Source organism: Podarcis tiliguerta, assembly GCF_965153285.1.
Source record: "Podarcis tiliguerta genome assembly, chromosome: 11".
NCBI classification, from domain to species: domain Eukaryota; kingdom Metazoa; phylum Chordata; class Lepidosauria; order Squamata; family Lacertidae; genus Podarcis; species Podarcis tiliguerta.
Window position 1 is genome coordinate 32552156 of NC_139544.1, and position 144179 is coordinate 32696334.

At 42.6% G+C, this 144179-nt stretch overlaps 3 protein-coding genes and 1 long non-coding RNA gene across 5 annotated transcripts; 1 reads left to right on the forward strand and 3 right to left on the reverse strand.

Annotated features, from left to right (window-relative positions):
- Nucleotides 1–4528: 4528 nt before the first annotated feature.
- Nucleotides 4529–68043, reverse strand: LOC310660160. The gene is made up of 3 exons (XR_014503256.1): nucleotides 67991–68043; nucleotides 7538–7647; nucleotides 4529–4650 (listed from the first exon to the last, which is right to left on the reverse strand). It is a non-coding gene; the product is annotated as an uncharacterized lncRNA (long non-coding RNA).
- Nucleotides 68044–103080: 35037 nt separating this feature from the next.
- Nucleotides 103081–121875, reverse strand: LOC310660238 (V-type proton ATPase subunit S1-like protein). 2 transcript variants are annotated; one of them, XM_083404553.1, is made up of 7 exons: nucleotides 121700–121728; nucleotides 115320–115360; nucleotides 114059–114146; nucleotides 112160–112392; nucleotides 110000–110050; nucleotides 109361–109604; nucleotides 103081–104546 (listed from the first exon to the last, which is right to left on the reverse strand). In XM_083404553.1, exons 3-7 carry the CDS (start codon nucleotides 114080–114082, stop codon nucleotides 104244–104246), a joined length of 855 nt encoding a protein of 284 aa, XP_083260679.1. In that variant the 5' UTR covers nucleotides 114083–114146; nucleotides 115320–115360; nucleotides 121700–121728; the 3' UTR covers nucleotides 103081–104243. The 2 variants fall into 2 exon arrangements, with proteins under 2 accessions (XP_083260679.1, XP_083260678.1); XM_083404552.1 differs by having other exon boundaries at nucleotides 104150–104546; nucleotides 114085–114146; nucleotides 121700–121875.
- Nucleotides 121876–129727: 7852 nt separating this feature from the next.
- On the reverse strand, nucleotides 129728–132904 carry LOC310660053 (small ribosomal subunit protein uS12). The gene is made up of 4 exons (XM_083404460.1): nucleotides 132747–132904; nucleotides 131712–131871; nucleotides 130717–130837; nucleotides 129728–129921 (listed from the first exon to the last, which is right to left on the reverse strand). Exons 1-4 carry the CDS (start codon nucleotides 132748–132750, stop codon nucleotides 129775–129777), a joined length of 432 nt encoding a protein of 143 aa, XP_083260586.1. The 5' UTR covers nucleotides 132751–132904; the 3' UTR covers nucleotides 129728–129774.
- Nucleotides 132905–133394: 490 nt separating this feature from the next.
- On the forward strand, nucleotides 133395–136904 carry LOC310660052 (small ribosomal subunit protein uS12). Its single transcript, XM_083404459.1, has 4 exons — nucleotides 133395–133503; nucleotides 134664–134823; nucleotides 135804–135924; nucleotides 136712–136904. Exons 1-4 carry the CDS (start codon nucleotides 133500–133502, stop codon nucleotides 136856–136858), a joined length of 432 nt encoding a protein of 143 aa, XP_083260585.1. The 5' UTR covers nucleotides 133395–133499; the 3' UTR covers nucleotides 136859–136904.
- The last annotated feature ends 7275 nt before the right edge of the window (nucleotides 136905–144179 follow it).

Sequence of the window (144179 nt, forward strand, 5' to 3'; positions counted from 1 at the left end):
GCCCTTCATTTGAAATCCCAAGGTACTAGTAAGCAAATGGCGTTTCCGTGCGCTCTGGCTTCCGTCACGGTGTTCCATTGCACCAGAAGCAGTTTAGTCATGCTGGCCACATGACCCGGAAAGCTGTCTGTGGACAAATGTTGGATCCCTCGGCCTGAAGCAAGACAAGCACCGCACCCCATAGTTGCCTTTGACTGGAGTTAACTACCAGGGGCCCTTTACCTTTTTTTTACCTACTAGTACAGTAAATTTTAAAAAAATGCAAAGCAAAATAAAACAGCAGCCAACTGGCCATGGCAGATGTTTCATTAATAAATGCAATGGGAGCCTGGGATGATTTGCTACTGTAGACAACATGCCCTGCTGCCCCACCCCTACATCTAGGCCCATACCCTCCAACATTTCTCCAATGGAAATAGGGATGTCCCATTCCATAATGATAATTTTACTATTTATACCCCACACATCTTACTGGGTAGCCCCAGACACTCTGGGCAGCTTCCAACATATATAAAAACATCATAGAAGATTAAACATTAAAAAAACCTTCCCTATACAGGATTGCCTTCAGACGGCTCAGGGGTTGGATAAATCCATACCTTCCAACATTTCCCCAATGAAAAGAGGGACGTCCTAAGGAAAAGTGGGACATTCTGAGATCAAATCAGAAACCAGGATGGCTTCTCTAAATCAGGGACGTCCCTGGAAAATAGGGACACTTGGAGGGTCTGCAGGCCTCCTCTCTGCCTCTCATTGCACCCTGACACCACAGCACCGAGAGTGCAGCACTAAGGGTGAGAATATGGCAGTCAATAAAGCCATTCAGAGCTTCCACCCTATAAGCAATCTTACACTGTTAATGTGCTGGCACCTCAAGTCCCAACTACAGTGCTCCCAAGCAAGTTCACTTCTCTTCCTCTCATTCTTTCACAGCTGTTGTTACTTATTCTTACCACCCCTGCACTGCTGCATATAATTTACATTCCTACACATATCATTTATATTTCGCATCATTGATTCGATTCCAAAAATTTCTTTCCTATTTAGTCTAATAGATGTAAAACATGATTTAGACATTTGCTCATAAATGTGACTGAAACCAGCTGTGCCTCCACAAGTGATTGGATAAAGCACAATATTTAATATCTTTCTGCCTGCATTAATGGGAATTTCACACATTATGTGTGGTAACAAACACATGCTTGCATCCTCATGTGCACATGGTGGGAGGCAGTGGCCTATCCAGCCATTCTGGTGTGTGTCTTAAACAGAAAAGGCTGAAGTTTTAACCCCGCTTACCTGAAAGTAATAACCACTGAATTCAATAGGACTTTCTTCTGAGTAGGCAAGGTTAGCTTTGTGCTGAAAGTGCTGCATATGTGAAACTCATCCCTAAGTACATGCTGACACTATAAACATCTTTCTCTCCCATGTGAGATAAGTGTGTATGCATGTGTATATATCTTCTCTCAGGTGGAATAATTCCATGTGTGCCTAGAGGAAGCACATAGCGTGTGTCACCCAGAAACAAAGAAAGAACGCTTTCTGCTTCTAAAAACAACTTTTTGTTGCTTATTCATATGCAAATGTTACTGTTTATTCATATGAAAATCTTTGTTGTTTATTCATATGCAAATGTTTGCAGATTTCATTGACTGGACAATTAAAATTCACACCATTAATCAACTAAAATTTATTTGAGTGACACTGTAATAGAGAGTGAGAGCGATATGCAGGGACTGGAAACATGGAAGAACATAAGAAGACCTCTGCTGGCCAAAGGCCCATCTAGTTGAGCATACTGTTCTCACAGTGGCCAACCTGATGCCTGTGGTGAGCATGCAAGCAGCACCTGATCATAACAGCGCTCTTCCCTCCTGCAGTTTCCAGCAACTGGTATTCAGAGCCTCTGATCTTGGAGGCAGAGCATAGCCAACTAGTAGCCTTATCTTCCATGAATTGGTCTAATCCTCTTTTAAAGCCATCCAAGTAAGTGGCCATCACTGACTCCTGTGGGAACAAGTTCCTAGGTTTTAACTACCGTATTTTTCTCTCTATAAGACGCACCAGACCATAAGTCACGCCTAGTTTTTGGAGGAGGAAAACAAGAAAAAAATATTCTAAATCCCAGAAGCCAGAACAGCAAGAGGGATCTGGCTTCTGGGATAGCCTCTTGCTGTTCTGGCTTCTGGGATAGCCGCGGGAAGCCTCTTCAGGGCAGTGGGATGAAGGCTCCCTGTGCCCTCAAGAGGCTAAGCCAGAAGCCAAGACAGCAAGCGGGATCGCTGGGCAGCGGGAGGAAGGCTCCGCCAAGAGCCGCGCTCCCTTTAAAGAGCGCGCAGAGTGTGTGCGGCTTTTGGGGGCTGCCCTTCGCCCTCCTCAGGGAAAAGCCTGCAAGCACCACACACACACGGTCCACACGGCTCGTGAAAGGGAGTGCTGAGCAGAGCCTGGGATGCATACAGGCTCTGCTCATCACTCCCTTAACAGAGCTGCGTGGTGCCTGTTTGCGGCTCTTTGGGGCTTTTCCCCGAGGAGGGAGAAGGGACTGACAGGCTGCCCTTCTTCCTCCTCGGGGAAAAGCCCCCAAGAGCTCCACACATGCTCCACACGGCTCTTTAAAGGGAGCGCTGAGCAGAGCCTCCTGCATGCATTTGCTCCATAAGACACACACACATTTCCCCTTACGTTTTAGGAGGGGGAAAGTGCGTCTTATAGAGTGAAAAATACGGTATTCACTCTGTGAATAAGCACTTAACCTTGATCTGTCCTGAATCTTCCAGCATTCAGCTTCCTTGTATGTCCATGAGCGCTAATGTTATAAGAGAGGAAGAAAAACTTTTCTCTTTCCGCTTTCTCCATACCATACACTGGTACCTCTGGTTGCGAACGGGATCCGTTCCGGAGCCCTGTTCACAACCTGAAAGGAACGCAACCTGCATCTGCGCATGCGTGGGTCGCGATTTGCCACTTCTGCTCATGCGCGTGACATCATTTTGCACGTCTGTGCATGCACGAGCGGTGAAACCCAGAAGTAGCCCTTTCCGGTACTTCTGGGTCGCCACAGGATGCAAGCTGAAAACACGCAACCTGAAGCAAATGCAACATGAGGTATGATTGTAGTTGCATAGGCTTCTATTGTGTCACCTCTTGCTTACCTTTTCTCTAAACAAAAAAGCCTCAAATCAGTGGTGTAGCATAGGCGGAGGGTGTCACGGGGTGGTTACACCAGGTGCAAAATTGTTAGGAGGCGTTGGTGTTGCCTCAGTACAGCTGCATGCTTCCCTTGGTGGGCTTTGTTGAAAACGGCTTCTCCATGCAAACCAGGAAGTGACCTCTCCAAGACAACAGAACAATTCTTCTTTCCTTATCTCTGCAGCTGCAGTCTTCTGAGTGATGCAGACACCATTAGGCAGTTTAATGCACATGCATACTCCATCCATTTCCCTCCCTCCCCTCCACACAGCCCGGGGCTGTGCAACCCACACTACGCCACTGCCCCAAATGCTCCAACTTTTCCTTGAAATGGAACTGCTGCACCCCCTTTCATTCTGGTTGCCATTTTCCAAATCTTTTCCACCTCTGCAACCTCCTCTTTGAGGCCAGGCAACCAGAACTGTAGACAGTGTTACAATTGTGGTTGCACCATAGAGTCATCTAATGGCATTATAAAACCAGCAGTTTTCTTTTTCGTTCCTTTCCTAATGACCCCTAGCATGGAATTTGCCTTTTCCACAGCTGCTACACAATGGGTCCACATCTTCAGGCACACTCATATATACAGCAGCAGCAGCAGGAACGCTTGGGTAAGGCTGCTTGTCTGTGAGGGTGTCTTTTGCTGGATCAGGATGTTTAGCTTTCATAAGGCCAGTGCAGAAAATCACATCTCATATTTCTCTCAGGGGCAGATTTAAAATTCTACCTATCAATCCACTCTGGTTCTTGATTTGTCTCAAAAGTAGCAACCTTATTCCAATGTAAGCAGAGCTAAATTTCATTTTGAAATACAGGAGCTACACATTAGTTTCCCAAATCAGATGATGACTTGTAATAAATATTTTAAATCTGAATTTCATTCCTACCAACAGCAGACATTTCAAGATTATTTCTGTTTAACCTAACAAAGCCATGTCAGCAGAGATAAAAATTATGCCAGAAAAGATCAGTCAGTATAATCTTATAGAATGATAGAAGATGACTTTATTCTTGCCATATTTTTTACCTGGCTGAGCTAACTGCAATCCTTTTATTGTGGTTTAGAAGGCATATATAAAACATACATTTCTGAATGCGGCTCTGCTTTCAATTTATTTGATTTGTGGAATTAATCAGATTATGCTAATATTTAACAGAGGGTTTTTTTAAAAAAAACAATCAGATTTTATTCCTCTTGGCTGTGCTCAAATGAATCATATCCCTTGCATTATGTGACATTTTTCTTTTTCTTTCTGAAAGGCCCGCGGGCATTATCTGAACATTCTTTAACTTGTATAACGTCAAATGTGCATTTCTCTATCATCTTCCAAAGTGGTTTATTGAGGTGAAACTGAAGACCGCATGAAAAATAGAACAAAACAAAAACATTATTTGATATGATTAATGTCTGTTCAGGGAGAGGATCATGTCACCAGAATTCTTCAGGCCATCAATCTGGAAAAAACACAAAATGTTTCTAAATGGCACAACCCTGTGATTCTAGTGCTCGTATTACCACAAAAGGCAGTATTTGCCTTGTTTGTATGGAAACACGAACACAGCACCCACCTCTTTACAATTGAACCACAATGCCTATAGGAAGGAGGTTGGTTCCCCTCACATAATGATACTGAAGCATAGGAGTCTCATGAGATTAGAGATTTGGCCCGGAGGCTGTCTCATAAGACTTCAGACAAGGTGCATTACAGACAACTCCCAAATGTCCTGTTTAACGAAGACATTCTGAAAAAAGCAGCTTAGTTGTGAAGACAGTAAGAAAATCAAGCAACCCCAAAGTCAGGAATACCCCCAGGCTGAGCTGTCCATGGCCTGCAAACAGTAACTCCACAGAGGAGTGATTCAGGTTTTATCCTGTTCCCTCCCACTGGAGTCAACGGGGGTGGGGATTACACCCCATCTTATTGTGGTCAAGTTTCCTACTAGGGTAGTGGGCAAGGGATAATTAGGAATCGGTATTGGTTTGTCCCTCTCCTATGCCACTCACAGCACATCCACAACGTTTTCCACTCTGGTTATATTTCTAACATGTATTCATTTCATTCATTCATTTGCTATATTTCTAGGTCGCCTTCATCAGTTTCCATCAGAATCACAGGGTGGCATACCGTATTCATATTTAAACAAAGAAAACAATTATAAAATGAAAATCAAAACAATTGATGCAACCGAACAGTTACAACATCAGTTACCACAACTATTTCACTGCAGCAAATGGGACACTTCTAATTCATGTCGGTCTCTTCAAACAATTCATCTCAATGTCCCAATGGCCTGGGTGAAAAGATAGGTCTTAGGACAACAACAGAACCCTACTAGTGAAGATGTCATATGCAAGGGGAGGGAATTTCAGAAGTTTCCTTAGATGAATCTGCAAATCTAATGCTTTTATGGATTTTGATGTTAACAAAAAGAGTGTGTGTTTAATATTGTTGTGTATGTGTTTTATTTTACAGTTCCGTTTTTACAGCTCTCCTTTTCCACACTTGCTAATTTCCACACCTCATCTAAGAGCTCCCTTTTTAGGATAGATTTATGGAGAGACTTGTTAACATGGCAATAACCACATTTTTCACTCTGCTACTGCCTGTCAGCACCTACCTTATAGGGGCACTAGATGATTCAGACTCAGCTGATCTGGCACACAGAATGACTTCTCTACAGACAAAGGTGAGCTTCTGCCATTGCAATGAGAGCGGAAAAGTTTTGTTTGCAAGTGGGGAATAGGACTATGTGTTCTCAGAGACTAGAAGCATCCAAACACCAGTTAGAACATATAAGTTTACCTCCTTCGCTTCCTATCTCCAATCAGCATGTAGGGTAAGGGTGGAAGCATTTCCGTAAGAAACCCAGAACTTGCTGATTTCCATACAGTTCTGGGTTCATTCTAGAAAGAGCAGAGGAGGTGTGTGTCACATCCTGCCTCAAGTGGCCTCAAGTGCTCCAAAAGGGCAGCAATGTCACCACTGCTTTGGTGTGCTGGAGACTTTGAAGAACACCAGGTAATGCCCAGCACAATCTGGGAGATGTCTCTGGGCCTTGCCAAGCTTTGCTTTGTACTCAAAAACTCTGCTTACAACTGTGGCTGAAAATGTATTGCTTGAACTGTATCATATTTTTAAGGTATATTTTAGCTCAATAGCCTACCATGTTTTCAGACCTGGCACTAAGGATGCTCAAATCTTTCAATTTAAGTTTTTCTTAGCTTCTCATTTTTCCACTCTTAAGACGAGCTCTGCACATTAGTTTGCATAATTTAAAAAATTAACAAATCTCCATGAAAATTCAGCTGCATTTTAGTGTGAATTTCTCCACCTATACATATCTTTGTATACAATTTTGTCTAATACATACATTTTTGCAAAGCAATTTTGCCTTATATAATGCACTTGTGCATGTTATTTTCACTAATATGTGTATTTTTATAGGCACTTTACCCCAGTGTGCATTACTTTGCTAGAGAAGTGTGTTACAAAATTCAGAGAATTGCAAATTTCAAAGGATGACTGTGTTTCAGTACACATATTGTTCTGGGAAGTGTGAATTAGTTAGGTTCACCTTATGAACTGGACTGAATTTCTTCGCCATCAGTATCTGGGTCCCACTTTTAAACCAAACATGCATTTTGAGAATCCATTTCTTAATTTTGTACCCTATTTTTGTATGGTGGCAGCACTGTTGCTATAACCCCTCTTAGATCAGGCCACAACTCAGTAGTGAGACCCAACTCACCAGTCAAAGACCAAAGGCATAGCTGTCCCTTCCTACCATCCCTTGTTCAGGAGAAGAAAACCTCCATCCCTTGCTCAAAGCATATTGTTTGTGCAAACTGAAGCAATGAATTGCCAACCTGCTTGCTCACTGGCCTGTTCTCCTGGTGATTCAGTTTGAATTGTCTGTCCTTTCTGTAAATCTTAATGCCTCATTAGATTGCATTAAAGATGACAGTGCCTATTGATGGTAGGTCTGAAAACCAGAGATTATGGTGTCATACAACACCAGGCAATATATGAGTCATTCAGCCCCTTTGAAAGTGTCTCACATCTGGCTGGCAGTGAATGGAGCCACTGTCAAACCATTTGCTGTTGTAGTACCTGGTTCCTTATGTTCCAATTACAAGTTTTGAATGAAGGAGTTAGGAGAGTCTGGGGAATTGTGGCCGTAGTTCACACAAGCTAGCTAAACAAAGGAAGCCCTGTTCCTCATTATGCTCCTGCACTTAATTAGGAAGTGAGTTTGTTGATCGCTAGCTGCATCAAGAACCACTCATTTATAGCAGAACAGTTTAGCGATTCTATGAAAGTTTATTTCAATGACATCTTACACTTTGGCCAGGAGGGAGAGGCCTTTGTTTCATCTGAAGTGAAATATGTTTCTTGTAGTCATTTGCCTTGACAGGAGGAGGAGGAGGAGGAACAGCCGTGTTTTCTTTCACTGGGAGGACACATAATGGAACGGGAGGGGAGAAATGGGAAACATGTCATTGCAGTAGGCAGTTAATTGTTTTAGGAATGGCACTTTGTAACATGGGTGCTTGAAGATGCCGCGTTGGTGCCGTTCCCATAACTTTTGGCTAAGAGATCAAGGTCAAATCACTTACAGGTCTGACAATTTATCACTCTCTGTTTGGAAAGTGCTGATTTTACTGGTTTATAAAACAATGTAATGCTTTCTCTCTGGACACGCTGAAGGCTATCTCATCTGGGAGGCTGATAATTCAATCAGCAAGCAAGAGAGGCAGAATGCAGTTGGCTTATACTAAAGATGCCTCGCTACAGAGGAAGTAATTGTTGTGGCCATCCTCTCCACAGAAAATGCACGCACAGTCCTTTTCCATTACCTAAGGATGCCAGCCAATAACCCATTTAAGCAATGCTTCGTTCCCAGGTCTAGCAGAAATAAATGGCTAAGGAAATGCCTTGCTAAAAAGCTGATTACATTCCAGTACGTTGAGAATGAAAATCACCTGAAAAAAATGTTCATTCATGGCCCAAGAGTAACATTAATGTTCACCTATGTTTCTGCAGTTTGAATGTATGAATAGAGAAGCTATTAAAAGCAATGCTAATATTCTCTTCTCTTTCTTGGCTGTTTCCCCCCTACTGTTTTAAGCCAACTCCATTATCTAGCTGTGTGCTGTTTCAACCTTAGGTCAGAGAGACCCAGAATGTCAAGGGTCCAATATAAGGCAGTGCAGTGCACAAGAAAGAACAAACCTATTCATTAAAGAAAATGTTTCAGTTTTAGGGCAATACACACACACACACACACACACACACACGTGCACACACACACACAGATATACTGAGGTAAAATGCCAAAAAGAATTAGAGCTCTTCCACAATTCTCTGTGCTGGCCATGATTTTCTGTGTTTTACTTCTTTTATCCTTAACCAATTTTCTAATATGACAGCCTTCCCCACCCCCCACAAGTGCCGGTTTTGACCTATAAAACCTTATGCAGCTCAGGACCCCAATACGTCAAGGATTGCCTCTTCCCACATAAACCAGCCTGGCCCCTGCATCAGGGGCATAGCATGGGGAGGTCTGGAGGGGCGTAGTCCTGTGTGCATGATTTTAAGGGGGCTGAGTCAGGGGCCCCCACACAGGGATCCCCGTACTGCCCTGCCTGCCACCTGGTGTCTCTGGGCCTTGCCACTGCGCCCCCAGCCCCCTTGCCGAATGGCCGTCTGGCCAGTGATGGGGGATATGCCTGCCAAGGGCCACGTCGCCTGGGTCAGTTCCCTGCTACACCAGCAGGCATCACTAACCATTAAGCCTCACTAATCATTAAGCTTGCTAGTAACAGCAAAGCAGAAGAGAATTCAGTGGAAGACACAAGATTAGTGCAACATAATAGGAAGACCGGGGTAGGGGAGAAGACTTGAGTGTTCATTGGTAGTTGAAACATTGGTAGCTCAATCAATTGTGTCTGGAAGAAAATATACCATAGTCTCAAGCTGAGATTTAGCACATTGTTATTAATTATGGAGCAATCAGGTTTGGCAAGTACAAATGTATTCAATCACTGCATTTCTATATCAATTCCCCATAGCAACATGAGTGCATGTTTATCAAAAGAATGTTAAATGTTATCCTTTATGTGATATATTTTAGTGTATATGAGGTCAATATAACTTGATATTCAGTTGAACAGGGCAAGTTATATAGGTCTGGGTGACCTAGCTTAGTGACAAAGCACACGCAGAAGGTCCCATGCTCAAACCTAGTATCTCAAGGAAGGACAGGAAAGGACCTCTGGAAAGCTGGTGCAGGTCAGTGTAGATGGGATGCAGAACCTGTCTCTGTCCAGATGTTGTTGGACTCCAACTTCCATTATCCTTAACCGTTAGCCATGCTAGCTAGGGCTGATGGGATGCAGAGTACCATAGCTACTGGAGGGCCAAGGTATCCTCATTACTGGTTTAGACAATACCTAGCAAGTTAAGTAGACTAATGGTCTGAGACAGTGTAAGGCAGCTTCCTGGATGAAGTAAATGGCTTAAGACAGTCATGGGGAACCTGTGGTCCACCTTATGCTGTTGGACAACAACTTCTATCCACCTGAGCTAGCATGGCCAATGATTAGGGATGATGGGAGTTGGAGTCCAACAACATTTGGAGGGTACTATGTTGGATAACCTTGCAGTATGAAAGTATTATAGTTGATATAAAGCCACACGTTTCCAATGCCTCACCAAAGAGTCCTTGCAGCATCTAATATTCAATGCAGTCTTTTAAAGCTCCTGGACAAAGCAAATTGCAGCATTAAGACTACCACTTTCAAACTTCTCCCTTGTGCTTTCTTCACACCAAGAGACAGAGAAAACAAAATTCTCAGCAACACTCAAGAACAGACAGTGTGTAATCCTAAAGTGCTACTTCTATAATACTTAGCTTTTGGTGGGCTGGAGTTTTGCTTTTCCTTCAGGAAACCATTAATCAGATCCCCAAGTACAGCAATTGGACCATGTCCAACAGGCGCTGAACTAGGCTTCCCCTCCTGTTGTCTCAGACATAATATGACCAAAAAGGGAGTAGACAGTGGGAAATCAAGATTTAAAGCACAGTGTGTTAAACAAACAAGGTGTTTCCAAGGCATTGCCAGCAGAGAGTATTTCGTTCTACTAAATTATTGCAGAATCACAATTTGGGCTAATAATACACCTGATCTCAACAATCAATGGTAGCCTCGCCTCGACCTGCATTCTCTGTGCATTAAGTGCAGGCACAGCCGGCTTGGGCATAGGCTGCTCTGTACACTGCAGCCACTGCCAGCCCAAGCTGGGAAAAGAGGCACACGGACGCAGCAGTGGCCCTACATGCCCGCACACACATGTCTTTTTCCCTGGCTCGGGCTGGCAGTGGCTTGGGCTGTCCTCTTTTTTGCTCTTCAATATATGGCAACCCTCAACGAAAGCATCCATGACAGACGACCCTCCAACCTCTGCTTGAAGACCTCCAAGGACGGAGAGTCCACAACCATTCCACTGCATAGATCATGGCAGCTGGCCTGACTATGACTAGTGTCATATCTGACCAGTGGCCATGCTTAGTTGGAGATGATAGGAGTTGGAGTTCAACAACTTCTGAAGAGTTCCCATCCCTACTATGTTCAACATGACAATATATAAATATTAAGCAATTTTAGAGCCCACTGACGTCAATTAAATTGTCGTGGTTAATATAAAAAAAAAACTGAGTAAAGGAATGCATGGTGCTAAATCATACATAGTTTGCTTCAAAACTGAAAGCAGAGTTACAGCACAATCTATACATGTTTACTCAGAAGTTGCTGGAATAGGCAGCAGCCTTGAATTAACACTTACTGCATTGAGAAGAAAATGTCGGTAAGGGGTTAATGTATCTGGGAGAGGGGGCTGGGTGGCTTTCCTGGGTTGTGAGCTTAGTTTCAGTTTCCCCTTCCCTCACTTGCTTGCTTCTGTTTGCAGCATGTAATGGATGATCATCTTAAGTAAAGGAACCCGTTTAAATCTTATAGCTATGCCTGTCTTGCTTGGAATAAGACAAAGAACCTACACTGCAACAGAAGTAAGTCCCACTGTGTGCTCAATGGGGCTTGCTCCCTAGTGTTTAGGCTTGTAGCCTTAACCTTCTGTTCCGGAATAAAACTGGCTGCTAACTATACCAACCACTGTGACTAAATTGACTCCAAAAGCTGTGAATTCCATCAGAAAGATAAATTGATGAAAGATCACCAGAGATGTTGTTTCGGGACTGGACATGCAAGCAGAACTGTTCCAAGTCTTTCCCCATAGCAGGAAGTTTCCATTCCAAAGCTGGGAATATAAGGAAATCATTCAGATCTGTGCAGAATTCCATCTCTTTTGTGTCAGGCAGATAACAAAGATATTGTAACTCCTTTGGTGGAACCAAGGGCACTCAGCTGGGGAGAACTTTCATTCTGCCACAAAAAAATAAATTCACAAAAGTTCAGTTTATAAATGTTTGGACCCAAAGAACTATGAGTGGAAGGGGGAAATATATTAGTACAGTGGTACCTCGGGTTACATACGCTTCAGGTTACATACGCTTCAGGTTACAGACTCCGCTAACCCAGAAATAGTGCTTCAGGTTAAGAACTTTGCTTCAGGATGAGAACAGAAATTGTGCTCCGGCGGCACTGCAGCAGCGGGAGGCCCCATTAGCTAAAGTGGTGCTTCAGGTTAAGAACAGTTTCAGGTTAAGTACGGACTCCGGAACAAATTAAGTACTTAACCTGAGGTACCACTGTACTGTACTAAACACTCAGACCCTTCAAGTGTCCCTATTTTCCAGGGACGTCCCAGATTTAGAGAAGCCGTTCCAGTTTCTGATTTGATCCCAGAATGTCCTCCTTTTCCTTAGAATGTCCCTATTTTCCTTGGAGAAATGTTGGAGGGTATGGAGTTATGCGACCCAAGCCAAGGAGATAAGTTTAGGGTTGCCATGTTTCAAAAAGTGAAAATCCGGACATAAGAGTTGTTCAGTTTTTTTGCAGAATCTCCCCCCAAAAAATTGACAGTTACCGTATTTTTCGCCCTATAGGACGCACTTTTTCCCCTCCAAAAATGAAGGGGAAATCTGGGTGCGTCCTATGGGGCGAATGCAGGCATCGCGGACCTCTCCGCAAACAGCAGGAGCGCTCCCGCTGCTTGCGGAGAGGTGCCTGCATGCTGAAGCCTGCGCGCGCTGAGCTCAGCGCGTCCAGGCTTCGCGGACCTCTCCGCCAGCAGCGGGAGCGCTCCCGCTGCTAGCGGAGGGGTGCCTGCATGCTGAAGCCTGCGCGCGCTGAGCTCAGCGCGTCCAGGCTTCACGGACCTCTCCGCCAGCAGCGGGAGCGCTCCCGCTGCTAGCGGAGGGGTGCCTGCATGCTGAAGCCTGCGCGCGCTGAGCTCAGCGCGTCCAGGCTTCGCGGACCTCTCCGCCAGCAGCGGGAGCGCTCCCGCTGCTGGCGGAGGGGTGCCTGCGTGCTGAAGCCTGCGCGCGCTGAGCTCAGCGCGTCCAGGCTTCGCGGACCTCTCCGCTAGCAGCGGGAGCGCTCCCGCTGCTGGCGGAGGGGTGCCTGCGTGCTGAAGCCTGCGCGCGCTGAGCTCAGCGCGTCCTGGCTTCGCGGACCTCTCCGCTAGCAGCGGGAGCCAGCACTGGGCTCCCACGGCTTGCAGAGAGCTGCCTGTTTGGGGGCTGGGGTCGGGGGAAGCTCGGGCTTCCCCAACCCCGCGCCTGGGGGGGAAATAATTTTTTTCCTTTATTTCCCCCCCAAAAAACTAGGTGCGCCTTATGGGACGGTGCGTCCTATAGGGCGAAAAATACGGTATGTCCGGGAAATTGCAGACTTATGGCAGCAAACCTTTAAAAGACACCTGGAGGCAGCCCTGTACAGGGATGTTTTTTCATTTTTAATGTTTCATTATATTTTTATATATGGTGGAAGCCATCCAGTCAGGTATAATGTTGTTATTGAATTGGACATCCCTATTTTCATAGGAGAAATGTTGGAGGGTATGCTCTGTGCCATAATGCAGCAGTGGTGTGTGGAATAAAATATCCTGAAAGATGCCTGGGCTGGCTGGCTCATATCCTGAACAGGAGCACTCCACGTTGCCGGTCCTACTTGTAAATAGATGCTTACAAAGCCTTCAGTGTTTATTCCTCCAGGAGGAAGCTGTCAAGCGGATGCTGTCAAAAGCAGCCCATTCAGAGATCTGATTTACACACACTTGTAACTGTTGTTTGACAGAGAAGAAGGTCTGCAGACATAACTACAGAGAAGTTTCCACCAGGTATATAATGTTCTAAACAAATCTTTTTGTTGCACCAGCCATTTTTTTTTTAAAAAAAGAGCATCGTTTGGTTTAAATGGGTTTCTGGCTTAGGGATCTTTTAAAAGGAAAAATGGAAAAAAAGTCGGCCTTCACAATATTTCATAGGAAACTTCCATAAGTAAAAACATCCTAGGCCAGGAAATTTTATACTCATCCTCAGTTCTACCTCTTTAAAATATTTTAAAGGAAACACTGTTTGTTCTCTGTGACTGGTTAATTGCATTTTAATTTGGTAATTGCAAACAGATCCCAGTGTCTTAGCTTCCCCATAAGCATAATAAATATTAATGTGGTGGAACAAGGGATGCACTTGCGAACTCCAGAGGCAGGGATGGGAATTCGATTCGCTGATCATTTCTCCTGTATCACATGGTTTTGATTAAAGGCTTTCTTGAAACAGATGTAGTATGCAGGACATATATAATACATGCAGCTTCTATAAACATGAAATGCTTACCAATATATATTTCATTTTATCCATTTTAGTTCAAACCACGAAGCCCATTTGGCTCATATTTCTCCTAGCATTCATTCTAATTCTCAGTCGACCCATTGTAGTAGATTCAAACAATGGGTTTGCTTTTGAAAAAAAAAGTTTATCATGAAATTAGGAGAGATTCAACTCTACCATTCTATGATTTTCAGGCGTTGCAGTATATGAAACAGCACACTCTATTCAACCTTCCAATGCATCCCTAGAAGTGTTTCTGCCGTGCTTATTTTATTTTTAAATTGCCCAGTCAAAATTCCTGAGTTTATCCAGATTTGATTTGATTTGTAACATTTCTTACCCGCACTTCACAAAAATGGTTTTACTTTTCTAAGAAATGTATTCTCATTTTATAGAAACTATTCTTTTGCTTGATTGTGCAAAGAGTAAGTGGTAATATGAGTACTCTCTTCCAAGCTCACCTGAGGATTTATGTCATTAAATAACCACTTCCCATGTGTTTGAGATATATCTGTATATCTGTGCGTGTGTGCACACATGCATGCACACATGTATAGACACACACACACATGCCGTTTTGTGAAACTATCTGTTGCTTTCTATTCATCACCGATCCCATTTCCTTTCTTACCTTCTGTGACTGTTGTCATTCCTACATGCTTCTATCCCAGCATTGACATTGTGTGTTTATGTTTATGCAAAGTTATGAATATTCACAGAAGTGCACATGAATGTCAAACATTTTTTTTAAAAAAAATGGTACTTTATAGGTAAATGATTGAGCACTAGCCGAGCCATGTGCATTCCTCCATATGCCTGCTGTCTTCCTATATTAAGTGACTGTGGCTTTCCATTCCTTACATTAGAAAGAGAATGTAAGGAAGGTTGTGAGCTGCTCCTTACTGCTCTGTCTCCCATTGTTTCAAGTCATACCCCCTCTACCGCAGCCTCACCCTCTTCTGGTATCAGAGTCGGGGTTGGACTAGATGACCCTTGGTGTCCCTTGCAACTTTATAATTCTATAATTGTATGAAGAAGCATGAGAATATTTTTGTTTTGGGATTCCTCTCTGGTCGTGTAAGTTAGATTGCTGGAAATACAAAGGAAGAATTCATTACAGTCATAAAGGTAAAGTAAAGGTACCCCTGCCCGTACAGGCCAATCTTGACAGACTCTAGGGTTGTGCGCCCATCTCACTCAAGAGGCCGGTGGCCAGCGCTGTCCGGAGACACTTCCTGGTCACGTGGCCAGCGTGACATTGCTGCTCTGGCGAGCCAGAGCCGCACATGGAAACGCCGTTTACCTTCCCGCTAGTAAGCAGTCCCTATTTATCTACTTGCACTTTGATGTGCTTTCGAACTGCTAGGTTGGCAGGCGCTGGGACCGAACAACGGGAGCGCACCCCGCCACGGGGATTCGAACTGCCAACCTTTCGATCAGCAAGTCCTAGGCACTGAGGCTTTTACCCACAGCGCCACCCGTGTCCCACCATTACAGTCATACCTCAGGTTAAATATGCTTCGGGATGAATATTTTCGGGTTGTGCTCCGCGGCGACCCAGAAGTAACGGGTCATGTTACTTCCGGGTTTCGCCGCTCACGCGTGCGCAGAAGCTCAAAACGACATCATGCGCAGAAGCGGAGAATCGCGACCCGCGGATGCGGGTTGCGTTCACTTCAGGATGTGAATGGGGCTCCGGAACGGATTCCGTTCACATCCAGAGGTACCACTGTACTGCCAATTCCTCTGTGACAATAGAGCCAACTATGGAGTTAGAGAATACTTTCCTATATTAAGAGGCCTATCCTAGATCACTAAATAGGACCCTCCTACTAGCATAAGAGCGGCACTGATGAATCTGCATTTATTTATTTATTCTGTTAATTTAGTGAGGCAAGGGTGATTGAAGTCAGAGATGTAAAAACAGCTTTATGGAAATCAGAATACCCATGGCTATAAACAGATGTTTTCTAGATTAGCAGCTAGTGAGCTTTGACATTTGTATAGTGAACTGTTTGTTTATCTATCCCTTGCTTTTTGTGCGTTTATAATCTGCCCCCTTCCCTCCCCATTTCTTCTGCTTTCTGAAGCTGTAAGAGTTTACCAAAATACCACTGCATTTGAAATTGCAGCTTTAAAGTCATCCATTCTCAGCATTCTTAATGCCAAGGGCATCAGCATTTCTGTTGAATGGTATTACCTATGATTCTTCACACAGTTCAAACAAAAGTGGCATGAGTTTTCACAGAACCATTCAGCAGTAATTTCCATAGAATCAATGGAGACTTAAACAACTTTTATGTGTTTCATTCAGTAGCACGATTGCCATTGCCTCAGTGTTTGGTCCTAAACCATTCCAACTCACATGGGTTGCTGGCATAGCTCAGTTGGTAGAGCATGAGTCTGTTAATCTCAGAGTTGTGGGTTCAAGACCCACGGTGGACAAAAGATTCCTGCATTGCAGGGGATTGGACTAGATGACCCTCATGGTCCCTTCCAACTCTACAGGCCTATGATTCTATGTATACATCTTCATGTCTATTCCTACTGCCAAAGTTACATCACTCCTTTTATGGCTGATATCACCAGCGCGGTCAACTAAAATGGTGGCTGAAATACATGCAACATCATTAACGCTAAAGGATGAATAAGACACTATAACTGTACAAGTTGAGATACACTATCCCCAACTATGAGAACTTTGACATTAAAAAAATAATAATCAATAAAGGTTTTTGTTGATCCAGAAAGGTAGAAATGTGTCACTTTTGTTTTCAAAATCAGGCTTCTCAATCTACATTATTTGGCACTCCATTCATCCCTTTCTAGCCCATCTATTCTCTACCCAATCTAATGAGGACCATTTGAGAAACATATGGAGGAAAATGATGTCACCTCTTGTATGGCCTTCTTTACCAAAGTTTAAACAGAAATGACTGATGTCCGTATGTGCTAATTACTTAGAAAATGAATGGTTCTTTTTCAAGCGGTAGGCAGACAATGAGACACCCAGAAATATATATGGGGGGGGATTCTGACCCTATTAATTCATTCTGTACTTCCTTTGAAGAAAGCCAGAAATAAACCAGATATCTCTCTGGCTTCCTCTATCAGCCTTGTAGATAATCCCACTTTGGTAACAGTCCATATGGGCAATGATCAATCGGTGGGAGTGGATTAACAGCAATCTGAAAACACACTGCAACAAAGGCTTTCCCTCGCAACCTGGCTCACAGTCAGAGAATTAGCTTTGTAAAGTAATTGCTGACAGATGAAAGATAAATATGCTGTTATCATAACAATGTTCTCTCACTCTTTAGAAAAGGGGGATGGCTTAAAGTTTAAAACACCTGGTTATAAAAGACTAGTTCGTTCTTTAAACACAGCAATCTAACTTCTGCATAAAGTTTAGGACTACACTGTGCTTTTAAAATGGGAGTGGGATTGTCACACAGTAAAGCGTAAAAAATCTGGGGTTTCAATACCACTGGCTTTTACTAAGTGAAGTATTTTTTCATTACTTCTTTTCATACTGTAGCTGTGGCAGGTATTCCCACGTTACATCTCTTTATGAAAGCTCACTGCAATTCTGGATGCAATTCTGGATACACCCCTCCTTGGGGAGGATATACCATTTATTCTGAAGGAGATGAAAGTAGAAGAGTAAATGTTATTTCTAAATGTTCCATAGTGAGGTTATTAGAACTGTAGCCTACTTATGAAAGAGCTGCTGATATTCAGTCAATGAATACACATAGATGACATCATCCTATGGAACCTGTGCAGTCAGGGGTGTAGGAAGGGGGGCGGGGGTGGGTCGCCCCAGATGCCATCATGGAGGGGGGTGACAAATTATCAAGGAACAATTACTGCCCTACTAGGGCGGTTCATAAAAAACTTTTTTGGGAAAATGCCTGCTCCAACGGTTTTATCTTACTACACTAGGGATTATATAGCTATATATGAAATTTCATGCATATCAGTTAATAGCTTGACCCTCCTCCACGAAAATAGCTGTTTACTTGGCCATTTTCCTATGTCGTGAAGGCTGAAATTTCAATTCAACTGGTGCATCATAAAAATCCGAGTGCTCCACATACAAACACTGGCACCCTGATACAGGGGATTTGAGACAGACAAACTAGGAAGCAGGACCAAAGAACAATCCAGGAAGCAGGACAGAAGAATTAATCAGGAGCAGAGGACCACCTGAGAGTCAGGACCAAAGAACAACTAATAATACAGCAACACACCACAGCTCAAGAAGCTGTTGTTTAGCTGCACAAGGAGCTCTTTATACTCCTTTCTGTCCAGAAGAAGACAATGGTGTGCCAGATTGGGCAGAACCAGTCTGGAAGGTTCTTCACTGAGAAGGATGATAACTGCAGTTCAGTGGCTCACCACATCAAGCAGACACACACAGACTCCTGACATCCCTATGATGTAGTCCCAAGAAAATCAGCCCTTGCTTAAGCTGCTGGTTGTCCTCCGAGTGTGGGGGAGCTTGCATTGTCATCAAGATCATGGCTGGAGGGAAAGGGGCATGTCCACTCCTGCAGTTCAGATCTTGATCATCTCCTGTACCTGCTATGGCAACAACAAAAGACTGACACATTAACAACACTCAAGCATGTCATCTGTCATCTGCTTTGGCCCCTAGTTACCAATATGAATGAAGAATGTCTTGTTTTCTGTGCAGTCAAGTTCTGCCATTCTATAGCGCAATACAAGCTGCAAACAAAATTAAAAGTCCCAAAGTCCCATTCTTGAAGAAAGGATGCCACACAGGGAAAGACTCGGCCTGTACAGTAGTTAATGGCATAATAAATAGAGAGTGGGAGAGTGTAATTTTTCAACAGGAGGGTCAAAGAAGAACAGGCAGGGATCATTTTACACATGTCTGATTGATGCGTGACCACACACACGCTCAACACCTCAGACCCAGAAGTGGCCGGGAAAAGGGGCAAAATGGGAGTGGGATGGGGCAGGCTTAAGCACACTCCATCAGCTTGAGGAACACAACCACCGCACAAACAGGGAGTTTGTATTTGAGCACAGCGCAAAGCAAGTGAAGTTGTAACGAAGTGGGAAAGTGGAATTCTCAGATCAGAAGTGGGGGAGGGGGTTATCTGATGTAGGTAATAAGACACAACAGAAGATTACACAAAAGTGAGAAGTGAAGCCTCAGGTTGTTCGTGAACAATGAAATGTAATTATGGCAGAAAAACATAAAGAATTGTGAAATGCATAGCACAATGGGCAAGGTGCCAGTCTCATAATCTGAAGGTTGTGGGTTTGAGCCTCGCATGGGGTGGCAGAACTTTTCCCACCCTCATGTAAAAGACAGATCTTGTCTATAAAAGCTTGTCTTGTCTATAAAATTTCGCGAGCCAGTGAAGTATAGTGAACATAGCATCAGCAGTGCTATTTTTCTAGAAAAAGAGGTACCGGGACTCACCATGAACGCCTCCCTTGTTCTCTTATAATAGCAATAGAGCCCACCTGAGAGGTGAGTTCTAGTGAGTTCCAGCTGAAGAAAAGCCCTGAGTGTCAGACTAGTACCTGAGAAACCAGGGTTCAAATCCCCTCTCAGCCATGAAGCTGACTGAGTGCCTTTGTGCCAGTCGCCACGGTTGTGCTGGGGTTGTTGTGAGGATACAATGGGGAGAACAAAAACCATGGAGGCTACCTCAGACTCCTTGGAGGAAAGGCAATGTAATCAATAGATAATAAAATATTACCAGATGTAAATAAAATTTATCAGCAGACTAATTCAACTATCAAGTGACAGCGATGTATGTTCCAGCAAAAACAACAAAAGTACTCTAGCATCTCAAAAGACTAACAAATTTTCCTATGGCATAAGCTTTCACAAGTTTCAATTCCCTTAATCAGGTACATGAATTATAACTCTCAATTGCAGGTATATACAGATTATTGTAAAGGGTTGTAAATTTTGGAGTCAGAGCAATGAAATGCAAGAGGTGCAGATAGTAACAATTCAATCAGAGTTGAAATGTATTCAAAATATGCACAGAGGACACTAGTCTATGAAAGCCTATGCTCTCATAACATTTGTTAGCCTTTAAAATACTGTAATACTCTTCGATGGTTCATCAGTCAATGAGTATGATCTACTGGGACACTCCTATGAATGGGATCTGTCCAAAATCACATAACACTCTGACACAGCTCAAATTCATTTCAGGAAAATTTGTGCAGGAGGACTTCCTCATGGACTTCTAAAAAGAGGACAAAGTACTGAAACTGTGGGCTGTGACATTAATTTTCCCTTTTCATAAGAAAGGAAATAAAACAGAATGTAATGATTACTGAGGAATATCGCTGCTGAACTGGATCAAAACAATGAACTAAGACGATGGACTGGTGAACTTTTGTTGTTTGAACAGTATCAGAAAAAAACTAAGCTGGAGACAAGAAGAAATTGAAGAGGCATAATTAAAATGGTAATGCAAACAGGACAGGCTATTTACATTGCAAAAGCAATGGGAAAGTGTCAGAAGTGAAACAAATATCAACTCTGTCCCTTTACCTTCCCTTCCTGCTACAGCTAAATAACTCTCTGTCTCGCCTGGTAGATATGCAACTTGATCTGTTTTGTTAGTAAGTAGAACTGTGAGAACTTTGGAAAACCTGACTATAAAAAAACCCTTAATTATTATTTTTTTAAGTGCTCACAAGCAAACAGAGGGAGACTAATTAAAGTCAACTCAAATCTTCAAGAATGAGAGAAAGGGCAAGTGTAATTAATTGTACTGAAGGTTCTCTCCAGAATATTCATTGAAAGAGGACACAATATGGCCATTTAACTGACACATTTTAGCAAATTCACAAATATTTCCCACTGATAGCAACAGACTTTACATACTTCAGAGATGCTCAGTGTACCTATCCAATTTTCTTCCTTTGTCCTGTTTTTGGCTGATTACATGAACATCTAGCAAACAGTATGCAGGAATGTTTGCAACTCCCAGCGTGCTCTGAGGGCAGAATTACACATCATAGGCATTGAGCTGAGCAGAGCATCCCTGCACCTGGCTTGCTTATTTACTTCTTTATGCCATTTAGTACTCATGCTTCTGTAGAGAAGCTGTTTAAGGAAAAGCAATTCCCATCACCCCCAACCAGCATGGCCAATGGCCAATGGACAAGGATGATGGGAGTTGTAGTCCAGAAACATTTGGAGGACCACAGGTTCTCCTATCCCTGCATTAGATATTATAAGAACCAGATGCATAGATGCTTTTTTTGACAGCAGTCACATCTCTCCCCTCATTCTTACTTCTGATCTTTCTACATCTTTTCTAATTGTTTTTAAGGTACAACAGCGAACCAACTGAATAATAAATACATACAGATATTTATTACCCTCTGGTAGTCCTCAGACTTTTGGTTTCCATGGAAGTCCTGTGGTGTGTATGGTTATGAGGTTTAAGCAAGAACTCTCTACTGCTGAATTCTTCAAAAGGAGATCACTTAGCTTACCGAAACAAAAGCGGGGTGGGGTGGGGTATGCTTAAGCAGGTGTGTCCAAAGTCCAGCCCGGGGGCCACTTGCAGCCCCTGGGCTGATTTCAAATGGCCCCCCAGGCAATTTTGAAAAAGCAATCTCCTGCGGCCCTCAGGTGCCTGCCCACCAAAGCCATTTCCTTTGTGCAGGCTCGTCATGAGCTCTCCCCTCTGTGCGGGGGACGTGACTAGCCGCTGCGCCATTAGCGAGTCCCCAGCTGTGTCACTCCTTGGGTCGACCAATCTGGTCAGCCAGGGGGGCGTGGCTAAACAAACAAACAATTAAATAAATAATACAGTACACATTCAGGACGTTGATGCTGCAGCAATGGCAGTGGCAGAGGGGCGTCCACCGCCTTGACCCAGTGCCAGATTTATGTATAGGCTAAGTAGGCTGAAGCCTAGGGCCTCTAAATCTAGGGGGCCTCGCCAGCCCACCCGCTCCCTAGCAGGCAGTCTCCCCTCTCCCAAAATTGCAAACCCAATATGTAGCAATGGAGATTTATGATACTGCTTTATGAATGAACACTGTGTTTTATGAATGGACTCTGTGTTTTGTGAATTACCTAAGAGCCAGCAATGGGGAGCTCTAGAATCTGACAGCTAACCAATTGGATACAGTGACCCCTATTGATGAAAGCAGGTAACCAGCAGGGAATGCTTCATCTCAGCCCTTGCACTGTTGACTAAACACCCCCTGCTGTGCAGATAATGGAGAAAGCTCATAAATTGTATCCCTTCTGGCATCCTGGCCAACTCTATTATGCTGGTGTAAACCCTGGTGCACCAGAAGCACAGAATAGCAGCAAATGAAATCTACTCATACGTCAGCAACTGTCAACCAGTTCTTCCAAAGTCTTCCTAAATTATAAAGCTCCAAAATACAGGCCAAAAGAGAGCAGGTCTGGGAAGAGTGAGGCATACAATGGGCATCACCAGTGAAAAGGCCCTGCTCTGTGTAGCTCCTGCCCTGTCACTTGATAGGGTGCCCACTTGCCCTCCTTCTTGACATGAAATGCTCTCTGTTGGAGTCTCCAGGTCCAGTACAAAGACCATAAGAAGGGAGAGCAGGGACCTTGAAGTTTCCAACAGCTGTTAATCAAGCAAGCAAGCAAGCACACAGGTCATCTTTGTCACACTCAGGGCACCTATGTCCTGGCCAGGGCTGCACCCAATCTTGTTTCTGTACAATCTTGTTTGTCCTCAGTAACCAAAATTATATTATCAACATATACAAGCGGAAAAGTTCTTTTCCTTCATTTGCAAGAAATCATACAAAGCAAAGTGGTGCTAATAGAGAAAAGTTCCAGGGTGGCAACAGATAGCAAACTAAAAATGCTTTTGCAGTTCATCAAAACTATCCAGCAATATCAAGTTATAAGAAAACTGGTACTATTAACAGTAATCCTTCTAGTTGGTTAATTGGTTCAGCAACTTCCATGTACATGACGTGTGATGCTAATTATTTCCCCCAAGAGTTAACTGAAAACTAATCAGAGGCAGCTACGGGAGAGCTATGGGATTCAGGTGACGGTCAGATGCCTTGTCAATCCCAGCAGGTATATAAGACAACGCCCAGGCCTCTGGCCTCCCCAGGCCTCCCCTCACATGGAAGACTTGTGTATAGTATGCAGATCTGAAAGGGCCACAAAGGGTAAACCACCCAAAAGGTATGCTGAAGAGTTTGCTAAAACAGTCATAGAAAGGATCTCTCAGTTAGGCAGCACAGAGCCTCCCCATCAGAGCAACCCCGATCCCAATCCTATTTGCATGCAAGCAGGAGGGGACAGGGATGTCTCAGGTAGCATGATGGCTCCCTTCCCATTGGAGCAGCCCCAATCCCAACTCCTACTTGCATGCAAGCAGGAGGGGACAGGGATCCCATCAGAGCAGCCCCGATCCCATTCCTCCTTGTGTTCAAGCAGGAGGGGGCAGGGATCCCTCAGCTGCAGTCCAGAAGATCTGTTTCACCCTTTGCATTAGTGCTGCCACGTTCACTTCATCAAATCATGCCTCAGTTCTCATGCTATCTGTTGCTGCTGCTGCTGCATGTTGTAGTCTCCATCATCTAGGGCAACAGGTTGACAAAGGCTGTTGTAGAGTCTCAGGAGTTGAAGCAGCCCAGGAAAGGAGATGCCAATAATAATGGAGAGCTTGTTTCTTTGAAGTTTGACCACAGTCATTGTTCCCTTCTGTCTCAACACCTAAGTGTAAATGTAAGTTAAACCCAACAAGTAAGCTCAACAACTCTGGCCGGTCCTCACTTCATCAAATCTGGCCCTCTTTGAAAAAAATTCGGACACCACTGCTTAAGAGGATGGTTAAAGCCTTATATTGGGTGATCTAGCACAAGAGTGATGAATTTGTGGCCCTCTAGCACGTCAAAGTGCAAGTAGATAAATAGGTACCACTCCAGCGGGAAGGTAAACGGCGTTTCCGTGTGCTGCACTGGTTCGCCAGAAGCAGCTTAGCCATGCTGGCCACATGACCTGGAAGCTGTATGACGGCTCCCTCGGCCAGTAAAGCGAGATGAGTGTCGCAACCCCAGAGTCGTTCAAGACTGGACTTAACTGTCAGGGGTCCCCTTACCTTTACCTAGATGATGTAGGCTGTAACTTCCACCATCATCTCTGACCACTGGCCATGCTGACTGGGGCTGATGAGAGCTGAGTCCAGCGACATCTGGAGAGCCCTGAGATAGCCAACCCAGCTCTGCAAGATTACATTTCAACAATAATTGAAATGATGACAGAAGAAACCCAGCAGGTGGATACAGATGGGCACATTAAAAAATAGAAAGAGAATTGTAGTCAGTGGATTTCAAACACTAATTGTTAATATGTTGTCAGGCTTTATGCAGGAATTTGGCAAAAAAATGTAGTTTTGGACTGGTTCACGTTTCATATGACTCTTCAATTGCACACAATTTCTGGCATGAAACCTAGTTATTAACCATGTCCCAAACCAAAATTTAGTTCAAGGAAGATAAGCATGCAATAATAAGTAAAGGGCAAAGCACCAGCCCAAAGCACTGGAGAAACAGCTGTTCACTTCAGCCTGACATTTCACACAACCAAGATGTGGGGAAACATCTTCAACAAGATACAACATTATTTCCACATAATTGGGAAGGAAATTGTTTGTCTCTTGTTTTCCAGCACCAAACTGAAACCCTGTCATATGGATTGCCCAATTTGGGCAAGCCCAGCTGCACAAGTATGCTAAACCAGTGGTTTTGGTCAGCCATAGTTTTAGAGATGCCCATGAAGCAATGTTCTCAATAGACTGCAGTTATTTGAGCCATCAGCAGTGAAAGGACAGGGAGCATCCTCCTGCTGGGGGTGGTCTTGCCCCTTGTCAAGAAAGGGATGAGGCAAAGCTGCTGGAGCTCCAGCAGCAATCTAGCAGATACTCACACAGTTGTGGGCCACTTCCACCAGCCTGGAGCCCCTGCAACTTCATTGTCACCTTGCCCAACCTCCATTTGCACCAAGATTTGCATTTGCATCTTGGTGATACCACCAAGAGGACATTGCTGCCATTCCACACACCCCACCTTCGCATGCTTTGGCTGGGAGTCATGTAGCCCAAGGTCAGTTACTGTGATGGCCTGGGATTCGGATGCTGAACCTGAGGAATCCCAGCCTGCACAGGATTCCCCGCCTCCAGAACCAGCTGAGCCGGGGCTGGGGCATGAGCCTGAAGGGTCCTCACCTGTGCTGGATCCTCAGGTGTAGGCACCAGCTGAGTCTGCTCTGGCTCCTGAGGGGGTGGAGGACCCATTGCCTGCAGGTGCTCCACTCTCAGCCCTGTCAGGGGAAGCTGAGGTTGCCTCTGGGTCTGGTAACCCTCCAGCTTCTCCTGAGCTGCAGAGGCTCAGGGCAGAGAGGTGGCGGGAACTAAGTTCCCGCAGGAGGAGTGCTCGCCTCCAGGCCAGGAGACGTGAGTCACCTGAAGATCGGGGCCACCCTGTGCCTTGGGGCAGATAAAAGCCAGCCAGCCTCAGTCCCAAGTTGCGGGAGCAACTTTGTTGATTGTCAGTTCCTGCCTGAACCCTGTCCTGCTATCCTGCCAGAGCTCCTGACCTCACCCGACTACCTGCCCTGCATCCAGCTTCAACTTTTATGGACTGCCCCCATACTGCACCTTCGACCTCGGACTGGACTCGGACCTCACCTCTTGGTTAGCCCACAGGACCAGCACAGTTACACTGTAGACTTGAGAACCATGAGTTAGCACATAATCCTCAAGTCATGTGTGGCCATCCAGCATCCAAGTGTTGTGTGTTAGCATAATTGCATCCCTCTCTCATAATACTAGAAGCCTGGACCAGCCAACGAAGCTGAAGGTTGACCCAAAACAGGCAAAAAGGGGATATATCCTGGCCTAGCTAAACTGTGGAATTCATTTGTACAAGATGTACGAGTGGCTACTAGCCACAATGGCTATGTTCCCCGTACACTGTTGGAGGCAGCAGTCATCTGAATAAGAGTTGCTGGAAAGCACAGGCTTCCCATAGGCATCTGGATGGCTACCATGAGAGCAGGATGCTGAACTTGATGGGTCTGATATGTCTCTTATTATACTCAAATCACTCTATCCCTATATTTAAAAAAGCCCCAGTGCACAGATCATCGTAGCCATACATGAGTTGGAAAGGAAAACTGGCACACCACCATTGCTGGCTGGTGTTATGCAGGCACCAGGGATTGGAAATGTTATGCTTTTATGGTTTTATTCACACCCATGTTGACAACAAATGATGAAAAAGAATGTCTGTATGTGCAGATTATTATTGTAGAGCACAATCCCAATAAGCAGAAAACTAAGGCATTTTCCCTTTTTCGCTTCATTTATTTCTTCATGTTTCTGCTGAGAAGCCAACATACAGTAGGATCTTGTTTAACTTGGCCATTTAACTGTGAGAACTTTTAAAAACCCAACTCTGTTTATATAGCACAGAATTCTGGCCATGTTTAAATCAGTTTTTACCAACAGACCAATTAAGATTATATTTCTCTGCACCCTCAGATGTACTTTTTTTTTTAACATGACCTATAATATACACATGGCAAACACACCAAATGACAAGCAACCCAGCAATGAATGCTGCATTATTTATGTTGCCAGTGATAGCATTGCTCACAGTGCTTGAATGTATCAGATTTTTCACACTCGAGGCTTGCCCAGATCTTGCTGAATGTGTGAATTCCCTGCTGCCCCAGTGCAAGATAGCTAAGCTGAGAAGCATTATAACAGCATCATTTGTAGTTTTACAAAACAGTACCAGGCACAGAAAAAGCACAGCAAGCCAGCCAACACCTTTTCTTTTCCCCATTCTTACTCCCAACTAAACATTTATCAGCTCATCTATAAGGTTTACACCTCTTACAGTTGTACCCCATTCTGGGAGAGCAGGTGCTTCCACCCACTTATTTATTTAGACTGCAATCCTATATGCTCCCTTACCTCGATGCAAGTCCCATTGAATTGAATGGCACTTAATTCTGAGTAGGCATATATAGGATTCCATTGTTAATGACTCACCTGAAGGAAGAAACCAAGAGATTACACAGCAGCAGAATGTTACAGTCTCCCTTCCTTTTAAGGGAAAAGTTGTCAGGTTTGACATTTGCATACGTTTTTATCTTTGGCCTTTTCACCACCATGGGCGCAAAAGTAGCTTGGGGAAGACTGATTTTTAGCAGAAAATCAGCCAGGGCGGCATGCAAGCTCTGCCCTTGCTCATCACTATCCAGTTCACAGTCTCTCACACCTTCTTTGCATTAGGACAAAAAAAAAAAATTGTGAGAGTGTTACACGTGTCCACAATGTAACAACAGTGCCTTTGGCCCTGAGCTACTATGCTTTATTTATCAAAGGCTAGGTTTTAGGAAGGTCGCTCCATCAACTTTCTCCCTAGGCTTGAAATGTCTTCTAGGTTTGGTCAGCTTCCACAGTTTTCAATAGCACATCAGCATCAGGTCACAACTCTTTCGGTGGCTTTCACACCTGGATTACCCAAGATCTAAAGCAACTTATGAGCAAGGTCCTACACAGCTTTTTCAGCAATAATGAAATGGGTTTGGGAAAGACAGCTTCCATCTGGAAGTTGTTTCAGGACAGAAAAGCATTCTGTTCAGAAATGTAATGTATAGAGACCCATTAACGACCATGGACTTCATTCCATCTTTGTTGCCTTTCCATCCTGTCAATGCCCTTTTTATGTTAACGTGTCGGTTGTATTATACAAAGTCATTGCACAAGCAGAACAACTTCCACTAGTGCAACAGAACTTGCAATCTGCCTTTATCCACAACAGGGTAACAACACTATTCCTGTCACATTTTTTAAATAAAATGTTTGGTTTTTTACTTCTTTATAGCCATAGTTTCCAATCTTTCGAGATTGGGAATTTAGTTTTCACCATACTCTCAATATGCATTTTCCTGCACACATTTATTCAGAGGCACATAAACCAGTGTACAGTAGGGATTACTCCTAGGTGACTGTAGACTGAATTGCAGCCTTAGAGTGCAACTGTTGGTATGTCTGCTCAGAAATCCCACTTTATTCAGTAGGAATTCTATCCACAAAATGTGTGCTTAGAATTGCAACAGTCACCTAATAATAATAATAATAATAATAATAATAATAATAATCTATACACTGCCTATCTGGCTGGGTTTCCCCAGCCACTCTGGGCAGCTCCCAATATAATATTTAAAAAAATATGCATACATACACACACACACAATTTTCTTTCTCTCTTTTTCTGTCTCCTTTCCATTCATGTTGAAGAGGCACTAGTAGTAAGCAGTTGAAAGAAAGGGAAAGAGGTGTCACAAAGGAAAATGGGCAAGAATCATTCCTGTTATTAGCTTCCCCATCAAGCCAGAAGAAGCCGTCTTCAGCCTCTACCACTGTAGCTCTACTTTCTCAACCTCTGCCTTCTGTCTGGCTCTGGAGTGGCACTGCTATTAAGCAGAGTGAGGTAACCACTTCAGGAAGGTGATATTGAGTGTCATGAAATGGCGGAAAGTAACCATAATTAACACAAGTAGCTATTTTTTTTAATTCTTATTAGCTTTGACTGCAAGGGAAAGGTATTTCTGGGATTTTCTAACCCAGGTGCCAAAATAACTTGGCTAGCCTTAGGTGGTATGCACTTACTTTGACTTTAGGGTGGGAGGGATTTTCAGCTCTGCCTCAGGCAGCAAAATGTCTTGGCTGGCCAGCACAGACTCAGCTCATGTGAGACCACAGCCATTGCAGCATCCTCAAAACTCTGACACTTGCATAACACTGTGCTAAGAATTGATAGAAGAAAGGTATTTTGTTGCACCAGTTACTCCTCTGTGCCAGTTTACATAAATGAAAGCAAGTACAGAGAGTGCTTGAGCTGGGAAGTACTGGTGTTTTAATTTATAACTGAGCAAAACAACACACACTCTCTCTCTCTCTTTCTCTGATTTGCCATATTCTCTGAGGCAGTGGTGAGCCCTGCTTGCACCTCACATCTGGCAGCTTTATTCTGATGAAAGCTACAATTAACTCCACAACAATCCTATTTCCAAGAAGGTAGGAGATTCAGTCGGCTTCCTCTGCAATGAATTTGCTCTGGAGGGGAAAGCAGGAGTGGGGAGGCAGCTGGTGGTAAGGAAGCAAGGAATAAATAATCTAAACAGGCCTCCCTTTTCAGTTTGCAGATCTTGAACCTTGTATACCACATGTCTCGTCTAAGAGCCTTGAGAATGGAAAGAGGGAAAATGCAAGAAGGTGAAGCATGAGGCATCCACCACAGGCTTTTAGTCACTTAGCGGATTTATACAGAAAAACATTCAGAGAGTCATAAACAGAGGATTCTATTCAGCCTATAAGCTCAGAGATGGCACTTAAAATAAAGGAACTTTCGAAACAGTAGGTAAAAGTGGGAGGCAGCGCTGCTTTAAATGCATTCTAAGCTCCCTTTGGGAGCTGTTCTTTAGCATTAGGTGAAGTCAGTGATATACATACAGCTGTGCATTGCTATATAGTTTGCTAGAATTAAGAGGATTTGTATCTGCCTGAAATGACAAATAACAGGAGCATATAATAAATCTCAGGTCTTCATCTGTTTTTTTTTAAAAAAGCTATGAGTATGAAAATAAAGAGCTATAATAGAGTTTCTTCATCCTTTGATTACTTTAAAAGAGGAACTGAAAATTTCACCCAGCTGTTACATGCATGTCGCTTGTGAGGTCTACCACTCAACAGTTTTCTCAAGAGGCAATCCAAGCTTTTATGTCAGGGATGAGGAACATAGATGTTCTTGGGTACGAGCTCCCATCAGCCCCAGCCAGCAGGGTCAAAGGTGAAGGATAATGGGGGCTACAATCAAATCATACCACAGCTGAGGAAATTTTAAGTCATGCCTTCATATGGTATTTTCTGTACTCTAATATCCTTTCAAGTTCTGCCGGATTTCAGTTCTCGAAGAAGGGGGGGGGGGAGAGATAGGCTATTTAGTAAATGAAATACAACTCCTCATGTTACTGAAATCATCAAACGACATACAGACATAAGCTCTTTTCCCTGCAGGAGAGCCTGCAGCAAGATAGTATAGCAATATCATTTTACTTTGGCTAAGTTTTATGTAAAATGTCAATTCATGTATATTTCCTACTTGAAAATTGAATGTTTTTTTCAGGATATGAATTAGTAAATGCATTCTGACAGCTCACTGCTTTAACCTTCGGGGTAAGGGAGAAATTTGATTCAGTTCACCTTTAAAGGTGAACCTATGTAATTCACACTTTCCAAAACAATAGATGAACCAAAATGCAGCCATCCTCCGACGTTCACACTTCTCTGAATCCTACAGTCAAGTAATGTGTACAAAAAGGCAGATGTGAGGGTAACGTGAGCATGAAGGCACGCATATGGGTGAATATAACATCTAAAAATTGTATTATGAAAAACTGTTTTGCAAAAATGTGTATATTGGGATAAATTTACACTGTTGTATTTTCATGAGAACTTTTTAATTTTTATTTTTTAAAAATTCAAACTGATTGGGAAATGAGGAGGACTGGCTGGAGAAATGAGAAACTCAGAGAAACCAGAATCCGACAGATTGGCCCATCCCTAACCTTCATGCAGGATTCCCACATGGCCATAGCTTCACATTGTATTTATTCACATGTTAGTCCAGATAAGACCCAAGAGAGTGGGGAAAGGGAATAAAACGAACAAACACCCTTTTGTTTCTCAGTTGTAAAGGAATTGCAAATGGGTAGATTCTCTGCCTGGTCCTTGGCTTTAGAACAGGCTTCCTCAACCTTGGCCCTCCAGATGTTTTGAGACTACAATTCCCATCGTCCCTGACCACTGGCCCTGCTAGCTATTGATCATGGGAGTTGTAGGCCCAAGACATCAGGAGGGCCGAAGTTGAGGAAGCCTGCTTTAGAATGTGAATGGAGTCCTAGGTGACTCTCCTGTACACTAGGAGTGAGGAACCTTTTCCAGACCGAGGGCCACAATCTGGGCAACCTTCTGAGGGTCACTTGTCGGTGGTGGGCAGAGCCCGAGGCAAAAATGGGCAGAACAGCAAGTGTGAGTATTTCCTTTGTACAGTAGATGGGTTTCTTCACGCAAATCACCCTCTATCCTCCATCCAGATCAATGTTTCCCACATGAGTCTCTAGCTGTTTTTGGACTACAATTTCCATCATTCCTGGCCCCTGGTCTTGCTAGCTAGCAATGAAGGGAGTTGTAGTCTAAAAACTTTGGGAAACACTGGTCCAGGAGCACTATCAGAGTTCCAGGACACATTCCAGTCAGGGAAAAACAGGTTGTAAAGCAAGGTCCATGAGGTGTGTGGCCTGGAGAGGATTCTGAGGACCAAGTTCAGCTCCAGAGCTAAGTTTTCCCACCTCTCCTATACACATGTGCCTGGAAATAAATCCTGCTGAACTCAGCTGAGCTTTTGTCTGATTTGAAATGTATAGAGTTGTGCTGTAAGACACCAATACTCCAGCAATTTTTACTGGAACAATTTTACTACCTTTCATGAAAGACAGCTAAGGAAACTTCCATTAAGTAAGCCCTATGAAATGTCCTTTGCACCGGTTTTTCATTTCATTTTTAAAGGGAAGTCCAAAACAAAATGCTTGCATAGGATCTAGAGATCAGGATACATTCCAACATTCAAAACCCAGAATCCAAAACAAGGCTATCTGGCTTTGCCCTGAAGAGAGTTCATGGATTACATCTCATTTTAGTAAAAATAAATTATCCAGTCGAGATATTATTCGACAAATATATTTTTAATTTAAGAGGCTTAGGAGCTGTCTGCTGTGCTGTTGACATGAAGGGTCCAATCCATGTCTCACTAGAAGGGAATGAATGAACATTGAGGATTATAGCTAGTAAGAGATTAATTCTTGGCTTCTGTGAGTCAGCAGAGGCCCAGGTGTGTGGATGTGTTTTGTCATTTAAGCCTATATTTCATGCATTTTCTCTGACATGGTAACATTTCAGATTTTTCATAGAAACATAGAATTGTACAGTTGGAAGGTTCCACAAGGGTCAGTGTAGTCCAACCCACTACAATGAAGGAATCTTTCTGTCTATCTGTCTGTCTGTCTATCATCTATCTATCTATATCATCTATCTATATATCATCTATATCTATCTATCTATCATCTATCTATCTATCTATCTATCTATCTATCATCTATCTATTTGACTACAGTGTGGCCATTTTGATAGTCCTTTTGGTTGTTGTAAATTCTAACGCTCTGTAACTTCTTTAGCATCCTTTTGTTAAAATACTGGACTTCAAACCCATTTTCTGCAGTACTTCAGCTTTGTTCATAATTTGTTTAGTAATGTGTGTAAGTATACCATGCCATGAAAATTCAACATGTGCTTAAAATCTGAATGAGTGGGACTGGATATCAATACCATATTTTAGTGTTCTAACAATTTTTTGCTTTAACCTGCACTGGCCTGTCTTAAATGTAGTTGAACACACAGGGCTCGTATGAAAAAGGTTATGAGCAATATGACCCTAGTACAGTGTAACTTTCCTCCCATGTCTGCAGACTAACACCAAGTCTAATGTTTAATTCAGTGCTTGCTGATATTTGCCTTGAGACATCATAAACATTGTAGTCATTCCACCAATGCACCTGATAAAGCCTTAGTGTTAGCCAGGCCGATGAGACCAAATTATCTCTCGGAATGTTATCACAAACATGACTAGCAACTTTCCATTGCCACCGTCAAACATTATGCATAATAGGGTATCTTTGCATGATTACCAAGAATTAAGAGTGTATAAATACAACTTTATATGAGATAAAATGGGAATCAAAGATCATGTGAGCACATTATTGTCAGTTACTAAAATTATGTTTATTTGTTTATTATATTAATTAATTGCTCTACAGTGGTACCTCAGGTTGCATACGCTTCAGGTTACAGACTCCGCTAACCCAGAAATAATACCTCGGGTTAAGAACTTTGCTTCAGGATGAGAACAGAAATTGTGCAGCGGCAGCAGGAAGCCCCATTAGCTAAAGTGGTGCTTCAGGTTAAGAACAGTATCATGTTAAGAACGGACCACCGGAATGAATTACGTACTTAATCTGAGGTACCACTGTACTTATATCTCACTTATGGAGAACATAGAGTTCAAGGTATCAAAAATGTTTTTCCACCTCCTCGGTTCCCTCTCACAATAACCTTGTAAAGTAGGTTGGGCTGAAAGATGGTGGCTGGTCCAAGGTCCCCATCATGTCTACGTGGGGATTTTCAACCCTGGTCTTGCAGGTCCTGATCCAGCATTCAATGTACTATATTAGATTTGTAGCATTACATTAGCATCGCAGCACAATTTCAAGATGGTAGATGAAAAACCAGTTATCAATTTGCTCAAGGGCTTAGCAATAGGCTTTAGTTCCAGTCAACATCTTCGGAGCAGCAGCAGCAGTCTATCTGATCAGTGAGCATTTCATGAACTTGAAACTCTACAACCAACTTTACCATGGTTCCAGTTCCAGGGGAAGAGACATAACCATGGGAGCCCAACTGGATTCCAGGCAGAGAAATGAGAAGATATGGCTCTGGTCTATATACCAGGGAATATAGATCCAGTGTGGTATAGGGCAAGTGTGGGGAATTATTGGTCCTCCAAATGTTGCTGAACTACAATCCCCATCACCCCTGGCATGCTGGGGCTAATGGGAGTTATAGTTCAGCATCATCTGAAGGGTCAAAGGTTCCCTACACCAGGATTAGACCTGTGGCTCCCAAACCTCTTTTTCCCATGGACCACCAGTATTTCCCATTCCTCTGACAAACAGAGGAGCAGCCTCCTTTCCTGGCTGAGAGGTGATGGAAGGAATTCTCACCATGTTCCAAGCACAGGAAAATCTCCCACATTGAATGAGGGCTAGACAGAACAGCTTAAGAAATCTCTCTCCTCACCCCTCCACTTTTATGGCTGTGGTTTCCTTCTCATGCACATAAAATGAATTCATTTGCAAGCACAGTATTCTGAAGATTACTCGAGACAGGGGGAAGAGTGTTACATGTTTGATTTGTTGACACCCGAGGGGGGAAAAAACTCAGGCAGGAGAGGAATGGGAACTAGAAAATGGCTCTTATAAGCTGAAATCACGACTGATACGTAAGCTCCAATTACACAGCTAGTTTATTCAGGCCACTTTTTAAGCCCCATTAAATGGCTCTGTGCCATGATTCCTTCCTATTTCAGCCTGGAAAATGCAGAGCCTCTTCATATATATATATATATATATATATATACACACACACACACACACACACACACACACATATATATATATACATACACACACACAAAAGGAACTAGATGTTAACAGGGGGAAATAGGACCAAGTCATTCAATTAAGATAAAATGACCTGCTAGTCCAGTTTGCTTTCTGCATAATCAATTAACGAGGCTGCTTCATACACTTAACTGATGGAAGATGTATATTTGCCACTCTGTGCATGAACATAATTTATTTGTTTACCTCCCTTCTCTTTCCTGCCCAATGCAATTATGCTTTGAGCCTGTTGGCTTAAACATCTAGTTTTCTACAGCACCTAGAAGTTTTTAAGAAATATGAACATAGGAAGCTACCTTACTGGAAGCAGACTGTTGATCCATATAGCTCAGCACTTACTATTGGGTAGACACATACATGAGATTGCATTGTAGCAACCAAGATCAATTACTGAAATTAAACTTCCATGAATTTCTCTAATCCTTTTGTAAAGCAATCTTCATGGCATAGTTAGTGTCTTAAGTTAATGATGTGTTGCATTAAAAAGTCCATTCCTAACACTACCTTGAGGTGTCAAGGATTGAACCTGCAACCTTCTGCATGCAAAGGCTCTAACAATGAGCTATTCTCCTTTTCCATAGTTATATTACACCTGTTTCATTCCCACACCCAAATCAGCACACCACCAACTGCCTCCAGCATTTGCTGAGAAGCAAGTATGTCATACCAGGGATGTCCCTTAATTTTACATACCATTCCATGTGACATCTGAAGCTGGCTTTGACAGAATTGTGATTGCCAGGCAAAGGTCCAAGCTTTTTAGGGATTAGTGTGTTTTGGCATGTAAACCTAGTTCATGAACCCATCAAATTGTTACTAACATTACAGTGGTACCTTGGGTTACAGATGCTTCAGGTTACAGACTCTGCTAACACAGAAATAGCACCTCAGGTTAAGAACTTTGCTTCAGGATGAGAACAGAAATCGCACGGCGGCAATGTGGCGGCAGCGGGAGGCCCCATTAGCTAATGTGGTACCTCAGGTTAAGAACAGTTTCAGGTTAAGAACGGACCTCCAGAACAAATTAAGTTCTTAACCCGAGGTACCACTGTAAAGTGGAAAACCAGTTATTTGTTCCAAATAAAAGCTGCTCCTGAATCACATGTAGTCTGAGGAGAGGGCAAAGCTTTCTCTTCCCTCAGTGGCATCTCCAGCTTACATGCAGTGCAGATAACTGGGCTGTGCGAAGTCAGCTGTATCAGCCAATGACAAAGAAAGCAACCTTCTCATTGTCATGCAGCCCATTCCTAAATCATCAGCTGTTCATATTGAACAGATTCTGCCCAGCACACACAGACAAAAGGATTGATTCGTGTAAGTGCTGAATTAGTCTAGTAGCTAACTACATTTTGGCTTAAATGTTAGTAACCCCAAAGGAAAATATTATAAAGTGTTTTGCAATTGTTGGCCTCATTCTTATCACTTGCTGTGCCGTTTCCCCCTTTCCCATTGCACAGCTAATGACCTAGCCAATGCATAGTTTATTTTACTCCCTAGTAAAGAACAAGTATAGGCTAGCCTGCCCTCTAGTGCTTTATGGAAACAGACAGTGCATTCTTGGGTCCTGAATGGACAAATAAGATTTAGAGCATGAGAAACTTCACACTGCCTTTAAGAGTGAAATTTCAATATGAAGCACATTGCCACCGACATCACACTATGCTCTAAGCGATTCTCTGTCTCTCTCTCTTTCTCTCTCTCTGACTCATTCAGTGTTTATTCAGCATTAGCTCATTGCTCGAAATCTAAGCAAGGAAGTACACCATTCTGACAACTTTTGCTCTGTATATTAGAGACCAAAAGCTGCAGCTCAGTAGCAGAGTACACATTTTGCACACTTAAGGTTTCATTCTGGAAACCTCTAGATAGAGCAAGGGTGGGGAGTGTCTGGCCTTCTAGAGGTCAGACTGCAATTCCTGTCATCCTTGACCACAAGCCGTGCTGGCTAGGATTGATGGAAGTTGGAGTCCAACAACATCTGAGAGCCACAGATTGCCCACCTCATGAGTTAAAGCTTCTTAGATAGTAGTGCTGTTTTTCTAGAAAAAAGGGCGCTGGAACTCATCATGAAATCACCTTTGTTCTCTTAAAATGGCAATGGTGCCCACCTGAAAGGTGCTGGAACTGAGTTCCAGCGAGTTCCGGCTTTAAAAACACCTCTCACTGAGACTTGGATAGCTATGGCATCTTAATCTTGTCAATGCTGGCTGGGTAGACAATAGGGCTAAATGTACAATACAGTTTCATATGTTTTGCCAGCAAATTACCTGTTCCAGAATATGCCCATTGAAAAATGTGTTAACTATAGTTTATAGTGAATAAGGAGGGATTATGGGTGATTATCTTGTTATAAAAGTAATTGTCTACCACATTGCGCTCCAGTCTTTGTTTAGTATTCTTGTTATAATGTTCTAAAAAAACATAGATGTTTAGAAAATTATGGCACTGCTATTACTGTATTTAATTTTATATTGAATGTTTGATGCAGCATGCTATTTTTACATGGTGCCATAGATTATACTTTTATAATCCTCTGTTCTGGAATTTTATTTTATTTTTCCTTCTTTTGCCATGTCATAATTTATCAACGAGAGGATTAAATTTCACATTTGAGAGTAAGCAGAACAGCATGGTTCTATTTTGTTCTGCAGAACAGATCTTCGGAGCAGTGAAGCAGCAACTCATTGAGCACTATATTAGGAAAACACCAATCAATAGAGTACCATTTCATGTAAACAGGAGGTAAAACGATATACATTCTGTCACAAATTAAACTGAGTGTTTATTTGAACAAACTATTTCATTTAATTAGCCTTACTGGGGATGCTGTGTCCTCTAATTTGATTTCCTAATATGTTTAGCTACTGGTGGGATTACATTTTGACTTCCGAATTTCTTTCATATTATAGAGCTTTAATATTAAATAGGGTCATGCCCAAGAGTGAAAGAATTAAAAATCTCATAGTGGTTACATTTGACCTAGACTAGTCTTTCCCAACCTGGTGCCTTACAGCTGTTTTGGACTACAGCTATCATAATCCTTGACCTTTGACCCTGCTAGCTAACAGTAACACTTCTCAAACCAATACTGTACACTAATCAAGTTCTCTAACCAAATAATATGTATAAAAATGTATATATATTCAGGGAAGATGTGTGTAAAAATGCATAAATCAGTGAAAATAACATGCAATAATGCATTATGTTAGGGAAGATTGCAAAAAATGTGTACATTAGTGAAAACTGCATAGAAAAAAATTGGGTGGAGTCCAACATAGTGCTAAATCTTTTTGCCAGTGCAAGGATTTCTCCTAGGGCAACATAATATTCTCCCTCCTCTCCCTCCTTGCTGTTCTGTGGGTTCCCTCAGCCTTCTGGACTGAATTTGGTGAGAGTGAGGGAAGGAGCGGGGGAGAAAGTCCCATTACTGGGTCACGATAGCTGAATACAGCCCTGTGTTTATTAGAAGAAATTCGATTCCGATGAATTCCCATGAGGATCTCAAATCAAAAACAAAAACATGTCACAGATGGTTGAAGAACTGTGGAGAAATTAATTTAAGATTGAAAAAAATGTGAAAATTAGAGAAGCAAAATTGACCGAGTCATCAATCCTGACCCGTTTCCAGTTTTTGCTAAAGAACAGTAAGAGTGGCCAGGCAGCCATCCTTTGGAGGTAGGGGGTGTTTTGACAAAAATAAATCTGCTGTGAAGTATAGATGTTTCAATGTCAATAGCTGATGGGTGGGAGTCAGCAAACACATATCTACAGGCCTTATTTAGTTTTGCAAATAGGTAAACTGCTGAGTAGTTGGGAACTAGCTTCATTTGAATTCATCTGGCATTTCAAGGAGAGTGTAGAAGTTAATGTCAAAACACTCTATTTTTAAAAATAGGTGGATTCACATTAAGTTCAGAGGCGGGTGGCTAATTCATTTGCACACCAATTTACTGTATTTAGGCAGCGCTGGAGAATTTGTCACCTCCATTATTTAGGGAAACCATTCAGCTTGCTTTAATTAGGAAGATGGATCACAATTTTACAGACAGAATACAGACAACATTTTTTAAAATTCTCAAAGTCATTTCAGTTTGTTCCTGAACAAATTGCTACTTGGGGGAAATTTGGATAAAGCAGGTCCCTGAACGTAAGTTATTGTAGTAGCTCTAGCTGGCAAGTTAGGTGAAACTGAATTAAAGCTGGCAATTCTTAACTGGTTCTCTTTTCATTTGAAAGGCTTTGAGTTTATGGGAGATGGATAAAAGTAAATAAGATCAATGTAGGGTTAGAAAAACTGGTGGTGTTGTTAGTGCTAAATGGATTTGAAGGCTTGTGGGACATGAAATGCTCCCCTGAAACCCTTACCCAAAAGTACCTTTAAGACAAAATTGGTTTCCCTTCGCTTACCTTGGGGGAGAGGGGTGTTTCCCACCAGGAATTGATTTACATGGGGGGGGATTCCCAGATTCAATTCCTGGCAGGACTGGACAACCCATGAGGCAAGGTGAGGTGCCTGCCTTGGGTGGCAGGATCCACAGGGGCAGCAGAAGTACTCCCACTGTAAATATCAATACTGGCCATACTAAGAGCTTGGTCCCCTGCTTCTTCACCTTTGGCGGGAGGTCTCCCACAGCCATTCCTCCTCAAGTCAAAGGGAAGTATCATCAGTAGTAAAGTATTTACCGCATTTTTCGCTCTATAGGACGCACCCGACCATAGGACGCACCTTGTTTTAGAGGGGGGGAAACAAGAAAAAAAAATCTCTCCCTCTCTGCGCAGCGCCTCTCCAGCGAAGCGAAGCCAGGAGAGCAAGAGGGATCGGTGCGCACCAATCCCTCTTGCTCTCCTGGCTTCAGCAAAACCAACGCGAAACCTCCGGAGCACGGCGGGAGCACTTCCACTGTGCTTCGGAGGCTTCACGTTGCTATTGCTGAAGCCATGGAGCCTGCATTCGCTCTATAACACACACACACACATTTCCCCTTAATTTTTGGAGGGGGAAAAGTGCATCTAATAGAGCAAAAATATGGTACCTTCACAGCTTCAGGGATGGCTGTAGCCTTTTTGTGAGTTGCCCATGTGTGGCCTTTCAGAAGCAAACATCAATTTCCATTCAGGGCGGATCTGCACTCATGGTTTTTAGCATTAAGGAAAGCAGAAGGCACTGCAGGGTAGCCAGCAGCCAGCAGTAGGGAGACAGTGTTTTGATGGGGAGAATAACAAAGGTAAGAAACACCTTGAATTACAAGTATGCCCTGCAATGTTTTAGAACGATATATCTAATATCATTCTAATATTAGCCAGTGTGGTGTAGTGGTTAAGAGCGGTAGACTCGTAATCTGGGGAACCGGGTTCGCGTCTCCTCTCCTCCACATGCAGCTGCTGGGTGACCTTGGGCTAGTCACACTTATTTGAAGTCTCTCAGCCCCACTCACCTCACAGAGTGTTTGTTGTGGGGGAGGAAGGGAAAGAGAATGTTAGCCGCTTTGAGACTCCTTTGGGTAGTGATAAAGAGGGATATCAAATCAAACTCTTCTTCTTCTTCTAATAACGTTAAACGGGTCAATATAGACCCAGCTTAGGTTATACTGCTTAGCATTTTATAGTTGCAGCCATTGTGAACACACAACAGAGGAGCCAGTGGGAGATGAGCAGGGTCATGATTTGACTCATCCTTCAACACAGGAACAAAACCAGCAAAATACAGCAAAGGTTCTTATCCCACAATGATTGCCCATCATACAACTGGGGGAAACAGTGGCAAAGTCTGCATGGAGGACTGTTGTAGAAAACTCCATGCAATATGTGACTTCCCTTTACAGACACTGCTTCCTATACTGGCTGAAATCCCCACCCTGTCATTCTCTAGGAGACACATGAGTTAAAACTGGACTTTGTAGTACAGGATCCTTCACATACCCAAAGTTTCAATTAATGTTTCCCACTGAGCAATCACATCAAAAAGGTATGCTGATGTTCAGCACACTTGGACATATATGAGGATGTCAATATTTCAATCCTGAGCAACAGTTTTGTCAGCTAAGCCACTGTCTATTAATTCCTGGCATACTGAGTCTATTGCAAACAGTATGCTAAAGCAGCTGCTTACCCAGCTGTCTCCTTTCTGTACATTATCCTAGTCAGTAGAACAAGTGGTGTAGCTCAAAAGCTTTTGCATGTCTCTCTGTCAATGTGCATATTTATATAACTGGGTGGGGGAGTTTATGGTTATTATCCTTTCAGAGCTGCACATTATGGGCTCTATCAGATCTGATCTGTGGGTTCCTTGGTGTATCAATCATACTTATTCCACAGCAGATCTTTCAGAGCGCCTGCATTTATCTTTAATCGCTGGGGGATTCTTTGGATGGTGGGAGGATGTTTTATGCTTTCTTCCTAAGAAATATGTAATATGTAAATCAGAAAAAGTGAGCAAAGGTGCAAATATATCTTCCGCACAGACAGTAGCCCTGTTTCCTTTCTAGGCTAGACAGAGTAAAACTGAAGATTAGCACTTGGAAATGCAAAGAGGCCCTGCTCAAATACAAAATAATATTCTCATTTTTCCTGTGGCTCTCCCCTCCCAGTCAGAATTCTCCTGGGATTTCCACACTCCCGAACTGCAGTTTTCCAAGTAATTTCTCAGATTCATGTATCAAAATGAGCTACTTAATTAGACCCAAATTTTGGCAGTTTTACATCCCAGAAAATATTGCAAAGTTGTTTGCTTAGGGCCCAGCCATTCATGTGCCCTGTGGGTAAAGACAACATGCTCATGTATAAAGGGTAAAAAACCCTATTTTCAGAGTACATGCATCATGAGTGAATTCAATTAAAGGGCTGATATCACTTGCGGAGGAAGATGAGTGCAGGGGGAGCGCATTGCTCCCGGCAGCGCGATCCTGGTGGGGTGCCATCGCGGCTGCTCCCCCAACCCGCGTTGGGCACCACGCCCCCACAGGCATCGTGCCACACCCCCAGGACACATGCCACGCCCTGCCACACCCCCGGACGCGCACCAACCCCGCCCCTGCCTGCTCTCCGCCCCTCAGTGCCAGAGCATGATGCGCTGCCACTGGCTGATATATGCCTATTCTGTTGAATGTCTGCATGGGTTCTGTGTATGACAACTGTGCATGCATAGGGCCTTCGTCTTGCTATTGAAAACCCTGTTATAATTGTGGCAAGAGAGAAGACTCCATGTGTAAATGGAGAGCTTGTGTTGCTCAGAGGCTGGCCCTGCTGCCACAATCCCATTCTTCCTTCTAGGTGCCTTCATCCAATATACCGTATTTTTTGTTCTATAAGACTCCCTTTTTCCCTCCTAAAAAGTAAGGGGAAATGTGTGTGCTGCTTTCACTGCGCAGCGATCCCTCTTGCTGTTCTGGCTTCTGAGATTCAGAATTTTTTTTTTTTCTTGTTTTCCTCCTCCCAAAACTAGGTGCGTCTTGTGGTCTGGTGCATCTTATAGAGTGAAAAATACGGTATTTCATGAGAACAAGACTAAAGTTACTGCAGAATGAAAGAGGCACTAATATCACTACCCACTACTCAAACATACCTTAAGTTAGGGTGATATCATGGGGACAATCTTCAATATTATGGAAATCAAATATAGAGAAAAGATAGCCTGAAATAATCTCAAAGTCATTAATAGACTGGTCCATGGAACTGTAATATCTAAAGACCCAAAAGCAAATAAAGATTACTGGTATGTAAAGGAAAATATGTGGTTTTGCATAGGGGGTTTTTATTTTAAAAAGGTCTGATTGGATTTGATGCAGCTTTGGGTCTTACATTAGTTTATATTTCTATCTAGCTATTCCATTTTACTACATAGGATTGTGGTCCATTCCATATGGTGAGAATTCTAGACTCCCACCCAAAACGCCAGAAGTGTTTCAGCTGTCATCCAGTTCCTTAGCCTAACATGAGGTAGTTCATATTTTGCTTGTCTCATCAGATTTGTGCTTGGCTATAACAGCAGTTATGGAATCTTTGATTAGGTTTTGTTTATCTTCGTAATCCAGGAGAAGGCTTCTTCAGGAAAGTTTAGTTGAAAGTTAATAATGTGCTATAAGAGTCATGGGTTCTTTGTTTCAGATGGTGCCCGATGGAACCCTGCCTAGAGGCAGTGCCTATTCTTTTAAATGCCCCCAAGTCACCAGATGCAAGCAGATGTCAACATAAGCAGATGGTCTATGCTTCCCTTTGCTTGTTGTCGGACAAAATTTAATCCCTGCAGGCCTCAGCAGGCCAAGGAGGAAGAGAGAAATATGGGGGAAAGAAGCAGCCACTGCACCCTTCTTTGCACTTTCGAACATTTAGGCTGCAGTTGTATCTGGGAGTAAGGCTGCAATTCTAACCCCACCTACCCACAAGTAAAGCCAATGAATTCATCAGGCCTTGCTTCTGTGAGTAGACATGGTTAGGACTGGACTGCAAGTCCCAATGAACTCAAGGAATTACCTCTAGCTGACCATGGGTAGAATTGCACTGTTAATGACAGAAGCATTATTTCCAGGCAAGGACCTTGCAACCCTAATATCAGAGTACTTTTTCACATTTAGAACCAGCATGGCAGAGTAGGAAAATAGGAGCTGGTTTGTACGTCTCCCAGAATCTTACCTCCCAAAGCTGTCAGTGGGCTGACTTTGACAGATGGGCAGGTCAATCAGCTGACATATGATATGCGTGACATCATATATAATGATGTCATGTAACCCATTTTTAGACCCTCCTAGTGTCCCTATTTTCCAGGGACAGTCCCAGATTTACAGAAGCTGTCCCAGTTTCTGATTTGATCCTGGAATGTCCCACTTTTCCTTAGGATGTCCCTGGATAAATTTTCATCAGATAAATGTTGGAGTACCCTATAGAGCTATGTGACAACCGAACCAAGGAGATAAATAACTATAGAGTGGTACCTCAGGTTAAGTAATTAATTCATTCCAGAGGTCCGTTCTTAACCTGAATCAGTTCTTAACCTGAAGAACCACTTTAGCTAATGGGGCCTCCTGTTACTGCTGTGCCGCTGTTCTCCTGAAGCAAAGTTCTTAACCCGAGGTATTATTTCTGGGTTGGCGGAGTCTGTAACCTGAAGCGTATGTAACCTGAAGCATATGTAACCCAAGGTACCACTGTACAACCTTTAGAAGACACCTGAAGGCAGTCCTATATAGGGAAGTTTTTTTCATGATTGATGTTTTATTATGTTTTTATATCTGTTGGAAGATGCCCAGAGTGGCTGGGGCAAACCAGTCAGATGGGCAGATATAAATAATAATGTTGTTTTGTTTTGTTTTGTTTTGTTTTGTTTTGTTTTGTTTTGTTGTTGTTATGGAGTAGGACACCCTGTTTTCATTGGAGAAATGCTGGAGGGTATGCATTTTCCTTTGCCCAGGCAGTCTGAAATCAAGCCATGGGGACAATGGCAGGGGGCTTGGCAGGGATCTGTGTCTTTACCTGTCCCACAAGTGTGTGTACCTTGGCTAAAACTGCCTCATGGGTCCAACTGAGAAGTTTAGAAGACCTAATTAATCCCACTGGCTGTAGATTCCCCCCTGCTACTGTGTGATACAATACAGTCTTCCGCAACGTGATGCATGTATTCAGCAATGCAATCAATGCAATTTTAAAATATCAAAATATTATTATATTATTATTATTTCTAGAGGGCATAGTGGGTGGTGCCTAAAGATTAGGGGAGGAGCCTAAATTGTTTGGGTTTTCAGAAGCTGCTACTACAGATATCCTGAGGTTTAAATCCTAGAATTCAGTCAAGGAAAGCTACATTATAAATTTCAGCATGTAGCAGTTGTGGTTTCTTTTTGGCAGGGGTTACCAGGCCAAATGTGAGAAACAGACTTCATTTCTTACCTACCAGCTAGAAGCAAACTGCTCAACTGTAATACATACATCCTTTACTCCACAAGGGAATACAGTTTTGGGTAGAGCCTGCTAAATGAATTCATTGTTTGATGCTCTGCTGGTTTTAGAAGAAAACCACTTCCAGGCATTTAAATACAGAGCTATTTCAAATTGTTTCTGTAATGGTGGGGGGCGGGTGTCCTCCTAATATTTAGATGTGGTGGTTTAAACTTTAGCTACTTTTTACCCCTCTTTGCTTTCATTCAATACTCGGCTGTTAACAATAGTTTCCACCTAATTACTGTAGTTCACAAGCAGGCAAGATAACTGAGCCATCTCTGTTGTTGTTATTGTTGTCTGCCTTCATCAGTTGATATGTATAATTGACTATCTCATTTACACATGAGGTGATAGGATGTAGTTAGAGAAATCACATGTTAAATTTTATTCCTGCTTTTTAAAAAAACAAAAAGTCTCCGCTAGTATATATTTAGCACAGCAAAGAACAAACTGGCCTATGTGTTGTTCTTGTTTTATGAGATTTAATGTGGGGAGATATTAAAGATGGCGCTGCAACATGGTACAGTCTGCTTTACTGGTACAGTCTGACTCTACCACCCAATATAAAGGTTATATTAATGACTAACAGTCTTTCATAGATCTTTTCTCTGTCTGGTCCTTTAAAAAAAATCAAAGGACGTCTACAAACAAAATAAATAGCAATCAGATGCTAGGCCACCTCCACCTCTTGTAATAATCTCATGAAAAGGAAATGTAAATAAAAAGTTTATATATGCAAGTCAACATCCAAATTAACCATCACAATAGAAATACTTGTTTGTTTCATTTTATTTAACTTATTTTTATTCTTTAGCCTCACCATTTTAAGCCAAACTTCATATTTATAGGGACTGGACTCACCGTGCTGGGTAGATATGGTAGCTGGAACTCACACGAAAGCTCAGCTAATTCCCATGTTTATGTAAATGTGGTAAAGCTGCTTAGAGAATACATTTCTTTTACCAAGGCCTTAGTTTGCTGAGAGTATTATGTGAGTGACACTAAGAAGATTTTACAAGTGTGAGTCGTATGCAAATTCAGACAGCTGACATCCTTTTAAACTTAATTTTACAGAATACTGTAAATGGGTTGCCTTCCAATAGTGAATTTGATATAGTTCAGGATCCTTGCCCTTCGTTGGGTTACGTACAGGCATGACCAGCAAATATGTAAATAATATGTTCCTCTATTGCCACACCACTTCCAACATTGATTAGGATAAAGAGTTAAGGTCTGCACTTGAACCCCTATACTTCTATGGACATGTAAGACCATTTCGGATCATTCCATAACTGTTCCATGCAGGTATGTGCATGTGTAGGGCTGAGGTTGAAAAGGAACACACATATGTCACAAGGACAGGGATTGCTGCTGCAAGCTCCCCTTTCGACATCAACTGAACATCCAAAATGTCAGCTTCTTATGTAAATTACATCTTATGCAACTGAAAGAGCAAAATATAATTAAGAAATAGACATAGAGGTGACAGAAGTAATGATTAAGTGGGTGAAAGATTTTGGTAAAAATATCCAACTACAGGCATGGGAAAGATTGTGGAAGAAAGAATGGAAATTTATGGCCTGTTATACACTAAAGGAAAATCTTTTGAAGATGTTCTACAAGTGGTATATAACTCGCACAAATTATCCAAAATGTATAAAATGAGATCTAATACTTGCTGGAGGTGTAAACAGGCAGAAGGGACACTGTTTCATATGTGGTGGGGTTGCAAAAAAATTAAGAATTTTTGGGATATTATATATGAGGAATTGAAAAAAAAATATTATCTTATTATTTTGGTTAACTTATTGTGTGTGCGTGTGTCAGAGCTGGCTCCTGGTCCCAGCTCACAGAGGACCAACGCTAGCCGGTAGTAATGTATAAAAGTCTTTATTGAAGTACAGTTTCCATTTCCACTCCGCAGCGTCCCAGCTCTACGTCTAGGGTTTAGACCGGCGAAGCTCCATCTGAATCTCCGCCCCCTGTACACCACTTTAAGACTCTAACCTTACTCCACCTCTTCCGTCTCTCCTTCCTCCTCTGGGTCCTGCTACCCCCCGGGGTCCCTTCCTTCCCGGACTCTTCCGACGCAGACGTTGACCCCCCTGACTCCTCCCGCTCTCTTCGGCGGGCTTTAGGACCTGGCTCCCTATCCGGGCTGCCAACTGTGCCGCCCTCCTGTACATTTGAACTTGGCGCGCGCAGCCTTCAACCTTCCTCTTGACCGTTTCCTCGCTCCCCGACGGAGGCGTGGTCAATCCTCCCTCATGTTCTCCCGCTGGCAGCGCGCCGCCTGATCCCGATGCCTGGGACTCCTCCCCCCTACTGCACTCTGGTGTGGACGCTGGTCCGGATTTCCAACTGCTGCTCTCTGAGTCCCCTCTGGCCCCTTCTTCCTGGGGTGTCCCCCTGGGCACCCCCCTTGCCCTGACCATGGGAGCCCCTTTCTGTGAATCATCCGATTCACTGGAAAGACTCAGAGACCTCAGACCGCTGTCATCGCTGACATTTCCTTCGGACTCCTCCCCCTCGCTCTCCATTTCCTCCCTTTCCTGTGCCTCTGCTCCTGAACCCCTGACAGCGTGTTTGTTAAGTAAGAAAACTAATAAAAAGCATATTTTTAAAAAAAATAGATATTCCTACATCTTAATAAATAAATTCATCAGGATCTTCTATTGCCATGCTTGTGTAGGGTGATTGAAGATTGTTTGGAAGCTGTGAAGTGAGTTCCACTCATACTCTGAGCATTTGCATAGCAGGTTCCTGTGCTCCCTGAACAGCTGCTCCTGATGGCTGAGTGCGTTCTGGTTCCTCTGGGTGCCTCAGCAGAGGAATCCAGTCACTGGTACGGGCCGTCGCAGTAACCCTACAGCGCCCCCTCCTCAGTTGGCCAGCAGCGGAGTGCCCAGTTGTGCTCAGAGGGGGGGAAAGACAGAGAGAGCAGACAAGAGTTGCAAGATGAGGGGGAAGGAAGGAAGGAAGGAAGGAAGGAAGGAAGGAAGGAAGGAAGGAAGGCTGCAAGAGAAGGGTGGCAGGCAGGACAACAGGCAGACGGAAGGACCAATGGAGGAGGAGGAGGAGGAGAGGTGGAGCACAGCAGACCTGACCCCAATGACTGCAGAGGAAATCACTAGTGGTGCACAAAAGGCACTGAAAAGCAATCTTTATGAATTTCTGGTCTCTCCTGGCTTTGGAGACATTTGCCTAGGGCACAAGTGATGGATGGGGCACCAATAAAGCTCCTTGCCAAGAGCGCAGGACTGTCTAGGTATGCCTCTGATAATAACACTGGGCCAGGCTCTAGACTTGGAATTCCAGGACCCAGGACAATATTTGTTATGAAACATAAGAGCTAGTGTGGTGTAGTGCACTACCTGCAGGAATGGACTGGAAACTGGGAAGTACAAATCCTGCATCTGCCATGTACTTAGGATCTAGAAACTCCATTCTATTAAAACATGAATAATGTGGATACAGTGGTACCTCTGGTTACGCTTAATTCGTTCTGGAGGTCCATTCTTAACCTGAAGCTGTTCTTAACTGGAGGTACTACTTTAGCTAATGGGGCCTCCCGCGCAGCCGCCACGTGATTTTTGTTCTCATTCTGGGGCAAAGTTCTTAACCTGAGGTACTACTTCTGGGTTAGCGAAGTCTGTAACCCGAAGTGTTTGTAACCCGAGGTACGACTGTATTTAAAAGTCTCCCCCCCCCCTATTTTGAAAGTGTTCTGGTTATGCAGGCACCAGCAAATCACTAGAATTGATTAATCTCTCATAGACAATTTGTTGCAGTGCAAGGACAATAAACTGGAATTTTGCCCATAAATCCAGATGGTGGCTCCAGCTGCAGATGCTACTTCATCCAGTTTGGGTAATGCAGTTTAATTGGTAGGATTACAGTCAGTGGATTTGTGTAAATTATCTCAGGGAGCTAATATTGTGCAGATATATATATATATATATACTGCTATATATATATATATACACACACACACATACATGTATATACACACACACAAACACCACCTTTCTCCAGGTTTTGCAGTACAGTTCTGGTGCATAAAAAGCATGTGCAAGAAAACATATATTGAAGTAAAAATGCATATAAAATGTGTATTTTATCAAGAAGATGCACTGAAAAATATGTATTGTGGGGAAATGCATACAAAAATGTGTGCAATAATGCATTCTTTTAAAACTAACTGTGCAAAGCTGGGTAAAACAGGTCAATAACAGCGCCAGCAAAAATTTAACGAGACAAGCTTGGGCTCCAAGGACAAATTCACCAAGAAGTAATATTATGTAGCATGATAGAATCTACATGGTCAACTTTCTACAAATATTTTCTCACATCCTGTTCCAAAGACAAGCAAACTGTGAGTATCAACAGCATTGGTCAACATGGGGAAGAATCAGAGCTGAGTGCTAGATCTTCTGATTCTCAGCTTCAATTCACAGCCTCTCCCGGTACCGGGGGGGGGGGGGGCGGGTCCCCAGTCTGAAACCTTGAAGGGCCACTGCCAGTCAATGTACTGAAAATGCTACGTTTCATGGCCCCGTGTGGTCTGGCATAGTATAGGACAGATTCCTATGTTTGTAACAATGCTGTCTACTACAATGAAGTGAAAACAGAGAAAGTAGAGAAAGTAGCAACTGAAAACAGCTGAAGTTGAACATAAACAAAATATTTTTTGACAAGAGGGGAGGTGGTTATGGTCCATTAGATATGGGAACCTAAAAGATTCTGCTTTAATGTCCTATGATCTGGGGGGGGGGGACCATTATATATTATTCTATCCATAATGTAGTCCTAAGGGACACCAACACAGAGTCTGGGGTTTTTTAAGCACCCTGCAGATAAAATGTTATTTGTTCTCCTGCATTGTATATACAACTTGTTGGCAGATCCAGATCTCTGCTTTCAGATAGCATGCAGCAAGGGAAAGAAATGAAGTAAGATATTTGATCAGAGAAAGAGTTCACAAACAGAAAATATATTTAACGAAAAAAATATATTTTTTTCTATCCAAATGTAGTTATGAGGGTCCATTCAAGGGCAATAACTTCTGAATAAGGACAGGTTCTGAAGATCTGAACATTATATTTCCATGCATGCAGTAGAGCTTTTCAGGCCCACAATCCCATTTCATCTCTGGGCCAACCGTCAGAAAAGCTACAGTTAGAGACACAAATCAGGAAAGCTCTTGTCCATGTATCAAAATGCAAAGGCAGAGATGGGGAACCTGTGGACCTCCAAATATTGCTGGACTTCAACTCCCATCAGCCCAGCCAACATGGCAAATGTTCGAGGATGAGGGGGAATGTAGTCCAGCAGCAACAGACCACTGGTTCTGCATCGCCTGCACTTGGGTTATGCATTTGGGAATCCTGGCCCAGACTATTAAAGCCTGCTTCCAATGTTACATTCTTCTATTCTCATTTTGAAATGTGCAGAGGAAAGTTTCCATAAAATGGTTGAAGATTTGCGTCTTTGTAGTACAAGAATTTTTAAATGCAGAAACTGCCTGATCCTTCAATCTTTATCTGTTTTAAAAAGGGAACAGTAGATAAGTTGGGAGAAGTTAAAATACTCATCATGATTGCCATATCATTTGAGCAGCTTCTTGAGAACATTTCATGTGATTTTAAAATGGACTGGAGTGTGACTGAACAATCCAATTCTTCATCATCATCATCATCGCCACTCTGGGTGGCTTCAAACAAAGATTAAAAAGACATTAAAACAGGGGCAGCAAACTTTTTCAGCAGGGGGCCGGTTCACTGTCCCTCAGACCTTGTGAGGGGGCGGACTATATTTTGGGGGGGAAATATGAACGAATTCCTATGCCCCACAAATAACCCAGAGATGCATTTTAAATAAAAGCACACATTCTACTCATGTAAAAACACGCTGATTCCCAGACCGTCCGCAGACAGGATTTAGAAAGCAGTTGGGCCACATCTAGCCCACAGGCCTTAGTTTGCCTACCCATGCATTAAAACATTAGTCATTAAAAACTTCCCTAAACAGGGCTGCCTTCAAATGTCTTCTAAACATCAGATAGTTGTTTATCTCTTTGACATCTGATGGGAGGGCGTCCCACAGGACGCCACTACTGAGAAGGCTCTCTGCCTGGTTCCCTGTAACTTGGCTTCTCGCAGTGAGGGAACCATCAGAAGGCCCTTGGTGCTGGATCTCAGTGTCTGGGTAGAACAATGGGGGTGGAGAAGCTCCTTCAGGTAAACTGGGGCCAAGGCCATTTTGGGCTTTAAAGGGCAACACCAACACTTTGAATTGTGCTTGGAAACATATTAGCATTATTATCATTATTATTATCACATGGAGATTTGAATTGGAAGGATCTGAAATTACATTATTATTATTATTATTATTATTATTATTATTATTATTATTATTAAAGATCCAGATCCTTCTGGTCCCTTTCTGTAGCTATTTGTGCAAGTCATCTAGAAGTAACGAAAATCCAAACTTTGTTGCCTTCCCATAACAAGTGGGAAAGAAAATGAGCCCTTTCTTATAGTGGTGTATACAAAGGAGTCAGAATTAGAGATATCCTGAGAGACCAAAGCTTGAGCCCCATGTCTGCAGGATCAATAGCAGGTTCCCATCCTCAGGTCTCTTGGGCAGAGTGCAGAATATCCACTACTGTTTATTTACAAAACTTTGCTGCTTCAGGGAAACCAGAAATATCACTCTTTTCAGCACCCCTTCTGTTTTGATAAATGAAAGACATCTGTCGTGCACTTTTCATGATAGTAAGCACTTAGCTTATTACAAAAAGCAGTACAAAGGAGGATTTTTTGCCTGGAAAGAAATTAAAACAATAAACTTGTCCCTATTCTTTCCTCTTGAAAGGGTGCATGTTTCTTTTTGATCTCACGCAGCATAAACTCTAGTGAGACTGAACCATGTGTAAGGCTGAAATATGCATCTATTCGCATATCAAAAGTTAGAGTCGTGTTTTAGTTGACATTCATAACTTTAGGTCTGCTGATTTATTGATGATACTGTCAATCTCCAGTTGCCTCTGCCATGATATAGGCCAGTTGCAGTCAAGATGCAGAGTGCAGAATGGGCTTCTGTCACATATCCTTCATCAAGTTCTCATTTGTCTCTAACTTGGGGGCCGTGGTAACTAGAACAGGGTGGTTCATTGAGATGTTTATTTTTCTCAACCTGGACAGGTCAATTAATTCAATTAAGTATGCATGCTAGTAGATGCTCAAAATGAAGAGCTTACATATTAAGGCATCGCTCCTCAAAGTAGAGAAATAATGAGAATTCAGACAAAATATTTTAAACGATTCCAAATTCGAAAGCACACAGTAAATATCCACAGGAATGTACATATCAGTTATGTGGTAGAAGGGATGGGAAATTTGATGGGCTCTGTAGCTGTGCTTGAATTTGTGTTCTTTTTGCAGATTATGATGGTTAGTTATAAGTCCCTCTGCTTACCTTAAGTTTCAGCACTGATGTAATCAACAAGAAACTAGAGCAGCTGACAGAGACTGGTTTTAAAAAATAAATAAAGTCTATATCTTCTTTGCTGTCCATGCCAATTTCTGTATGCCTTCTTTTGCCAAACATTTCCTTTGATTTCCTTTGATTTTCCAATGTCAGTCAGCTCACTGTAACCTAGTCAAATGGACTGCTGTATCAAAGTTCTGGCATAGTTTGTGAACTCTAAAAGTTTCACATGAACATAGAAGATAATTCTGTTTGCTTTCACCAAAGGAGGGGAAGCTCTGTGCAAGTCACAGCAACAGCTGCTCCTTGTTAACTCAGAGACCTCTTACCATGTGGACTGCTGGTAACCTATGGAGCTCAGGTCAAGCTGTCACTTCCCTGCTCCCCCTCCATTTAAAGGCCTTTTAATGAAACCAGTTTACAAATGAATTCACCACTTTTCCTATCCTCTATTTCAGGGGTTAGCAACCTTTTTCAGCCATGGGCTGGTCCACCATCCCTTAAACCATGTGGTGGGCCGAACTATATTTTGGGGAGGGGGAAATGAACGAATTCCTATGCCTCACAAATAACCCAGAGATGCATTTTAAATAAAAGGACACATTCTACTCATGTAAAAACATGCTGATTCCTGGACTGTCCGTGGGCCTGATTGAGAAGGCAATTGGGCCGCATCTGGTTGCCTTAGGTTGCCTACCCCTGCTCTATTTCATGAATAAAGGTAGGTATGTTACAGGAGCTTTATATCAGCCCTCTAATTTAAATTAATTTGCTCTTCTATATCATAACAGCATATCCTTTATAGTCCTTTATACCTAATCCCACTTTCACTGCTTTGGGGACTGCCTTGATCTTGCAAGTATTCAGTTAAAAGAGACTTTGGCTCCTCCTCAGGAACCAAACTGTGTGTGCAGGCAGTAGGACTAGCTTTTGCCTCCAATGAGTTCATGTCATTATATCATGTAGAATTCAAAAGGAACTTTAAGGCCATTTTGTCCAGCCCCCACCTCTGTATTGGCATCATAAAACTGCAGCATCCTTGTCAAATGCCCACCCATTCTTCTCTTAAATGTCTCCAGTGAAAGTACACTGAATACACACAACTTCCTGAAGTCATGTGTTTCACTGTGAAACACATTTCACAGAAACACTGTAAAACACTGGAGAGTTTCTCTTAATCGTCAGTCAGACTCTGCTTCCCTGAAATTATTCCCCCAATTCCATCCTTAGAGACTATGAATGCTTAGGACAGCTAAAACATTCGCTACAAAAGCAAATATTTAATTAGTTATTTGCTGTTAGCAGCTAGATTTACCATTGCAAGGTTTTAGAAACAGTATTTTTTCCTAATTATGTGATTTGTAAATCCTTTGTGTGCTTTCACCTTTTCATACCACAAATAGGTGTGCCAACCAAAAATATTATCATGACCTTCTAAATCTAAGATATGTGGATTCTCCAATGTCACCCATTCCTTTAACCAACAAAGACAAGATGCTTCATAATATAATCTCATATCTGGCAGGGAGAAACCTCCTCTCTCTTTTGCATCTATCAATATTTTACATTTTATTCTTGGGTTTTCCCTTGCCAGACATGTTTAGAAATATCTTTTTGCCATACATTGAAACAATCTGACTTGCCAATCACCAGAACTGATTGAAACAAAAATAAAAAGAGTGGCAACGGGCAGCCTTGTCTCATTCCTTTAGTTATTTTGCAATTCTCAGTCAGGACATTATTTACTATCAATTTAGCTGACTGTTCAGTATATATTTCTGAAAATGGACTCTTAGTAATCCACTACAACTTCCTTTGATTCTGCCTATAATAGTCACCCTTCCAATAAACTCAAGGGTTTGATACTGCCCAGATGAACTTTCAAAGTCATTATTATCAGGTGGACTTGAAATTAAGCAAGTTGAATTTAACTGCTCTTTATTCTTAATTAAAAGTCCTCAAGTGTTTAACTGCTTAAACTATAGGCAGATGTAAAAAATCACCATTTAACTGGTTGTTATAGGCACAATGGAAGACAGATTTCAGCCATATGCCTTCAATATCTGGCAAATCTCAATCTCGTATCTGGCAGGGCATTATTAGCTACATTAACAATTACATGAAGTACAGATGAAATTAACTTGGACAGGAGTCTGAAAGCAGTGTGTTTTAAGAAGCAGTTTAATAAAAACACAAGGTATTTAGAAGGTAACACATGGATCTACAAAACCATGAGTCAATGCAGAAGAGATTTGTACTGGCTTTCCCAGAAGATGTCTGTTATACAGTAGCAGTGGGAGCTGCAGGAGAACATATGTGCAAACTTTCCTAACTGGGCTGAAACTCAGTGTTAACAAAGGCTGTGTAGCTGCTGCCGAAATCAACATTTGAGTATTGCTTATTTCTCTATCCCCTATGAGCGTCAAATAAATCAAAAACATTTGAGGTTACACCATCATTTGTGGGTTTCTGGTTGGCTGACACTTGTTGCAGAAGCGTGATAACTTATGATGCAATGCAATGCCATGACATCACATCATGCTGTCTTCTTTACAGGAGACATTTTGAAGGAGAGAAAAGAAAAAGGGGTAGTACAACTGCTTTCTGCAAGACACATGGACATATTGAAAAATAACATACATGGCATAGTAATAATAATAATAATAATAATATTTATACCCACCCATCTGCCTGGGTTTCCTCAGCCACTCTGGGCGGCTCCCAACAGATTAAAAGCACAATAAAACATCAGACATTAAAAACTTCCCTAAGCAGAGCTGCCTTCAGATTTCTTCTAAAAGTCAGATAGTTATTTACTTCTTTGACATCTGATGGGAGGGCATTCCACAGGGCGGGCGCCACTACCGAGAAGACCCTCCACCTGGTTCCCTGCATCTTCACTTCTCACAGGAAGGGAACCGCCAGAAGGCCCTCGGAGCTGGAGTATCCGGGTAGAACGAAGGGGGTGGAGACGCTCCTTCAGGTATACTGGGCTGAGGCTGTTTAGGGATTTAAAAGTCAGCACCAACACTTTGAATTGTGCTCGGAAACGTACTGGGAGCCCATGTAGGTCTTTCAGGACTGGTGTAATATGGTCTCGGCAGCCACTCCCAGTCACCAGTCTAGCTGCCGCATTCTGGATTAGTTGTAGTTTCTGGGTCACCTTCAAAGGTAGCCCCACGTAGAGCGCATTGCAGTAGTCCAAGTGGGAGATAACTAGAGCAGGGGTGGCCAACTCTCAAGAGACTGCGGATCTACTTTCAAAATTAAAATCTGGCAGTGATCTACTCACATTGTTTAGGGGTTCAGGTCAAAGTTGTTGACAGCTCTTCTGAGGGAGGGAGGAAGAGAAGCAGCCACTAACCTTATGATCGCTGACCAGCCTCCATTTCTAAACTCTGGCTTCCTTTCTGCAACAATAGAGGCCAGCGCAGGGAGAGGGGTCGGGGTCGGAAGGGGGCCAGCGATCAACCACAATCTACCAAATACTCACAGACATCAAACAGTAGATCGCGATCGTGTTGGACATTCCTGAACTAGAGCATGCAGCACTCTGGTGAGACAGTCTATGGGCAGGTAGGGTCTCAGCCTGCGTACCAGATGGAGCTGGGAGACAGCTGCCCTGGACACAGAATTGACCTGTGCCTCCATTGACAGCTGTGAGTCCAAAATGACTCCCAGGCTGTGCACCTGGTCCTTCAGGGGCACAGTTACCCCATTCAGGACCAGGGAGTCCTCCACACCAGCCTGCCCCCTGTCTCCCCAAAACAGTACTTCTGTCTTGTCAGGTTTCAACCTCAATCTGTTAGTTACTCTGGCCTCTACTACTAACTATGGCATCAAGGGTCACCTAGGTGCTATCTCCCCTGCTTCCCAGGAAGAGCATCATGGCAAGGAGGAGTTGGAAGCAAGCACTCCTTGCTCTCTGAAGCCACTTGAGCCTCAAATGATAGAGGAGAGTGCAGCTCCATCCAGAAGAAGACTCAACACCAATTCCTTGAACAAAATAGACCCTGGGACAATGGGAATTGCCGTCCAAAACATCTGGAGCACGTAAGGTTAGTGCAGGCTGAGGTAGATCTTTATTCTAGTCCAGTAGGACTGTACAACCCAATTTAATATAAATTATCAGAAATAGTCACAAGTCACAAGGTGGAATAAATATCACAGAGAGGCCATGACCATCAACACAAGCAAGCTAATGCACTGACTCAAGAAAAGCTAGAAAATGAAATGCAAGAAGTCTCAGCTCATGCATTCCCCCATTACCTGTTGAAGACCTTCATGTTTAACAGGGGACTCTGAGGTAATTAGTACTGTTGTCTGTTTCAGATTTCTAAGTTGTGCTGCATTGAATTGTTTTTATCTGCCTGCCTGCTTTTCGGTGTTTCTTTGTTAATTATCTACATTTGCAGACTTTCACAAGCTTTTATTGCAAGACAAGAACCCCAGAATAAATTGATATAAATAATAAAATAATACTTTAGCCAGTTTCAATCTGCTTCAACGTATCCTGTGTTTGTAATGGTTTTTTCTTAAACTTCAGACTTTATTTCTATACCCATGCTAACATGCCAGGTCATAATTTAAAGTTTCTTGACAAATATTACCTCCTTTTGTGATAAATCTCTCAGCCCCAGTGGTTTCATAATTATTTATTACAGCCTCTAATGGTTCGGTTTGCTCTGAGTATAACCTACCCTGTTATCTGATGTAAAGTTCAAAGAAAATATGTGCTGTTAAAGCATTGCCAATAAAAACTGTGTAAACACTGATGGCGAGAGGGTAGACTGTGTGGAGCAGAGCCTCAGAGAGTCCTCCTAAACCTGATTCTGACTTAGGGTTTCCCAAATCCCAAGTGCAAGCTCTCAAAGCTAAGGAGACAATTAAGAACCAGTAGCAAAAACTCTTGGACCTATCTACTCTGCCGATATTCTACAAAAGGACCAAAGAAACTTTCTGTTACCATACTATCTGAATATCTGAAGCCCTCTGCAGTTTGGACACAGTCCAATTAGGTATATTTAATTGTGGGTAGAATACAGGAGGTTTTTTTTGAAAATGTATTACCACTTATTTTTCATTTTGCTTCACTTTTAATTTGTATACCACCTTTCTATACAGTCATACCTCGGGTTGAATGTGCTTCAGGATGAGTGCGTTTGAGTTGCGCTCCATGGTAACCCAGAAGTAACGGAGCACGTTACTTCTGGGTTTCACTGCTTGTGCATGCGCAGACGCTCAAAATGACGTCATGCGCATGCGCAGAAGTGGCGGAAAGTGGTGCGCACATGCACAGACATGCTGTCACTGGTTACGTTTGTTTCTAGATGCGAACAGGGCTCCTGAACGGATCCTGTTCGCATCTAGAGGTACCACTGTATTACTATACACAAGGCAGTTTCCAAGCTGAAGAAACAACACAGTTGGCAGCAAAGATCACACCTAAAACAATTTGATCCAATACCAAAAAAAGTCACACTCAAGAGCATTCCCCTCATACTCAAGAGCAAGCTAGACATTCAGCAGCAGCCATGGAGATAAGAGGCAAGAAGGGTTTGGAGGAAGGGAACATTTGCCACTGTGAAGCTGCAAGTGGTGCTGAACCCCAGCCTACCTCTTTCCTATCACTCATGTTTGTTGCATCATAGGGGAAAGCAGCTTGTTGTGAGGAGGAGTTCACAGGGGAGAAGCAGTAGGCCCCTTGTCTGCCACTGAAAGTCTCGCTGAGCCCTTAGAATAGCTCTCTATTCATAACAGTACATAAACCTTTCCCCCCTGTTTTAATGGGGAAAGTTGGTAACAGCCTTAAATATAACTAGACTAAAGAACAGCCATAATAATATTTTACTGGAACATGTGGAGAAAGAATACTTATTATATTTTAAGGTCTACTGTTGAAAGAGTTGCTAGCAGGATACAGAGGAAAACCCTTTTTCCATCCTAACACAACCCAGATGGAAGTATAGAAATTTACAGGAAGTGATGTTTTACCACTGAAACAGTCCCACCAGAAGTAAATTCTTTCACTAAAGTCCATCCAAATGAAAATATGAATCAGCTTTTTCCCCTTGCCTTACTGTAATTTGATTCACAGTCACTGTGGGATTATTTTGCGGTTACCTGCCATAATCTGTGCTACTGATAATCTGGAAAGACGTGGTGTTTGCACCATAAAATACTTCATCACTCTTTGTTCGGGTGGCAGTTCAACTCCACAACTTTTTATTAAAAACCACCACTAATATTGACCTGGCAGTCACAGTTGTCAACTTTTCCCTGATAAGGCTTTTTTGCCTGGCAGACAGAAACTAAACAGGAGCAGCTCTTCGAGAAAAAAGGCACAGTGATCATGTAGAAGTTTCATCTGCGAAATGTCTGCCAGACATAAATTTATTAAAGGTACAGCAGCCCAGTTGTGATGAGGGAGAGGAATGTGACACTTCCATCTTCCATCTTTAATCCATGCTTTTAGATATGAGTGCCATTAGTTTCAGTAAATCATCACTGGTAGAAGTATTTTGAAGATTAGGAACTTAATGGGGCTTTATCATCCTTAGGAAGCATTACATTGTTATATATGTTTTTAAATGTAAGTCTTCATTCTTCCAATGAAGTGGAAAAGATACCAGAAGCAGGAGGAGGAGCTGAAGAATCTCTGTGTGAGGTTGACCCTGAAGCTGCAGCTAGTGTAAAATGCAACAGCTGAACTGGGGCAGACCACCACCACCATGTTATGGCACTACTCAAATAATTACTAGAGAGTTAAATATTTATTTTAGCATACAGAACCCTATACAGCTTGGGACCAGGATACCTAAAGTATCATCTCACCCTTTGCATACTCACTCCATCCCTGCACTCTGCAGGAGAGGACCTCCTCAAATACCACCTTATCAGGAGGTCCATTCCATACAATATAGTAACAGGATCTTTAGTGTGGTAGCACATGCCCTTTGGAATGTCCTCCCTTTACATATCAGAAAGACTTCAACTCTATTTAGTCATTTTGGAGCCTACTGAAGAACTTCCTTTTTCAACAAGCCTTTTACTTGGGGATCCATACCCCAGTTTGTATCTACACTAGATTTGAAATTGTCTATAATTGTGTGTGTGTGCGTGTGTGTGTGTGTGTGTGTGTATGTATATATATATATATATATTTGCTTTCGTAGATTTTCACGGGTACAGGAATGCAGGTTTTGGTGTCCTCGGGTGTCTTCCCGTGTAAAAGTTGGGGTGTCTAGGCGACGTTTCGACGAGGTCTCACTCGTCATCTTCAGGCTGGTGCTTTCGGCTTCTTGTTACTGGAACAGAGCAGGATCTCAGTGTTTGAGTTCCTATAAATACTGTTGAGGAGGTGTGGTGTATAGCCTCCAATGTTCTGGGCAGAGAGGAGGTTCCCAGGCTAGTGTGCCTTTTCTTTTACTTGGGGATTCCAATATGGAATTGTTTTTATATGGAATTGTTTTTATAGATGGAATTATTTCCAATTAGATGATGGATAGATAGGTGATAGATAGATAGATTAGATAGATAGATAGATAGATGATAGATAGATAGATAGACAGACAAACACACACACACACACACATAATATATATATATATATATATATAGTTTTTATTGTGATTTTTTCCCATTAAATCACATCAGAGAATTTATGAGAAGAAAATGATAAACAGAAAAAATAAGAATCATGCCCCCACTCCAATACATTCTTGCAACTGAAGCAATATTTTTAGCCCTCTATGTGCTTAATAAAGTTGCTTTGAACATTCGGCCACAACTTTGAATTAACTGAGAGAAAACTAGGCCACATACTGAGTTAAGAGATTGTGAGAACACCAAAGTCAGCATTGTGAGGCCAGGTGGCCTGGCTCTGGTGCTACACAGAGAAGGGAACATGCTATGCTCACTTGCAGTCCCATTCTTTTTGATCCAGTGAAAACTCAAGGTATGACAAGCTCCAAAAGAGAACAAAGTTCTTAGACTAGATACAGCACTTTAAGCTTTTTCTGTTGTTTTCATTGGCTTCCATTTATCAGTTTTGAGAACTTTTTTTCTTTATTGGAATTTGTCTTATGAAGCCAATACTGCCAAGAAAATTTAGAGACCACCCCAGCACTAAGAGGGTTTTTGTAAGATGTCCCAGATTAAGGGCTGAATTTAATGCACCTTCTTTTGAAGCTATCTGGGATGTCTTTGGCCACAATTCAGGTTACAATTTCAATGGCCACACTAAAAGAAATAATCCTCACCAACCTTTTCCTCATATACTTTGCTATAATATGAATTAGCAATCCTAGAAACGGAGACATCTTTTCCTTTTTATAGACAAAAGTGGTTTTTCAACTGAACCCTTACATACCCAGCTAATCACTGCACTTTGCCAGAGAGGGCATCCTGCAGACACCATCTTATCAGGAGGTCCACCACATATGATAAATGAATCGGTCCTTTAGTGTGGCATGAGCGCCACAACTCCAGAGTCGTCCACGACTGGACCTAATGGTCAGTGGTCCCTTTACCTTTACCTTCCCTTTGCAATTCCCTCCCATTCCATATTGGCCATCAGCTATGTGAATTCACTGCTGTAAGGTGCTGTAGAAGAAACTGCCCCATTGCCGATGTTGAAGTTAGAGTCACTTGTTTTGTCCAACCAGTTTCCATACCTGTAGATGTGGGCACCTTCTTGTCCTTAACCTCAGGCAGCAAAATGCCGCAGATAAGACAATTCACAGTTGTAACAAAAGGGTTAATCAGACATCTCCAGTGTTACTCCCTAACACTTTTTGGAAAATCCTTGAAATGATGCTTCCAACAATGTGAAAGGTTTCAATTTTGAGAAGTTTATCTTGGCTTCAGTCTACTGGATTTTATTTATCACACCCCGGGGGATACATTCATTCAAAATCGTGAAGATGGTTTACAACTAAGATGGGAATCTAGTTTTCCACTCTCATCTGGGAACAGATTCACATAAAATTAAGTAATGTAAATATTTTTACTGTTTATATGATACATACATAAAATAGAGTTTTTATTTATGTTCCTTTTTATATTCTTTTTTGGTCTGCATTTCAAATAATGGCCTCAGCTATGTAGAAATATGTCTTATTTCTTTAGAACAATCAAGTCCGTGAAGAGACAAACATCATATAGGTTAGCAAAATATGATACAGATTGTGCCTGAAACAACAGCTTTTAATTACAAAGAAGAGGGGGAAAGGAGGAGTTTGGTCCAGTACTATGAAGAAGGAAGCTAAGAAACCTGGGTTCAAATCACCGCTCAGCTATGAAGCTTACTACGTGTTTGTGGGCAGTAACTATCTCTCAGTCTAACCTACCTCCCAGGATTGATGTGAGAATAAATTGGCAGGGCTATGTATACTATTCTCAGCTCCTTAGAGGAGGGGCAGTATAAAAATCAAAAGAATAGGAATTAACATATTTGATTATTTATGAAATTTGTATGTCACCTTTCCTCCCAAAGGATCCCAAGGCACACAAATGGTTAAAGAGTTACAATACCTAAAAACAATTCCAGTGCAGATGCAGACTGGGGGAGATATCTAGTACTTAAAAGTCTTCTTGGAAGAGGAAGGTCTTTGGTAGCTGTCAAATATACAACAGAAACAATAGTGAAGGGGAGGGGATTCCAAAGGCTATGTGCCATGGCACTGAAAGGCCCAATTCTCATAGTGTTCAGAAGGGAGCTATCAATGAGAACCAAACATTTCAAATAGAACGTTCACTAGAGGAAACCAATCTGACTGTTTTCCTGTCCCACATAAAGCCAGATTCTGCTGTTACCTGTCATACCTGGGGGGAAGTACCTCTTTTGAAATCGTAACAACCTAGTTGTTTCTTGGCAAACTGCCAAATGAATCTCTATATATTGCACCTCCTTTCTGGCTGCCAGTTTTTCACCTCACACTGTTAACCGCTGCAGAAGAGAGTTTACAACAAAACATCGTTGCATTTAAATTTCCTCTCATTTCTTTACCATTATTATTTTTAAATTTCTGTTTCTACTTGGTCATATCCCTGTGTGTGTGTGATGTTTTTAAAAGCAAATGGTGACATCTAAGTCTTACTCAGAGTAGACCCATTAAAACCAACTTCATTGAGCCTACTCTGAGGAAGACTAACACTGGATATCACTCAATAGGCATACAAAATGTGTAGCAGTGCCTGAAATTGGATCAGGCCAGTTTCACATTATATATTGAACTGAAAGGACTAAGTTTTGTACCAACCACAGTTGTTCCATTTTTAGAGAAGGTGTCTTCATGCCCAAGGACTAGAGGGAGGCAGCTGTGACAGAAAGGCACCTGTTACTTTTTCAGAAGCGTTTATTAAAATCACTTTTTAAAAAGAGTGATCATAATGCCCTCATTATGATTATGAACCCTAATTAATTTTCTTCTATTTTAATCTATTTGTAGTGCTCATTTTAATTTTTATTCTTTATCTTCATATCTTTCCTTTCAGTTCTTGTTGTCTCTTCCACAATACCTTTATGGTTCTTTCTGATCAATTTCTCTGAGAAGTTATTTCCTAAACCTAAACAATAAGCACTGATAATAAGTTCATGAACATAAACGTGACTGATCTGTTGATTTCTCTCCACCTAGACACTTAAAATAATTTAATCTTCCATAGGCTTCCATTGGTTCCATGTTCTGAGGCAGCACTAGATACAACACAATTCTGAATGAGCTACAGATTCTGTGAACAGAAGTGTTGCTTATTCCACCAGTTGCAAGTAAAATTACCTTCAAATAAATGTCTGCATTTGTGTGAGTTGGTTAAAAAAAAAGTCATGGATTTGGGAGTTGCATGGCTCAGAGACCACCATGCAATAAGAATATTGTATATTAAATCTACAAATTAATAGCATGTGCAGGGAAGAAATTCTCAGAACAGAAAACAAGTTGACGGTTCAGCTGTCTCCTCTACAGCAAAATTACAGTCGTACATTGAGATATTGTTTTTTTTTTGCCTGGAGGAACAGACATGAGGAGTGAGAAAATGGAGATTGTTCATGCAAAGGTCAGCGCTCGTCATCATACAGAATTGGACTCTGGAAGGACATTGTAAGGAGTCAGATCTGGGTCATCTGTTGCTAATTTAAAATGTCAGGGAAACTCTATTATTCCCACGCCTTGACTGGCAAACTGAAATCTGTGAATTCCAAAAGCAGTGGCATTTCCAAGGAACTGTATACTACCTAAAGTACTAATCCCTTTTCCATTGTAAACACCCGCGAGCATATCAAGTGGGGCATGTTATAGCACTATTTCATTGTCACATCATTGAAATGTATCATTTAATAAGTAAGTAAAATATATATTATCTATTATTATTATTATTATTATTATTATTATTATTATTATTTAGAATTATTGGTCACTTGTTATCTAAAAGGTATTGAAGCAATTTGCATAAAAAAACTTAAACATAAATACATTATACAATTACAAAAAACCATATAAAACATTAACATCTATCTATTTATCTATGAATGGATTTATGGATATGGGGTGGCCCATCCCATTTCACCACTTGAGGCAAAATGGGAAGGTGCTACTCCCTGCCTCCCTTGCTGCCAAGCCCCTCCCCCATCACTTCCGCTGCCACCAGAATGCCCCCCTCCTATGGAACTTGGCAAGAGCCAGGGCATTCCACAAGGCATTACCACTTGACTTCTCTGCCCCGAGGTGGGGAAGACAAGCAACAATGCTGCACACAGAAACATCCAATTCTCGCAGAACCCAGTGAGAGCTGGAGTGTTCCACAAGGTGATGCCACTCGTCTTCTCCACCCCAAGGCTGGGAAGATGAACAGCAATGTCATGTACCAGAAAGAGGGGTGGTGTTCTGCCATTGGTGGAAGCAGTGGGGCGGGCAGGACACTGCCTCTTGTGCTTCTGTTGCCTGAGGCAGGTTTTTACCCTACCTCATTGGTGGGCCATCTCTGGGATGGATGGATAGATGGGTGGCTGGGCGGACTTTGTGTGAAACTTTTCTATTTATTGATAGAATCTTCTTGCCAATAACTTGGATCCCAGCTTCCCTTCCGTGAGTTGGAACAGATTTAATGGGCTGGAATTCTGCTTTCCTATCTCCTCCTTACCTTTGCAGTCCCATCCTCCACTGAAAACCTACTGCTGTGTTTGGGAAACTCTTTGGAATATTATGAGAAGTGATGAGTTACAGCAATCACTTCCTCATTTTACATGAATGATCAACCTAGGATCCAAGCTACTGGGTGAGATCCAGACAAACCCGGCATTCCTATAAGCATTTATTGAGAAGTTCCACTAAGATCAATGTAGGGTTGCCATACGTTCGGAATTTCCAAAACTAAAAAAAAAGCTCAACTTTTATGTTCGGATTTTCACTTTTTGAAATAGGGCAACCCTCGATCAATGGGGGTTGCTTCCAGATGCCTGTATATCCCTCTCTACATTTAAAGTGCAAATAATTCTTGTAACTGTAGTTTACCCCTCGCAGAACTACAATTCCCAGCACCCATAACAATATATTTCCCAATAGTCATGTACTTTAAATGTATAGTTTATATGCAAGTTAGTTGCACTTAAGTTCCCCTGAAATCAATTTAGTCATTACTTAATTCCCATTGGTTTCAAACTTAGTGTCACCAACTTAGTGTAGATACAAGACATTGGCTGTGACCTCCCCCTAAAAATCGTACAATTAACTTTATGTTCAGAACTGTAAAGAGGTCACCATATAAAAGTGTGACCTCCTTTGAACCCAAGAAGTTTACCCTCTTTTACAGTGACAGCCCACTCTTGTCATTTTCATGGTTTGCAAGGCCCAGAACTGTAAACCGGTTTCTCAAGAGCGCTTGATCTGCGGCACTTACTGAGCTAACAGGGAGATGGTTTGTTAAAACATTTATGCCCTAGCTTCCCAAATGCTCCATTTGCCTCACTACAAAATTTTAAAGTATAATAAAACATTGCTGACACTGAGAGCAATTGGCAACAGCTGACCCATTTGGGACACTTAGCAAGTGATTATTTGGATCTGCAAATTCTGCAAATTTGACTCTACACTCATTTATAGCCCAAAATTTAAATTCAGCATCTATGGACATATCTTTATTATTTAGACTCTCTAGAGCAAAAGACGAGGCCAAGAGCTAACAGTAATTTTGAAACCATGATAAACCAGGCAGACATAGCCGTGAGACATTATTTTGAAATCCTGTGAGAACGGGGAGAGCAGGCATAGGCAAACTCCAGCCCTCCAGATATTTTGGAACTACAACTCCCATCATCCCTAGCTAACAGGACCAGTGGTCAGGGATTATGGGAAATGTAGTCTCAAAACATCTGGAGGGCCGGAGTTTGTCTATGCCTTGGGTAGAGCATCATTTCCAATCCTTGGTTCTCTGATATTGTTGGACACACAGACACACCCCGGATTATGGGGGTTGTAATCCAACAATATATGGGGACCCAAGGATGGAGTGGCATTTGATGTGTAGTTTTGTGACACAAGTTTAAATAAACCATAGATCTCTCCAGCCTACTTTCCTTTAAAATTTGAATTTGAGAACAAAATAGGGTCTGGGCTCTAGAGTTCAATGAGCCCTCAATGCACAGTTGGACAGAGCTTCAAAACAGGTTTTTTTGACCATGGGTTAGGAACCTCAGACTCAGGATCCAAGCTTCTCTGTTTCATCCTGAATACTCTCCTCAGGCCACAAACACCCTGAATGCTTTCTGCTAGCTGGAATGTGTCCTTCACTGTGATAATGCCTCTTGATCACCTGCATGGAAGATGGAGAGATGTTGGGGAAGAAACCCTGACTGTTTCAATGAATCCGGGGACACTTTTCAACTTCAACGGATTTTGTATGGGGACTGATTTGTAAATCTGGGGACTGTCACTGGGAAACGGGGCATCTGGTAACCTTAATATAGTCTGTTGTATGAAGGTAAGAGTCATATCCAATGCCCCACTCACGTTTGTTTCTCATCTCACCCACCACTGGTACGCAGCCCTCAGAGGGAAACCTATAAGGCAATATGGACTTTGGTCCTCAAAGTGTTCCCTCCCCCCTGAGTTCGACATTCAGAATCTGGAGGAGTTGGCGATTGAAAATAATTTCTTTTCTTCCAAATCTTACCGTTTGAGTGAAAATGTGATGCGATCCTTCTCAAAATGTAAATTAAAAAAAGAAACACCACAGCTATCTTCCTTGAGTATAGGAATTATCTAGAAACCCTGAGAAGCACAGATGGAGCAAATTAAAGGATCCCATGCAGATTATGAGAGTGTGCTCTGCATTATCTGTCAGTGCCCTCTGCAAAAAGAAGAAGAAGAAGAAAATCCTTCCTGAGGGCAGGGGAGGCCTTGGCTGTAAAAAGACTTTTTCAGTTAGTTTTTGAACCTTGGCTGCAGAAAACCTGGTTTGTTTTAATATGGAATCTCTGCTTCAAGGAACCCTTTTCCTGTCGACATCACACAGCTAAAAATGGAGGGACGTCTGGTTGCTGTAGTTATTTTAATCTCCAGCCGCTGGGTATGTTGGTTGTGAGCCCAGCTGCCTCGCCGGACTGATACCGCAAGATACTTTGTACTGAGCTATGCAGTGCATGTGAGGAAATAAATGAATAAAATAAAAAGCAACTTATTCTGCAAAGGCAACTTGAACTTTAATAATGCCATGTTGCAGACAACCTGGTGTCATGGTCCTGTGAGCTATTTATTTAAAATGTTTACACCCTGCCTTTCCTCAGTGAGTCCAAAGTGGTCAACAACAAAAATTAAAGCAATAATTCTGTAATATCATTTTGAGGTGTGGCAGTCTGTACCCAGTATTCCAATTGTTGCACAATATCATATACCTTTCTACACTTTATTTTCTTAAACAGAGTGAAATCCTCAACCTCAACCCAGATTCACCAGAATGAGGGAGTGAGGATGTGGTTGATCTCGGGATCAGCCAGTGCAAGTCCCCAAAAAGGGGAATTCCAAGGATATAGCAGGAGTGGGCAGGGAGACTGATACTGAATCCTTACTCTGTTCAGCTTAGTCATGTGACCTGGGAACCTGGCAGAATTTAAACGAGCAAAAAGGGTGGTGTAAATTAAACTCTGCTTCCTCAGAGTGCCTGCAGTGTTGCTGCAGCCCCTTGATTTTGTTGCATTTTTCTATTATGCTATCATTTTTGTTGTGTGGTGACCAGAAGTTTACAAAGGATTCCAAGAACAATATACTGTAGTAAGGCGCAATCCTAACTATGGGAAGCCAGTGTAATGTACACCAGCTTCATTTAAGACGGCTTAAAATTACACCTGTTCCAAACCCCATTCAGGAGCAAGGCTACAGTTCAAGTATCTGCAACATAAAGACTCCACCTTGGTCCATCTGCTAGCTCATCTAAGTCCCCAAGGGGTGAAGCCTACCTTGGAGTAAACCAAAGATGAATAACCCTGCTTGACTTCTGCAGTCCAAATCAGGTGCAGTAGAGAGCCCCCAATTCTGCCCTCACTCACTCACACCCCACCTGCTAGCACATCCTAGTCTCCAAAAACTTACCACAGAGTAAGACAAAGCGGGGGGGGGGGGCAGATGGAAACAGCTCATCCAGTGGCTGAGAACAGTACTCAATGACTATCACGATCGGGAAGATCAGCAGGATATGCCAAAAAAAGTGCTGAATCCATATTTAGGCCCAAACACCAAGCCTAAATCAGAGCCTATTCACTCAGATACTTTTAAGCTAGAGATACCGGAACCGGAACCCTCAGAAACGGCACTTCCTGAGCCAGAAATTTCAATACAATTGTGCATGACGCGGAGAAAGTAGGCAATAATTTTCCCCTCTTTCATAATACTAGAAATGAAGTTCATAGTTAAACTGTGGAATTAGCTATGGACTCGCTTCCTATCCTCTCCAGGGTTTGTTTGCCAGCACAGGCAATGCACAAGGCAGGAGATGACTGAGGCAACAGAATGCTAGGCTCCAGGCCAAGAAACTACGCTGTTAAGACATTCCCTTCTTCAGGAATGGGGTGGGGCTATGAAGGGATAATCTGGCAAAAGTGGGCTAAAAAGCCTCATACCTTGCCAAACCAACTTGGAGCTATCCATGGTCCTGCATCTCCAGCCTGACATTGACTAAGCCACCCTCAAGAATCCACCTTACCTCCAGGCTCTTGCTCACAATTAGGACAGGGCTTCTTGTAGAGTTGCGACAAGATAGTGCTTTGAAAATGATTTGAGAGTGCAAATACAAATGCTAAGTACATGACTCTATATGACTCCGCTTCAGGACCTGTCTCAATGTCAAGAGGAATTGCATGCTACAAACTTTCATAGCACTGTAAAGTTTCACATTTCAACGCTAGAAAGACGATTTCCCCCAGCAATTAATGGCTGGAAGACATCAGTGCTATCTCTGTATTTCAGCAGTCAGGGTACACCAACAGCGATTAAATGCCACTTAGACTGTAATTCTATGCCCACATTCCTGGGAATAAGTGGGGTTTGCCAGGGCTGCTGAGGAGAATAGGGCGTGTGGTTGAGGAGTGTTGGGAGTGGGTGGTCCTTACGAGTATGGAGGCTGCAGTGTAGAGCTAGCAGTGACACCTACAGGCTGGGAGTGTCGCTGCAGACTCCTTGAACCATAGAGCAGGTAATTTTAAAAGCAGAGTAGAATAAAACTTAAAAGATGAGAGTAGACATTGTCCTCATTCCCAGGTTTCATACTTCTAACCCAAGGTGCATTATCTCAGACTTAGCTGTACAAGGCAGAAGTACATATTTGCCACTGTCCCAGCCACCCAAAGGACAGTGCCTACTGAGATCAATTTATTTCAAAAAGTTTAATATGGATCCATGTAGAAGTATGCCAAGTTTCATACTTTTAACCCAAAGTATGCCATTTATGGCTTAACTGCTCCACCCCTCCCTGATGTTCCAAAAGCATATAAAAGAAAAACTTTAACCATTATTACATTTGAAAATGGGTATAACTAACCGGCATTGTGACAGGAATATAGGGAAACAGAAATAGGAGGGAGAAATGGCAATCTTATTCAAAACGGATGAGAGAAAGCTTTGTTAGAAAAGAAAGGCAATTTGAAGAGTAAGACCCCGTTAGCTTCCTGTCTCTAGCCTACAGATTGTTATCCTTGGCAGTGAGCAAGTGACTTAGCGCAAATTGGATTTCAACCAAGGAAAAGAACAAGGAGCCTTTCAGTAGAGCCAATGCATATTATTAATGTACAACAAAATACTGAAAAGATGTATAAATATAATTATTAAGATGAAGGTCGCTCTTAAATATCTCCCTCATTATAGGGAAAGTAATTGTTTTGAGTGGTACAAATTTCTGACAACAAAAAAGATGATTTATTTTTTAAAATGACTTTTAATAAAATGAATTGTAGGTTCTCGACCCTGTGGGAAGCCACGGTACACCTGCAGAAGAGTCAGAGATGGGACTCTGGAGGTGATCCAGCACTGCAGAAGGACACTCAACAGATGAAGGTCATCTCCACTTCCCACAAACATGCACATATAAATGAGACCTTGAGCGGGACTCTGTAATCAGCAGCTGGAAGGAGGTTCTGCTCAGTTCCTGTCAGCCAGACAAGAGTGGGAGCGTCCTGCTGCCAGGCGAGATAGTAGAGGAAGAAGGGTTGAAGGGAAGGGGATAGCTGCATTCATGCTAAAATCTTTGGGTGATAGCCAGGGTTAGTTGTACTCAGAGCAGAGCTATGGAAAGCCATGGACTAAACTCCATTGATTTCAATGGGTCTACTCGGAGTATGACTAATGCTGCATAATATCACCCTTTCTTATCTATTTGCCCAGCTGTACAAATTACAGAGCGCAGGAAATGGATGCATGCAGCTGCACAAGTGAATCTCCACCCATTGATGCATCAAACAAGCAGTTGGTTCAGTGCAGGGCTGGGTAAATTTAGAACAGGAGCTGAGTTCAAAGAGTTCACTGGATTAGACAAAAGCAAAGCTTCTAAATAAAGCTACCCTGCACCAGAAAGGGAATTTGTGTACTGAAGTATCCTGATTACTGCACCCAACACCAACACCACTGAACTCACTCAATTAAACTTTTAACATGAGTGGCATTGTGCAGTTCCGTCTGGAGCAACTGGCTGCGTGAAGTTAGAGTGAACTAGGGCCAGTGTCCTTTAGGACAATATTCAGTGCAAGGGTTGTAGTCTTATTGGTCAACCAGGATCTTACAAAAACTTAAATAAGAAGGCAGAATCTGTCATGCTCTCTCTGGGGAGCACCAGGGATTGAAGTGAATAGACTTAGGGGAGTAGGGCGTGGAAAACTAAATAGCCCCAGTTCTGAAATCCCACACAAAATTCAGGCCAGAACGTATTATGTTTGCCACTAGCCAAGCCATGTGAGGCTGAGGGAACTAACAATTGGATGGCTTGCTGATGGCAGTAGAGATCTAAGCCCCATCCCTATGGCCTGGATGCTTCCAAGCATCATTTCCTTCTTGGGTACCAGGGTAGTTCCCCACATCTCTCAGTCCAATGCATTGAATCTAGAGGCATCTCCTGCCACCAACAAGTCTTATCCACTACTACTACTACTGTGCCCTTTTTTAACCATCACCTTGTAAATGTTACTTGGATTGAGAAGGCGGGCCATGATGAAGAATGCTAGAGGGGGCAGGATTTGGGTCTTTTAATATCTCTCAGGAATAGCTCTAAGTAACTGATTCTCCCCCCAAGAATTCTCAGGGAAAATTTGGGGGAAGAATTACAAGGAAAGCTAACCCATCACAAAATTAGTCACTGTAAACACAGAGAAGAAGTTATAGAGCAGGGATAGAAAACTCTTTGGCCCTCCAGTTGTTGCTGAACTTCAACTCCCACCAGCCCAGCGAGCATAGCCAATAATCAGAGGTGATGGGAGCTGGATTGTAGCAACATCTGGCGAGCCACAGGTTCCTCATCCCTGTTCCAGAGGATGAACTGGATGGCCTCATGTTTAATCAAATTAACAGGATTTTATAGGTACTTTTAAAATGAGGCTGAATTTAAATTGCATTTTAACCTGTATTTTAAATTGCTTTTTTCTTTTTCTATTATGTTTTTACTGTAATTTTATTGGTGGTAGCCACCCTGAGCCCAGCTTTGGCTGGGGAGGGTGGGGTATAAATAAATTATTATTATTATTATTATTATTATTATTATTATTATTATTATTATTATTGGAAAGTGTAAGCTCTTGAGTTTGTGGATAACCAATACACATTTTTATCAGCTGAATACTCATCCAGCAAGAACTGCACAGCAGAGAAGATGTCACAATCCTGTTTGATTTCAGCATCACAGTCTGAATTCCTGTAACTCACACCATGATATTTTAAAGTTAAGCAAGAAAACAGGGAAAGATTGTGGTAGATACAATAACGTAATTTACCTTGGAAATTATGTAGCAGGCAAGTGTTTAAAGCAGAGAAAAACCAGATGGAAAGAAAGAATGGTAAACCTAGAACTATACAAGATGAGAGGTTCATGGGAATAAAAAACATGGCGAACAACGTTCCATTCTGGTAAAAGAAAGAGGCTTAATCAGCCATCGTTTTGACAATGGAATGTGGATCAGAGGAACGGCTCCTTACCAAATCAGATAGCACTGGGGGAGCTGCCATTACACACTCCAGATAAAAGAAAGCTATGATAAATGTTATTGTCTGTTGAGGAAATGAATTGGTGCATACAATAACAAGCATAATTGATTTTCACTACTGAAAATTCAGCAACACAAAGTAGGCTTTGAAGTGAGAAAGGAGAAATCTGTATTGCTTTCCTTTTTAAATGAAGAATTTTTACTTAGGTTTTCTCTAAAGTAGGAGTGGGGAAACTCAGGTCTGTGCAATTCAGCATTGGAATTTCAGGCCAGGGCTTTTGAGAGCCCTATCTGGAACTTCCAGTAGGATGTTGAATCAGACCACTGATCCATCTAGCTCAGTACTACACTAATTGGCAGCAGCTCTCTCCCAGCCCTACCTGAAGATGCCAAGGATTGAACCTCAGACCTGAGACCTTCTTCATGCAAGGCAGATGCTCTACCACTCAGCTATGGCTCTTGGACCTTCTGCAAGCAACATCTGTGCTCCATTGTAGAACTGCTGCCTTTCCTCTCTCTTTCTTCTCCAAGATTCTTCCTTCCTCTCCTGTTCAGACCTGCTTCCCAATCCTCCCTCTGCTTCTTTTACCTGCGGTTCCCACCATCATTCACCGCCATGACTTTCCTCTATTCCCATTGCCCTCCTCCATTTCTGTCTCTGACTTGTTAAGCTTTTTGAGCAGGGACTGCACAAATTCTATGTTCTCTCCAAAGCCTGGGTTGTTGCTGCTAGTATCTAAACTTCCTTCCAAAGCAGTAGCAGCAGTTGAAGTGGTACTTAAGGTTATCGCTTGATAGACCTGCCTCCAGTGACAGGCCTCACAATTACTTGATAAGTAGGCAGTATCTGTGCAAGCCACTTCACACAGGCATGGTCTCACATTGCAATGGTTGCTATCCCATAATAGGCATGGTTTGTGATTCTTTGATCCCTTAGCAGCCCGAATAAAAAGCTACCCCAAAGACAGGCATCTCAACTCCAGTCTAGTCACACTTTTTGGAAATGTTCTTAGTAGTAGTGCCAAAATGTGGATGAGCATGTGTTAAGTATTCCATTAAAAGCAATGTAGCACTACAAGACAACATCCCCACACAGGAGCAAGCTGGATTTACCAGATGTGTGTCTGCTGTTCCTGATCCAGTGCTTGATTGTGCATGGAAACATAGGTTTATTCAGCAGGTTCACGGTGAATGGAGATTTTTATACTGGCGCACTTTGGCGATTTAACAGAGTTCTACCAGCCCTACAAACAAATAACCCCTGCAGAAATGAAAAGCAAATGCATATATTCAGGGCTGCTAGCTTTTTCCTTTCTTGACCAACATGCAATCTCATACATCTACTCATCTCACAGCTTGAAGATTAAAAAATAAAATTAGTTTAATTTCAACATTCTGCCACAAAAGAAATTTGGGGGATTTCATTTACAGTAGCTAAAGTTTTTTTTGTTTTGCTAAAAAGTAAGTCCTTCTTCAGTATTACTTTTGGACCTTTATATGTTGTATGGATCTGTTTTCCGGGGGGGGGGGAGAGAAAAAACAAGACCCTGGCATGAGATCTTGGGATGCCAGGCTCTATTTTGAGCTTCTTTCGTGGTTTTCAACCTTTTACCCATCTTTTTTCATCAACACACTATTGTTCTTAAGCATTACTTTTTATATGCACTTACTTAACATTTTTTCTCTTCTGTTCAACGATTTTTTTCCTTCCTTTTCAACTTTCATTGCTATTTATTTTCAACCCCATCTTATTTCCTTTGTCTCTTTCATCAGATTATTTCATGAGTCTTTTTTTAAAATAACAATTCATTCACTTTCTCTCACTTTTTAATTGTCTAGCTGCTCTTCCAGTCCAGCAGTCTAACTCCACCAGTCTCACCTACTGGGTTTAATTTTTCTTGAATGACAGTTGTAAAGGCAGGAAGATCAACAGATTAGATTAGGCAAAGGTTAGAGCCAATGAGCCTTTTAAAATACCTCCTCCTGACATCCCAGTGAACCTGTTACTCAACTTCCCTTGCAATAAAGAGCTGGACGTTTTATCTTACTTGAGCCACAGAAAAGAGCATGGGGAGGACAGTGCTTAATTATGGAGGAAGAATCTTTCATGAGGTGGATGGCAGCCTTGATGCTGTGATTCTTATTTTAGATATATAGACTGAACAACTGCTGATACGGGAGCAAAGAACATAATTCATGTCAATAAGTAACATATGACGTTTTGCTTTGGTTTGAAATGATTACTAAGAACAATAAAATCAATAGAAATTATCAGAGAATTTGCAATGCGTAATTCATGGGTTATAATCATAGAATTGTAGAGTTGGAAGGGACCCTGAGGATCATCTAGTCCAACCCCTGCAATGCAGGAATATGCAGCTGTCACATACAAGGATCAAACCTTCAACCTTGGCATTATCAGCACAATGCTTTAACCAACTGAGCTATCCATGCACCAATTATGAATGTTGTTGGACTACAACTCTCATCAATGTAGACAATGGACGTTGTTGGCTGGACAACATCTTGAAGGCCACAGGTTTCCCATCTCCGACTAAACTGCAAAGGTTAAAAGTGCATGTGCACATTTTGAAACTGATGTAGGAACAACCCAGTTCCGTTCCCACTCATTTAATCTTCTTTGGGTGCTGCTGTTGTCCAAGGCAAGGCCGATGGAGACAAGGAACAGCAGTGTCCTCCCTGTGGAACTTCCTATCAAGAGAGATCTATTTGCCATCCCAATATATTTTGCTGCCTGAGGCGAAGGGCCAAATGATGCTGCCCCTTCTCTGTGTCACCTACAATCAGCAACCAGAAAGACAGACAGGCAATTAAATTTTACTTCAATGCTGGTGTTGAAACAGTGTCCTCTACCACACCCAAGGGCACCAGGCATCCTTAGGCAGTGCAAGGCAGGGTAGGTGGGTCACAGAACTCTGTCCTCTAACACCTTGTTGATGCTCTCTGTCTCTCAGCACCTGCTGCCTAAGGTTCCCACCTCACTCTGCCTAATAGTAGGGCTACCACTGCTTAGGCAGTTCACTGGATACTTTTATGCAACAGGTAGAAATGTTTTGTATTAAGAAAAGCCTTTTTTCCATTTTCTAGTGATTTTTCTTTGTTGTTTTGCTTTAATGGGCTTAACGTGTTCAGAGTGTCAGACTAGAACAGGGGACAGCCAGGTTCAGATCCCCAGTCAGTCATGGAGCCCACTGGGTGACCTTGAGTGTCACTATCTCTCAGTCTAGCCTAGCTGAAAGGATATAATGGACTGTCTGGATGCCAAAGACTGATGGGAGACACGTGCTGGGGAACCCCCAAGGGAAGAAGGCTCAGAGCCCAGGGATTGGTGGTGGGATGACAATGAGCCATCAAAGGGAGAAGAGGGAGAAGACTGGGAAGAGGAGGTGTCAGAAGCTGAAGGGGTAACAGGGTTTAGTGCAGAAAGAGAACAATCCAGAATCAGAGGCAGAAGTAAAGGCTGGACAGGAGGGGGACCAAGAGGCAGAGATGGCTCAGGCTGGTGAAGAAGCCTGACTGCATCCAGTTCCCCTTGGTCTACCCAAACCAGAAGAGGTATAAAGAGGGAGGAGCAGAGATAGATATGGTAACACAGTCTCATATTGCTTGGGAAGGACCAAGAGGATGAAGAGACTTAAGACAATGGCGGGAAGGTGGGGACCTTCAGTCCCCACAACTGCTTCATAAGGGCAAGATCTACTGGGATGAGCTGCTGTGCTCAGTAGGCCCGGTCTTCTGAGTTGACTGTGTTTCCTTGAATAGAGAGTTAACTTCACTGACGCCGTGCGATTTATTGCTGACCTGCTCCTGTCTCCCACTTCTGACACAGGGTTGTTAAGAATATAAAATGGGAGGGGAGAAGTAAGTGGAGTCATTTTGTTGGAGGACCCAACAAAAATATATTGCAAACAAGATGTATGGTTTAGCATCTGCCAAAATGGGGCATTTCTATTTTTTATAAACTGCATTTGCAGGGCACATCAAATATTACCACATACACCCTTTCTATGCAAATAATTGGTTTCTATTAAGGAAATGATAATTGAGGAAATAGCCCTCACAGAAAAAGAGTACCTTTCCAAAATACTTAGGTATTTTTAACAAACAAGTAAAAATCCCTTAATATAACTAATTACATCATCCATTTCCAAGCTTCAGATTTCCCACTATACATTGTTATTTTAACTCTGACAATCCATGTCTGCTAGGAGCCATATCATACAATCAGCAAGCACTGTAATGTTATAAATAACTTCCTACATCAAAGACTAACAAATTACTTTGATGCCTTCCTAAAAGTCAGTGGTTTTCTGAACTCTAACATTTTTGCCTTGATCGTATGATAGGAAATCATTATACAGTAGAGAACACCTTGTTTCCATTCACAGTTGTTATTTTTGTGAAGAGGCATTAACCTCTGACCTTTGACATGTCTGTATCAGTAGCACTCAGATCCAAAAAGTTTCAGCCCAATAATCTGGGGTACTGCAAGAAAGAGTGCAGGATCAAGGTTCTTCTCTGTACTGTCTATTCAGTTGTATTTTACACAGAGACAAAATTATCAATGATTTCTGCGTTTCCTTGGCAATAAACAAAACATGAAGTGTCAAAAAGTAAAGCAATGGGCTATTAATCACACCCTCTTGATAACCCTGACCCTACTAAAGCATAACATCTGTCCTGTGTTTTATATGGCTCAGAGCCAGAGTCGGGATAAGGGAAGCTGCAGTTTCACTGGTCAAATATTAACATTGCACAGCATGTTGATTTTGTAAGCACCCTGAAAACTCAAAGACTTTAATGGGACTGTCTTTGATTTGGCTTCTATCCCATCTATTAATATTCCTGGAGTGAGTCACCCATGTGAACAGACAAACGCTAACAAAGTCATGTCTAGGCAGCCCCAGAAACAGCCACTCCCTGCTCCAGGAGAGAAGAAATATCTGGGACTAGCAACTGGAATAGATACAATGGTTATGTAGTAAAACCAAGTCACTGGCTTCTTTCAAAATTGATCCAGAGCAATCCAAGTGTGAGGCAAACAAACTCAGGAGGGGGCAGGTTATTGCTAGAATAATTATTCAAATTCAGGTTGCGCAATAAATATTGATTTGGCACTTTTGTGTAACAATCTCGCCTCCCTGCAAAATCTGACTTTTTCCAAAAAGGAGAGTGATGGAGACATACAGTGGAAATGTGGGGCAACACCTGTACAAACAAATCAGAATGGATGCCCAGTAAGTAGCCAATAACCTTCTAACTTCCCTGCAAGCTGTATTCAAACATATCAGGATGAATGCTCAATATGGGTTGTTAGGAGGCAACCCACATCTGACCTAAATCAGGAGGCAACACGCTAATCTACTCACCATGGTATGCTTCTCCATCTGTCTTGGCTTTGTTCATTTCCACTAGTTGAGATGACTTGGTATACTTTCCTTGAAGTTGGTCACCAGGGGCCTGTAGAAGATAACATTAGCCTATGCAGGCAGACTACTTCCTTTTCACGTCAAATCTCCCCATTGCTCAGCCAGAAGGTGGAAACCATCTGCCAAGGTATTCATCTTTGTTTTTCCTGGTTACATCTGAGCAGGCTTTGTGCCATTTTTCCTGACCTGAAGAGGGTCTCTGTGGGTAAACACAGGGAACCCCTTGCACCAGCAGAATGCCACTTCCATTCACAGAAGGGGACTTCCCACATTTCCCACATATAATGAACCTCTTTAGGTGATAAAGAACAGCACAAAGCCTGTCCATGTGTAACGAGAACAAACAAAGATGAATGCTGCTGTAAGAATCCACTCCAATACTTAGTAAGAACCAGTGCTTCCAACTGTAAGTAATCCTTCTCGAGGTCAGTAAGACTCCTATAGAGTTAAATTGAACACATATGTTTTTGCTGGATGCAGGACCTAGACTAGCTAAGAAGCAAGCCAACACTCTCAGCAGCCAAGTAAATAGCAGCCAATACATACATACCTACAACACATATGCTTCACACCTATGTGAAGATTAGAAAGCGTAAAATGTCTCTCATGATGCAGTCAGGTGCTTGGCAGAAGAAATGCAGGTAGCTCAGCTAATTTACAGCCAAATAGCAAAGTGACAGGCAAGTTAACAGGGCTTCTAGAGCTGGGATCCAGAGGATGGTCTAGACAGATAATTATAAAAATAAGCATATGAAAAGGAGATTCCCACAGCAATGGATGGACACAGACAATCCTCTAGTGAGTGGTAACTTACAACAGTGCCTGAATATAACCACTTGGTAAGCCAGTTGGTTAAAATTTTGCCAAGTGGTAAGGAACATTTAAGCACCCAGCTGCATCCAATAAGAAATCTGGGGAAAGAGAAGAATGTTAAAAAACCTCCTTACCACTTCACAGGACGTGACAAAATACAAACTTTCCAAGTGATTCCATGCACTCCATAGTAAGTTATCACTTGATAAATTGTCACCTCTACTGACCCAGTATTTACTAGGCCAACAATTGCAGCTATAACTTGGGCAGCAGCCTTTAAAAAAATTAATCAGCTAGATTAATTGATTTGGAACATTTTTAATTGCCTGGCTTCTGGGGTGCGAGCCAAAGTTATATTTGGAGAAAGGGTGTTGTTCAGAGAACCAAATGGATATTGGAATGTCCTTCATCACCGTTTATGGACGCCTATTGTTGTAAGAACATATCAGCCTTATCAAGTAACTATCAAATCAGTGCATGCTGTTAAGGGGGCTGAGCACATGATGACAGTAATACTTTTGGATTTTTTAAAAAAATGGGATTGGGCACAAATGTTTAAAATGAGGAACCACTGCAGAAATGAATCAAGTTTAATATCCGAGGGACACTAATAAAAGAAAAAGCTTGTCATAAAAGGATTTACTGAAACCTCAATTAATGCGAGATGCCCAGACAAGGAGTTCATGTCATTTGTCATGCCAAGGCCAAATGAACTGTTCTATAATGCACAGGTGAGCATCTGTCCAGTTACCAGTCACTACCTCTGTCAACAACATGCCACTCACACAGGAGGGGGAGGGCATTCACAGCTGGTGCAGAGCAGACATTACTTGGATTAAAAGGGGTGTAATTACCCAGATGCACATACCTGGAATTCTTCCGAGACTACCTTTTCCTCATCAAATGTAGATTTCATCCTTGAGGGAAGGAAAGAGGTAATGATGGATGTACTCAGCAAGGGGGATTTCAGCAAATGGATTTCAAGTTGTTGAAAAGATCTTGAGAAATACCTTTACATTAAAATCACAAAGCATGGAAACTACTTTGTGTAATTAACCCTCAGAGCAAATGCCTTATAAAGACTGCCAATGCTGAACACAGCTGGAGGTGGCGGAAGCATCTAATCCAGTTTGCAGAGCCAGTTTGAAATCAAGTAATGGAGGGTTGTGAAATCCAACACAGGCTCTGAAGAGCACCCGAAAAAGCTTCATAATGGAGTCGTCCAGACTGTGAATTTCATACCAGGCTCATTTTTTGATTTGAGAGTTGTCTGGCCTGTGCGGATAGGATAAGTTTGCTTTAGAACTTGATTGCAATGGAACCCATCACCATCCCTAATAGGTTGCTGATGTGCATCAGGTCAAGCTGTTTGTTCATCTAGTCCAGGGGTGGCAAACCTTTTTGGCTATCTGTCCCCCACCCCCCATGGCCAACTGTGACAAATAGGCAGACAATCTGCTTGACAAACACCTGACATCATTATGATGGCAGATTGACAAGTGGATTGTCCCTCCCATCTGTCAAAGCCCTTCCCAAGCACCAAACAGCCAACTGGTTGTCAGGCCCTTGGGAACTGCAGCGCAAGGGACGTTGCCAGCCCTGCGCTCAGCAAAGCACTGAACACAGGGCTGCATTCTGCAGGGATCAGCTGTGCAACCAAATTGCCCACAGGATCCTGCCACATCTCTATCTGCCCCACATCTGATGTCACATATGACTAGAGCACGGGTGTCAAACACAAGGCCCGCGGGCCGAATCCGGCCCGCCAGACCTCGTCATGTGGCCCGTGTAGCCGCCAGCCCGGCCTGCCTGCTTCCCCCTGCGAGGCGGCGCGCTGTGGGCGGGGATTGGGGGCTGGAAGGCGGGCGGTGGAGAAAGCGAAGGCGCTCCCTTCCCGCGCCGTTACTCGGCCGGCCTGAGAGAAAATTTCTGAGGTGGCGGCGGCCTTCGTCCAGGGTCGGGGGGGCCATGGCGGGACTTTGCCCTTCCGACGGCCTGGAGCATCTGGAGCTGGGGCAGCTGTGGGACCCGCTGGGCAGCAGCGGCGGAGTTGTCGTCGGCGCTTCTTCTCCTTCTCCTCCTCCTTCGTCTTACTCGCCGCCGCCGCCGCTCTCGTCTTGCTCGAGGCAGGCCTGAAGCCGGGACAACCCGGGCTTCGAGCCCGAGGAGGAGGCGGGCGAAGCAGCCAGGGCGGCTGGCGGGAGCGCGGCGGCGGGGCCCGTGCTGCAGATGGGCGTGGTGGAGTGGGGCCGACGAGGGGCGCCATCGCCCTCGGAGCCCGACGCCTAGGAGGGCCAGCCGAGAGCGGGAGGCAGCGGAGGCGCAGGCGGAGCGGCGAAAAGGAGGAAGGCGGAGGGGAAGGCGAAGGTCAGCGGGCTTGCTCCGCCGGAGGTGCCCCGACGCCAACGCTGCGTTTCCCTCACGTGGAGACGGGCGAGGAGGTCGTCCAGCAGCCGCCGCCGCCGCCTCGCCTGGGCCAAAGGGATGACACACTCTTCCCGGCTCGCATCTCTCCTGTTTCACCTTATTACTTTTATGTTACTCGCAAGTCTTCTGCTCTGAAGACAGATGCAAATAATCCCTTCAGCTCCTCTGCAATCTCCTTTCCCACCTTTAGCACACCTTTGATTCCCTTGTTGGCCAAAAGCTCTACCACAGTCCGTTTCGGGGGCCTAATCCGGCCCATTCCTCAACAACTTCAACCCTAAAAAAAAAAAAAAAAAAAGCTCAACAATTTCAATCCTAAAAAAAAGCGCAACAACTTTGGTTGGCCCTCACGGCCCTTCACTTCATCAAATCTGGCCCTCCTTGAAAAAAGTTTGGGCACCACTGGACTAGAGGATAACGGCCTTGTGGGCAGGAGTTTTGCCACCCCGATCTAGCCAGGTATTGTCTATTCAAACTGCCAGAGACTCTCCATGATCTCAAGCACAGGACTTTTCCAGCTGCCCAGGACTCTTTTAACAGGAGATACTGGGGAATCTGGGACCTGTGAAGCGAATGCTCTGCCACTGACCAGTAAGGCCTCCCCATGTCCCTCAAGAAGTCTGTTCATATTTGCTCCATCCCATCAAAAATAATGAGGTTTTATTTTTATTGATCACAATGGCTAGCTTGTTCCATTCATTTCTATGGCACTCAGGACCAAACCACATATCACATGGTAGCTACATAGAAGAGCCCAATGATCTCCTTTTCATTGGAAAGTGACCTGGAAAGTGAAAATTCTATACATATGGTACTTACATGGGAGTGTCACTGAACTCAGTGGCACTTACTTCTGAGTAGACACATCTAGGATTGTACAGTTTATCTGGAAACTTCCCAACAAAGTTGATAGAATACAACAATACTCTGAAAGTAATGAACATATTGTGAGGTCCTCCTCTTTGAAATCCATTCAACATGAAGCGAGCACTGACAACATTAATCCACCATACACAATTCAGTTAGACAAGATTTCAGCCCCAGTAGTTTACCGTTTAGGTAGGTTTTACACAATATATTATTATTATTATTATTATTATTATTATTATTATATAAATAAATAAATTCATACCCCGCCCTCCCTGGCCAGAGCCGGGCTCAGGGCAGCTAACACCAGTAAAATTACCATAAAAACATAATAGGGGGGGACCAATTTAAAATACAGGTTAAAATACAATTTAAAATGTAGCCTCATTTTAAAAATAGGCCATAGATAAAAACCATAAGGGGAGAGAAATATAAGGGTCAGACTGAGTCCAAACCAAAGGCCAGGCAGAACAACTCTGTATTGCAGGCCCTGCAGAAAGATGTCAAGTCCCGCAGGGCCCTAGTCTCTTGTGGCAGAGCGTTCCACCAAGTCAGGGCCAGTACTGAAAAGGCCCTGGCCCTAGTTGAGACTAATCTAACCACCTTGTGACTTGGGACCTCCAAAGTGTTGTCATTTGTGGACCTTAAGGTCTTGGGCATACCAGGAGATAAATAAAAAAGCCTATATATTTGTGTGTGTGAAGCTCCATGAAGAAATAAAATCACTAGAATGAAATGATAATGTACTCATTTATTCTGGCATAAACGCTGACAGTCTTGCGTTTTGAAGCATTGCAATGCAGAAAGAGCTTTGAATTTTAAAGGAGATCTCTCGTGGCTGCTGGTTTTTTGTGTTGTGTCTGCGTTGTTTCCTCTCTCTTTTTTCAAAATTGACTTTTATCAGTTTTTTGTGGACTGTCTGTTGCACTGTGTATTTCTAGTGAAAAAGCAACTGATACACATTGGTAAGCAATGAAACAATGTAAGTGGTGTCACAGTAACAAGAGTGGCTGGTTGTGGTTTTGTTTTTGTTTTTGCTCTCCTACAAACACCTTCTAGTTTATATAACCAAGAACAGAAGAAGAGTCCAGCTGGGTTAAATGAAGTGCCGACCAGTCTAGCATCCCATTTTCAACTGGAAAGCCAACAAGCACAGCCTGGAGGCAACAGCATCTGGGGTAAAGATGTATCAGTTCCCTGAACATGGAGGCTCCATCTAGCTATCATGGTTTGATAAGAGTTAATAGATCTGTCCTCCTATAAAATAGCCAGATTAAGCTTCACCCACATTAAGATGCAAGCCTCATTCCTTTTCTCCAGTTATAGGTTCTTTGACAGCCCAGTCAGCTGCCAACAACAACAAAAACCCCACATCTAGATATAGGCGCTGTGTCATTTTAGGGTGTTCCGATGAATATACATAAAGCTTGTCACTCAAATGTTTGAGGCCTGCAGCTGTTCCGATATGATAAATTTGTCTGCCTCCAAACCTGGCTGTGCCATTTTATGTATGGAGGAAATATGTGTAATTATGAGTAGAATGTGAGCAGAGAGCATCCTTTCTGTTTTATTGGTCTGCATACCTTCAGATAATATGGTAATTTCTCTGAGAACACTGCATTTCAAAGCTGTTCTGTTCCCAGTAATTCTTCAAGTTTATTTCATCAGCACCCAACTCACAAATTTCGGGGAAGTGGAAATTGTGCCGAATGATTTGAGGAGCAGACTATAAAAGTCGCAAACATTTTTATGGCAAACATTTTGCTTTAGGTTTTCAGCTGCATCTACGCTCCAGAAGCCAGTGCTGGTTTCTACAGCTCTCAAAATGGTCAAAGGCCTGGAAACGATGCCTTATGAGGAACAGCTAAGGAAGCTGGGCATGTTTAGCCTGGAGAAGAGGAGGTTAAGGGGTGATATGATAGCCATGTTCAAATATATAAAAGGATGTCACATAGAGGAGGGAGAAAGGTTGTTTTCTGCTGCTCCAGAGAAGCGGACACGGAGCAATGGATCCAAACTACAAGAAAGAAGATTCCACCTAAACATTAGGAAGAACTTCCTGACAGTAAGAGCTGTTTGACAGTGGAATTTGCTGCCAAGGAGTGTGGTGGAGTCTCCTTCTTTGGAGGTCTTTAAGCAGAGGCTTGACAACCATATGTCAGGAGTGCTCTGATGGTGTTTCCTGCTTGGCAGGGGGTTGGACTCGATGGCCCTTGTGATCTCTTCCAATTCTATGATTCTATGATTCTATCCCAGATGCCTTTGACCTATTTTATGTGAGGACAAATGTCTTGCTAATGGCACTTTTGACTGAAAAAGCTACTGTTGAGGGTGTAAGGAATGAAGCCTATAAAATACTTTTTTAAAGAAGAAAGAAGTCCTAGTTGGTTCTCCTTAGTAGACCTATTTCTACAAGGTGTGATCAGCTGCTTTTTCCTGTAAAGATTAGAACTCAGAGCCCATTAACAATCAGATGGGTTTTTTCCATAGAAGAATAGTCTAACAAGAGGCAGAGTGTGCCCTGTCATCTTCATGGGCAGTCCAGTTCTCTACTCAGAAGCATGTCCCATTGGGTGAATCTCTCCATTTTCATTTCTCACAATTTCTCATCTTTCCAGTCTTAAGATCTGATCTACACATTTCTAAATCAGTTTGCAGTTTTTTAAGCAGTGTGTTACTGCTAATATTTTTGTATGCAGTTTTGCCTTAATATACACATTTTTACCAGACAATATCTCCAATACATTTTTACATTGTTTTCACTAATAGGCCTATTTGTATAGCACTATACCACAGTTCATGCTCTTTTGTAATCACAAGTAGGGAAAGCACTGTTGCTCTCAGGACTTCTGAGCAGACATGCATACAAAGACCTTTCTAAAGAGGCTTGATTCCTAGCCCTCTTTTCATACAAGCTATACCATTTTTGTACATCACAGCAGAAGCCTAATGAGAACACAAGGTATGGATCGTTCGTGGTTATACTTTGCTGCCTCCCCATTTGCCATCTTTATGGTTCTAACAATCTGCAGCTACAAAAACAGCATACAGAAAAGAAATGCTTTGCTCCAACCTCAAAACAGAGAAAAAGCCATTCCAATAGAATTTTCCCATGGAATCTGGAGCAGAAAATTATCTGGAAAGGAACTTGGAACGAAACTTGTGTGATTCTTCCCACTCTCTTCCCTCTGACACCACTTTTCTGATTTCAACAAATTTCCACAATATTTAACTTTGTGAAATGTTTTAAGTCCAGTCTCTGCCTAGCATAACACGCCCTGAATCCAAGAATAGCCTTGAAAGCAGCTCTAGTTTCTGACACACAAAACTGCACACAGTTGATACAGCAAGAAGGAGAGGCTTCCATACTGTAAGACTAGATCTAAAATTTGTCAGCTGTTTGGATCCTGTATGAATTACAGATCACTGCATTCCCCTTTGATGCTCTATGATTATCCATTCCTCAAACCCTCTTCTTGAAGAAGAAACAAAAGTTAAACTTGAACCTCATCTGATTCACACAACACTTAAGGCAGATTCAGATGCGCTCTTCCCACATCAGAAGAGCTGTGGGTTTTTTGTATGGACAGTGGTTAGACCTGGGTGCCTCTCTCAGTTGTGTGTTTAGTCTCTCAGCATGTTAAAAGAATCCATTAAATTCTTATTTTTGCTTGTGCCTTTTGTGTGTGACAAGCTGCTTTCCAGTAGGGTCCTAAAGCCTCCCCCTCATGACTGTCACCACATTTTTTGTCATCTCACCATAATACAGTGGTAGCGCGGGTTAAGTACTTAATTCGTTCCAGAGGTCCGTACTTTACCTGAAACTGTTCTTAACCTGAAGCACCACTTTAGCTAATGGGGCCTCCCGCTGCCGCCGCGCCGCGATTTCTGTTCTCATCCTGAAGCAAAGTTCTTAACCTGAAGCACTATTTCTGGGTTAGCAGAGTCTGTAACCTGAAGTATCTGTAACCTGAAGTGTATGTAACCTGAAGCGTATGTAACCCAAGGTACCACTGTACCTTAAATCAGAGTGCAATCTGGTAACTGCAATGAGGACATGTCAATGCACAACATTGCTTTCAGATATTGATGCTGGACCTTCCCTTCTTCTTCTTTAAAAAATTGAAAATTAGCAGCTTCTAACCATGATTGTCTACGTACTACCTCTAGTGACAGAAGCAGTATGTATCTGAATAGCAGTGGCTGGAAATCACAACTCAGGAGAGTGCTCTTACATTCATTTTCTACTTGCAAGTTTCCCACAAGCATCTCATGGCCACTGTGAGAACAGGATGCTGGACTAGATAGGCATTTGGTCTGATCCATCAGGGCTCTTCTTGTTTGTATTATCTGGGCGCTTTTTAGAGTAACCTTTTTTTTTCATTCATCCTGTAGAGTGGATACAGATCTACAACATTTTAGTGGTGAGCTCACTGTAGAGGCACCATAGGCCCATATCCCATCCTTTCCCATGAAATAAAGCCTAAGGAAATCTGCTTTGAAGGTATCCAACAGAAGCTGAATCTGAACCTGGTCTGATGTTCTCACCTGGACAAAATAGACACACGATCCTATATGTAGCTGCAGAGCTACTGGGCACTATCAGAGTGTAGAGTGAGGAGATGTTTTTCCTCTATAGGAGTGAAATAGCTCAGTAAAACGCTCTGTGAAAATGTCTGTACACTAAAACCAAAAAAATTAAGTTAGACACATGAATAGATCATAACCACCTTCTGAGCTACATATTCTGCTGCCTGAGGCAAAAGACATGATGGCAGCCCTCCTGTTCTATGTACCAAAGCTGACCAGACTGAAACTTACTTCAGCACTGGTGGTGGGACAGCATCCTACCCCACACCTGAGGGCAGATGGCTACCTCAGAGGCCACAGGGCAGGCTGTGTGGCACATACAGCTCTGTTCTCCACAATCTTAATGCTGTTCCTCACCTTCTATCATCTACCAACTTAGGTGGCCACCTCACTTTACCTAATAATAAGATTGACCCTGTACAACTTTCCTTCAATCCACAGTCCTCTGTTCTCTCAGGGTATGTGAATCAGACCTGAGGTTTTCCCACATGTGAGCTGGTATTATCTCTTTTCCAGTTGCATAGGGCCTGGGCCTGGTTCTTGGCAGGCTCCATTATTTTCTCTCTCACTTTTTCTCATGAGCAAGTAGTCCATCGGAATGACTAGTGTCATGCCAATCCCATTTTCAAGCATGCCAAATGAAGAGGTTTGCACATTCCTATTTGGAAGATCATTGCTCTCATGTGCTTGTCTGTAAATTTATCTTGGTGCTCATTCTAAATAATCCCTATCTCTAATTCAGACCATCGCTTCCAATTACAACCCATTTCAGTATAAAGAATAGGAGGAGACTTTCAAAACAAGAGTTCTCTTTTCAGCACAGCAATAGCTGAGGGAAGAGGACAACCAGCCAATATCATCATGTTGTTGGCAGGCACTTGCTTTTCTTATGTCACTTCGGTTTACCTCAGCAGCAAACTTGCACTCCTCTTAAGAAAAGATAGCCATCCTCCCACTTCAAAAACATTTATTCATTATTTTAACATAAAAGGCAACTCCAAAAGAAAATATATTGAACTGTGTTATTCAAGGAACCACCTTAGTGTTTTCCTCCAAGGCCCCAGTTAATATATTCCAAATTCTTGGGATTAAATAAAAAAAGACAATAGTATTCTTTTGTCGTTGATACAGGATATGAGCCAGCATCAGAAAAATATTGCTTGTGTATTTGTCCAGTGCAGCTGTGCATCTTTGTATACGTGAACACAAGGATTTGCAGAGTGGTTACAGTTTTGGACTAGGGCCTGGGAGACCAGGGTTCAAATACCCCCTGAGCCCTGGCTGTGTAACAGTAGACCAAGCAACATACTCAGAAGCCAGACTGGACACCGCTGGACTGGGGGCAGGGGGCAGGGGCAAGGAAGGGGGAGAGAGAGAGAGAGAGAGAGAGAGAGAGAGAGAGGTGATAGTGTGTACATGTGCACTGTGTTTTTTGACATGCATGTTTCTGTGTTGGAGAGCTCATACTGAGGCATGGGTGTGTGTGAAAAAGTGAGTTTATTACTCTATGTGCCTGTCTGCCAGTGTGCAACCATGTCACAGTGTGCTGTATGAGTCTATGTCATGATGCATGTGTGCTATTCTGTACAGGGGCAGCCCATCCTATTTCGCCACCTGAGGCGAAACAGGAATTGTCACCTCCTGACTCCCTCACACCATGGCCCACTTCTGCCACTGCCACACCCCAGCTCTCGCCGAACTCTATGGGAGCCGCAGTGCTCCTCAAAGCATTGCTGACTGCACCCTGGAATGCCTCCCTCTCCATGGTGAAAGCTGAGGCGGGCACTTCACCCCAGCGTCATGAGCTCCGATTCTGTATCACAATACTTCCGTGTGAGAGTGCTTGCCAACATTTGTGTGAAACTTTATTTCATTTCAGATGTATGATTACATGTCACAGTGTGGTTGAGATTACCTGTCGCAAGAAATATGCTCCTGTGAGTCCGCGTCACTTGTGGGCAGGGGAGAGTTGCTTAAGTGTCCGTGTTGTGGGGTGTAAATCCAAGTTACTTCAAAGTTGTCACCATTATGATACATTTTATGTTATTATATATTATTATGGTATTATGATACAGTGGTACATCAGGTTAAGTACTTAATTCGTTCCAGAGGTCTGTTCTTAACCTGAAACTGTTCTTAACCTGAAGTACCACTTTAGCTAATGGGGCCTCCTGCTGCTGCCACGCCACTGGAGCACGATTTCTGCTCTCATCCTGAAGCAAAGTTCTTAACCTGAAGCACTATTTCTGGGTTAGCGGAGTCTGTAACCTGAAGCATATGTAGCCTGAAGCGTATGTAACCTGAGGTACCACTGTACATGCCATACATTCAAAGCACACGACTTCTCCTGAAGAATTTCAGGAACTACAGTTTTACCCTCACAGAGCTTTTATTCCCAGCACCCTTAACAAACTACAGATCTCAGGATTCTTTGGGAGAGGTCATGTGCTTTAAATGGGCAGTGTGGATACAGCCTGGGTGACTCCAAGCACTGGCTGAAAGCTCCAGCTATCACAATCTCCTTCCATGCTTTGTAAAAGCTGCTAGTAAACCTCCCAGCTTCACAGTATCAATTAGAAACAAAGGCAGGGGATGCCCTCTACTGATTCCCTGAAGTGTCTGCAGCAATAAGCTATAGAGATACTGCTGTGTTGCTTGCTATCATTTTTGCCCCCAGTAAAGCATGTGTGTCTTGTCAACAAGCTACTGTAAATAGCCTCTAACAAGAGATTCATTATAAACATATAACAGAGTAAATTGCTCCTTAGTGGATCATCTTTTTCATCTTAAATGTGAGTCTCTTTTTCTTTTTACAGACGCTCTCGCTGCGCCAGTGCTCTGTAGGTTTGAACAGCATCATCCTAGAAGGCAGCAGGAAATTGCAATAAAAATGATCTATAGATATATGATCCCTTAACCCCACCACAGTTTACACAAACCCTCTTCTTACTCGTTGGCTGGATGATCTGAGTAAATAAACACACATTTGATAGAAGAAAGGGATCTGGAGAAAATGACAGCTGCTAAAATCCAACCCAACTGAAGTTACCAGCGTTTAAGTTCTATTGAAACCAGCAGAGCTTACATTAGTCACAACAAACTTGTCCCCTTGATTGGAATGGGGCTCACGCATGACAACATTTGTTGGATGTGAGCCATAATCTATATAACAGCTAACACATGTCACAAAGAGCTCAGTTCTTTTTCCACTCATTTCCGACGTTGAGACAAGATAGTTCTTTGTAGCCTGCAGCATAAATTCAGCAAATAATTGCAGATCCAAACTTTGGGTGGTCAACCGATGGAGTGTTTACAGTCAAAGCAGAATGAGGCCCCTTTAGTTAGCAGCATTCAGACTACAGAAATGAAGCAGACTTCGTAGATATGAGGTTGCGTGTATCTATGGGGTGGCTAATTTCAAGGATCTATTCATGTCTGAAATGCTCTAAATAGATCTGTCTCCCACTTAACTGCACCGTAATGCCACTTAATATGCAATTATCAAGATTTATAGGGGAGTTACGAGTTATCAGACGTAGCTCTATATTGGTCTAATAAGTCATAGCCTATTAGACAGAGAACAAATGTTCTGCCCACCTATGCTCTCCTCTCTTTAATCATGTGTTGGAATAAAGGAATTATAGGGTTTATTGCGTCATATTTGTCTGTGCATATCCAAAATGGAAACTGTAGTTCAGTCTTGATGCTACAAACCAGTTCCATATCCTGGTTTGTAGTCCAAATTTAAAGCATAGTTTCCCAGTTCACATGTTAGGGAAAATGTTTATTTACCGGTACTTACTTAATTCCTGCCCTTTCATGCAGTTTGATGAACCCCAGAAATATTTTAGCCTGGTTTATTACTTCAGGACTATTACGTTTATTTTCAGGTAGGTAGCTGTGTTGGTCTGATGCAGTATAGATAGATAGATAGATAGATAGATAGATAGAGATAGATATAGATATATAGATAGATATATTGTCCAGTAGCACCTTACAGACCAACTACCGTAAGTTTGTTCTTGGTATGAGCTTTCGTGTGCATACCAAGCTCATACCAAGAACAAACTTAGTTGGTCTCCAAGGTGCTACTGGACAATTTTTTATTTTTATATATATTTCTACGTTTCTTTAATTATTTAGAATTATTTATTTAGATGCATTTATATACCATTTCATATTTAAAAAATAACCAAGCAGACCACGCCATACCTCTTATGCAGACCAAGACTATATCTGGACCAAGTCATAGTGGTGCCCTGACTATGGTTCTCTGAAGGCTCTGTTAAATAGTTATTTGGTACCTATTTCATCCTCTAGAAGAATTGTTTACAGCACAGAGCAAGATAGATTCCTCTAGCTGCAGTGCTTCACTACTATAAATTGAGATTCTTGGTATTATTAATCAGTGGCTATAGAAAAGTCTACAAGCAATAGATAACCTTAAAACCAGTTTTCAGCTGCTATGTAAAAGGTTAAATATGTCACAAAGCAGATGAAGACATACATCTTAAACGCCATGATAGCTCTGCTCAGCCTAAGCTGTCAGCCTCAACCCACTTCCTGGAATAGCCTCACTGAAGTCCATGGAAATATTTCAGAACAAGAAGTATAACATCGGAAAGTACTTCTGTCCACAGACAAAGAAAGCAATGGAGCCTTCTTAAGTGGATTTCCCATCGCAGCAGAGCTATAAAGTGTTGATGGATAGAGCTTATCATAAGTGAAAATAGCCTTGAGAATATAAAAGATGGGAGCGGAACCTTCCCATGGTGTAACAAGGACTGAAATGTGTAGAGCATAGCATCACCCTCAAGTGGGAAGCACTTGAGAGACAAGGGAGCAAGTCTCTCTTGAGATTGTCATGAAAGAAGGACGCCAGTGATTAGAAAGATACCATTTTGGAAAAGGACTCTGGCAAACTAAGAAGAATGCAGCTGATGTATGGAAGACTTTCATCTTAATATATATATATATTTCCATAACATAATTTAAATGTTTACACTTAAAATGTACGTTGTTCAGGACAAACAGCATGGAGTTTGCTGACTCTCCTACTCAGGTTTCCCAATATACTACAAAGCAGGAAATGACTGGCCCTGTTACTGGAGGTAAAATACAGCCATCATGAGTAGTACCAGTCAATAGCCTGAACCTCCAGGACTATTGTCTTATTCACCTTTAAAGCAGTCCAAGTTGGTGGCTGTTACTATGTAAAGTAACAGCTACTCAGCTGTTACTTACACCGAATGTTAGCATGGCCTAAACAGGGTCACTTTAGCTCAGCCATCAAATCCTAAACAATAAGACTGTGTTGTTGTTGTTGTTGTTGTTGTTGTCGTTCTGCTTCTTAATTTGCACCAATGAACAATAATACCTGCATGGTCAAAATATCTGCACGCCTTTCCTTCTTTCTGGAAAGTGATAATCACTCTATGAAAAAATCCTATTGTAATTTTGAAAGGATTTTTTTAAAAAAATACTAAGGATACAGTACTTTGCCAGTCATGGAGGGATCTTCGCAGGACTCAAGAGAGCACTGTTCCTCCCCTTGTGCCACCCTCTCTGATGCATCAGCAGCACCCAAGGGAATCCCTTTTCTCTCTTTAACCCAGAGAGACCTTGTGCTCCTCTGGTGTTGTTGGATCTCAGCTACTACCAGCCCCAGCCAGCATAGCCAGTGGTCAGGGGTGATGGGATTTGTAGACTAACAACATCTGGAAGGCCACAGATTCCCCACTCCTGTTTTACCCCATGAAGAGTCAACAGCGCCACCCCACAGTTTCAGCAGGCCCTGATCCACTGACTTGCCCTAACACACCAGATGTGCACATTCAGCATAGACTATACAAGTACGTTGCAGATATTTATGCTTTTCCTCATAACTACAGGCTTGTTACATGACATTTGCTTTTTACAGGGAAATAAATGTATAAAATAGCAAACAAATACAATTCCTTGTTAATATAATAAAGCTTTTAAGCGAAGGCTTCGGATTTCATTGCAAAACTTGTTTTGCAGAGAAACCTGAGCTCCTTCAAATTTGCCTTGGCAGATGCAACAGCAGTGACTTGGCTATAGGCTTTGCTAAACTCACACCATTTGCATTTGCTTTCCTTTTAATTTGGTGGTTGAATTTATCCAGGAAATAGGAGCCTTCCTCTCCCATGCCAAGCATTGTCAGCTGCGGAAATGACCCTCATGGAACTTGCCCCTAATTAATATAGGCATCCCTGATTATCATTACCCATTTTCTTTCTTTCTTTAGTCCCATCCTGTGTTTCGTCATTGCAATCAACGTGACTTACAAAATGGCCTAGTGAAATATGAATGATCGCTTGTACATGTAAGCTGTTCTGAGCCTTCTTTGCAAGGAAAATCACAGCAAAGGAAGATGAAAGTGATTCATTTCTGCAGACCAGGAGTACAATAGCTAAATGACACAATGCAATAATACTATTGATTCAGAATACTTCAAATAGTGCTTCAGACTAAGGAAGGAAAGCATACATTTCAGGAAAAAGTGGCTGATTTGTATGATTGCTTGTTTTAAAATTCTTTGGCCAAGCCATTTAAGTTATTACTCCTACCATGTCAAGTGGAAGAATGCTTCAGAAAATGAGACAAGTTCAGACAAAAGGTGATGCCTGGGGAATCAAATGTGACATAGGTTTCATGAGACGCAAGGCTGAACCTTCACAGGGTTGGCTCTGCCTTTTATCTTTCAATAGCAGATAAATTGGATAACTCAGGAGTTCAAGGAGTGCAAATCTCTCTGATGACGCCTTAGAAATGATGAACTTGTCATCTCGGCATGAGGCTCTTTCCCCCAGCCTCCTAGGTCAAACATTCTCATCCTCCCCATAGCTGTTTCTGTGTCTGTATGCTAGCTTCTCTGCCCTATATAAAAAAAGCAGATCCACACTCGCAAAATTAGATGTGTAACTTAAAATATTTGATCCTTATCTCTCACATTGATGACACTCCCACAAAATTTGACAGGCATTTTCCCTATAGGAGATAATCAAGTTTAGCTGCTGACTTGTAAAAAGCACTGAAAATAAAATATTTACATTTAAGTCCCTTGCTGAAAAAATAAAGTCTGTATATCTAGCCTGCAATAACTAGTTCAGTCACCAAAGTTAAAAGGAGAAACAAATATCCAAACACTTAAAAAAAACACCCTATAAAATAGCATATTAACACGATAAAATAGTGTGCCCCCTGCAGCCCACTCTGTTACTAAGTCAAATGAGTACGGCCAAATTACACAGAATGGGGGGAACCCAGGACACAATCTTCAAACTTCTTTTTGGACACATAAAAGCCCCTGCTAGGTACAAGGGTCAGTTGAAACAATGGTGCTTGCAAATAATATGCTTCTCCAACATTTCTCTCCATCAAATCTCATATTACGCCTGCCTTTTCCCTCCAAGCATGGTTCAGGAGCAGGATTAACACTCCCTACCCCAGCGCTGATGCCAAAAGACAACATCTCACAGCTTACCCCAGTGGCTGCTTTAATGTATTGACTTTGAGCAGAAGCCTACATTGCTAGGAAGAATTACAAAGCCTCAGAAGAGCTCAAAGTAGTACATTGCTCTGACATCCAAATGAGGTCCTCTCATGTTGCTCAGGCCAGCTTACCCCACCTCTTTTCCTGGGATTCATCAGTTTAACATAAGAAAGTAAGAGTCTGCTGAACCAGGCCAATGGTCCAGCTAGTCCAGCATCTTGTTCTTCACAAGTAGGACCTCAGCACAAGAGCACACTGCCCTTCTGTGGTTTCCAGCAACTGGTATTAAGCTTAAACAGGGTAGTCTCCGGGGCTGGAGCCAAGCACTCCATCATCTCCCTATTAGTTCTCTCCTAGCTCATGGCTTATGCTGGTTGTCTGGCAGTGGACTCCACTTTGAGAAGCAATCTTGGAAAAGTCCTATGCAAAGGTCTCTCAGGCCTAGTACAGTGGTTCCTCAGGTTAAGAATTTAATTCGTTCTGGAGGTCTGTTCTTAACCTGAAACTGTTCTTAACCTGAAGCACCACTTTAGCTAATGGGATCTCCTACTGCCGCCGCGCCACCGGAGCACAATTTCTGTTCTCATCCTGAAGCAAAGTTCTTACCCTGAGGTACTATTTCTGGGTTAGCGGAGTCTGTAACCTGAAGCATCTGTAACCTGAAGCGTCTATAACCTGAGGTACCACTGTACTTGAATCTATCTCTTCCACAGCCTTTGTTGCAAGTTATTCTGATGGCCCCTGCTTGTCTAAGTCAGAGCTGCTATCTAGAGTGGGGGACCACTTCATAGATAATCCTAACTGGTAATCGAGCCTATTTATTTCCAAGTAGATGTGAGTTGCAAGCTACAGCTCTTCATTACAAAGCTTTGTGTATGTTCTAGTGCACACAATGTCAGATTGACCCAATAGGCAGTAGAGATGACTCAGAATTCCAGTGGGTCGAAAAAATCTTCAAGGAGGTATACAATCCATCTCTGCCAGTGTAACACTCTGGAAAGAAACATAATTATCCACAACCATTTCCAGAAAGGGGTAGGGGAGAGTTCTTTTTGCCCTAGACAGCAAAATAATTTGAATTAGCTTTCAATGTGCATGTGGAACTCCTGTAAAAAACTGTTCCCCCCTCTTTGTGTAGTAGGATTTTCCAGACTCAACTGCCATCAAAGCCTACTGATAGTTTGCCTACAGGAATGAATTGTTGTTGTTGTTGTTTAGTCGTTCAGTCGTGTCCGACTCTTCGTGACCCCATGGACCAGAGCACGCCAGGCACTCCTGTCTTCCACTGCCACCCGCAGTTTGGTCAGATTCATGTTTGTAGCTTCGAGAACACTGTCTAACCATCTCGTCCTCTGTCATCCCCTTTTCCTTGTGCCCTCCATCTTTCCCAACATCAGGGTCTTTTCCAGTGAGTCTTCTCTTCTCATGAGGTGGCCAAAGTATTGGAGCCTCAACTTCACGATCTGTCCTTCCAATGAGCACTCAGGGCTGATTTCCTTAAGAATGGATGCGTTTGATCTTCTTGCAGTCCATGGGACTCTCAAGAGTCTCCTCCAGCACCATAATTCAAAAGCGTCAATTCTTCAACGATCAGCCTTCTTTATGGTCCAGCTCTCACTTCCATACATCACTACTGGGAAAACCATAGCTTTTACTATACGGACCTTTGTTGGCAAGGTGATGTTTCTGCTTTTTAAGATGCTGTCTAGGTTTGGCATCAATTTTCTCCCAAGAAACAGGCGTCTTTTAATTTCGTGACTGCTGTCACCATCTGCAGTGATCATGGAGCCCAAGAAAGTAAAATCTCTCACTGCCTCCATTTCCTCCCCTTCTATTTGCCAGGAGGTGATGGGACCAGTGGCCATGATCTTCGTTTTTTTGATGTTGAGCTTCAGACCATATTTTGCGCTCTCCTCTTTCACCCTCAATAAAAGGTTTTTTAATTCCTCCTCACTTTCTGCCATCAAGGTTGTGTCATCTGCATATCTGAGGTTGTTGATATTTCTTCCAGCAATCTTAATTCCGGCTAGGGATTCATCCAGCCCAGCCTTTCGCATGATGAATTCTGCATATAAGTTAAATAAGCAGGGAGACAAAATACAGCCTTGTCGTACTCCTTTCCCAATTTTGAACCAATCAGTTTTTCCATAGCCAGTTCTAACTGTAGCTTCTTGTCCCACATAGAGATTTCTCAGGAGACAGATGAGGTGATCAGGCACTCCCATTTCTTTAAGAACTTGCCATAGTTTTCTGTGGTCGACACAGTCAAAGGCTTTTGCATAGTCAATGAAGCAGAAGTAGATGTCTTTCTGGAACTCTCTAGCTTTCTCCATAATCCAGCGCATGTTTGCAATTTGGTCTCTGGTTCCCCTGCCTCTTCTAAATCCAGCTTGCACTTCTGGGAGTTCTCGGTCCACATACTGCTTGAGCCTTCCTTGAAGAATTTTAAGCATAACCTTGCTAGCGTGTGAAATGAGTGCAATTGTGCGGTAGTTGGAGCATTCTTTAGCACTGCCCTTCTTTGGGATTGGGATGTAGACTGACCTTCTCCAATCTTCTGGCCACTGCTGAGTTTTCCAAACTTGCTGGCATATTGAGTGTAGCACCTTAACAGCATCATCTTTTAAAATTTTAAATAGTTCAGCTGGAATACCATCACTTCCACTGGCCTTGTTATTTGCAATGCTTTCTAAGGCATGAATGAATTACACTGTCTAAAATGGGTTATTTCCACAATGACATTTGATTTCTAAAACCTCACAGGCCCCTGTGCAGAGTGCTACAAACGCATCCGTACAAATATGTTCTTTCAATTGTTGAAAGGACAAGACCTTCCCTTTTATCTCCACCTTTGATTCTTGTTAATTTTTCATTGAATTCCATGCATTTATCCAACACTCTTGGGCCTATGCCACACATACACCTTATTGGCTCCCTTATTGTGTGTTTGCATTATGCCAGCTTCTCTGCCACCCCCTCCGTCCCCCTGTCAGTAAGCAACAGCCACCCACCTGCCAGGAAACTAGTGTAGTGGCTTTATCTCATCCATCAAACCACTTGTGCTGGGCCAATAGTCTGACTCCCTATGGCAGCTTCCAATGTACATACAAGTTAATTCACACTGTGCACTTGACAGCTATCACTTAACATACACTGCAGCTGCATCTAGTTCCCAGAGCAGCATGAAGTCCATATAAACTCCATGGATGCCTGCTTCTGGGTCTAGAGCTGGGATACAATCTTCACATTAATGTGTTTAAGTTAGTTGTAACTAGCATCTCCAGGGCTGAGACAGTCTCTAGTAAAATAGACAATAAATCAGTAAGTGCTCCTTCAGGTGGGCATTAAGAATTCATTCATAGCGTAAAGCAGAATTTAGGCAGTTATTGTTTAATTTCTGAATCCCTTCCACCTCCTGATGTTCAACAAAAAATACAGGAAGAGTCAAATTGGCATTGAATTACATACAGCCTTAGTAGGTTTTGTTAATTCTTCCTGCCTAAAATAATTATGTAATACTTCACTTACAGAAAACAGATGCATTGTGTTAGCAAAAATGTAGCATGGCCTTCAGCCAAGGGAACTATTATTCTTACCTGAAGTAGTGCTCTGTCTTTATCCCTTTGTGTTTGCAGATTTCAACAAGAAGTCACATCCTCCTGACCTCAAAAATGTGTGCAGCAGAACATTCAAACACCTGCAGGAATAGAGGATGCCTGTCTATTGTTAGCAGGCTTTGTCTGTTATTAATTGAAAGTCTGAATCTCCAGTGAAGAGGAATGCTCCCGTCTTGAGGGGAGAAAGAGTTTGTCAGAGGAAGAGACAAGTATTGTTTTAAGATCACGTTTTATTTTTCATTCAGAATTGCTGCGGGTTTTCATCATTCCTGCAGGTGGTAACACAACAGCTGCTATTTAAGCTGTGCATGTTGACACATACATCATATTAGAGTGACCTATAGAGACTCTAATCAAATCTGTATTGAAGCAATTAAACTTAAAATGGCACATAAAGAGAGAGGAGTCTCATAAATATATGTAGCCCTATTGCAACCTTATTGGTTTGTTTATAAGAATTCTATCCTGCCTTTCCACAGAAAGACCCCTTAGGCAGCTTACAAAATTTAGCCATATGAAATCAAGATAAAAACAATTAACAGTGCAATCCTATACATATCTACTCCGGGTAAGTGAGTATAGGACTGCAGCTGAGAATTAATAAAAATCAGAATTCAAAACAGCAACTTAATAAGTTTCACTTAAATGAGCTGAAATGGCCTAAGGAATTGTAGCCCAACAGCAACTTGAGGCTGTGTAAAAGACAGTAACAAGGGATGGAGCTGTAAATATGTCTGGGAAGGCAATCCTTAGTCAAAGTGCCACACCCAATTAAACTCGGAAGGTGGGGGCACCCAGAGCAGAGTACCCATTGATGACTTACTGCCAGTATTGTTCTAATGCAAGGCTAACTTCTCCATTATACGTAACAGACATTCACCCCCTAAATTTGTCTTCTCTTCATGACTTGGGGTCCCTTCCAACTCTACAATTCTAAGACTGCCTCTGGAGCTAACCAGAGTTTTGTCTTCCTCTTGCTGGCCAAAACCTTTAGAGCAGGAATGGGTAACCTACTTTAGAGACACTGCAGAGGAGCTCTGCAATAAATTTCTAATCCTACCACATAAGCAAGCTGACATAATCTTATGTCAGCTTCTTACATAAGATCAGGGATTCATTGGGGCAATGCCATCTCAGAAGGGGGGGGGGGATCGCTTTTACAGGTGCCAGGAAAACATTGCACTATGAACTGAAGTTTTGCAGAGAGCAAAAATCTTTTTTTGTGTGTTTTCTGGTGGTCATTGCTGGAATATAATACAATTGCTTTTTCTGTTGCTGCCACAGGAGAATACGAGGTGTACCTCTCTGAATTGTCTCAGGTACACATATTTCATATAGAACGAAAATGAAATACTTTTTATTTTGTTTCCCCCCTCCCAACAGCTATTCTCTTTCCGATCCTAATTCTAGCATTTATAAAGATCTGATCATGTACAGGTTTTTTGCCTGAGGTGCTGAATAATTTCCATTTCTTTACTCAGTGAAGATCTTTTGTGTAACTGTAATCTTCCTCTAATCCCTTCTCAGGTGACACCCAACCAGTAATCTTCTGGGATCTTTACAGGTTATAAAGAAGAAAGGCTTTGTGCATATGCAATTCCGTGCTGACACAATTAAAAGAGTTGTTTTCCTCTTTAAGCATCTGCATCCCTTTAGTGAGTAATATGCTCCCTTTGGACCATTAAGATGCTTCAAGGCATCCCTGACCTGACCTCTTTTTGAAGAAGTATGCCTGGGGCTTGTGGTAGCTCCCCTGCCTTAGTTTGCTACATCTTGTTAAAAAAAGAGAACGGGAAATTACAACAATGCAGAAAGAAAAGGGCACAAGTTGACCCATGGGAAAGAGACTGTATGAGGAAAGAATTAACAGTGATGTTCCTGCTTGTTAATATAAGACATCTCTACTGTTCAAAAGCAAAAGAAGAAGGGAAACCAAAACAAAACAAAAAATGCCCCTCTTTACACGTAACTGCTGTGCTTTAAGAGCTGGAGTATCAAAGGCTGAAACAGTATTTCAGGATGCTCAAATATCACTAGCAAGGGGCATAAAATGTCACATTAGAATTGCATAGTAAGAACAGAGAGAGAAATCAATAAATAGAAAGCTATCACACTTTATCTGTGGAGTGTGATATGAAGGAAGAAAATCTGCAAGTGAATCCACTGGGAGCTAATTAGGTATATTCCAAACAAACAAACAAGCAGGTAAATTATGTTGTCTTTCCTCTAGATAAGGGGTGAGGAACCTGTGGCTGCTCAGGTGGTGTTGAACTCAACTCCCCTCAGCCCCAATGAGGCCCACACTTCTTGCTGCAGAGCCCACTGCCAACAGTCTCTGCACCATCACTTCGTCACCTGTTTGTCTTCTCCCTACCAGCACAGGGGACAAGTGCTGGTAGGGAGGAGGAGGAACAGCTGCCATTGGCTGGTGGTCTGCATGCCTGCCAGTGCTCTTCCTAGCAAGTGAGTGCGCAATAATACTGGTGAGGAGGGGGAAGAACTGGCCGCAGCTGGTTGCCATGGCAGTAGGGAGATGGTGGTTGGCTAGGGTTGCCCCCTTTGGTCAGGCAAAATAAAGGACAGGCCAGGCAAAATGTGGGACAGATTGGAAGGAAATTGGGGGGGGGGGGCGCTAAATATTACATTACCTGGTGCAGAAATGACTTCAAAGCAATCCATTACACTCTCTCTTGCTTTCTGATGCTGAGTCTCTGTCTCTGACCCACCCACCACCACCCCCACAAAACCCAAGACTCCACCATAGCAGGCCCATGCCCTGCAAGCCTCTCTTGGTCTCTGCAGCTCACCCTCTGCCCACTCAAAAACTCTCTCAAACTCCACCTCCTGGCCCTATACCACTCTCTGCCCACATCCTGCGATGACTCTTTCTCTCTTGGCTCCCCTCCTCATGGATCCACCTTCTGCCTGCACAAACTTCCGCTCAGGCTCTCGTTCTCCTCCTTCCGCCGGACCCACTCTCTGTCCACACAGTTTGGAGGAGAAGGAGCTTGAATACGTGAAAAAGGCATCCCATTTGAAGTCCAAACAAGACAGGTGATGCTTTTCTCCCCTCCAAAAAAAGGACGATCATGTTTCTCTAGGGATGGGTGGCAACCCTACAGTGGAATCACCCTGGCAGAGAGGAGGTGCACAGAGTGTGTCCTGCCCAAGGACCCTACAAAACCTGGACCACCCTGCTTGTCTGTATCTGACCTATAAGATGAGTGTATGAGGGAGCAATAAAACTCTGTTCCCGCACAATTAGGCTCTGCATGGTTCCAATACGACACAACTAGTGGGTGGGTGGGACTTGGCAGGAGTAGTACAGAAACATTATCCGGCATATCATCACATCAAGCAAGGATAGGGAACCCTCAGGTGAGCAAGGCCTGCAGAACCTTCCAATCCAGTCTGCAGTGAGACGTCTTCTGAGATTCTGTTGCTGCATCTAATCTCCTTATAGCACGACAGACTTTCAGTCTACCTGCAGTGTCATCCTGAAGCTTGTTTGCAATATGCCCCCACCTCTTGCCACCTGTGTGTGTATATGTGCGTGTAGTAGAGGGGTCTGTAGAGCATCACAACATGGTAGGCATCAAGACAGAGAGATCTGGCTGAGAAAAGTATTGAGGGCAAGACTAAAAGGTACAAGAGATCAGGTGAAACGAAAACCATCTAACGGAGAGAAAAAAATTCTGTCTCGATCCTTTTTTCCTTTTTTGTACCATGAGGAAGCATTCTACGAATGTCAAAAGGTAATTCATTGCCTTCTCGTTTTGGTGGGTTCGAAGAAAGGTTGCGATCCTGTAATAAATAAATAGCATCTTTCCAACAACAAATGTTTACAAATGGCCACTAGATGGCTCTTGTGTACCGTATAAACAAAATTCTGTGCTGAAGTGCCTGTGGGGCGTTTCATTGTTATTCCATCGACCTGCATTTGGGTTTATTTGTCAGAATATTGCCCAAGATTGTCCCTCCAAGTAGCCCACCAACAACATGCCCATCTGTCACACCATATAAATAACTCAAAACAGTGCATTCCAGTTATTACCACATAAATTCCCCAATAGCCACTTTATGTAACACACTAAGCTGATTTAAAGCAGAACATGTCTTCCCCTCACCCAGCTACTTTTATTACAAGGGAAATTGGCTATTACATGTTCATTATCACTGCCTCAGGTGAGATGCCCCATTTTCTCTCCAGTTGCCAAACTGATGGCACTCATACGCAATTCTATTTTTTCTTGCTACTGACAAACTCATGCAGAAAACGTATGGAGCATTCGTTGCAGGGAGAGATGTTGATATGCCAGGCTGGTTGCTCTACTTTGTAAATGAAGATAAAATAAAACATGCTGTACATATAGGATCCTGCCTCTGCAATAGTCCAGTCTTCTTCTTGTTTTACCTTTCACATGGTCAGCCACAGGTTTTTGCAAATCATTTTGTGGTGTGTCCGCCATTTTGTACTAACTCATGTTGAAGCCCTGGATACAGGGTCAGGGTCAAGTACTGAGATCAGGGGACACCTATCAAGGCACAACTCCCCCTGACCCTGCTGTTCCTCTTGCTGCTGCTCCCTGTTCACCTACCCTCTCCAAGTGAGAGAGGAGTGATATGAGTGACAAAAAGCAGCATCAGTCCCTTCCAGATACTGCCCAGAACAAAACAGCAAGTGAACACAGCCACAGCAACAGTGATGAAGAAGAGGTGGTGCTACTCAAGGGTGTGAGTTGCTGAAAGCATCTTTTTTGTGCCCTCTTCCCACAAAAAAACCCGTCAAGATATGTTCTGTTAGCTTTATTTTTCAGCTTGTTGACTTTGGCCCTGGCAATGGTCCTGATCTGTCCTAGGCTCACTTCACGGGCAATTTGCACGAAAAAAATCAGCAAATGGGAGTTCCCAATGCATATCACAAGCACAAAGCTATAAAACTCCTTATCCCCCGTGGTAGGGTCCTGATATGGCTCAGGCCTTCCACATTGGCATTACATGTGAAGGAAAAGGTCCACACTCAAAGCAGTGGTGGGGAAGCCCCAGCCTATATAAATAGTTGGGCCTGTCAGGCTTCCCCATTTGGCCCGAACTGCTCAGTTGGTTAGAGTGTGATGGTGATAACGGCAAGGTTGCAGGTTTGATTCCTGTAAGGGACAGCTGCATATTCCTGCATTGCAGGGGGTTGGACTAGATGATCCTCAGGGTGTCTTCCAAGTTTTTTATTTCATGATCTATGGGCTCTGCCTTGTATCTGTAGATATATATGATGTCAGGTAGGGGACAAGAAAAAGAAGGTGGGGCCAAAGGGATTTGGCAGGCACCACCGATATGCTGGGATGCGGGTGGCTCTGTGGGTAAAACCTCAGTGCCTAGGACTTGCTGATCGCATGGTCGGCGGTTCGAATCCCTGCGGCGGGGTGCGCTCCTGTCGTTCGGTCCCAGCGCCTGCCAACCTAGCAGTTCGAAAGCACTCCCGGGTGCAAGTAGATAAATAGGGACCGCTTACCAGCAGGAAGGTAAATGGCGTTCCGTGTGCTGCGCTGGCTCGCCAGATGCAGCTTTTCACGCTGGCCACGTGACCCGGAAGTGTCTGCGGACAGCGCTGGCTCCCGGCCTCTAGAGTGAGATGAGCGCACAACCCTAGAGTCTGGCAAGACTGGCCCGTACGGGCAGGGGTACCTTTACCTTTACCGATATGCTGTTTACCTGAAATCATGGTGACGTCATGTGATTGGCAGGTAGCTGGCTCCACCCACCTGTCAAACTTAGCTTATGAAGGTAGATAAGGACCCAGAACACCCCTGACTTAAAGGTGCAGCTGATGTAATGTGAGGATCTTCTGTCCTAGCAGTGTGGGGACAGTTACTTTAAACTCCCTCTAGAATGCACCTAAAGTGCCTCTTGGGAGCCCAATGGCATTAAAGGTAGGGTGATGGTTACACTGCATAACCCAGGGGAACCCAAGTACAATATCACAGAAATCCAGATTGTGTTCGACCTCAAAGCAAGATTGACCTAAAACTGGTTAATTTAACAAATTAATACTGAACTAGTTTCTACATGTTAAGGAAGTCTTTCCATCAGTGGACTCTATTTATACTGTTGCTAAGAGGCCTATTGCTTTTGAAGGGGTGTTTATTCAGTGTTTTCAAAGCCTTCATTATGAAATGCGATTTGCAAAGGTTTGTAAATGAGTGGGGAAGACTAGGGCTTTACTTTTATAGTATCAGAGCTAATCTTCGTTACATTAATTTCTTCCTTCCCGCTGAGATCTTTCTTTTACCTTGTTCTCAATGACACATTTTTCGAAATTAATGCCAACAGTCTGATATCCTTTGATCATTTATCAGAGAAGTCATGTAGTAAAAAACATTTAGCTAAGTATTAGAATGGAACATCAAAAAAGAAAGTGCTGATAACTTAATTGAGATACAACAGAAGTGAGAAATCTGCTCAGTGCTGAGGGCACTCTTGGAAAAGCATCACAAGATAAGAGATCCACAGCAAATCTGCATAACACTGAGATGTAACTGACACAATTTGCATAACATCTTTAGAAGCAGCACATCATTTGCTGATTAGCAGAAATATCACTTTTCTGTAATGCAAACAGGTACAACAACAGGTACGCACCATTTGGCAGCTGATCAGCAATTAACATGTTCTGTTACATCGAAATTGGAGTCGGATGTATGTTGCAGAAAGAGAGAAGCTCACTGGGGCACTTAAGATAAACCTTCCCCAAGCTCATTCCCTCCAACAGTTTTGGACTACTTGACCATTGCTGGGAATGATGGGAATTGTAGTCCAAAACATTTGGAGGGCCTCCAAGTTAGGGATGTGTGCATTAGATCAAGTGCAGCTGTTTCCTTCTGCCCAAAGATTAGTGCCATTTCAGCACCAGAAAATCTGTGTTCATCAACCTCTAAGTAGAGCAGGTCATTTCACTTCATGCAAAACTGTAGTTCAGAGTCTCCCCATGTCATGGCAAAAAGAAAAAGAAAAAAAAGAGAGCAGAGTCTTCACTTTCTAGCTTCTGAAGAAGCTTGATCAAGCTTCAATTTTTGCTATGCACCTTTGGCTGGGATGTTTTCCTCTCATTTGGGGTGGAAGTCTTGGCAGTTTTTGAAGTGTCATAAGTTCCCACTTTGTTAGCTGAGTGTTCTGGGCATCTAGATTCCACACACTCAATATGACAGGTCTAAAATGTTCCCGACCATGAGACTGTCACTTCTAAAACCATGCTGTTTACTTACACTATTGGAACCACAATATAAATTGGTGTTATTTGGAATTGCTTCTGAATTTCTGAGAAATTAGGACACACACTGTTGTAACACTTCCACATTTTTTTTTCTTTACAACCATGTGGACTAGAAATCTTGTTTTAAATCAAAGTTGAGATGCTCAAAATCCTAACATGAGCCCAGATGATGCAAAAGTTCCTCAGGAATAGTATGCTGCCTAACCATGGAAAACAAAAAAACAACTGCTAAATATAGATTTTTGAGTACTGTTGACTTCTAAGTTCATATACTTCAATCCCATTGTTTCTCAGGGGTTCTTTTTCATCTACCGTATCAATATCTTTCATCTGTGGGAAGTAAGCAGGAGAAGCTTTGCATTCATAGTGCCTGTCAAGGGATTTCAAGTGTATCAGCATGTGCAGAGCATAGGCCAGAACTAGAAGCAAAATCAGAGACATCACCAGGCCCATCAGAATTGCTGGAGGGAACAAAGATGCACAGTCTTTGGCATAAGCAAACTGCCCGTCTTCAATGTTGAATCCTTGAATCTGTTGAGAGAATAAAATGGTGTGGATTAAAAATCCTCTCTCTCCTGGCTAAAGGCATGTCATTATTTTCTCCCCATTGCTAAATTGGATCATCTTAAAGGACGGTCCTGGTTGCGGGTGGGCCCACAGTACAATTTTTCCCCTCCCTGGCATGGGGGGAGTGATGCCCTTTACGCCAGGGTGGCGCCACGATCACCCCAGGCCTCTTTTGGCCAATCGCGATTGAGTGGGGTGATCGTGGGGGGTATAAAAGCAGCAGCGTGACGTGTGCTGAGCACCTGCTTCATGCTGCCAAACACCCGCCCACCCTTCCTTTTGTTTTAGGTGCCCCCTGGCCTTGCTTTGGACTTCAGTTGGTCGCCTGTCTTGGGACTGGTAGGGATTTTTCCATTTGGCAGATTGGCACGGGCCACTTGGTTTTCGCCAACCTCTTGGCAATCGTCACAACTTTGTAAAGTTTGGCGGTTAGGCATTTGTTTATTGATATGGGGGGAGGGGAGGTAGGCCATCGCCTGCCCCTCCATGTTCAAGGGTATTCCATTAAAGGAATCCGGGCCCTGGATCCTGTCCGAAGTCCACTTGAGGGGCTAGAGCCATGCCAGGCCTCTGAGAACACAGAGGAGAGCTGGAGGTTTCCCCGATGTGACTTCCTCATTGGTGGTTTACCCTTCCTGACTCCTTGCAAGGTGGGCAGGAGTCCAATATAGTCTATTGCCAATGCCTAAGCCAATACCGCTCACATCAATAAAGTTGTGGCCTAAATTTTGCCCATTAACCTTAAACCAAAATCTGTGTCTGTGTGAATTTATTTCTTCTGGTAGGCTGGTTTGGGGGCGTGGACAATCAATCAAGATTCTTGAACATCAATCGTTGTAATTCAGTGTAAGCCTGGCTTTTAAACATACTATTTTATTGTTGTCTGCTACCAAGGCAACCCATAATCAACTGATTTGTTGAGGTAGACCTGTTTATAGAGATAGAGACATAAAGGTTTGCAGAATTTACTTGTGCTGATGCTGTGGGTGATGCAGTTGTTCATACATCTCAGGCTCAGGCTATAACTCTCAGAATGCATCAGCTTTCTTTGAAGGATAAATATTGTGACGTTCTTACTCGGCTCTGATTTTAACCTGAGCTGTGGAAGAATATCTTCCACCTGATGTTTGTTTAGTGCCCTGGGGAAACCTCATTTCCCAAGGCCCCTACCAGGTGTGGCTGACAGGACTCCACAGGTCAATGTTCTGGTTACTGAGAGTGGGAGGAGGCACGGCAGTGGGGAGCTCAGCACAGTGCAAGCACGGCACAGAGAGCATCAGATGTGTTCTGCTGAGGCACCTGCATCATGCCGAGTTCCCTGCTGCTTTCCCCCTTCCCCTCTCAGCAACCAGAAGTGGCACACAGTATTGGCAAGGCAGGAGAGCAATGCAATTCTGCCCAGGTTGCCCTACCAGTGGAAAACAGAGCTAGGCCTCAGATGCCTTCTTCTCTACCTCTGGAGCAGTACAGGATGAAAGGAGAGAGACAACAGTTGCACTGAAGATGCCACAACAAGTAAGAGAATTGGTGAGATCACAGGGGGGCTGCAAATTATTAATATGTTTAGAACTTTGGGGGAAATAGGTCTTCCTCCCCACTAGGGATGTGGTTCTCAACCAACTCTAGTTATTTTAAGGGCCTTTAGAATTGCACCTAAGCAGCACTCATTGTTCCATGCACAGCATTTTTGGAGTTCTATCCTTATCTCTCTGTGACTCGTCACCTGTCCTACCCCCTTGTCTACCAGAAAGATCCTCTGAATAGCGGTTGCCAACCTTTTCAAAATGAGCACCACAAATCAAGTCCGGATCTGAGCTTATTAAGTTGTGGGTGGACAAAGCAGTCAACACAGAGATTTTCCCAAGTAGTTCTTTATAAGTAAGCTGGAACTGAACTAAACTGCAAACAGCTCAGCCGGCCTGCTTTTATAGGCAGCCGGCTGTCAACATTGTCAACATTGTAACGACAGCAACCCAGGGTTTCCCGCCTAAATTAACTTATGTGGACCTGAGTGAAAACTATATACACAACACCCCTGGTGGCCAGGGTGAGAACTTCAATACATAACAGAGCTGATATAATAGTGTCCTCTACAAAACATACATAGGCTGAGCCAGGGAACATTGCAACACATGACTGTGTGCCAACGACCCTCCTGCTCTTGTATAGAAGTGGTATGAAATATCTTGAATCATTTATCCAAGTTAATACAGGGGCTCAATAATGTCCCCTTCCCAATCTACATTGCTCATGACTCTTCCGCTGATCCCCAAACTATACATGAAAATAGCTGTGGTCGATAGCCCATTGAGCCACAGAACCAGGTTAGGATTGGAGGAGTCAAAACAGCAGAACCTCCCACTACACCTGGATTGAAGTGAGTGTGTATGCTATACATGTTGAGAAAGAGAAAGGCAGGAACTCTAGAAAAATCCATTACAGAGGTGGAGATGATTTTGCTATTTATCTGAGGGGCGACATGTCAGCTCACCTACAGTAGACACTGGGTAATGGGCCTATACATAAGAGCATAAGAAGAGCTTACTGGATCAGGCCAATGACCTATCTAACCCAGCATCCTGTTCTCACAGTGGCCAAGCCAAATGCCAGTGAAAAGTTTGTGAGCAGGATATGAGCACAACAACCCGAGGTGCGCAGATTGCTCTTCCATCAAACACAGAAGAATCAGGAGCCCAGCAGCCAGTTTCAAAGTACAAATTCTCTCCAGGAAGAAATTTATTCTTGTAGAAGCTGAAAATCAACAATGCTGAAAAACAGGAGTGGGCACCCTAGCCAACACGTAAAAATAAGTGAGGAAAAAAGAGTCTCTCCCCAACAGCACAATCAGTTTAAGATTTGAAATATTCTCATGTAAAAATGTTGAGTTATATATTTAAAATCAAAACCCGATAGGGAACCAGCTGAGGATATGGCTATCCTGATACAGTACAGAAGCTGCCACCTGACCTTTTTTTTTAGGAAGGTAAACTCCCCACAGTGTTCTGTGATCAAAAACAGATGATAGATGTCTAGACTCCAGCACCCACCATGCAGATGAGTAAAAGCCTCAGGACAGAACTTGAGGCTGTTGAGACTCTCAGCTACACATTTCAACTGCAACTTCAAAGGAAGGAGGCTGGCTCGCTCCACATCCCACAAGAAGGGGTGACACAAAGGGAGATTCCTTGGTGGCTAAATTGTCTCTTTTGGAGTGAGCAGTTAGGCTTGCCCTCTCGCCCTTTCCTCTGATCCTCATAAGGAGATAAGAGTCAGTAGCAGCCATTATATCCTCTCCTTAGCTGACCTCAGCAACTAACCCAAGTGTGATCTTGTCACTGAACTGTGGAAGGCAGAGCAATCAGGGATCTATCCCCACATAAAACAAGGCAATGAGAGGAAGGCTCAAACTAGACATTTTATGAAATGTGCATTTGTCACCAGAAATGGCAACATGCTATTGCTTCCTCCCAGCCCACATGGAGACAGAGAGAGAGAGAAGAGAAAGAATAATGGTGATGCCACGTCATGTATTTTCCCACCTAAAAGGAGTGAAGGATAAATGTGAAGCTGTCATTTTCAGTGACAAATGCACTGTGTTTAGCTAGCCATGGGATGTGATTCTAGACATACTTACTAAGCCCTGTTAAACTTAGTAGGCCTCACTGCTACCCAGTTGAAATGCTTAGGATTATTTTGCAAGTCAGGTTAAATATAGGTGCTCAGATTTATGTGGTTTCTGGATCACTTCTCGTTTCCAGGGAATCACAAGTGGGGAGAGGGCTGTTGAGCTCAGGTCCTGCATTTGGGCTTCCCAAAGGCATCTGCTTGGGCCCTGTGATGCTGGACTAAATAGGCCTCTGGCCTGATCCAGCAGGCTCTCCTTATGTTCCCCCATGAAGTTGACTGGCAGATATTTGGGGATGCAGAGCATAGTCCTGCATGAAGATTTTCAAAACATCATAGAAAGTATTATTGCTTTGCACATGAAGCCCAATCAGAGTCATCAACAAACGTCTATTCAACATGGGTAGTAAGACTGTGGCCCTCTAGATGTTGTTGAACTTCAACCATCATCCCCAATCAGCATAGCCAATGATCGGGTCAGGTACAATGGGAACTCCAGTCCAGCAACACCTGAACCCTGTCTTGCAAGCTGCTCCAAAACCACCCCATAGACAAATGAATCAACCCTAAACAATATTATGGTTACAGTCCTAAACACATTTCCTAGAGAGTCCCATTGAACATAACTAAGAAAACGTTCTTGGATTTTTGTTTTTCTCCTCCCTCCTAACCCTTTTCCCCTTTGTGCCATGTCTTTTAGATTCTAAACTTGAAGCCAAGGACTGTCTTATCATTGGCATTTGTAAACCTTTTGAATGGGGAATAAAAATGCTTTACAATATATATATATTTAGCCAACATAATGAGAATTACTTCTGAGTAAATATGCTTACAATTGTACTCCATGTCATATAACAAATATAACATATAACATTCTTTCCTGATCAAATCCTACTTTTTCACTTATGGGACAATGACAATAAAGATTATCGCATTGTACCATAATCTGCTTTCAGTAGATCATTAAGCTTTCTTGCTGCCACCATGCACATCAGGGGCAGGAACTTGAGTCCATCAAACATTGTTGGACTCCAACTCCCATCAGCCCCAGCCAGCATGGCCAAAGGTCAGGGAATATGGGAGTTGTAGTCCATTAACAGCTGGAGGACCACAGGCGGACCACATGTACTTGCTTTGGTTTTTCCTCATATTACCTGAAAGTCAATAAAAGTGACTTCCCAGAGCTTGGCTGCATCATTTGTGGAGCTGGGCGTCAGGAGCGCATCATACCTCTGCAAGTTGCTAACATGTTCACAGTGATAGGAGTAGCTCGCTGGTGCATGTATCCGTGTCGCATTGAATGTTGCTTGTACAGATTGGTTGTAAATGAGTTGGATTCTATGTAAGGTAAACCAGTTTTGAATGGACAGCTTGTAATAACTGTTGGTCAGCATGAATCTGGGAGAGGAGGAATCAGAGAAATAAAAGAAACAGAGTCTTAGATGCAACAGATATCACTGTTTCCTTCCATTACTTTTTTACCAAGGGGAAAGGCAAAAACCTCTTTGCATTTCCAGTCAATTGAGGGCAGCATTTTGCTTCTCATAAAATTCACATTTGGGGCTATCAACACCAAGCGCATTGCCAGTCAAAATTAGATGCTTCAAAGCCCCATTCATTTCAACAAGGAAGAGTTAGACACATGGTTAACACTCCTACAGAAATGAATGGGACTATCTAAAATGCTTTAAAGCCTCCAGTTTGCTTAGTGATAAGCAAACAGTTCAAACAGGCTTTAATATAAGATGTTTCCTGATCCAGAAAAAAAAATGAATTCATCTTTGAAGACATACCTGATGACAAATCCCTTCAAATTGTCAATGTCGCCAAAATTAAGTGAAAGCCTATGACAAAAAAGAACAATGTCAGCTTAGATCCATAAATGTGAAAAAGAAGAAACAAGAAAGGTAGCTAAACTGTATTATTCAAGCCAGAGATTGCCAACCTTTTTGCACATTTTGAGTTTTGAGAAAGTGCTGTAGGCCCTAGTGCCGGATTTGGGTGCCTGGAATAACACAACATGACTGACATGGGGCCAAGACATAACATAAAATTAGAGAGAGGTCTTGCTGGTCCTGATTGTGGAGGTCACACAATACTGATCCCTCACAAGCACGCACAGTGATGCTGCTGCTTTTTAGTCACAACAGGGAACGTTCCCTAGTACCAGGAGAAACATACAAGGGGTGACACTGCCGTCACTGCCTCACATACATGCACACACTCTCAGCACACATACAGAGACACAGGCAACTCTCTCACACTCAACACTCACACGCCTCATATGTACATAGCTCTCTCTCTCCCCCCCCAAGTGCATCTCTCCCTCTCCCTCTCCCATACACACAGACCATATAGTCATACCACCCTCACACAAAGACTGCTGACTCCCTCTCACAGACAGCAGCATAACACGCCCCTTCCTTCCCTCCCTCTCCTCCCACACACAGGCCACACGTGCCTCTCCCTCTCTGTCCCCAATGCATCTCTCTGCCTTTCACCTGCACATTTAGAATATGCTTGGGGGGGGGACTTTCCCTCATTTTGGGGGGAGTGAGGGGGGTGCAAAGTTAAACACTGCAAAGGTGAAGCAGGCTAATAATGAGAAGAATTGCATCTGCATGTTTTGCCTCATTTATCAGGTTCTACAAATGCAAGAAACTTCTTTTAAAAAAAAAGCATGAAAGCTGAAAATTTGAGGATTATGGTGCCTGGAGACAGCAAAGAACCCCTTTGCCAGTGCCATGGCACCCACAGGGACAAGGCTCGCAACACTTCCCTCAAGCTAACTTGCTGGGTTTTTTCCCATCTCATAACATATGGCCCTGGGGGTTTGCGCAGGACAGTAAAATATAAAAACTGAGGCAATTCCATAAAACCACAGGCTCAAAGTGATCATAAATAAATTGAACCTGTTTAAAACTTCCAACCATCCACATAAGCACCATTTAAACAGCCATTAACAAAACGAGCAAACCATACAGGCTATAAATTAACCACCAGATATCAATGTCTGTTGCAAGTCTGTTCCTCTCTCTCTCTCTCTTGCGGCAACCTTCCAGACTTCTGCAAAGGAGACACTTGGAGGACGGCCAAGGAACCAGGTGTGTTCAAACTGTGAGAGATTTTGGTCAATGACCATCAGCTGAAGAACCTCTTTCCGGAAGAGAACTGTGACTAGCCTAAATTTATTGAGATCTTCCAAATCCAATGAAGGATTTAGAAGGATTGCGCCACCACCTTACTGAGGGAGCTGGGAATCATGCTCTTTCTTAGGCCACAATACACATACCTTTAAAGCACTACGATACCCCTTTCAACAGTCATGGCCTTCTCCCTCAAGTAATTATGGGAGCGGTAGTTTGTTAAGGCTGCTGAGAATTGTTGGGGGGTCCCTATTCCCCTCACAGAGCCACAATTCCCAGTGTGGTTTGAAAATTGATTCCTCTTCCCAGGGAACTCTGGAAACTGTAGTATAATTAGCCTCCTCTTGCTTCGGTTTCCCTGTTTCCCCAAACCAACATTTCTTCACCTACCCTTCCCTCAGGTTCCAGTTTTTCAGTCTACTGCCTAGCTGTGCATCCTTCCTTCAGATATCTTGGCTCATGGCTCTCTGTCCTTCCTCTCACCTACATCTTGGAACCTTTCCCCAGTCCACCCAGCAAGCACAACAAACCTATTTCTTTCTGTCTCTTGGCCCTGTGTGAAGTGTTCATCTCAGATGAACTGGCAGGTTTACCTTTTTCACAGAAGCTGGACTGCAAATACTCTATTAACTTTATAGCCTGAGCAATAGGGATGTTGGTGAACATTTCAAGCCATCGAAACAGCTCAGCCACGTAGCATCACAGGCTGCACCGACACAAAGACAATACTATGTGGGTGTTTCTAAATTTGCTTCAATTGTACACCAGGCACAAGCAACTCATGAGCACAGTAGGTCATAATCTTACATTGCATTTTCTTCACTGCAGTTTGAATCTGCAACATCCACGGTGGCATGAACACCAAATGTCTTGTCTGTTAGGTCCAGCTGTGTGTGATTCTGAAACCTAATCATGATCCTTCTGGCCCAAAAAAGAATACAATGGCTTCCATTGACTGTGATGTTGAGAGGGCTGTAGTGAGTGTGGATGACAGACTCTCTCTCTGAATTCTCTTTGCTGCTTCCATTGTAATTCACAATCTGCATATAATCAAGGAAGAGTTCAGAGTTAGCAGGTCTGCCTTTGCAATGAAACAATTAATACCAATAGCAGCATGCAAATTATCTTTGAATCTTTAAGCCAAATGCAGTCCCCGTTATTTCAGCATAAAGCATTTCACCATAAAGGGTTTGTGGGGTATGCTGAAAAGCAGTAGTTTACTTTCCCGACTCCCAATGCAAGGCTCAGTGTACAGCAGAGACTTGTAGGTGGGTAGGTTTGAAACACAAAAGCCCAAATCCTGGCTGAGGCATAAAAGCTCACCAGACAGTTTTTAAAACTGGCTTCCAGGATTCTGCATGGATAAAATGGGACATATGTTGTTAGCAATGTGCCACAGAAATGCTAAAATAATAATCCTCAGGTGAACTTCATGAGCATTGGCAAAGCATACCTGACACACATTAACAATTCAGGGACAGCCAATGTGGAGCTACAAAGATGGGACTACTGCTCCCATCATCCCTGGCCGCTGGTCATACTGGCTGCAGCTGATGGAAGCTGTAGTTCATAACATCTGGAAGGCACCAGATTAACTATTCCCTGCTTTTCCAGATGACATTCCAACTGCAGATCTTCTAATGTGGACAATTCATCTGTGATATGACAGACATGAGTTTTTTCCCCTACACACCATTATGCAGGAATATGTCTTAGCTCATTAAAAATACTTCTGTGAAACTCATTGTGTCGTGGTAAAAGTCAGATTAGGAGTTGAACAAATGTAGAAAATAGAAATGTAGAAAGAAAAAAAGCAATTTTAATTACATTTTTCCGGAAGTGTGGTGGTGAAAAGAAAATCTGCTTATCTTTCTTGTCTAGATCCAAACAAAACTATTTGCTTGTCCACTTAGGGAATAGATTCTCAAACTGAAGCCTAAAAGCTATCAGTGGTTTTGTGGGAACTTGAAACACAAGATTTCAAATCTTAGGTCAGCAGTGAGTAACACAGAAAACATGGCATTAATGACTTGGTGGGCAGAAAACTGACATAAGGGAAAGAATCACGGTAGATTCTTTTTCAGTAGCAGCCGAACACAGGCACAAACAACTTGTGCACAGGTGCAAGATAACATGTGAACACCCCCTAATTGTTCAAGTACATAGCTCAGATATTTGCAGACTTTTAAGTTTTGAGGAAATGCAAAGCTCTACTAATATGCATACGTCATTAAAAGCTTTTGAACCCCTGGTTCTGAGAATTAGTATAATATTTTTTGTATGGTCACTGAAACAGGTACCTTGCATTTTTAGGTACGGTAGTAAGTAATGTGTTATCCAAGCAAAGTTCACACCAAGATTACAAACTCAGAGGATGCACCGAAATTATGCATTCTGCCCTAATATTTTCAACTAAGATCTTAATGTCTCTTGATTATACAGCATTGCCTTTGCAGTCAATGGAAACTGTGCCAGAGTAAAAGTTGGTCTAATCAAACGGAACTTGCAAGGTGCCAAGCACCTTTCAAAATACATCCGGAACCTTGATTTTTTATTTTGATTATTTGCTCCACGGTTGAAAAAGATAACAGCTTTCCAATACACAAACTACATATTCCACTGGAAAAAAAAATTCAGACCAGCATAACAGCTACCCTATAGAATTCAGAAGAAAAGTATGGTTATGTGCATCATGGAAGAACTTACAATCCAGTTTCCTGGTACCTCCATACCTGTGCAAATGCTATTTGTTGTAAATTAAGTTTTGGCTTCACACTGCCATCATATCGTCGGCCTGAAGAAGAAGAAATAAAAATATTTGTTGTCTATAGGCTGGAACGCCTTTCAACAACATACATTACTTAATACAAAAAAAGAACACCACTTCCTATTCTACAATTTTCTCATTAAAACATAATTCTAACACAACAGAGTTGTATTCATCTAAGTTTTATTCAGACCCAATGAAAATAATGAATATGATGGACATATCTACCCCGAGCAAAAGTTAACTGAATACCACCCATCATTTTTTAATTCTGTCTTTCCTTTTCATAATATGCCACAAACTGATTTTTGTGTAGAATAGGAAGTACATGTATGTACCTCTTCTTTCTCGAGAAAGAACAGCTAATCAAAACTGGGCCTTTTAATGATTCTGGGACTTTCTCCAAGGTGCAGCTAAGCATGCCAGTTACACTGTGAGCAGGTGCTCATAAACATCTTGAGATGCTCTCCCTCCTGTTCCATCTTTCCTATCATTCTCAGGCTATAGCACGTCTTTGCTTAGCCACCTCTACTTCTAGACACACCCGGTCCCACCCACAGGAAGAGGAAAGGGTATATTTACACTGCAGTAAGAACGCAGTGTTTCAGTGTGGTCAGTACTAAACGGGAGGCTTTATTCATCTTCCTTGTTTGTTTGTTTGTTTGTTTGTTTGTACATCCTGTTTCTAGACTGTCCATCAATCAAAGTTCTCTGGGTGATTTCCAAAAGTCAACAAATACAGTAAAATCAATAAAATAATATCATAAAAGTGTCATAAAAACTCAGAATCAGCTTAGAAACAGGCCGGCATAAAATTATATATGTATATGTATATGTGTGTGTGGTGTGTGTGTGTGTATACCGTAAGCACACAAAAAGCCCCAGCAAAGGCAAAGCAATTTGTGCTTTGATATACCGGTACATCAAAAAAAGAAACTTTGGCAGGGGGCGGTGTTTGGATATTTTTTTCTAAGTTTGGGTTTTGGAACATAATTTAGGTGTCAGAGCAGACCATAGCCAGGGCACCATTTTATGCAAAGGAAGACTCTTGTCAGAGAACTAAGGCCACACAATGTCCTAAATCCTTGGTCAGGTTCTCATATGGACAAAAAGCTTCCATACTTTTTTTTAATCATAAATTGTAGACAGTGACCAAGAACATTGGCGCCACTTCATTCAAAAGGAAGTTGAAAACCTTACCATTTCTTTGTAGCAAGTCTTGGTCAGAGAATGCAAAGAAACTGCAACAAAGCAAACACACAAAACAGTAAATCAGCACTATTCTCTCAACTTCTGAACCATACTGAACCAGATCAGTGTTTAGGTAAAGCAGAGCTGCAAGATAACCTGAAAAACAATGCATTTATTAAATGCAAATGAAATCTCAAAGGCTACAGAAAACACAGCCTTAACTAGCCACCATGTTGTCCATTCTGTGGCTATAGCTAGTAGGTCCATTTTCTTGCTCCTTGGGATGCCTTCTTGCAGACACTGACTATTGTCCACTCTCTCCTTGCAGCGTTCAGAATTTCATTAGCACAAGTAGTTTCTGAGCTCTGAGCCCAGTACTGCGCCTAAGGTTTCAGATAAAAACTACAGAGTGGAAAACTGCCTCCCCACTTCCAGCTACTCTCTGAAGACCAGAGAAGAGACCCTCTTAAGAATATTAGGGGAATAGTTAGGGGAAGAACTAGGCCATGTGAAAAATGAACATAATGTTTTGGCTGCAGTTCATTCATTTTCAGCTTTGTATTCTTGTTATTAAAAAAGTGTGCCTAGACTGTCCTTTGTTGCATCCATAACCTAGGTGTAAGGTGCCATTTAGCTCCTAGCTTTCATATCTCAGTTTCTAACACTGTCTCCTTGGTACATCCTGACTATTGGAATATCTATCATTTGCTTTCAGAACAATGGGCCTAAGAACTTCTGGGAAGGCGTGACAGGGGCGTAGCTAGCAGGAGTGGCATTGGCGGGGCAAGCCACCCACGGGGGCAGGGCGAGCTGCCCACAGAGTCTGCCTGGTGGACACCAGCCCCATGCTGCCGTTTTGGGCCACACACCCCTTCCTATGCCCCTGTCCAGTGATCCTCAAAAGGATGTGGCAGAGCAAAGCCTCTTCACCCTTGCACATCCTTTTGAGGACTGCCGTGGAATGGGGGGTCTGGCCCTTCCCTGAAAATATTGGGGGTCCCTTGCCCCCCCCCCCGGCCTCCCTAGATGTCACCTCCTAAGTGCTTACGTCCTGTTTGAGTGTTTCCCAGAAGAGGCATCTTGTTGACCAGTGTGAGAAAAGGATGCTGGACTAAATGGGCATTTGGACATGTGCAGCTGGTTCTTCTTATGCCCTTTTGATTTAATATTAATGTCATAAAAATAGAAGATTACAAAAGCCTGAGGGATCTGACAATATTGTGTATTTTTTAAAAAATCACCAATACCCTTCACATCAACGCTTCTTGGTACTTAGCGAGTGCCCATGTTTTAGACAGATAACACATACAAGAGAGATAAAGAAAGCTGCAAAATGTGCCAGGGGCAAAATTAATATGATTAATTGCATCTGCCTAGAAATGTGAGAGAAGAGGACATAGCCAGGCCATATGGTTTAGAGGAGCACCTGGAGAATTGCACTTCCAGCACAGCTGCTGTGAAGCCCCTTCGTGTGATGTTTGGAACGAAAGGAAGGTTTATGTCACATTTGAAAAGTTCGTCTCAGAAGGAGCCTAATTGGTGTGAAACATCAATTCACAGCAAGGAGGTGGATATGCTTGTTTAGACGCCCAGCGAGGCGTATGGCGTGTCCCTGAGCAGTTGCTATGAGATGCTGGTTTAGAATCTGACACTTATGGGAGGTTGCCTTCTGCCTCCCAGAAAACCACCAGAAAATGAAACCGTGTTTCACGCCAAAGTAACAAGATTCTACTCTCAGCAGGAGAACATCCACAAAGTGCTAAATGTGCACTCCCCAATGAAATATGCATAACTCTGCTAGAAACCTGGTGGCAAGAGTAATCTGCGAGCCTCTGCAGAACGCCACAGACTGACAGATACAAACAGCGAGCTTCCCACTCCTCTAGGAAAGCAGGTGGTGTTTGTCACAAAGAAGCCTGGATGGTTATTTGCTTCCTTGCAATTTGCAGACTGTCCTCGTCACCGTTGTGTCTAGAAAACCGTGAGACACTCTTTGCATGCTGGCATGTTCCATGGGCTTGTGTGAAGGTCTTGCAATGTGTTAACATGGCCTAGGATTCATTCTGTGGGTTCTGTATATTTCCCATAACAACATATCTAAGGGATACAATACATATTATGTGACATTTAAAGTAACTTTTCCAGGCACTTTTTTTTTCTATTTTAGTGAATTAAGCACACACTGGAGGCTATATTTAAGAACGAAGGAAGAACAGGTGGAGAAGAGGTGCTTAATGTTATCCTGACCACTCTTTTTCTTGTCAAAATCATCTTCTCAAACTGCTTTTCCATTGCAGTGTAAAACATATAAGTCTATCTATATTTTTCCCTATAGGGAGAAAAGCAACTGGGGTTGAGTAATTTTAAGATGAAACACAGATGGCAACCACCAGCCCTTCCAACCACTCCTGACTGCCATCTCCCTTGGCTGGTTTTCATTTTCGCATTTTATTTTTAAAAGCCATTTGTTGGGGGGTAAAGTTACATGTAACTCCATAAAAAAAATCCTTCCAGTAGCACCTTAGAGACCAACTAAGTTTGTCATTGGTATGAGCTTTCGTGTGCATGCACATTTCTTCACTTCTCATACCAATGACAAACTTAGTTGGTCTCTAAGGTGCTACTGGAAGGGGTTTTTTTAATTTATTACAGCAGACCAACACTGCTACCTACCTGTAAATGTAACTCCATGTAGCACATAAAAGCACATTTTCCTCCCACAAAGAATTCTGGGCACTGTAGTTTGTTAAGGGTTGCTGGGAACTGGAACTCTGTGAGGGGTCAACTACAGTGCCCAGAATTCTTTGAGGGAAGGCATATGCTTCAATGTGCATGCACAGCCCAAGTTTGGCTCTGAAACAAAGTTCCATAACACTGAGCACAGCAATTTGCCCTCCTTGCCATGATGAGAGGGGAGCCAGACCCTGGCAAGCAAGATGGCCTTAGCATTGGAGCTACAGGCAATGTAAAATGGACATTTCTCAAATTCCCCATTCAGGTCAGAGCTGGAGATATGAGATGGGTAGGTCCTTTCTGCAGCGAAGGGACACAAATAAAATATACACATACATAGCCTATATATCAATTATATCCTTTCAGAGATTGTAATTGCCTGTGGCATCTGTGTTTATATTGTGAGTGTTCTATATTGTCTCTGGTCAAATTGCTTTCTGACATTTTCATTGTATTTCAAACTGAACCCTGAAAAGACAAATCAGGATCCCATCTACTTAATTTCATCTCTCCACTGACATGTATGAAGCTAGAAGAAGCAGTTGCTACTGGCTCCCCACTCCGTAAGGCTATCCCCCTTCTTCATGACCTTTGTACAGTTACAACATTACTGACATTGGATCAGAGTTGATGCCACAGTAGGGAAAGTCAATTCAGTTGTTTCGTAGAACTAGCAATCTGTACACAGCCCATGATCCATATGTTATATAATTTGGGCCTTCAAGCAAAATGCAATCTGGATGTAAACAGAGCAATACTAGGCCCATTATATCATTTAATACCTGTGCGCTGGTTATCTCATCTATTCCAGATCTGTCACTAGCAGAACTGAAATTGGCTTAGCTCTAATGAACGGCACTGGAACAGCTAATCACTAAGTAATGCCCAATTACGTAAGATTATATGTATAAAAGAGTATAAGTGCCTACTTATCAGATGGCATTATCCATCAGCAAGATAACAAAATCTGGTTTGCTTATTGGAAAAAAGGTCATGCAAGAGGATAGAGTTTGTTAGCAATGAACTTGTTAATTAATATGACTGAATCACAGATGGTCCAGGGATATGATGTTGCAAATAAAAAAAAAAGGGGAATGATAAGGACTTGTATGTTGTATAATATAACAGTAGGTTATTTTGTTTGATTTTGAACTATGTGTTTTAAAAAGCTTACTGGGCTCAGTACAATTGCGTTTAAGTGAATATCACAATTAAGATGGTAGAAGCTTGGCGTGCAAATCGTGCCAGGTTCAGTTCCCAGGCACTTCCAGGCACGTCCAGTTAAAAAGGACCAAATAGCAGGTGATGTGAAAGATCTGAGACCCTGGAGATCCACTGCCAGTCAGAGTAGACAGTAATGGGTTATATGGGCAAATAGGAAGGAACCTGCTTTATACCAGGTCCCTGGTTCCCACAGGGATGTGCATCCCAATGCTTATGCGCATCCCATCAGCAGCAAGCAGAAGGCTGTATAGTTGTGATAATCTATCTGAACATTGGACTAGATGACCCTCATGGTCGCTTCCAACTCTACAATTCTTTGTTTCTATGATAATGTCCACCAGTAATGACTTTCCACCTTAGCACTGCCTCATCACTGATGGATTTAAGAGCAGCATCTTCAGCCACTATTAATGCCAAAACAAGAAGCTGAGCATAAAGTCTCTCAAAGAATTGCTTCCTACATGGGGACACCACAATAGCTGATATTTTCATTTTCATTGTCTATTTGGGCTCATGCAGGACAGATGAGGCGCCTGGAATTCAGGCAAGCCGATTCTCCACACTCACAACATGCAAACACTTTCATCTGAAGCAACCTCAGTAGTGCAGACAATGAGATATATAAGAATACGTGTTTTATACGCATGCCGTTGTATATTCTTATACAACAGCAATAATTTCAGCCTCCATTGAGAAGAGGAGCCTCTTCCCTTAAGGACCTCCTGCTTTTATTTCCAGGTGTAAGTTTCCCCAGTGACTTTGGCACTAAATCAAGAATCACACCCTTTGGCAAACCACAGACATTGGTCGTCGTTATCCCGGAGTGACTCCAGACTCAAAGAGAACCCTGCTTTCCAAACAGTGCAGATCACTTTCAAGACATACAGTATATAGATATATTTTCCACAAATATTTTTCTTGAAAGTTGATAGGCACAACACAGTAGGTACAATATATTCAGGACAGCATCACTGACACACATCACTTTATGAAGTTCTGATTTGATAACTCTAAACCACTTTCAATGTTTTGTTTTGTTTGTTTTGTTTTGTTTTGTTTACAAGCAAGAGGTATATAAATGGTATGAAATAAAATAAATAATTTCAACAGACACTTAATTGAAAAAGGCCCTTTACTCTTACAAGGAACTTTGTTTTGCTTATGAGCTCAACTCCTGCAAGGTTTAACCTGCTTTCCTAACTCCTTTATCTTTGCTTTTTGCAGAAATTTAACATACATTGAAAGATAATGCAAACTTTAAAATAGTATCAAGTAAAATTACTAGTTAAGTACCTCCTACTTACTAGTTAATGGTCAAGGAATGAACATGTCAGCTTTAAAAATCACCACCACCTCAAAATTATGTTTCATGCATGTTAATCCAAGCATATGACCATGCTTTTAGCAACATAAAATCAGACATCTGGAACCAACTTGTGAGCTGACCCTGTAAAGTTGTTGTTTTTTAAATTCAGTTCTTTGAAAGTTACATCACCTAACTCCATGACGTGCAACACTTCTTAATTGGGAATCTACCATCATCGGAGCAAACAACTTAAATGTTACAGCACATTTTAATTCATCAGTTAACCAAGGCACAGATCTCTTAATACAAGCTTAAGCAAATCACCACATGCCCCTGTTACCCTAAATGCACAGATTTCATCAGTAGTTGTGTGATCCTCATCAGTGTTTTCTGATCTGTATATGTTAAATGTATTAGTGGCTGCAAGACAAAATACTTAGAATTCAGTTTAGCTCTTTCCCCTTTATGATTATTTCTCTTTGTTGCTTCCCTCAAGTCGACTCCCAACACCTGCTGAAATGTCTGAGATCCATTTATACTGCACAAATGAAACAGTGTGTTACAGGTTCACAGCGATGAAAACAGGAGGGCTTAGATTAGGTTGCGTCTTCTTTTTGTATGAAGCTCAAACTGCATCTACATCCATGCAATAAGCTTCCTTTTGTGTGTTTTTCATTTAAAAAATGCCATCGACAATGTGTTCTGCAAACATGTTTTACACCTACGCTGTTTTATTTATATCTCTGCTATTAGCACTTCAGAAGGAAGGTGAAGTCACAAAAGCAAAGAGAAATGCAAAAGAGACTCATCTCTCATCTTCAAGCTTCAGCTATAAAATCACATGAAAGAGGATCCCGTTAATGTGCAATTGACAATACAGTTTCTCAAGAGGAGTCCCATTGAAGTTCATAAGCCTGCTTTTACGGAACTAGCTTACAGAATCTTTAAAGGCTGAAACAATTTGCTTTTGCATTAATTGCGCGTTTAAAAAATATATGTTTTTTTTTAAAAAAAAAAAACCACCTTGTAAATGTACAATACAAGGTATGTTTGCGGTCTCCCATGCATAAACAACATTATTTCAGCTACACCCGTGCTATTTATAAATATTGACAAAATCACTTACCTCCTCTCCATCCTTCCAAATATTTGGTCCACAGGGGCTGAGAATCCTACACAGAAAAAGAGAAGTAAAAGCCTAAAGGTGGTGTTGCTTTCCATTGAGAAATGAATCGGTCCCTCCAGACCGAGCACATCTGTTCATGTGTAGCAACGAGAGCTGAGCCAGTAGTCTCAGGAACCATGTGATGGATAGCACAGCCAACCAATGGGGAACAGCATCTGAGGCCACATGGGCTACTCTAGACTCTCTATACATAGTAAGAGGCTGTCCTGAGCTGTCTTTCTCTATTGAATAGAGCCAGCTTTCTTTTATGACTTACAATTCATGCCAGCGAGGGGGGAGACGCAACTGAACACTTGAGGAAAAAGAGCTGGTCATTAAGAAGCGTCTTTTGACAAGTGCGCCTCCGTACTAAAGCTCCCTAAATGAAGAGAAGACTGCAGTTAGTGATGGGGGGGCAGGTATCCTTTGAAAGTCACAGTTCTCTGAATTTTTGAGATGCAGTTTTCAAAGCAATTACTGCGCACAAAAATGCACATATTCGTGGGGGGGAAATATACAAAAAATGCATTCTACTAGAGGAAATTGCTTGCAAAAACGTGCTCGTTTAAATTGCATAGAAAAATGTGTGTGGTAGGAGAAATGTACACTAAAATGCTGACAAAGTTTTGCGAGAACCTTTTTTTAAAAAATTGATTAAAAAATCACAGTGATGTGGAAATATGAAGGACTGGACTTTAAATTGTGGAAATGTGGAGGAGGAGGGTTAATGGCAGAGCAGAATTTGAACCTAAGTCCCTCTCATTCTTGCCCAGCACCACCACTCTGGATCTCTATCACTAATGGTTGGAAAGGGAGGGTGGGCTAAACCGCTTATCTGGCTTCCCAAGACCAGATTCACTGTTGGTTAACAAGAAGGGAAAGGGGCAAGGAGGAGGAGCAGGTTGGTCTGGTTCAGGGGCAGTGGTGGAACCAATTTCCCTGCCACCTCACCCTTTCCCTGCCAGTAGCTAGCAGTAACCCCAGCATTAGGAAATCAGGTAAGCAGCACAGCCCCCCACTGCCTGCTGGTGCAAAATGTAGCTTTGTGTGGAGTAATGCATGAAAGCTTGAAGCACCTGGGTATTGAAACAGGGACCTCCAGCAAGGAGACGTGGAATGATCAAGGACTCTCAAGGGTTATAGGCTCCAGTGTCCTTCATTGCTGTAAACTGTCTGCTCTCCATTCATTTGCCCTTTCTCATTATTTCAGTCCTTGCTCATAAAATCCTAAATCCAAAGAACGGAAGCCGAATAAATCGGGCAAAATAAATCCATCTACATTTGCCTTGACATATGATGTGAATATATCTCTTTACCCTTGCCCTCGACACCTGAGGTATATAAAGGTGTTAGGAGCCATCCCATTATTCTGATTAACTGTTTTAATTGATCGTAATACTGTCTTTTTATGTTTCTCCACCCTGTGAACTTATGGTAAAGGGTGGAAGAGGAGCAGAGGTGGATTATTACAGGGAGCGTGAATGCTTCTGTCACACTGGGAACCAAGCCTCAGGGGAACAACAGTAGACTCTGGAAATTTAGAATGGAGCATGAGAAGGCGGGCATCACACAGGGCGCCACTGAAATTTGAGATCCCAAGGTCTTCCACTGGGAGGAGGAGGATAATAATAATAATAGTAATGATGCTGATGATGTATTAGTCGGGTTCATCTACTGCTATAAAAATAACGGAGAGTCCCGTGACATCTTAAAGTTTAATAAATTTATTTGGATTGCAATTTAGTTGTTCTTTGGGTCCAATGTATGCAGCCCTGAATATATGCTGCCTTACTAGCTAGTGTCATATACCTACTGATGTGATCATGCGAAGAAATGACCGATTAAGGAGGCCAGTCAAATGCAACCTAGATATAGGATTAAGCAGGGGGTTTAGCATCTGCAGCCATTAGGCTTTGGGATTTACCATCTTTAATTATTTTTTTCCTCGAGTGATACAGAGAGTATACGATAATCTCCAAATCCTTCTCCAACCCGTATGCGTCCAGATCACTTTTCATTTGACAGGAAACCCAAATGCAGGTCTTACAACAAAAGCCCAGCCTAACAAAACAAAGAGAGGAATCAGACTACTGTAATGGCTGAAGTGCATTGGCAGAAAACACACCCCCTTTTTTTTAAGGAAAAAAAGAAGCCACAATAAAACATTTGTTTGTGGAGATAAATAAAGACTGGGGTGGGTGGGGGAATTTCAGTCGATGTAAGCAGAAAGGACTGAAATTATTTCAACTCACCGTATTGAGGAACTAAAAAGAAGGGCTGGAGGAGAACCCATCTACATACTTTAGAAGCATTTAGAAGACATCAATTCATATATGGCACCAACATTTTTTACCTCTATATGGAGGGGGGGGGGGCTGGTCAAAATAAGCTTTTCTCTGCCATGAGTCTTCCAGAGAGCATTTAAACAACATGCCAAATCAAAATGATACCGAGTACAAAAACATAACTGTATGCTTGTGAAAACATGATCTCCCCGCTCCCAACTGAGTGGGATTTGAACCTAGTAAGGAAAAGAACGCTTTCTAAGCTCAGAGAGACTGCCTTATTCTTACTAGTCATATGTTCCACTGAAAACAGGTCCCCGGGCTACCTCCCAAGGATCCTAGGAAGGCATTTATGCCCTCTCTCTTAAGCTTTCTGGGGCCATCAATCCAGAAATGAAAATATTTCCAGCAAAAACCTCTCTTCCATACATGAATGCTTCAGTGACCAAAGATGCAAACACTTGCAAGTTTTACCCTTATCTATCAGCACATTTTCACAGCTTCACTGTTCTTTTTAAAATTCCCACATCTGTCTCCTCCTTTGTCAGAAGACAAGACCTTGGGGAAAGAAAAATTACTAATAACTAAGTAGGCGAGATGTAAGTTGTCAGCAGTAACTGGGCCAAAAATGTACGCTGACCGTCCTTCAGATTCTGCAACTGAATGTGTTATCATTAGAAAAGGTATTTGGTTTTACACTTGCAGAAAGGATGTTGCCAATGGTATGCCGCAACGATCATCAAAATCTGCTTTCCGGATGCAAGCGTGAGTCCAGCCATTTTTAAGAGCCTCCTTGAAATACAAATAAAGACAAGTGGACTCCAGCATGGTAAGCAATTTGGGAACTGCTGTGCGGGCATTTCTTCACCAGAAAAATGAGTTGTAATGCAGCCATCATCTCAAAGCAAAAACAAGAGATGAGTTGATAAGGTTAGGCTGGCCTTTTCCTGCTAGCATTGTAAGCTTAAAGGAGCACATCAGTAGAAGTCTTGCCTTTACAGAACTGAGTGCACAGCTACCGTCTAACATAAGAACATAAGAAGAACTTGGGCTGGATGAGGCCATTAACCCATCCAGCCCAACATCCTGTCCTCACATCCTGTCCTGAAGCCCACAAACAGGATTTCCATTCTCCCCACGGTTGAGTCCCAAGAAAACGGTAATAAGAGGCATATTACCTCCAATAACACAGTCATCATGGCTAGTAGCCATGGATGGCCTGATCTTCCACAAATTTATCGAAACCTCTTTTAAAGCCATCACTGAATATTGTGGGAACAAATTCCATCGTTTAACTATGCACTGAGCGAAGATGTACTCTCCTTTGTCTGTCTTGAGTCGACAAACGTTCACCGAATGCACACACTACACCTTTAAAGCACATTCAAAGTCTACTTTTTTTCTTCTTCAGGTGAATTCTGGGCACTGTAAGAGTTGGTGGGAACAGTAGCTCTGTGAGGGTATTCTTGGAAGGAAATAATGTATTTTGGAGGTGCTTTAAAGTTGCAGTGTGCATGTTTCACAGATTCACCTTGCTTTCTAATATTATGGAAGAGAAACACTTTTTTCTATCTACTTTCCCCACTTTGTGCATAATTTTATACGCCTCTACCAAGTCGTCTTACTCACTAAAAAAACCTGAAATGCTGCTGTATTACCTCATAGGAGAGTTGCTCCTGCCCGTTGATCACTGTGGTTGCCCTTTTTTGAACTCTTCCTGCTCTACAATAGCCTTCTTGAGGTGAGGCAGCATAACCGCACCAAATGCCACCTCACCATGGATTTGTTACAATGAAACTCTGATATTGGCAGTTTTATTTTCAATCCCTTTCTTAATGAGCCCTAACACGGAATATGATTTTTCAAAGCTGCTGCTGCACACTGGGTCAACATCTTCGAGTTATCCACGATGACCCCAAGGTCTTACTTCTGGTCAGTCACTGCCAGATCTCCCATTCTTGCCATGCAGCCAATGGCTGGTATTCAGCAGGCATGAGGTAGCCAATGTGGTGCCTAACAGACATCATCATCATTATTATTATTATTATTATTATTATTATTATTATTATTATACCATCCTATACCCAGAGGTCTCAGGGCAGATCACAGAATAAAATCAAAATACAAGACCACAAAATTAATTAATTTAATATTAATTAATTAATTATAAACATCTCAATAACTCCCCCCCCAACCCCCCCCCCCCACATTTTAAAAGGGCATAGGATGTCAATCAAATCAACCAAAGTCCTGGGTAAAAAGGAACATTTTTGCCTGGCGCCTAAAGGTGTATAATGAAGGCACCAGGCAAACTTCCCTGGGGAGAGCATTCCATAGATGGGGAGCCACTGCAGAGAAAGCCCGTTCTCATGTTGCCACCCTCCGGGCTTCTCGAGGAAGAGGCACACAATGATCCCAGGGTTTGGGTAGGTTCATATGGAAAGAGGTGGTCCTTGTTGGTTCTTCACTCCCATTATGCTGGCTGGGGCTGATGGGAGTTCTGGTCCAGTAATATCTGGAGGGCACCTCATTGAAAGGAGTCTACTCATTGTCTGAGCCTGGAGGTGCCACAGAGCCATAATGGTGACACAGCATGGTACCTCACACAAACAAGTTCAATATGGAGGTTCTTTGCAATGGTAAATGACCCACCTCTTCTTCTTCTTTTCTTTTGCCTTGCTGACATCTCTTTGCTTACCCACCTGGAATCCTCTTGCCTGGCATCAGCCAAGAACGTTTACAGTAAAACCATGTAGCTGGCCAGTGTGAAATTCCACAACTTTTACGGGTGATATTAAAAAGAAAAGCATAGGCAGGGAAGATAGTATCTTCTTAGATCCTCCTGACAGAAAACAGTTTGGGGAACAACACTGCTATTTGAACAGGATGTGAAAGATACAGAATGGTGTGGCAGTAGTGCTTCTTTGCTCCCCTAACAGAGGCAGCCAATGTCCCAATCCTCTCTGGTTTTACACATTCGGCAAGAAGTCAGAACATGTTGCACAACTCAGCAAACCTTGTGTCGACCCGGATTACATAAACGTTGATGAAGACCTGAAGACACCAGCTGCACTGCCTAATGCCTGAAGGATTATACACAGCCTACATTTGCATCCAGGGAATGGCAACGGCCCCAGGTTTTATGGTTTTCAGCATGGATAATTCATACATGCGACTAGCACCTCCTCTGGCTAGTAGAGGTGAGAAAAGCTCTGAACAGAGATAGCTGGTGACACATCAGGACTGAAGATCCCTTCACGCTAAACACTTTGTGAAGTGCAATAGCCTTCACACATCACAGCTGCTTGAAGATGAAACAGGTACACGTCCTTTTAATGTGGTTGGTTTAATCACGGCTGGAGAGGGGGAGGCGGCCTATAGGAAGGAAGTTGAGCAGTTGTGGGAGTGGTGCAGGAAAAACAAATTACTCCTTAACTTAAAGAAAACAAAAGAGATCATTGTGGACTTTAGGAAATGTAAATTGAATATTCAGCCACTTATTATTGAGGGGAAGTGCGTGGAACAGGTCTCGGTGTTTCGATTTCTGGGAATGGAGTTGAGAGACGACCTAACCTGGGGAGAAAACAGCAAAGACCTGATGAAGAGAGCACAGCAGAGATTATATTTTCTGAAGTTGAGAGATTGGAACTGGGACCTTTGGCATGTCAAGCACAAGCTCTTTCCCCTTGTTTTAAAAATTATTTCTGGCCCCCATTGCCAGGTGGAGAAAAATTTAAACCAGGCCACAGGCTATCCGAGCCAAGAACCAATAGAGTAAATGTGTCTCTGAGCAAACATAAACAATGGAAAACAGCCTAAGTAAATCTGGGGATGTTTGGGGGAAAGCAGGGCTTAAAGCAGCAATCTAATGATATTACTAGTATTTGATCAAAATCAGTACTTAAAAAACCCAGGACACAACCCATCCTAACGTAAGTATTGGCATAGGGAGCAATAGAAACCCGTTACACCCATTTTCCCAGCTGGCACACACACACCCCACAATGAAAGGTCTGTGTGTCCCTCTTCCACTCTGATCACTCCCTCTCATCTGGTTCTTGAGTTATAATGCATAGGCCCGTAAGAGCTTGGGTAACAGCACAGAACAAGTACGACGTTCTCAACCATAACAAAGCTTTGTAAATGTTATATTCTACTATGCAACAAGCATTTTGTAGGCATAATCTATATACAATTGAGAAAAAAGCCGAGCAAAATTCTTTAAGTTTGAGCTAAGCAGCACACTCAGACTTAGCTACTTGTCCAAATCTTGCACCTGTTCAGGATCTCCCTCCCCCCTACTACCAAGGGAACAGTTCCACTTGAGCCAGACTAGCATCCTGCTCCTGTGCTCTAAGACGGCTTCTGTGCAATCCTGCTCTGAAATGTGCAATGAAATCTGTATCCTACCTTCCAACCTGCCTAGTTGCAATTCTGTCCTCTCACTTTTTGTAGTCTCCTTTCAACATGTTATGCTTCTCTGGCCAGGGTAGCCCCTGCACTTCTCCATTTATTGTGGTTGGGAGAGCTGCTCCCCTGTTTAGGCACAAGGATAATTCAAGAGTGCAAATAGGCAGCCATGTGCCAGGCAACAGCTTATGGTTTATGGTGTCGCTAAGACACCAACCACTTGACTAGAGCAGAATATCTGTGCTGCTAGGCTCATGGGCCTGTGTACTGCAATCCATCTTGTGTTTGTGTTCCGATAATGGTTTTAGAGTGCACTGCATGCATGCAACACATGGCATTGTGGACTGAGAACATACACCTACTGTATATCACACAGTCTCCGATACTGCAGCTTTACCACTGCACAGGTATAGCTGCACCTTGGGCTGGGATATAGAGCAGCTGGCATCCAAGGCAGGGTGGCGACTCCTTGACATTAGACAGGAATGGAACATCAAAATATTAATCTTGGTTTGATATGTATATGAGTGAAAGGCCACAGCAAGATGCTGATGAATCTAAGCATAAATGTGGAACAGAATACTTTACTGTCATTGCAGATTACCTCTGAAAAGTCAAATAAACCTGCATTAAATTGTCTCAGTAAATCAGTAATTAAAATAGGTTGGTCTCAGTCTCCTATGCAAGCTTCAATCAATAATTTAAAGGAAATTTCATGAATCTATCCAGTTTACTCAGAACTCTGTCCCACTGGTTTTAATAGGCTTATTTCCTACTAAGTGTACAAAGCCTTGTAGCCTTCAACCAATCAATGGCAGCATGTCAATGTAAGTCATTTTAAGACTCCAAGCAAAAGGCCGTTATCTAAAAACAAATATGGACTATTGTGTTCTGCCAAAAATCCATTTTTCCTTAAAAGGCTAGTTTTCTCCTTTTTTTAATAAGCAAGCCCAGCAACATAAGCATAAAGCAAAAATGTCATTTAACTTTTAGTTATGTCAGTACTTAAAAGAAAGTGACACACTGCTGCATGAATGAATTTTAAAGTGTTGCTAATATGTAGACATTCCTTTATACTGCTTTCATTTCTGTGGTTCAGAATGGAACCAAATTCTTCTGCAACTGAGGCTGCAATCATATACAGACCAACTAGAAATCACACTTGCACAGGACCAGTAAGAAAAGCCATGTAAAAGTTAAAACAACCCAACTTGTACAAGAGAGAATTTTGCTGTGAAATTACTTCCATACTACAAAAAGCTGAACTACTATGAAAAGATTCCTCAGAAACATATTGTCAAATGAGAAGTTTTATTATAGCTGAATGCAGCATCACAGATATTATGATCTTGGTCTCTCTTTCTTGCCTTTGTACAATGCTAACAGAGAAACATTTGCTACTTTGACGACCTTGAAACGAACTCCTGGAATGTCACCAACAGCATGCCCTTTCCGACCAAACCCAGCAACCAGGACTTCATCGTTCTCCTACAGATAAAGTGAGAAAGCAAGAAGTGTTTGTTCACAACAAATACACATGCATACATTTTTTAAAGCCTTTACAACTACAAGCAGCTATAATCAAGTAGTTTGGTTCAATTAATTCATTCCTTTTCTCAGTTGAACTGCTATTTCACCAATAGCATCACTTTGCTCAAACTTTTAAAGGGGTAGGTACTGTGGCTGGTTGCTGTGATTATACCATTTGCTGTATAAAGAACTATTTCAAGAGCTGTGTATATTTCTAAAACAGGAAGCGGTGGCCCTGTGGTCTAAACCACTGAGCCTCTTGGCCTTGTCAATCATAAAGTTGGAAGTTCAAATCCGCGTGTTGGGATGAGTTCCCATTGCTTTGTCCCAGCCCCTGCCAACCAAGTAGCTGAAAAGCATACCAGTTAGAGTAGATAAATAGGTACCACAGTGGCAAGAAAGTAAATGGAGTTTCTGTGCGCGCTAGCACTCGGCACAGTGTTCCATTGCACCAGAAGCGGTTTAGTCATGCTGGCCACATGACCCGGAAAGCTGTCTGAGGACAAATGCCGGCTTCCTCAGCCTGAAGCAAGATGAGTACCACACCCCATAGTCACCTTTGACTGGATTTAACTGTCCAGGGGTCCTTTAGCTTTACATTTCTAAAATGTTTTGTGCTATTTTATGTTGGTACTGGCCTGTTTGGCTCAGGAATTTGTTGTAACCTACCCTTGATTAATATGATGAAAAGTGGGTTTATTTATACAGGAAAATAAACAAATACAATAAAAACAGTTTCTGGAATATACTTACCTCAATGAAGTTCAGACAACCATCATTAGGAACAAAGGCTGTTATTTTCTTTCCATTCTTGATGAGCTGAACTCGGACACACTTCCTGATGGCAGAATTTGGCTGCTTAGCTTCAACACCACTGAAACATGAAGTGGACAACATAAATGATTTAAGTAATAAGTCTCTAAGTTCCATTGCTAGTTATATTTAATTCAAATTTAGTAATTTTTTACTTAAACACTTATAGGATTCTGCTGGCAGTCAGAAGACATAACAGTAACTGATTCTAGACTACTTAAACCTAATTTTAAAAAATAATGAAGTGAAACATTATTTTGTAGACAGTTCAACTAAGTTTTACTCAACAATAAGGTAAAGGTACCCCTGCCCTTACTCAACAATAGACCTACTAAAATTAATGAATCTTACTTAGCCATGTTCATACATTTTATTGGGTCTGCTGTGAGTAAAGCATACCTGACGATCACCCCATATGCTAGTCACAAATTTTAAAGGGGAAAAGTTACCCAATATTTTCTACCTTTAGTAATAAGAACAGAGTGACAAGAATTTTTTAAAAAACTCTCCGGAAAGTGAATCCTTTAGGACCTTTAACTGTAAAACATTTACCTAGAAATTTTATCTTGCAGTTTTAGAAATAAACCAATGCTATGATATCTGTGTTACCAACAAAGGTTTTTGTGTGTGTGAATGAGCATGGTTAAATAACTTAAGGATTCTCAAGCTATACTTTCCTGAATTTCATTAACTTCTGGCCTGAATGTTTACATTTCCCTCCACAAAACAGTACTGAGAGTCTCCCAAGTCCACTGTTATAAATGATCTTAGATATGCCTAAGTCTGTACAGATTTGGAACAACTGGTGTAATACACAAATGTTTTACCATAAGCTACAGCAATGTTTCAATACCCTCTCTGGTGCTAGGACAAAACAAGCAAACAAACCATTCAGAGTTTCTCTCTCATTAGTCCCACTAAGAAGCTTCACTCACACTTTTTCCAAGACAATTCCTTTGGCATGGGAAGCTCCCCCAAAAGGGTTGGCTTTCAAAGCAGTACCCAGATGTGCCTTCTTGTATTGTTTGTCATGCCATTTCTGGTCTCGGCGATGACTGCGCAGCTTCCTGGCTGTCCGAAGCCCACGGCACTTGCCTGAAAGGACAAAACAAATTGAGAAAGCCTTTCATCTTTAGGCACCAAATAATGACAACTTCCCTAAACTTGTCTTTAAAGGACTTCATTTAAACCAGCACTGCTGTAGCTTCTGATGCTTGAGCTATATATGCTATTTTATTACAAAAATATATATCCTTCAGTCGTTTGTATTCAGACTAGAAATCAGCAGTGTTCCCTACATGCTTGGAGGAAGCGGAAGGTGTGAGTGATTTGCACCAAACCCTCCTTTTTGCTGCAGCCCCCACAAAAGCTGCAGCAGTGGGATGGAGATGGCTCTGAGGGGCTGCAGGGTCATCAGTAAAATATGCCATCACCCTTCCTCCGCCTAAGAGTTTCTGCTGGATCCCTACAAGCAAAGATGTGAATCAATATTTCCAGTAAAATAGTAGTAGTAATAATAAAAAAGTAAATTCAATAATACAATAGCGGGCAGCAGAAAATGCATAGAACGCTACTACGAAGTTTTAAAAGTTAAACAGCCCAGGAACATTTTGGGGGGGGGGAGGCGCGGGAGCTTTAACCTGAGGTGTAAAAAGCATCAAAGTAGATAACTTGGAGAAACATACCCCTGCCATAACGGTTTCAGGTTGCCTTGCATTCTTTTCACCGGCACCCTAGGCACGTGTGTGCAGAGGAGGAGTGATAACTGCTCTGAAGGTCTCTCCCCCCCCCCCAATTAAAAAGAGCAGCCCGCAAACTGAAACGTCACGTCTGCACGGAAAACACGTGTTTGCCATGTCATTTCTGGTCTCAAGCCAGATCGACCACGTTATTGAGAACCTCTTAACAAGGCAGCCCAGGGAAGGGGCAACTCGCGCGTTCCCAAATCCAAAACGCCCCGCTCCGCTCACCCATCTTCTTCCTCCTGCTGCAGCTGCCCCCGGTTCGCCCGAAGGAGCCTGAGAGAGAGGGAGAGAGCGAGGATGACCCACAACCCACCGCGGCAGCTTCTTGCCGAGGACCTCAATCGGGGCGTCTACTTTCACGCCTGTCTCCCTTCCTTCCGAAACGCCTCACTGAGGTGAAAGAGGTGGCTGTGAAAACGAAGCGCCGAGCGGGTGCCGAAAGATGAAGGGTGTGTGTATGCGTGTCAAGAAATAACTTGAAGCTCTGCTGATAAATTAGGAACGTGCAGATTTTTTTGGGGGGGGGGAGTCAATTTCCGGCTTGAAATAAAAGCGGCCATATTGGACGGCCTAAGAGGCGCTCTAGCCGTAGCTTCTCCGTGGTGGAAGAGGCCACGCGCGAGAAATAAAGGCGTAAAGGAAAGGCGGAAGTCGCGACCAGAACACCGGCTGCAAAGTCTTCCTACCTCTGTAATACACCCCCCACTACGTATAAGCATAGAAAAGAACGGTGTGTGTGGTCTTTTCCTTTTAATATCTGAGGGGAGGGGGGGCGGCAGAGAGGGCGCGGCCTGAGAACTACGACTCCCACAATGCATCGCGCAGCAGCCGCCATCTTTTCCAACCCGCTGAAACTTTTCCCTCCCCGGTCAGGCACCGGCTTAGGCAGCCCATTCCCGAGGTCCTCGGAGCGGGGTCTCTTTGCCGAGGTGGATTGTGGGCCTTTCTCTTTCCTCCTCGGGATCGTCGGACGGCACGATGGGTGAGTGGCTGCGAGTCGAGGGCGCCACGTTATCCCAGTGGGAGCGGCGAGGAGAGAGAGAGACCCCGCGGCCCCTGATATGCAGGGGGAATGATGCCCCCTCCCCCTTCAGCCCTTTCTAGAGCTCCCGCCGCCGCCCGATCCTTGGAGGTGTTAGGCGCATGGCCGCCTCCGACAGGCGCAGGCCTCGGAAGTCGCGCACGCGGCTTGTAGTGACCGGTGGAACTCGCTGCCTCAAGATGCGGCGGTGCCTGCTAATTAAAAAGTGCGCCTAGAAAGGTCGATCAGCGGCTAGGAGGAAGGCTGGGGAATGCTTCAAATCAGTGAAATCTAGTTGTCCACTGTAAGGAATAAGGCAGTGGAATAATTTATGGGATAATTTGAGGGATCAGCACCCCAACCCCCGTTGAAGTGCATGGCTGTATGAATCAGGGTAAAAAAATAAAAGAATAGGAAATATTTCTTTGCAGGGGAAATGCCAATCGTTATGCCTGCGAATTATTATTTGAATGGAAGAGGTGTGCAGCAGACATATCTGCGAAATCTGTGTGGTGCCATATAAACTTCCTCCAGGATTACATGTGCTACTGCATGGAGTATCCTGTGTGGACTGTTAGGAAGCTGGGGTTTGCCGCTCAGCTTACTATAGTTTGCAAGATGGGCACCACGTTCCAGGTCCTGCAGTTCAAAAGCTCATGTTGTGATCAGAATGAATCTAGAAATGTTGTGTGTGGTTTACATGCAGATATTTGGTTCAGAAGGAATGGATGGAACTCCAAAAGTACTAAGGACCACTACACATGCATATAGGGTTCTGAGGGTCACAATGCAGTAATGTGAACTATTCTCATTGACCAGGAGAAATATCCATCCATAAGTGTGTAGTATACAAGGTGTTAATCACAGACCACCCTGTTTCCAGGTTTTATTGGCTACCATCAAGGCTTTAAAAACGATTGTGCAAGGAAAAAAAGATTTAGTTTTAGAAAGTTTTCCATAAGTTTACAGTGTAGTCCCAAATATAAAGACAAAAAATGGGTATTGTGAATTCTGTCACACTGCAGATAGGGGGTACTAGAGTGAATTGAGGTACATGGTGGTTGGTAGTTGTACGAACTTAGGCGCATGTCTTCAGTAACCTCTAATGTACTGTTTTCTAGGCAAGTGTCGCGGACTTCGTACTGCCAGGAAGTTGCGCAGTCACCGACGTGATCAGAAGTGGCATGACAAGCAATACAAGAAGGCTCATCTGGGCACTGCTTTGAAAGCCAACCCTTTTGGGGGAGCTTCCCATGCCAAAGGAATTGTCCTGGAAAAAGTGTGAGTTTCATCAAAAACACCTATAGTGTGTTTATTTGCACCTGCCAGATTTCCTGTAAAGAATTTCGTACTGCATAGCAGTACTGGTGACATAAATACAATCTAAATTGAATTGTTGAAATGCAAGACAGGGGAGCACTGTCAACATTTGCCTGTTTCCTGCACCTGGAAATTAGCGATTTAATTTATTCTGGCCCTTAGAAAATTTCAAGCTTGAGCCAGTCCAGGGATTAACTGATTTAAGTCAGCAGTAGCTGTTTCTACAAATAACAAATATTTGACTGTTTAGTTAGTCTTTTCATTTCAAAAAATATTCCATTTAGGTATTTTAACTCTTAAGGAAAAAAGTAAGATATAAAACTTGCAAAGCTTGAAGTAGAATTGCCAATTTGGGTCATCTATTGACGTGGGTGGTGCTGTGGTCTAAACCACTGAGCCTCTTGGGCTTGCTTATCAGAAGGTTGGTGGTTCAAATCCCCACAACGGGGTGAGCTTCTGTTGCTCAGTCCCTGCTCCTGCCAACATAGCAGTTCGAAAGCATATCAAAGTGCAAGTAGATAAACACGCGGGAAGGTAAACGGCATTTCCATGTGCTGCTCTGGTTTCGGTTGTTCCGTTGCACCAGATGCGGCTTAGTCATGCTGGCCACGTGACCCGGAAAAACTGTCTGCAGACGCCAGCTCCCTTGGCCTGTAAAGCGAGATGAGCACCGCAACCCCAGAGTCGTCTGCAACTGGACTTAACTGTCAGGGGTCCTTTACCTTTTATTGAAAGATTAACAGCACAATCTTATTAATATCTTGTTCTCATCTAAACACAGTGAATTCAAGCTGTTCATACAAAAACAATTGATACTTTGAATGGCATTATTTAGTTTGACTTTTGTGAAATATATCTGCTTAGAGTCAAAGTTCTGATGAATGTAATGTTTTTTGCTGTACTAAATATACAGTGTCTATTTCTTCCTTTTTTTGTGTTAGTGGCGTGGAGGCTAAGCAGCCAAATTCTGCCATCAGGAAGTGTGTCCGAGTCCAGCTGATCAAGAATGGCAAAAAAATAACTGCATTTGTTCCTAATGATGGTTGTTTGAACTTCATTGAGGTAATTTATCCAAAAAAATACCCTAATAAAACAATATGCAAAAAAATACTCCACCCAGTTTTTACTAGTATGTTTTGTTGCTCTATAGGGACGCGGGTGGCGCTGTGGGTTAAAGCCTCAGTGCCTAGGGCTTGCCGATTGAAAGGTCAGCGGTTCGAATCCCCGTGGCGGGGTGCGCTCCCGCTGTTCGGTCCCAGCGCCTGCCAACCTAGCAGTTCGAAAGCACCCCTGGGTGCAAGTAGATAAATAGGGACCGCTTACTAGCGGGAAGGTAAACGGCGTTTCCGTGTGCGGCTCTGGCTCGCCAGAGCAGCGATGTCACGCTGGCCACGTGACCCGGAAGTGTCTTCGGACAGGGCTGGCCCCAGGCCTCTTTGAGTGAGATGGGCGCACAACCCTAGAGTCTGTCAAGACTGGCCCGTACGGGCAGGGGTACCTTTACCTTTTACCTTTGTTGCTCTATGTAGTAGAAACAGGGACAATACTGCAATATTATTGTGATTTAAAGCTTTGTAATTTAATTTTATGTTGGTGACTGTAGGATAATATTTCGCACTTGAACTTGGTTTCTAAGAATCCACACTTTTCTCAAGAATGGAGATACAGTAAATGCATCTCAGCAGCTCAGGAAAAGAGACACCCCTATCCAGGGTAGCTCTTGCTAATAGGGCTGCAGGCTTTGCCAGTGAGCAGAGTGGAGGAGAATTTGGTTGGCTATAATGTTTGATACTTGCAAACTCCTTATTCGCAGCGAGAAAATAATTGACTTGTTTTGTTTTAATTCCAGGAGAACGATGAAGTTCTGGTTGCTGGCTTTGGTCGGAAAGGTCACGCTGTTGGTGACATCCCAGGAGTGCGTTTCAAGGTTGTCAAAGTAGCAAATGTTTCTCTGTTAGCCTTGTACAAAGGCAAAAAGGAGAGACCCCGTTCATAAAGTTATGTTGTTATCAAGATGATCAATAAAGTTTTCTTCTAAGAAATACTTTTGTGGTTTTTTAAAAAAGTGATTTTGGCATTATACGTAGATTGTTTAGAAATGAAAGTTCAACATCTCTAGTACCTATTCTTTAATTAGGGAAGTCATTATTGGGTTATGGGTAGGTACATCCTGCAAGGGTTCCAGGTTTTGTTTAGCAGAGCTTAAGAAAGACGGTCTTGAAATATGTTTCATTTCCAAAACAATTTTTTTCTCCCTAGTTCTAGAGTTTGAGGCATTTGTTTTATGGCAGGAGGCATGACTTGATTAATCACTACCATAAAGTTTGTATTCCAAATAACATAGCTCCTGTTTAATTCTGAGCATCAGTGATGATCAGACAATGGGTCTATCTAGTTGAGCTTCCAGTTTCTAACTACTTCACTTGAAGCACACTCAGATGACAAGTTAACTTACCACTATGGGAACACTTGTGTTTACATTTTTCACTTGCTTTGCACACCTGCATTTGAATAAAGTTGTAGGTAACTTTTTAAGATCTCATGTATCTGGCATTCGTTTTCACTGTTTGGTCAAATGAAAGGAATTGCTGTATTTACTCTGCCACAGATACTTCCATTTGTTGGCTCTTCCCAGGTCTCCAAAACAAATAACAGTTTTTCACTTAACACAAGAGTCCTGCATGATCAGACCAAAGGTCCAGTATCCTGTTCTCACAGTGACCAACCAAGTGCGTATGGGGAATCCCATAAGCCAGAGAGTAGTGTACCCCTCAAACTGCTAGCTGGGGAAATGCAGTAATGGCACAGGCCATTTTTAAAACAGAGTAAGCTAACCAAGGAGAATGTTTTAAAAAGAAACTACATTGTGAAATTTGTTTCGATCCATACTATCATGCCTGAAGCCATAATAATATGTTCTGTGTCTTTTGGGGATGATACTTGCAAATAAAGTAGTAGCTTTATAGATGAAGTAGCATCTGGGGCTCGCAACCAGTCTTCTGTGTTTTGATGTAGCTGCAGATGTGCATGCATAAATGGAAACAGCTCTGATTCTCTTTCTCTAGCAATCTAGAAAACCCTTGTGCCTTTCTTTCTACCTTCAACCAATCAAAACACAAGTGCTAAGTCCCCTTCCCACCCACCCCAGCCATGAAAGGATTTTTGCTATCCATTTACTGAGATCCTTTTCAGTTCTTGGTTTCTAGTCCGTTAGGTAACTTCAGGTTTCTATTCTTTGCCACCACAACCAGCTGCCCTGAAAAAGGGTTGGTTCCAGCAGCACCCCCAAACTCATCTAATCATAAAAGGGACCAAAACTCCTGTTTATATTACTGCAATTCGGGGTTTCCAAATCTTGTAACATTTGCAGAAGCAAAACCATTAGATCATAACAAGTTGCATTTATGTGAGCTGCCAGATGGCCCAGGAAGCCTTTGCTTCAGAAAAGTGCAGGGAGTCTGAGTCTGGCAACCGATTTTAATAGTAGTCTCAAAAGATTACTCTAAACCTCTTGCTGATTACCTGGGTGTGTGCGTATCTCTACATATAAATTTTAGGATTCCCCAACACCCATGTTAGGGACACAGGTGGCGCTGTGGGTTAAACCACAGAGCCTAGGACTTGCCAATCGGAAGGTTGGTGGTTCAAATCCCCGTGACAGGGTGAGCTCCCATTGCTCTGCTCTGCTCCTGCCAACCTAGCAGTTTGAAAGCACGTCAAAGTGCAAGTAGATAAATAGGTACCGCTCTGGCGGGAAGGTAAACGCCGTTTCCGTGCACTGCTTTGGTTCGCCAGAAGTGGCTTAGTCATGCTGGCCACATGACCTGGAAGCTGTACGCCGGCTCCCTTGGCCAATAAAGCGAGATGAGTGCTGCAACCTCAGAGTCGGCCACGACTGGACCTAATGGTCAGGGGTCCCTTTACCTTTAACAGCCATGTTTCCAGCAGAAAGCAATGGGGAGCTTTTATTTAATAGGGTGCTGGAAATAAGAGAAAAGCATGTTGTTTCACAGATTTGGCAACGCTGAGGAGGAAATGTAAATATGTGAAGCTAAAGCTGTCCTGCTTCACGGATACAATCACTATATTGATGGCAAGAGTTAGTACACTTCCAAAGAACAGAGTAAATCAGCTTACGCTTTCAGTCTCTCGAGTAAATGCATCTTCTAATGCAATTTATGAAGAGGCTGCTCTTACTGCTGCTATATTAGGCGTAGTAGTGGGAATCGTTTCTTTCGTTATCCTTCTCTTCATCAATCCTTAGCCAAAAGAGGAGCACCATTGCTGATGGAAACTGCTCACTCATCAGAATACAACTCCGAAGGATTGTCTGCAGTAAAAGCGCATTTACCGGCATGTTGGCAGAGAGCCGCCTTTCTGTCAGGCTGCTTGCTCTCGATTATGACACCACGGTAGCGGAAGAGGGGGAGTCATAGACATGTTCCACACGGGCAGCACTATGGATCTAGAGATGCTCAAGCCATCTTCATGCCTTGGCACAGCTTGGAGAAGATGAGGGGGCTATTCCGCCTCAGATATGTACCTGAAGGTAACAGACGATCCAGTAAGGGCTTGCTTTTCAGTTCAGCCTTGGCAGCCGCATGGGAAATCCCTCCACTTGGCCTGTCTCTTGAAAGCTACTCTCCTTAGATCATTCCATGCCAGGAGGTGGTTTCAATCTGCACGCAACCTGGCAGACACTTCCTCAGGCAGCAGTAGCAATACTAAAACTTGAGTAAATTTATGTGGCTTAGATAATCTTGGATTTGTTTTATGGTGGTTGTTGAATTCTTACCAAAATTGGAAAGCAAGGTTTTAGAGTCTTTACAGAATGGACTACAGGGGTACCTCGGGTTACATACACTTCAGGTTACAGACTCCACTAACCCAGAAATAGTATACCTCGGGTTAAGAACTTTGCTTCAGGATGAGAACAGAAATTGCACAGCGGCAGCACTAGGCCTCATTAGCTAAAGTGGTACCTCAAGTTAAGAACAGTTTCAGGTTAGGAACGGACCTCCGGAACGAATTAAATACTTAACCCGAGGTACCACTGTATTTGGAAAACAAAAGAGGGGGAAGTTGTGTGTTGTCTGTGAACGATGAATTCACGGTTATTTGGCTTCATAATGTAGGCCAGGGATAGCCAACATGGCACCCTCCAGATGTTTTTTGGACTACAACTCCCATCATCCCTGACTATTGTCCATGCTAGCTGGAGCCGATGATAGTTGTAGTCCAAAACATCTGAAGGCCTAGCCATTCAACAATCAGCTTTACAGCATTTGTCTACTCATTAGTAAGTCCCACTAAGTTCAGTGTGACTTTCTCCCTGGCAAGTAAAAGATGGCAGCCTTAACTTATTGCTAAGTTCAGCATATCATCTGCTCCAGACAGAACCATCTACAGCCAGAGAAAAATGTTGGGGCTGCCCCTCCCTCACTTCCCCTAGGGTTGCTTTTTGTAAAAAATGGTCTGTGTGCCCTGATGGAAGGCAGAGGCGAGGGCCAGGAAGTTGGTTCCTTCTGCTCCCCCACAGACCATCAGTCAGCCTGAGAAGACTCTATCTCTCTACATCTCATACCGTTTCTTTGTTTTCCTGTTTGAAAATTGGAAGCTGCCTTCTGTGCCTTGGCAGAAAGGTGATCTGTAGTTGTAGTAAATATATAATAACCACCCACATGTTTTCCAAGGGACAATGATGTTTGGGAAACCCCTCATAAAAAGGTAGTTTCTGCTACAGTACTGTTGAGATACCAACTGCTATCTGAAGGGACAATAACTCATTATCCCATGCTAATTACAGCGGTAATCAGAATAGAGTAATATTTTTTTTAGCGTTCCAACAAGTTGTACATACTGTATATTCATGCCTTCGTTTTTATCAGGTTTGCTGCTGTTATTTTACTGTTTTAATTGTGCTTTTATATGCTGTAACCTGCCCCCTGGGGCCTTCTGTTGACAAGTGGGGAAGAAACACAATAGAGAACAGCAATAAAAAGAAAACAATCGTTTTTTTGAGAATTCGTTCTGATATATTTGTGGAGATGTTATATGATGCCACACCAAATAACTGTTACCCACATTTGCCAGTGCATTTCCCCAGCACTTTCCTTAGTGCAAAAAGTCTGGAGCTTTTTCCTTCTTTGTTGTATTGTGTGTGTGTGTGTGTGCGTGTGTGCGTGTGTACATATATATGAGTGCCAAATTTACTTGGATTATGTGATCTGTATTTGCCAGTAAGCAATCAAATCTCCTCTGCAAAATACCAATGGTCTGGAAATGGCTCAAGAACATCAATAGTGTTGCACACCACCTCAATCTGAGCAGTACAAAATTCTAGGGGTTCAAGGCATGCTTTTCCTAGGCCCTGTGTTTGCTTTTGGAAAATATATGTTTATTTACACATATATACAACCTGAGCTTACAATGAAAGGGAACCCAGCATTAACACCCCAAGAAGTCCTGGCTTCTCCCATAGCCACAGCAGCCTTGGACTTAAGCAGACCCTAAAAATTGCTCTCAAAAGTTGCTCTCTGACTGCTTACAAACTCTGTTGCATAACTCCTAACTACAGTCCTAGACTCTCTAACCTAAAACACGACATTGTCTTTTAAGCTAAGGGTGGACCTACACACAAGAAAAACCTATAAATGTCAGAAATTAAATTGTTATAACGAAAGAGGGGGGAAACACGATGGAAAATTGCTTAGAAATTTTATTTTGCTCTCCATTGCCATATGGTGGTATATGTTTATAACGCATTCAAAACAGGTTTGTGGTTTTTTTCTAATGTAGCTGAGTCCTATCTCTCAGTTGAAAGATGGAGCCCACTCATTTGCAAATGAGTTTTGCCCTTGATGCTCTGTATTGTCTTAATTAGCCTGACTAATTTAGCTTTTGACACTTGCCGGTTTCCTAGGATTAAAGAGGTGTCTGATGCAGCATAATACACAAATGTCTTGATTAGATTTTAATATGTGGGAGTCTGGCACAGTTTTTAACACACAAGCCTTAATTAAATTCTAACACTAGCTTGATTCAGAACTTAGGGTGTCTTGCACCCACAACTCATAACAATAGATTAGACTTGCTAGTGATTATTTAAGTTTTTTCAGGAATTTATGCTTATGAAGGGATTTATAATGACATTAGTGCTTTATTTATGAGAACGGATTGAGCATTTAAGTTCTGTAGTGGAAAAAGAAGCACCTTAGCTGTAATAGATCCATCATTTGTATTGATTGCTTAAGATAACGGTTTTAAAATCTATTTCATTATACACAATAGGCCTTTTTAATATGGAATGTTTAATTATAATTAATGACTATGTATATAACAATATAATTCTGCATTAGGAGATCTATTTTTTAAATTTATTATATGACTTGTATTTTAGCATATTGAAAGGAAGATCTTCACTGATGTGAACTGGCCAGCTTAATATTTTATTAAATGTATTTATTGTTCTCCTCAGTACCATTTGGAGGCCTCCTCACATTTTAGGCTTTCTTGTCTTTGGTGCTGTATGCACACACCCTCTAGAAATGAACAAAAAGAAGGTATTTCATAAACACTGAATGAATTGCAGATTCCTAATAAATTTGCTTCTAAAGTGCTACAGTGCGTTTTGCCCTTATAGACTAACATGGCTCCTGTTCTGAAATGTGCCTGCATACATCTGCGGCTAAGGTTGCTTCACAATTGCAGTTAGGGATATGAGGGCGTTCTGCCACTAGATGCCACTCTTAAGATGCTGAGAAAAATTCAGAGGCGGTGTATGGGCTGTTGACTAAAATGTTCAGAGCTTCTTTAGTGGAAAATCCCTTGGAATTGTTTGATGTAAGGGGTTGAATTGATCAAGCTTGATGCATTGAAGGACTAAATGTCTCCCATTTACTTCAAGGCATGCCAAACTGCTTCTGTCTCTAGAAGGGAAGACTGCTCCTGCTGGGTCTTGAAGGATTTGTAAGATTTTATATTTTTTATTTTTTGCTTCCCCGCAAGAAAATACACAGAATGGAAGAACAATTGAGAGATACATATGTTGGAAAGAACTGTAGAGAGGCTCATTTAGACACATTCACTCAACGGAGAGTGGGGTTTTCCCAATGCTGCTGAAGGCAACAACAAATCAGAAAAGGGGACTTCAGGGAGGTATTCAGTGAGCTAAAGGAAGTAGTTAAGACAACAGGTTTATTGTTTAATGGCATGGAAAAAAGTTTACTTGGAACAAGGGAAGGAGGGGAATTATCAGTCAACAACAAGTATGTTTAACCAAAAAAAAAAAAAAAGCCATAGCAATGGTCTTAACATGAAAATATACAAAAATTGGACTCACAAAATAGTGGCACAAATCAAAATTTCCCCAAAAAGGAAATAATGGTAATTCAAACCTCAGGAGGAAGTTCATTTAAGGTCCACATAATTTGTTTACATAAACCCCCTGTTCTAGTCTGCTACTTGCAAATTTAACCATCTTGGAAGGAATTTCATAATAAGGAGTGGAAGGGGATCCCAAGGCTAAACAATGCAGACATGTTAGGAAAACCAAGGGCCCCATCCAACCAAGGGCCCCTTTGGCACCTCACTTTGAATCTCACTCAGCTAGAGTGAGTAGAGCTTTTTCTTCTTTCATGAAGAATGCAGAGCAAGCCCCTGGCACTGCAATCCTGTTTACACAGTTAAACAGAAGGAAAAACCAATATGTTCAATGGGGCTTAGTCCCTGATAAGTGTTCACAGGACTGCAGTATGAAGCTGCTTCTAGCACTTGCCTGTGTCTCTTGGGCTTCCAAACAACAAGATCTATCCACTTCATTGCAGTTGCAGAAACCAGCATTTGGAATCAGGAAGCAAATACACCACGATCTACAACTGCTCGTTTAATGCCCATTTGTTCAGCTGCTCTTCCTCACAATTCAAGCCCAGTTTGAGTTGTTTTGTTATTTATCTATGAAGTCCTAAATTATCTGAGGCCTGATATTTTATGGACCATCTTATTCTGTATGAACCTATCCACTCACTTAGATTGTCCTCAGAGACTCTGCTGCATATTCCCCAGGCATTCTAATGTACGGTGTGTATCACACAATGCAGGGCCTTTCTCAGTTGTGGCACCTATAGAACACCCTCTCAAGGACTCACATGCGCCCTCACCAGTCAGCTTTAGAGCACAAGTTTAAAAAACAAAACCTGCTATTTTAGATATTATTTGGGATAATTATCAATTACATTTTGCTTTATTGTTGCTGCATGATTGTTTCACATGAGCTTTTTTCATTCTTGCTAAGGCACCTTGCAGATCCTCATGAATGC

Excerpts from the sequence above, each read along its gene's own strand:
- LOC310660052 (XM_083404459.1), top strand. Across the intron at positions 134,824-135,803 it reads GGAATTGTCCTGGAAAAAGT|TGGCGTGGAGGCTAAGCAGC; the intron begins GTGAGTTTCATC and ends TTTTTGTGTTAG. Across the intron at positions 135,925-136,711 it reads GTTGTTTGAACTTCATTGAG|GAGAACGATGAAGTTCTGGT; the intron begins GTAATTTATCCA and ends TTTTAATTCCAG.
- LOC310660238 (XM_083404552.1), bottom strand. The coding sequence starts at position 121,794 with ATGGAAAGCAACACCACCTTTAGGCTTTTACTTCTCTTTTTCTGTGTA. Across the intron at positions 115,361-121,699 it reads TTTGGAAGGATGGAGAGGAG|TTTCTTTGCATTCTCTGACC; the intron begins GTAAGTGATTTT and ends GCTTTGTTGCAG. Across the intron at positions 104,547-109,360 it reads TCACTTTTATTGACTTTCAG|ATTCAAGGATTCAACATTGA; the intron begins GTAATATGAGGA and ends TTCTCTCAACAG.
- LOC310660053 (XM_083404460.1), bottom strand. Across the intron at positions 130,838-131,711 it reads GGAATTGTCTTGGAAAAAGT|TGGTGTTGAAGCTAAGCAGC; the intron begins GTGAGTGAAGCT and ends TTCATGTTTCAG. Across the intron at positions 129,922-130,716 it reads GTTGTCTGAACTTCATTGAG|GAGAACGATGAAGTCCTGGT; the intron begins GTAAGTATATTC and ends CTTTATCTGTAG.